This window comes from Malus domestica, chromosome 03 (assembly GCF_042453785.1).
Source record: "Malus domestica chromosome 03, GDT2T_hap1".
Taxonomy (NCBI): Eukaryota; Viridiplantae; Streptophyta; class Magnoliopsida; order Rosales; family Rosaceae; genus Malus; species Malus domestica.
The window spans coordinates 7,838,147-7,981,617 of record NC_091663.1 but is presented as its reverse complement, the minus strand read 5'-3'; the positions used below and the strand labels follow the sequence as shown (position 1 = coordinate 7,981,617).

Below are 143,471 nucleotides of genomic sequence, written 5' to 3'. Positions count from 1 at the left end.
TTCAATGTTGTTTTTGTGTATAAATTTTTTGACCTTTATTATTGGGATCTCCCGAATTTAAAATCCTGGATCCGCCACTAGACTCGAGCATCGAGGCATTTCCCTATCAGTGATTTCTTGTCATTCTACTTGCGTATGGCTTCCTTCTGATTGACTGTAACTCATTGTCTTTCATTTCGTTAGCCGTTCATTTTGTAATATGCTCTGGACATACTTGTGCATCTTTTATTTTGGATATTGAAACCATCAGACATTGCTTTCATTCATGTTTATTTTGAAATGTTATTATTGCCTTTCTTGCGTTGCCGTTCGTTTTGTAATATGCTCTGAACATTGGACATACTCGTGCATCTTTTATTTTGGATATTGAAACCATCGGACATCGCTTTCATTCATGTTTATTTTGGAATGTTATGATTGCCTTTCTTGCGTTGGTATTTTTCCCTATGATTGTTGTTTGTTATATGATTCTCGAATTTCATGTTCCCTTTTTTATACTTGCATTTTCACATATTTATAGCTTCGTCACTTCGAGTGTTGGCCAACACGTGCCATCCAGGTGTCATTTGGATATCTGGATTGGGGCGTGTCATGTTTCTCATTGTTAATGTCTTTTTTTTGGGTTTTTCTCTTTTCATTTGTTTTAATTTAATCACAAAATTTGATTGAGATGAACAAACGTTTTGTATTCTCATTTGGTGATACATATCATTGTATTGTGCATTAAGCTTATAACCAACTTCATATTTTGTTTTCTTCATACAGAAAGCACCCTTCTCAACAACAAAAGTCAAATTGGTTTAACAACTATGAAAGCTCTCAAAAGAATCTTATCAATGGGTGTCACAACATTGATAACCAACAATTTCTTTTCTTCATAATGATTATCACCATAAACCATTGGTCTACTATCTTTCTTTTCTTTTGCAATTACTGCTTTCTTTGTTTGAATGAATTTGTACTTTTTTCCTTGGGGTGTGATATCCACACACCCCTTTTTACTTGTCTCACATCTTTTTGATTTTCGGCCGTCGGATCGGATGAATTGAAGAAGATCTATGGATAAAAATTAACAAGGAGTGTGTGAGAAGTAAAAAGGGATGTGTGGATAGCACACCCCTTTTCCTTTCCAAATCTGAATTGCTTGCCATTTGTGGATCTTTTTTAGCATAATGGTAATCTGGTCTTCCATGTATGATAAAAATGATTTCAGCATGTGTTACAAAGTTGAAATGTCATTATCTTTTAGTGTATGAATTTGTTTTTGAAAACCTAATCTAATCATTTAAAAATAAATAAAAAGATTATTTGGTATATCGTAATATCGCAGTCCTCAAACATTGGACCCCACTTCTCTTCCTCTCCATCGCTATCTGTGTTCACACCCTCAAACAATCTGCTTGCCGTTTGAAACTACTGGAGCATCTGCGATCTCAGGTCATTTACTTCTGCTTGCCGTTTGAAACTATCAGTTATATATTTAAAAAATCCATTAGATTTGTAATTTATCCACTGATTCTCACTCCAAGTTTTTTAGTAGGCAATTATTTCTTCCTCTGCTATAAAAAAAAAAGATTTCTCTTTCAGTGTTTATGTTTGTTTCGTTTGTAATATAGTTGTGTACAAATTGTATTGTACGCATAATAAATTAAACAAGATTATCAGCTATAATATTGTGACAAAATGAAATTTAAATTTGAAATTACAATACCATTTTAACCTTGAAAAATCTAGGGGAAAATGTGTGCCCGCTTACTTTAGAAACTGTCTGGTCACATTCCTAATAAGAAATAGGAGGCTAGCGTTGTTTGCATGATAAAACTTGGTGTTCTCATGCCAGAGACTATTACAGGTTGGAAGAATACGCTGTACGCCAATAGAACTATTTAAAAGCTTGATTTGAAAAGTTTTGAGCAGAAACGCCTTCTATTCCATCTGGACTCGCAATATTCAAGCGATCTTACCTAGAAAGTTTGTTATTCTATCATCTCATATATATATATATATATTTTTTAAGTACCTTATCAGTGAATTTATTTGAATTTTTCAAATGTTGGTCCTCAGGATTGTAATGACTACGGGCTGATTTGGTATTGCTCTGCTTTGAAAAAAAGCTGCTGTGAGAATAAGCGGCTGTGCTGTGAGAATAAGCGGTTGTGAAATAAATTAGCAGAGTGTTTGGTAAACTTTTTTGTAAAAGTGCTTTTGGAAAAAAAAGCAGTCTGATAGTGGGTATTTTCATTAAAGGAGCACTGTAGCTCTGTGTGCTTTGAAAAAAAGCCAATTTTCCAAAGCTGCAAATAGCAGCTTCAGTTTTTTCCTTTGATTTCAGCTTATTCTCACAGCAGCTTCCAAAATAAGCTTTTTTTTTTTAGTTTACCAAACACCTAAAACCCTCACAGTTTTTTTTCATGGGTTTTTTTTTTTAAGCACCTCACTCCCAAACCATTCTCTACATTGTGTGGATTTTGTTTGAATTGCCCAATTTTGTCCGAGATTTGACCAGAGCTTCTTAAATAAATTTGGAATAAAAGAAAACCTAGATATGGCAATTTCTAGGTTTAAAATTCTTTGAAAAATAAGAAATAATATTGTATCGTTTTTCATTAATGCGAAAAATAGGTACTTTTGTAGTAATATATGCTTTTTAGCGAAGTTGTAAAGTTTGATACTTTCTAGCTTTGATCTACTTTTTTTTTTCGTTGTCTTAACATGTAGATCCCTTCATTTAATTGGGTTTTTTATGTTTTCAGTTGACACTTTGAAGGATCAAAATGTTGTCATTTGGTGTAGCTGATCATTTTTCCTTTGCTTGGTATTTGTGGTTTCCAGTCAATGTAATCCCTCATCTCAGTTTCCTTTCGAGATATTTTTTTTTAATTTTTTTTATATATTTTTTTACCTTTTCTCAATGTTAACATTTTTCTCTATGATGGAGCCATGGGTTTCCTAATTTGAGAAATGATTTTACCAACTCCTTTTCCTCATAGGTAATACATCATCTATTATTATTATTAAATTTGATTTGATTCCACTGAAATGCACATGTATAATTTCGATTGGATTCCTTTGCTTCATAATAGACAATTTCAAAATTTTTTTTTATATTTCTCCTAATTTCAGCCAATGACACTAAGAGAAATAAAAACAGACCCATTACATTAATGAAGTTTAACACTACTCATTGTTTCTTATTGTAAATTGTACAGCAGCAAGACACAACACCGTAGCACCGCACGGGCACTCTAGCTAGTAAAAACTAAATGTAAAAGAACAAATTGTCCTACGCATTAGCATGTGGTAAGAGGTTTAGTATTAATATAATATGAGAAAAAAAAATTATTTAAGGAAAAGCAAAGTTTGTACAATAGTATTAAAAAATGCCCATCCTTACATCCATCACTGAAATAAGACAACTCAATGAAGAAGGGGCAAAATAGTAAAATAATTTGAAATGAAAAAAATTCAAAAATCACCACCCCACGTAAACTAATTTTTCAAAAAAATTATTTTAAATCATTAATTATAAGGGAGCTTCATATATAGAGATAAAAAATTTCACTATATTTCAAGGAACTCCACTAGTTTTATAACATATCAATGAGAGACAAAAATATAAAAACAACTAAAGTCTTGCCTAAAAAACATGAAAACAATGTTTTAAAATATCAGCCATACTTCTAAGGCTTTATGATTGTTAATAGAATCTAACATTCACAACTCCAACAAAATTAATGTGTCATTAGCTCAACTCATCATTAACTATTTATGCAGAATCAGTTTTGAAATTATATGTAGAATTTGTTTCTATCCTTTATTACTAGAATCATTTTAACTTATCATCGACCACTTTTGTAGAATCAGTTCAATGATTAGTCTTCGACCATTTTTGTAGAATCAGTTCAACCCATCATCAACTATTTTTGCAAAATCAGTTCAACCCGTCTTCAACCATTTTTCAAAATTAGTTCAATCAGTCCTCAACCATTTCTGCATAATCAGTTCAACTCGTCTTCGACCATTTTTGCAAAATCAGTTCAACCTGCCTTCAACTATTTTTGCAGAATCAGTTCAATCAGTCCTCAATCATTTATGCAGAATCAGTTTAATCAGTTCTCAACCATTTCTGCAGAATCAGTTTAACTTATCTTCGATCATTTTTGCAGAATCAGTTAAACCCGTATTCGACTATTTTTGGAGAATAAGTTAAATCATTCGACAATAATTTTTGCAGAATCAGTTCAACCCGTCTTCGACCATTTTCTCAGAGTCAGTTCAACCTGTCTTCAACCATTTTTGTATAATCAGTTCAATCACTCTTCAATCATTTTTGCAGAATCAGTTCAATCCGTCCTCAATCATTTTTGTAGAATCAGTACAACTCGGCTTCGACCATTTTGCAGAATCAGTACAACTCTTTGGTAGCAGACGATATTCTCATCAATTTCCAAAAGGTTTGTGACCATTGGCAATTGAAAATCTTTACAAGGTGTCATGAAATTACGAAACATCCTTGGACTTGTTTTGACCCTCAAATTCTTGAGTGTTCTTTTAGCCTTCTCGACATGGTTTCTCGCTCAATTCGTAAGGAATTCACGAGGGATCAACTCGGCTGAAGTGTGCGCCCAGTTCATATCATTTCGGACAGGAATGTTAAAAGCATAATATTTTCACAAGCTTACCAGACTTATCAAGAAGAGTTTCTTATGGCCATGAGGTTTGAGTCGTCTTTTAGTAAGAGATTGATGAAGATTGTAGTGCGGATGGTCAGCGGATTGCATCACCTATCACTATCTTCATGCAGAAATGAATAGCCACCTCATATTATCTTGCTACAATTCATAGACATCATATCGTAATCTAGTAGTTCCTTCCCAACGATATATATATAAGTTCATTGCCTCAATATTTTTTAGGGTATCATCCACGAACTATCTAGACCTGGAGGGACACTTTGTGTTCACTTGTCTTGTGGTTTAAGCACATTTAAATTTACACTCTTCTCAAATGGTGTGTGTGCTCTCATGGGGATTTTAGGTTGATCATTTGCGAGTCTTTTCTTCTTTCCACCAACATTGACCTTGTTTGACTAGAAATATGCAACTAAGCAAAAATGGTGAGCTGGTTTGAGCACTATAACAGCTCCCAAGAGATACTGCTTGTTGGGGAAGGTGACTTCTCGTTTTCTACTTGCTTGGTTTGAGCTTTTGGGTCTACTATTAATATGGTAGCCACTTCTCTTGAATCCTAAGGTACATTTTTCAAATGGGTTCTTTGTTAGCAAAACACTAGAGTAGTTGGTCACTTTTGGAAGAACTGATGAGGATAGGGTGCTTGGTACTGGATGAAGTTTTTACGATGATCATTTTTGTTTTGTTCGGTTTGGGTATGGCACTTTTTGCAACATGGTACAAGAGTTTCTACAAGCAACACTGGTTGACAGAGGACTTTTGCGAACTTGTATTCGGAGGATCGAATTTACGATATGGTAAATTGTGCACCCTTGGGAAATTACTGTTTGCTTATCGAGACAACAAATGTGTGGTCGATATCGCGGGTGGCCGACTGTTGTATAGATAACTTATTTGTTGGGTTCATTAAGCAAGTAGGTAGGAAGACCCTTCTACGACAGTTGTTACGGATTTGCTATTGTTGGGGCTTGACCCAAAGACACATTTTGTCGGAGTACGTGACGTTATGTATGCGTGGGCGAGACCTACTTTCATATTCGGTTTTGGTTTTCAGTAAAAGTATTTTAAATTACCTTATTATAGTTTTAACTTATTTTCGAGGTTACAAATGTTTGGGGCAGTCTTTTCCATTTTCAGTTTTAAGTTTAGCACGAGTTTTCGACCTATATGTTAGTACATATCTATTTTGACATTATCGTATTTTACGTACATATTTTTTACCATACGTTATTATATGTTTTTGATTTTATATCTTTATAAAGTATGCTTATACTTTTACACTGATGGGGGAAAAAGGTACGAGCTTGGAGGCACGAAAGATGGAATCATTGCAACCCGATCGCGACGATGTGACATTTTTCCTTTTGTGCAACCACTCTGACTTGATTTCTTTGTTACGTATATATATATATATTTTTTTTTTCTCCCTATTTTTGAGTTTTTAGTGTACCAAGTTATTTTAAATTTCAAGACGAAATTTCATTTAATTGAGGTGGATTGTAACAACTTGTCCCGAAGCTTACAAAAGGAAATTGGTATTATCGTATTTTTCATTTGGGTTGTTTAAAATATTATTTTTGGTCTTAAATGGTGAGCCCAAGGGGCCCACCCCCTGATTTGTGTCCCCAGTTCCCATATTCCCCGCTTGCTAAGTGGCACCTCTCTCCTTCCCACTTTTTCTCCCTTCTCTATCCCGGTTCTCTCTTCACTCTCTCCCCCGAAACTCTCTCTGCAACTCTCTCGGCAACTCTCTCCTTTTCTGCGTTATCCCTCCCCTTTCTGAAACACACACACACACACACACACACACCCGAGGATCCTCCCAAGCAAGACCTCGAACCCAGGATAGGTCCGTAGTGCACCACAGTGGCAGAGACCATTGTTATCTTCATCTCTCATCAAACTCCGACCATAATCTTTTATCCTCAACGTAGGTAAGCCCTTTGTACCTCTTGGTTAGTGTTGTTTGTGAGTTTAGGGACGTTTTGAGTCATTTTTTATGACTGTAAGACGTAGAAACGACTAAGACATGTTTCCCATATTTCTGGTGACAAAACCAAGGCTTTTCGGCCAAACGCGGCCACGGCAGGCCACGAGATAGGTATAACTCGATTCCTTATTGTACGGGCTTTAAATTGGTATATTGATTGCATGTTTTGGTTGAGTATCAAGCTCAATTGGAGATCAAGGAATCCCCAGTTGTTTTTCGGCCTTCTTCCCTGGCGAGACACGGGCTTTCAAGCCCAAACCAATGAGACCAAGCCCTTCGGGTCATGACCAACATTTGGCCTTTGGCCCGCTAAACCCCTAAGCCCAACCGTTTTTATCTTATTTTATTTTGTAAGGGCTAGGCTTTCAAGCCCAGGCCCATGTCTGCAAACTTAAGGGAGCCAGCCCGTTTCCCTTTGATCCAAAACCCATGAACCCTTATAACCCAAGCCTTTGGGCCTAGGACCTTTCAGCCCAAACCCATCAGCCCAACTGATGGAATATTCCTTTAGGGACTATTCTTTGTGTTGACTCTTCGAAATTTACCCGAGACCCTTTTTAAGTTAATTCGACGTTCTGAATCCGTTTTTGATGTCTGTTTTCCCAAATTCAATCGTTTTAATAGAGTTTTATTAATTGGACCTTTTATGTGCTTAGGGGCATCTATTGTGGTGTTTCCGTCTTCGCTAGTTTGCGTGGCTTTCCGACGGCGAAGTATATGTGAGTGGACCCCTTCTAAAATGCATGTTTTAATATTAGAAATGCATACATGAAAAGCAAGATTTAATGATTACGTTTTATGAGATATTATGCTTACTAAAAATATTTTGAATTACCATATTTTATCGAACTCGCGTTCTTTGTAGTATAAATGATGAATGACTTTATACTATGAAGATGTTTTTGAGAGAGATATATATATATATATACACACACACACGCATATGTTGGAAAGATTATATTCAATGTTTTATGCGTATCTAGTAGTCACTGTTCTGCCTGCGAGTGATGATACTTATAATGGCTTTGGCCGGGCGTAGGTTGGTGGCTTCGGTCGGGCGTAGGTTGGTGGCTTTGGCCGTATGACACTGATATATGATACCACTATTTAGCACACGATATGATATATGTTTTATGAAGGTTTTATGGCATGCTAGGGTTTTCAGAAAACCTATTACATATTATACTATTGAATTTTCATAAACTTTAGGGGTTAGTATGTTGAATAACTGTTTTATTATTATTATATATCAACTTGGTCCATGATAAGCTCATATTTATATATACTTTACATCAAATTCACTTGTCTTTTCTTAGCTAGTTCCTTATATTTTTGAGCTATTTACTTTGTTTTTGTGTTTTCTAGGATTTGTCAAGCAAAGAAAAGAAAAATAGCACAAGTGGGATTTTAAGTAACAAATTCATCAAAACTGCCTGTGCAGGTCAGCTGACTTTGGAAGCAAGTTGTGAACAGCTCAAAATGAATTAGAGAATGAGCCTTATATGCTTAGAAAGCTACGGATGTCTATTTTCTGGAGCATTTCACGGATTGTTAATATCATTTTTTGTAGAAGAAGTTATGGTCGTTTTAACACTGAAAGGTTCACAAGAGACTGGGCAGTTTGTAACTGCAATGAAAGCAATAAAACCCAATAAAGTTAGCAGCCAAACCTGATGCAGCCAAGAACAAGCTAGTTGATACTTATTCAAATATCAGAGGAAATGAAAATAAATATGAGGATTAAGTGGGAGTAATTGGCATAAAGGCTACCTAAAGAGTTACAATTGTTTTACCATTTCATCTCACTTATTGCCATCACTAAATGGCTGTTAGTGGGTGAGTTAAGGAGAAGAAAATGGGGCAGCAAGTTAAAAAGGGGAAAGGGTGCAGGTTGCAGGGTTGGAAAAAGAAGAGAAAGGAAAAAAAAATAGAAAAGAAAGAGGACAAGGCAGCTTTGCGGAAAGGAAGGAAAGGAAGGAGGAAATCTTGGCATTCTCTTCTCTCAGTTTTATCTTCTCAAACTCATGTCTTTCTTTCGGTTTTATTTGATAATAATGTGTAACTAAATTTTTAGTAGTTAGGGGCTGTTTTGAAGCCCCGAATATGATTGCAAGTTTGTTATGACATTTTGTTTGAATTACTTTTATGAATGGATGAAAATTGATTCACTACTTGTCTCATTGATGAATTCTTTATGTGTTTTCTACGGATGCATACTTAGTAAGCATATCTAGGATTCTAACGCTATGAATATGTGTGTGCCTGCCCTTGTCGAATGAGGACCTACATATGTTCTAGAGTAGTACTTGTTAATTGCAATTAACATGTGAACCAATTTTTAGGATAAGTAAGACAACGCCAGTACTTACGATGTCTTGTGATGACTCAAACTCTTTTCATTCTTAATGATTTCTACTTGTTAAATCTATGAACACGCCATTCTAGATTGCATGCTAGGGACTAAGTTAAGTTGAAAGCGTCATTCTTTTAACATACTACATAAGAAAGAGTAATAGGTTGAGTTCTAACATTGAGCCAACTTGAGCATCTTCATCCGGATTGAATGAAACATAACATGTTTGCATGATTATTTGGTGGTGGATAGCAATTCCCCTAACTCGTTTTTCTTAATTTGTGAACTACTTAAAATTTGTTTTTGTCCTGTTTTTGTTCAATTTAATTAGCAAATCAACTCCAAAAATCCCAAAAAATTGTAGAAGTGTAGCTTTGTGTGTCTAGTGTCTTTATATAAAATTTTGTAGAATTTAGATAATTGTAAGTCGGTCTAATAATTATTTTTTGGTGGCTGGTCAGTAGGGACAGCAACCAGTTTTTGTGACATTTTAAGTAGTTAGATAAAACAATCTTCTGCGGGAAAGACCCTTATTTTCATATGCTACAATTGACAAATCTTAGTGTTAATAAGGAAAATCAATAGGACATTTGTGTGCTACTTTGTAGTGTGCTTTTAATCCTATCAAATTTTTGGCGTTGTGTCCCCGGGGATTGTTATTTCTAATTACTAATTTTCTATTGTTTTCTTTTCTTGCCTAATTAGTGTTTTTGTTTTTGTTTTTATTTCAGGTACTATTCGTAGTATTTGCATACTCGAAGGTCCAAGAGCATTGATCTTGCTTCCTACGATTCTGAGCTTGAACGAACTTTGAGGGAATTGCTTCCTACGATCCTGAGCATGCATCGGTGTCTTTACCACCATCTTCTGCACCACATTTGAGTTCGGAAGAGGAGGAAGAACCACAAGAAGGCATGGCTGATAACCGTACTTTGAGGGAATTGGCAACGCCAAATACAGATGAACAACCATTGTGCATCACATATCCAAATGTAGAAGGAGGATTTGAGCTCAAGTCCGGCATGATTCACTACTTGCCTAAGTTCCGTGGCTTCTCAACAGAGGATGCCAACAAGTATCTCATGGAGTTTCAAGTGGTATACTCGGGAATGAGACCACAAATGTTGATGAGGAGCAAGTCAAGTTGAGGGCATTCCCATTTACATTAGAAGCTAAGGCAAAAGAGTGGCTTTACAATTTACCTCCGGGATCAATGAACACATGGAACCAGGTGAAGTAATCATTCTTGGAGCAATATTTTCAAACCACAAAAGCTGCAAGCATAAGGAAGGACATATGTGCAATCCGACAACAACATGGAGAACCCTTTGGAGATTACTATGAGCGATTCACACATTTGGTGGCATCTTGTCCTAATCATCAAATTTCATAACATCTTTTAATACAGTATTTTTATGAAGGATTGTGTGGTACTGATTGTGTAATGCTTGATGCAGCAAGTGGAGGAGCATTCATGGACAAGACACCAACAAATGCTAAGGCATTATTAAAGAACATTGTTGGCAATACACGACAATTTGGAGGGAGAGATGAGCTACCTCTTAAGAAAGTTAATGAGGTAAGTGTTAATTCTAGTATTGAATTACAATTAGCTAACTTGACTAATCTTGTGTAACAGGTTATGGTGGCTCCAAAACAGGTGTGCGGTGTATGTTCAATGACGGGACATGCCACGAACATGTGCCCTTCATTGATGGATCAAGGTGGTCTTGAGCAAGCTAATGCGTTATAAGGGTTTCAGGGGCAACAAAGGCAAAAGTATGATCTATACTCCAACAACTATAATGCGGGGTGGCGAGATTATCCACACTTAAAGTGGAACAATCAAGACAACGAATAACAATCTGTTCCCAACAACTATAACCGTCTACCTAGCTTCTTTCAAGCAAGACCGCAGGGACCATTTCAGCCTCAACAACAACAAGCTCCAAGTAAGTCTCTTGAGGATTTAATTACTTCTTTAGCTAACTCTACTCAATCTCATCAACAGAAAACAGACAAAGCAATTGAAAACCTTGAGTGCCAAATGAGTCAGTTAGCAAGTTTGATGGGGCAACAACACCAACCAGGAAGGTTGCCTAGCCAGACCGTGGTGAATCCAAATGCAGAGCAGATGAATGTTGTGACTTTAAGGAGTGGAAAAGAAGTTTTTGAGTAGTCAAGGATGCAAAAGAGAACTAGAAAATATACAAATGAGCAAGGGGAGCTACAAACCAAGAATCTTGAGCAAGATGAGGCTTCAACAGAAACTGAAAAGTCTCATAAAGCTACAAAATTGAACACAAAAGATTCTGATAAGGTAAGTAAAGAAGTTCAAAATTCATTTAACTTATGTGTCCCTATTCCTTTTCCTCTTAGGTTTATGAAGTCTAAGAAAGAGCAAACTGATAAGGAAATCTTGGATACTTTCCGGAAAGTCCAAGTGAATTTACCTCTTTTAGATGCCATAAAACAAGTGCCCAAGTATTCAAAGTTCCTTAAAGAGCTTTGTACGAACAAGAGGAGATTCTATGATCAAGAAACTGTGGCATTAAGCGAGGAAGTATCAGCTATTTTGCAGAGGAAGCAGCCACCGAAGTTGAAAGATACTGGTAGCTTTACCATTCCATGTGTAATCGGAGGGAAAAAGTTTGGGAAAGTATCGTGTGATTTGGGTGCATCCATCAATTTGATGCCATATTCAATGTATGAATCATTGAACCTTGGAGACTTGAAGGAAACAAAGGTAGTAATCCAGTTGGCAGATCGTTCAAATAGATATCCTAAAGGCCTATTGGACGATGTACTTGTGCAGGTGAATGAGCTCATTTTTCCCGCTGACTTTTTTGTTCTTGAGATGGAACATGACCCTATGCCTACTGCACTTCCTCTTATATTGGGAAGACCATTCCTTAGAACAGCACGTACGAAGATTGATGTCTACGATGGTACCTTAACCATGGAAATTGATGGGGAATGCGTCAAGTTTAGAATCTTCAATGCTATGAGGTACCCTAGTGATTTTGAATCTTATTTGTCTATTGATGTGTTTGACTATTTTGTGTAGGATTGTTTTAATGAAGGTGTGGGACAAGATAATTTAGAGAAGACATTAGTGCATAGCATTACACATGGAAATTTTAATTATTCAGAGCACACTGAAGAAGAATTAATCCAAACAGTGGCCGTTCTTGAGTCTCTTTCACCAATTCGTGGTAAGTCTTTTTCTTATTTTATTTCTCTTCCTACTTCTAACGAAAAAACTCTTCCTTCTGGGACTCAGGCACCCAAATTGGAGCTTAAACCGATTCCTAAACATTTGAAGTATGCATTTTTAGGAGAGGATGAAACATTACCGGTCATCATATCATCACAACTCACAGCAGAAGAGAAGGAGAAACTGATTCGGGTATTGAAGGATCACAAAACTGCCATAGCTTGGAGTATTGCAGATATCAAAGGTATAAATGCAGCTACATGTATACATAGGATTCTGTTGGAGGAAGGTGCAAAACCAACAAGGGAAGCTCAACGCTGTTTGAACCCACTTATGATGGAGGTTGTCAAGAAAGAGGTTATCAAACTTCTTGATGTTGGCATCATATATCCTATCTCGGACAACAAGTGGGTGAGTCCTATTCAAGTAGTTCCGAAACGATCCGGAGTCATAATTGTTAAGAATGAAGCTAATGAGCTAGTGCCTACATGTGTGCAAAATAGTTGGAGAGTTTGTACAGACTATTGAAAGATAAACAACACCACACGCAAGGATCATTTTCCAGTCCCATTCATTGATCAAATGTTAGAAAGGTTAGCTGGTCATTCTCATTATTGTTTTCTTGATGGCTATTCTGGATATAATCAAATTGCAGTTGCTCTAGAGGATCAAGAAAAGACGACTTTCACATGTCCATTTGGCACATTTGCATACCGGAGGATGTCGTTTGGACTTTGCAACGCTCTCGCCACATTTCAAAGGTGTATGGTAAGTATCTTTTCTGATATGATTGAGAAAATAATTGAAGTGTTCATGGATGATTTTTTAGTTTATGGTGATTCTTTTGATACATGTCTACCTAATTTGTCTCTAGTTTTAAAACGTTGCCAAGAAACTAACCTAGTCTTAAATTGGGAAAAATGTCATTTCATGGTTTCACATGGATTAGTTCTAGGGCATGTCATATCTGAAAATGGAATTGAAGTTGATAAATCTAAAGTAGAACTTGTTAGTTCTTTACCCCTCCCTACTACTATCAGGGAGGTTCGTTCTTTTCTTAGACATGCAGGTTTTTACCGTAGGTTTATGAAGGACTTCTCAATGATTTCTAGACCTTTATGCCGTTTGCTTCAAAAAGATGTAACATTTGATATGAATGAAGAGTGTGTGGTAGCATTCAGCAAGCGTAAGGATTTGTTATCCACGGCTCCTGTGATCATACCATCAGATTGGAGTTTACCTTTTGAGTTGATGTGTGATGCTTCAGACTATGTCGTCGGTGCAGTTCTAGGGCAGCGTGTCAACAAAGTGCCACATGTCATCTACTATGCATCTCGAACACTCAATGATGCATAGTTGAATTATTCAACAACAGAGAAGGGGCTTTTAGCTGTGTATTTGCTTTAGAAAAATTTAGATCTTATCTGATTGGGACTAAAGTTATTGTGTTTTCTGACTATGCAGCTTTGAAGTATCTACTCATAAAAAAAGATACAAAACCGCGACTCATTCGATGGATACTTCTACTTCAAGAGTTTAACTTGGAGATCAAGGATAAGAAAGGAAGTGAGAATGTTGTAGCAGATCATCTTAGCAAACTTGTGCATTCAAACACAGAGGAAGATCTCATCCCTTTACATGAGAGTTTTCCGGATGAGCAATTGTTTTCATTAAAGGCTACTAACCCTTGGTATGCAGATATTATCAATTACAAGGTCACCACAAAGATTCCGGATGATTTTACACGTGCTCAGAAAGATAAGCTTGTCAAAATCGCCAAATATTACGAGTGGGATGATCCTTATTTGTGGAAATATTGCCCTGATCAATTGATTAGAAGGTGTGTCCCCGAATCTGAGTTTAAATCTATTCTAACTTTTTGTCATTCTTATGCATGTGGAGACCATATTGGAGCAAAGATGACAACTCTTAAGGTGTTAGAGAGTGGTTTTTATTGGCCTAGTTTGTTTAAGGATGCGTACGAGTTTTGTGAAACATGTGATCGTTGTCAACGAACAGGTAACTTGGGCCTAAGAAATCAAATGCCACAAACCCCTATTTTGATTGTTGAGATCTTTGATGTGTGGGGAATTGATTTCATGGGACCTTTTCCATCTTCTAATGGTTTTCTTTACATTTTATTGGTTGTGGATTATGTTTCTAAATGGGTGGAAGCAAAAGCCACCAAAACTAATGATTCAAAAGTTGTTTCAGATTTTATTAAGAGTAACATCTTTGCAAGATTTGGAATACCTAGAGCAATCATCAGCGATGGAGGGAGTCATTTTTGCAATAGAACATTTGAAGCGTTGCTTCGGAAGTACAATGTCACACATAAGGTGTCTACACCTTATCATCTACAAACTAGTGGTCAAGCAGATGTATCAAACCGTGAGGTGAAGCAAATTGTGGAGAAAACTGTGAGTCCTAGTAGGAAAGATTGGAGCATGCGCTTAAAAGATGCATTGTGGGCGTATATGACTGCCTATAAGACTCCTATTGGAATGTCCCCATTTCGGTTAGTTTATGGGAAATCATGTCGTCTTCCAGTAGAGTTAGAACACAAAGCTTATTGGGCGATCAAAGCCTACAACATGGACATGAGTGTTGCCGGATAGCATAGAAAGCTCCAATTGAATGAGTTAGACGAAATTCGGAATGATGCATACGAGTCTAGTCGAATATACAAGGAGAAATCAATGGCATTTCATGACAAGATGATATCAAGGAAGAGCTTTTCCATTGGACAAAAAGTTCTTCTATTTAATTCTCACCTTCGGTTATTTCCAGGTAAGCTTCGTTCTCAATAGGTTGGTCCATTTGTTGTAACTAATATTTTTCCTCATGATGCAGTGGAAATCCAAAGTGCAAAGACCGAAAATGTGTTCAAAGTGAATGGACATAGACTCAAGCCATATTACGAGTCTTTTGCGGAGCATGATGTGGAGGTTGTACCCCTCCAAGAACCATCTCCCCTTGGATGATTACTCTTGGCACCGTCTGGCTGCGGACGTAAAAGCAAGCGCTTATTGGGAGACAACCCAATATTTCTATTCATTGTCTTTTTATGTCATTTTCAATTTTCCATTTGTTTTTGTTTTCTGAATTTTCTTGCATGCTAAACTGACTTATTTCTTTTCTTTGTAGGAAAATTTGATCGTGCCTACCATTGGAGTTGATTGCAGAATTGGAATTTGGGGGTCATCGCTTGATTTTACTGCAAATTGGGGAAGTTTTTAGTCCAAATGCTTTATTTTGTTTTTTTTACTATTTTATTTTATCTTTAATTATTGTGTTTTTTTGACATTGGGGACAATGTCTAGTTTAAGTTTGGGGGTAAGGATTGAAAAAAAATGACCAAATTGAAAATTTGAACTGGTTTGATTTGTTTTCGTGTTGTTTCTTTTTGTTTTCTTAGTTAGTTTTATTTACTCTAAACAAAAACACAAAAACATTCAGAAAATTTGAAAATTAAAAAATAGTCTTATTTTCTTTATTGTTTTGAATTAGATTTTTGTTAGTTTCCTGACCCAATGATATAATTGGATTGAATTTGAACAACAGTGATCAAGAACTTAGTAAGCATGTGTTATGTTAAATTCCTTATTCTCTTGTTGGCCTTGTACATGTTTAATCATCTGTGAAAAACCAAATCCACATAGCCTTGTTGATGTGAAACTAAAGTATGACTTAAAGCTTCACATGTGAATATAGTGACCATATACAACCTATGTGAGTTTTTGAGCCTATTGAAAGTGTGCATTTTTCATACACTCATATTCTTTCATGTGTGATGAACTTATGTGACTTACATCTCTAGAACTTGCGTAACGATCTTTTGAAATGTTTGTCATTTGATTGCATGAACTTGAAAAGGTAGAGGCATTAGGTTTATCACCATGACCCAAATAAGCATGTTTCCTAAAGAGAAATGATATCATTAGATTGCCAATTTGAGCCGTATATATTGAGCCTTTTATTTCTTATCACCAGATATGTCTACCCTTATACCTTTAACATATTTCCTTACCCTTTCCAAGCTGGCTAGTGAGCAATGTGAGATTGTCTTATGAGAAATGTTTGTGAAGTACTTTGAAGGAGTTTGGAAAAAGAATAAGTGTGGGGGTATTTCATGTTTGTATTTAGTTATGTGCAAAATTGATTCAAAATTAAAAAAAATAAAAAAAAAAGAAGAAAAAGAAGAAAAAGAAGAAAAAGAAAGAAAAAAAAAGTATACAAAGTAAATAAAAAGTTTTTTTTTTAGTTTCAGTTTAGGGGTGTGGTTGGAGGTATTAGTAGAGTGGTTGGAGAGCTTGAGTTCTTGTAAATCTCAACAAGAGAATTGCTTGCAATGTAGCTTGGAACTTGTGTTTACCTATCCTTTCATTTCTATAACCCTCTTCCTAAGCCTCATTACAACCAATAAAAGTCCTCTTGATTTAAGTTTTGCAATTATGATTGTGGAGATGAGATCTTTATACAAGCTTATGGTAGATCTTTCACATTTGATTCTTTGAGCGAAACACGTTAAACTAAATATGTGTGATTGAGTGTATGTTCCGTAAGAAGGTCACTAGTTAGCATGTGGTGTTTTAAAAAAAAACTTGAAATTGCATTAGCATGACTATTACACACACTACACTTCATGGATGATTAAAAGGTTATTGCTAACATTTGAATAAGGAAGATGAGCTTGATTAGCTTGTTTGGTACTAGCTAAGGGTCTTGATGATTTGTTTTCTTGAATGAAATTCTATGAGGGTCACATAGGGGGAAGCTATTGTTTTTCATGTTGCTACTTTTTAATATTTTCTTCGTTTTGCTCGAGGACTAGCAAAAGCTAAGTGTGGGGGTATTTGATAAACTCATATTTATATATACTTTACATCAAATTCACTTGTCTTTTCTTAGTTAGTTCCTTATATTTTTGAGCTATTTACTTTGTTTTTGTGTTTTCTAGGATTTGTCAAGCAAAGAAAAGAAAAATAGCACAAGTGGGATTTTAAGTAACAAATTCGTCAAAACTGTCTGTGCAGGTCAGCTGACTTTGGAAGCTAGTTGTGAACAACTCAAAATGAATTAGAGAATGAGCCTTATATGCTTGGAAAGCTACGGATGTCTATTTGTTGGAACATTTCGCGGATTGTTAATATCATTTTTGTAGAAGAAGTTATGGCTGTTTTAACACTGAAAGGTTCACAAGAGACTGGGCAGTTTGTAACTACAATGAAAGCAATAAACCCAATAAAGCTAGCAGCCAAAACTGATGCAGCCAAGAACAAGCCAGTTGATACCTATTCAAATATCAGAGGAAATGAAAATAAAGATGAGGATTAAGTGGGAGTAATTGGCATAAACGCTACCCAAAGAGTTACAATTGTTTTACCATTTCCTCTCACTTATTGCCATCACTAAATGGCTGTTAGTGGGTGAGTTAAGGAGAAGAAAATGGGGCAGCAAGTTAAAAAGGGGAAAGGGTGCAGGTTGCAGCGTTGGAAAAAGAAGAGAAAGGAAAAAAAATAGAAAAGAAAGAGGACAAGGCAGCTTTGCGGAAAGGAAGGAAATGAAGGAGGAAATCTTGGCATTCCCTTCTCTCGGTTTTGTCTTCTCAAACTCATGTCTTTCTTTCGGTTTTATTTGATAATAATGTGTAACTAAATTTTTAGTAGTTAGGGGCTGTTTTGAAGCCCCGGATATGATTGCAAGTTTGTTAGTAGGGACAGCAGGGACAACAACCAGTTTTTGTGACATTTTAAGTAGTTAGATAAAACAATCTTCTGCAGGAAAGACCCTTATTTTCATATGCTACAATTGACAAATCTTAGTGTTAATAAGGAAAATCAATAGGACATTTGTGTGCTACTTTGTGGTGTGCTTTTAATCCTATCAGTCCACTCATGTTTGTTTTGCGCCCCCTCAGGACTTAGAATCGAGGCGTACAATCCCGGCGTCAAGGCACTTTCATATCGACATCTTCGAGTCCTCTCGATGTAGGACCCATTCATTTGTTCATTCAATTTTTATATTATTTCTTTTAGTGTTCTAGATTAGATGTGTGCTCTGAACACGTTCCTTAAATGCATATTCATTATATTTCAATTTATGAATCTTATTTCTTTCTTGTTCTCATGCTTTCTAATATGGCTTCGTCACCTTTGAGTGTCGGCTAGCACGTGCCTACTCTGGTGTTTGGGAGAATATCAGGATCGGGTGTGTCAATATCACTTTTGTATAGATCTACATGTGTTGGTGGGTGCTACTCCTATTAAAGAGATGATACAAATATTATATAAAAAAATGTATTAAGTGTATCATTAGTCTGTTTGTTTTTTAGGTCAGTCAACCACGTTGTCATATATAATAGTTCCGCAACTTGCATTGGAAGGCGACAGTGGTCTTCCATATGGAGGACCCCCTCAAAATGTGCGAGACTCAAGACTCCAAAAATCGTACAGTAAACAAGAGTCATATTTTCTCCGTGGGAAAAGCACCTATGTAGCTAATCTGCAAATTAATGGCTGCTTCAAGTTTAAGACAAGGTGAAATAGCAATGGAGGATGTTGGCTGGAGTTCAAGACCAGAAGATCAAATAACTGGCGAGGGAGGGTGCTCATGAGAACGCTGCAGGACACACCGAGGCAGGCGACACGCGCATGGATCCTATACTACACAGGTATGCAACGATGCCTAAATCAGGAGTAACTTTACAGTGTATTTGCCTCCGTCAAGAGTTTATATGGGCTATGCGCACAAAGTATTTTGCCGGAGCCACATGTGCAATACTTATATGTAATATTCCTGATCAAATAGTATCGCTGGTCCTAAGTAGTGAAAACAAAGTAAGCATCCGTGGGAACACGGTGCTTCACCTTCCTGCAAATACAGGCCACGTGAAGCTTATCCAACTAATTACCGTAAATTTTCCGGGGCTTGTCCGCAAAAAAATTGATGATGGAGAACTTCCGCTTCATGTAGCTGCATCCGCTGGCCATCTATCCGCAGTTCATTGTTTGGTAGACACGGCTCAAGGTGATACGTTTAATGAAAAGGACAGGAGAGGAAACACTGCGTTGCATGTCGCTGTGGAAAATAATCATCAAGATGTGGCTATGTTTTTGGTCGGCAAAGATGGATCCACGTCGCATTCTACAAATAACTTCAGTAAGACTCCCTTGTGCATGGCTGCTGAAACTGCCAATTTTGAACTCGTTAAAGCAATGGTAGCCAACACGCCAAATAGCACAGCAGACGTTAATTCTGGTAATTTTTGGCAAGGATCGAACGGCAATTCAATTCTTCGTAGTGCGATCATATGGAGGAAACAGGGTAAATATTAAGCATTTTGCAGTTACCTTTTTTTCTTTTTGGTGTACTCGTGAGTACTTTTTGTTTTTGGTACATATAGCTAGTAATGAGTATTCTTTTTAAATTTTGGCATGGGGTACAAATATAGCAAAAGGTGGACTAAAGGAAAGTAGTCCAGTGTTCGAGTTGGTCAAGCTCATGTTATGCTTTCTCATCAGTCCACTCTTTTTGCTGGCCGGGGTTGTATACAGGATGTATTTTAAGCGTATAGATTCTCAATGGTGGCTGCCCAGAGCCACCAGAAAGAATTATACAAGTATGGCTCTGTCTTTGCCATTTTCATGTCATCAGCATACAATATTGAAGTAGTCAATAATATTGCTTACTTTGTGGGAATGAGCAAAAATTTCCTACTCAATTGCACATACCATTGGAGCAAGAGCAACGTTTTATCCACGTGGCTCATCAAAATCATTTTCTTACGCTATTGGAGATGCTCTAACTCTTTGTAATATGGCATTATGACAATTTACCTTTCATTTATTTCTCTCGGAAAGGGATCCAGATCCCTTCCTTCTAATCCACCAAATCAGTGGATCCGTGCTACTGAAATTTGATCCAACGGCTAAAGTTATTATAATTATTAAAGTGAGCTCCTGTTTGTAGCCGTTAGATCAAATTTTTAATGGCATTGATCCACTAATTTGGTGGATTAGGAAGAAGGGATCCAGAGAGGATCCCTTTCCATTTCTCTCTTCATAAATACTTATTCTTGACAGAGTTGCTTCTAAAATGCATATGCTACGTAGATCTCCTAGAGACGATATTGAGCAAAATGGATTCAGCTGACCTAATCAATTCAACGGAACAAGAGTGGATGATTCCTCTTACACTTGCGGCTTATATAAGTAACTTCGTGGCGGTACGCGTATTGTTACACAAATTTACTGGATTGGCATACAAAGGTGACGAAAATCAGTTCCTTCCCATACATGTGGCGTCCAAAAAAGGCCATTGCAGGATTGTTGAAGAGTTTCTCAATCATTGCCCCGACTTGAGGGAGTCATGTGACGGTGAAGGCCGGAATATTCTTCATGTTGCGGCCGCGCATGGAAGAGTTAATGTTGTCCAATATATTGTTGGAAAGCGCAATCTTCAAGTGCTTAGCAAGCAAAGAGATCAAAGTGGAAATACCCCTCTACACATAGCCGTCCAAAACTGGCATCCTAAGATTGTCAAAATTCTTTCCCCCTTCCATGCGCATGAGAGAGCCAATTTAAATAGTTTGAACAATGCAGGTATGACGGCATTGGACCTTGCAGAGAAGACCGAGGTAGATAAAGAGATGTTGTTTCGGAGAGTACGTAATTTCTCAACGCATTGTTTCGATTAGTTTCCTTTACCTACACAGTGTGACACTACAACTACCAACAAGTATGTCGTACATAGGAGAGAATTCTACAACGTAATTAATTAACCAGAGGTATATGTCTCCCCTTCTTGCCCCTCTCATTGCATATGAGAGATAAAGAGGGGAGGATATCCTGATTACATACGATTTTTCCTGCAGAAGCTGACCCTTATGGCCTTTATTTTAATAATCGTTTCTCTTGTTTGTCATCCAAGATCTACATATTGATAACAACTTGGTCAAGAACTGAAACTTTCGTTTATTTCTTGCAGAAACTGACACTTATGACCTTGACCTTGGCTAATTCTCCACGATCTGAAGAGCGAACAGCCACCAAAGCAAATCTAGTGATAGAGGATTCTGTTCTGAAGTCCTTGCACAATCTGATAGCCTAATGTTTTCGAAAGAGAGTGTCAATACTCTCCTATTGGTGTCAACGCTGGTGGCTGGTATAACGTTTGTTCAAGGCTTCACAATACCATGTGGATACAGTAGCTCTGGAAATGATGTGGGCACCCCAATTTTTCTTACGCATATCCTATTCAAAATTTTCTTGATATGCAATACCGTGGCGATGTGCGGCTCCATTACTGCTTCAATTGCCCTTATGTGGGCACAAACGCATGACCCTAGTATAATCTATGCTGCCTTGAGGTTTACCTTACCGGCGCCAGGTGTAACGCTTACCATGTTGTCCTCGTCATTCCTGGCTGGTGTTGCACTGACAGTGTATCACGTTTTATGGCTTCGCATCTTTTTTTATGCCATGTGATTTTTCTTCACGGTCTTCATAGTAGTGCTCCTTGCTCCTGTCATGGATGTTAAAGGTTCCTACGTACCTGGCCCAGCACGCGCCTTCTTATTCTTGAACATTAATCTATTGATGTTTGTAAACGGATATAACTCCGACGATGATTCGTCTTATAGATGGATCAATCAAAATTTGTGGTAAGTGTTGAAGATGGCACCAGCCGTTAATCCTGTATTACCGCCAACCTTTTCTTTTCTTGTAATAACTACATTTCTCTAGATAATAGGGACCTCTACTTCCAACTTCCACTACATTTCATTAATTGCTGGGAATTTCTATCATGCAGCTCGACATTAGATTAATATTGAGCAAAGCCTCAAATTTGGATTAATGTAATATTAGGATCATGAATAGAACTTCAGTAAGTGGGCTTTTTAGCCAAAATGGTCCCTGAGATTGAAAATCAATAGAAATGGTCCATGAGATTGTCCACCATCCATTATTTTGGTACTTCCGTTAAAAACTCCGTTAAGTGTCCCGGAGCTCTTGGCCGGAAGTTTGGGCAATTTTCATAGCTTCGTAACTCAATCATTTCATACTATATCAAAATGAAGATAGGAAAGTGTAGAATAAGATTATACCAATTTGGAAGCCCAATGGTTGCCGGAGATGGCCGGAAAATAGCCTGAAAAGTGACTAGTCAGCGGGAAAACTCGCCGGAAACTGGTAAACTTTAAACGTTCATAACTTCTTTAATACTCAACAAAATCGAGTCATTCAAAAACAAAAATAATACTTCTCAACCAGGCAAAGAGAATGGTACCTTTCTTGATGGCTAATTCGACTTGGTTTGGCCGGAAAATGGCTCGAAAGTGGCTAACTCGAGACCAAGACATCCACTTTCGAGCCGTTTTCCGGCCATACCACGGCTATTTAGCCATCCAGAAAGATACCATTCTCTTCGTCTTGTCGAAAAGTATGATTTTCTTTTTTGAATCACTTGATTTCGTTGAGTATTGAAGAAGTTATGGACATTTAAAGTTTACCCAGTTTCCGGCAAGTTTTCCAGTTTTCCCATGGACCAATCACCTTTCAGGCTATTTTCTGAACATCTCTGGCAACCATTTGGCTTCCAAATAGGTATAATCTTCTTCTATACTTTCCTATCTTCATTTTGATATATTATGGGTCGAATTTGGTTAATAAACAATTGAGTTACGAAGCTTTGAATATTGCCAAAACTTTTGGCCAAGAGCTCCAAGACACTTAATGGAGTTTTTAACGGAATGACCAAAATAATGGATGGTGGACAATCTCAGGGACCATTTCTATTGATTTTCAATCTCAGGGACCAAAGTGAGGTGTTATGCAAATCTCAATGACCATTTTGGCTTAATAGCTCAATAAGTTCGCTTAGATAGTAAACTCCAAATCCTAATCAACCCTGTAACAGTTTCGAGAAAATTTATTAGGCTTATTTATTGATTGCCCCTAAAACTATTCTTTGGTCTCACCTTATCCCTTGAAACAGGATTTGTCTTACTTTAACCCTTGAAAGTGCCAAAATCGAGCCATTTCACCCATTTACTTCCACGTTGGCCGATTTGGCATTTTAGAGGTTTACGGCAGTTTGGAAATTTCATATTTCGTCAACCACAATACCTCATCGCTACTAGCATGGTATTAAATGTCCGAAATGCTCTTCCATTTTACGTCCATGAGACAGAATTGACAAAAATAGGGTGAAATAGCTCGATTTAGGCAGTTTTGGAGGTGAGACTAAAAGACGGTTGGCAAATCTATAAATAAACCTATTTCTTATGTGATCTATAAATAAACCTATTTATTATTGATCTTTGATGAACTATTAGATGAAGTTATTTATATTTAATATTGTTGAAACCAGAGATCTCAAGCTGCTTTCCTTAATAAATACGAATAGCTGACTTGACCTACCTTGATCGTAAAATAGAAATGAAATACGAAAAAAATTGGATCCATACCTGCACCAAATGATTCTCAATTCATGTCAAAACTTGGAAGACATTTTAGGGTTTTAGGGCTAACCACATTTCACACCCGTTTTGAAAATCACCTCAAACTTAAATGGTGTAAGATGTATTCTACATTAAAGAGGAACATTGTGTAAGTTTTTTTACAAAGAATAACACTATATTTCAGTGTTTTTTTGTTTTTTTTGTTTTTTTTGTTTTTGGGTACAAAGTAGAAACAAAATTATCTCATTGTTCTTGGACCAATTGGTTTCATGGCTTCATGTATTCTAGCCATGATTTATGAAGAAATAATTTAGTCGGAAACAAGCCCATCAATCATTTCCAGCCCATCGACGAAACCAGTTGCAGAGCTCTGCTCTTTGTGCTCTCTGATCTACCCCTTCCTCTCGTTGCAAGCTCTCTCAATAAGCTTTCACTCTCAGGCTAAAAAGAAATTTGGAAACATCACTTCTTGTTCAGTTTCAGTATACCAATGTATATATATTTCAGTTATGAACAGTGGATTTTTCTGTCGGTGGTCCGAGGCGTCATGTTAGGGTTTAGGGTTTACGGGTTAGTGGTGGCCTGGCTTCCTCCACACACAAAATAGCAAATAGTTCATGACACTGAAATGCAGGAGAACTTTTTTAGTGTGATGGTCACATCTCAATGTTGTTACTAATCCATGTATCATTATATAAATGAACGATGTGATTGGTAATACTATGTGACGGTGTTATAGTCACGCCAGAAAACTTTCCCAATCTAAAAAATTGTATCACACTCTCTGTGTTGGAACCCCCGGAATGAAATGAAGATGAAGCTCATTACTGTGATTTTTGAGGCTTCTATCTTCTGTTAAATCTGTCCTTGTCATTTCTGTGTATATCCTTGCAAGAAATTGGTACCCATCCATTATCCATCAGCTTTTGCTATCTGATGGACTTCTGTTTTTCTTCTTGTCTTTCACGTGTGTGTGTGTGCATGTCCCATATTCTACCACTAGCCTTCGGCTCCTTAAATCTCTCTATCTCGCTCCTTATGTAACGGTATATATATGAAAATTTATACAATAAAGTTTAATATTGGGAGATCATTTCCAAACAATCTTTTTATGCATCTGGACGCTATTCTTTATTTTATACTTGTTGATTTTTTTTTTTTTCCAATCTATTCAATCAAAAAGCTAAATATAAACACAAGTACGCAAAGAAAAGAAAAAAAAAAGATTTGCGATTTTCATTTCCCTTAATATTTGATATTCGTTACATAAGATATCAGCAAGTTAGAATAACTTTAGAGGAATTCTTTCTTTTTCTTCTTTTCAAAGGAAAGAGAAGGTAAATGGAGAACCTTTGATAACAAAAGATGGAAAAGAAAAGGACAGGTGAGGATGAGGTGAAGAGATTTGAAGAGAATATCATCCCTTCACTTTTAAGTCACAATTACAGGTGCATTTTTGCTCACCGTCTTTATTTATCACCGTTAGATGAATTTAATTTTTTTAGATTTAAGTTTATCAAATAAAAAGATCTCAAAATTTAAACTCATTCAATTGTAATACATAGGGTTCCATCACTTAAAGGTGGTGACCAAAAATATTCCGCACTGGCTGGCTCCACAATATGGGTATAGAAGCCCTTGATGCCCCACCCGATGAAAGGTGGATCAATAATTGGAGGGAGTCTCCTTGTCGCAATATCTTTTCTGTTTTACTCCACAGAACATGTGAGACGAACTAAACTAAAAGAAAGTAAATCAAACCCACAAAAAAATGGAGGAATGGTGTGTCTTTATCCCTAAAAGATGGACAAAGATTTTGCGACTTTAGTGCCTTGAGAGCAGTGTGCACTTATCTTCATATCTAAAGTCAATCTCTCACCCTCCTCTTATTTGTGGAGAGCAACACGACTGCTCAGATTCGAGACAGGAGACAACGCCAACAAGAGAAAGGGCTCACTGATTACCATTTTCTCAGAGGGTTTCAAATTGGCTCAAAACCGATCGATTCATAATTAATTGCGTTTGGTTCATGTTTGACTCGTTGAAGCTTGGCTCAAGAAGAAAACAAGCCAAAACTAATTTGGCTCGATTAAGAAACAAATCAAGCTTCAACATGAGTATATTCATCTTGAAAAACTTGTGAGCAACTCATATTTTTTACGAGATAGCTAGCTTAGGCTAGTTCTTTTTTTAATCCCTTTTTGGTAACAATAAAATAACCAAATTGCGCCAATAATTTGATGAGGTAACTTGCCCCAGAACGTTATGAACTTTAGTTTGATTGGTTGGGAATTTTTGTGACAAAATTGCATCATATAAAATGATTTGAAGTCCTTTTCCGACTGTCTTGGATAGCATCGACCATCCTAGATATTAGGGTATAAGATAACAATTGAATCCATTCCAAGGGGCCACCAAGTTTATTTGTCTGTGAAAAATATTACAGATTAATTAAGGGACCCAGAAAAGAACATTTAATATGTGTTTTCTGCTATTCTGCTAAGCAGTAGACTTCATGCCTTAAGACAACTTCGTGGCCAAAAGAAAACAATTGACATTATTTTTCTCCTACAAATTTACCTACAGAAAATGACCACTTTGTCAATTCATATACGTCTTGTGCATAAAAAGGAACCACTGATGCATGGATGGACACGGTGGTAGACCAGCTGGTCTATAACCCAAATATGTCGAACATTTTTGCTATAAGCATTAAATTAGCACATAAAAAACAAGCAAGGTCTAAAAATACAAGCCTCTTCTAGCCCTCATATAATTGTTAATAACATTACTTGACAACGTCTCGCACTAAAAAAAATTCAATTTGTATAGGAATTTGGATTGTTCGACAAAGCAAGTAATCTCTATAAACTTTATTAATTAGCATAGATATATACAATTGATCCACGTGTACGGTGGATCTCGACCACTTCAATCTTAAACTGCACTATAAATAGCAGTTAAGACCCTCACAAGAAGACTCATCCCAGCTTTGAAGTTAATTCAGTTCCCAGCACTAGAACAATTAATCTTCTCCTTGTCCTTATACCAACTTTTGGAGAAAATGTCTTCCAGTTGTAGCTGTGGTAGTGACTGCAAGTGCGGCAGTGGCTGCAAGTAATCTTCTATACCCCTAATTAACCATATATGTGATCGATCATCATTCTCTATCATTCCTAATGTTCTTAACTAGGAATTAATTATTTTGTTTATATTTTCTTAATAATATCGTTTTCTCTTTATGTATATATGTGTAGATGTGGGATGCACATTGACTTGGGTTACTCAGAGACCACTTCCATTGATACCATCATTGCTGGGGTTGCACCAGTGAAGATGTAAGATTTTTAAAAGACAAATATACCTGAATAAAATCGGTTACTAACTTTTTGTAATAAATAGAATTGGAATAACACTAAACAGACAATAATATTGTTGAATCGTGATTTATATACTTTTGTTGTTTACTTAGTGTCCCCTAGTTTCTATTTGCCCATATTGCCCTTTGATAAACTCTTTGAAACATTGTTTTAATTTCATGAATTATATAATGAAAACTAATGAAAACTAATGAACAGTACTGGAAGTTTTTCGTTAAAGTTCCCTTATATATATGCTGAAAATAGGACTATTAAAAAATGAAGTTAAATTATTATTATTGCAGGTCCTTTGAGGGGTCTGAGATGAACTATGGAGCAGAAAATGACTGCAAGTGTGGCTCAAACTGCAGCTGCAGCTCATGCGGCTGCAACAAATGATCAAAGCAAGCCTCAAGAAAAGCTGTCATGCACGAGGTCTCTATAAATAAGGACTGTAAAGGTTGAATTGTCCAATTGGGTTTTAGAACTTGCGTTGTAAAATAAGATTGCCATTTGACCTGCAAATCCATGATCTCCTACTCCAGCTAGGATTTGGGATTTGAAGGTTTGCAAATGAGAGATCAAACTGTAGTTAATACTTAATATGAACAGCTGAGAGCTCCAATATGTTGGTACTATCCATTAATTTATTAAAGCACAAAGTATTCAGTATGCATCATGAACCAAAATATCGATAATATCGATATTTCATGATTTATCTCCTTAATTATTGTTAATATACCGCGATAATATCGCGATATGCAACCCAAAAATACTTGAAAATTTTTGAAAAGTCTCAATCTTGCGCACAGATGGATTCAAACCCCTCCCATTTGACTACTTCAACGCCTTGACCACCATATCATTTATGTTTTTGTGAAAATATGCTAAAATATTTATATATATGGTTTTGTTTTGATTCTTTTTGCAAGAAACAAATTTGCACATATTCCAAATTTTTTGTGGTATTATATTTTAAATTGTGTCAATTAATTACTTAGTCAATGGCATGTGGTTTTTAATTTTTCTATTTTTTATTTGGTCACTTACATGTAGGGCTGGAAAAAATTCCCGAAAATCCCAAACCAAACCGAAAAAGTCCCAAACCCAAACCGAAAAATCCCAAACCAAAACCATCCCGAAGTTCGGGAATCCCATCCTGAAAAATACCGAAATTTTCGATATGGGATTGGCTTCCAAATCCCATTTGTTTGGTAATCCTGAAATCCCGAAAAATTACCGAAGTATTCGGTTTCCTATTGACTTTTGGGTTTTGGTTCTTGAAAGTCATTGTCATGGTTACTGACTACTCTTCACAATACACTTACTCTACACATAGAGATGATGAAGATAGTGAAAATTTTGAACCTCATAGGAACTCGATGTGGTACTAAGTCACTCATGTATCTTACCATGCAATGTATAAAGTGTAAAATATTGTACTAATTCATTATATATTAATGATTATGGTGTGTTTAAACTTCTTTCATTAATTACTACATATTTTCTACACTCACAATATTTGCCAGCTCGCTATATAATCAACTTAAATCAGTTAAATCCATCATGCAAAGTATTTCCTTCCAATTTTTTGTGATAAACTAATAGATAATTGACCAAATAAACATCCTGCAAAGTTTCAATAAAAATTTCCAAGTTTTTCTTACAATTTCCGTGATTTTTATTCAATTTTTATCAATATCGATAATATCCCGATATTTCCATCGAAATTTCCGTGTTTTTTGGATTACCGATATTTCCGATATCATCGATATTTTAGACCATGGTATGCATGCATGGCACCAGCACAAGTACTGTTCATGATCCATATATTTTTATTTATCTCTAATGTGACGGTAATTGGATCAGGTCTTCAACCAATTACAAAAGAAACAAAATTATATTTTTCATATAAATTGATTAGATAAAGGCCGGCGCCAACTTTTTGTTTACTTAACTTGCAGCTCTTAGTTTAATTTTCTAAAATCTGAATAAGCTTCATCCTCAAGAGGATAACAACTGGATCATCAGCCAGTAACACCTCTAAAATGATGACAAGAGATTCTTACACATGGCCAAGTGTATACATTCATATGTATATCTCTCTCATTATATTAGTTTGACACATTCATGTGTATATCTCTCTCATTACATTAGTTTGACGTGATAGCCTTTTTGGGAATGAAGTTGTTTGTATCATATGCACTATACCTGATGCCCTTTTTAGGCTGTAGTGTATACACTTTGTTGATGCACAAAACCGGAGGTCTTGGAACAACGTAAATCCGACCGTGAATCTGCATGAAATGTAAATGACACAAGAGTTATCGTGGTTCACCCCAAGGTTTGGGCTACGTCCACACTGATTGTATTATATTTCTCTGTTGAAGAGGGAGAGAGAGCTTAGAGCTTAGGGGATGTGAGGAGGCTTAGGGTTTGTGAGGGTGAGGATGCCCTTTTATAGAATAAGGGCTCCTCCCCTAATTACATATTTGCCCCTTCCTTTATTACATAATTACATTTAAGTCCCTCGAGTATTTATACGAGGTCTAAATACGAGGCCCTAAATATGGTATAAACAGTAGTCCCCCAAGTCTTCAGTCAAGAAAGTCTTTTGGCTGGAGACTTGAAATTCAGTCCATGTGTGGGCCGAAGTAACTAGATGCTGTCTTGAACTGATGCTCGATATGAGGCAGTGCTCAATCTGAAATGACGCTCAACTAGAAGTAGCACACGCTGTGAGGCTGCTCGACTCGTGGCTTATGTTGCCTTGGTTGGCTCGGCTTGCGGCGTTTGAAGGTGAGGGAATCCATTTTATAGAATAAGGGCTCGCTCCTTAACATAAATGATGGGTTAGGAGTGATGCTCGCGGCGCGGCGGTTGCTCAGCTGGTGGCGTTGCTCTCTAATGATGGTGAGGGAGTCCCTTTTATAAAATAAGGGCTCGCTCCTCAGTACATAAATGATGGGTTATGAGTGATGCTCGCGGCGAGACGGTTGCTCAGCTGGCGGCGTTGCTTTCTAATGATGGTGAGGGAGTCCCTTTTATAAAATAAGGGTTCACTCCTCAGTACATGAATAATGGGCGCTCTCTAATGAAAGTGAGGGAGTCCCTTTTATAGAATAAGGGCTCGCTCCTCAATACATAAGTAATGGGTTAAGTCCCCCAAGTATTTTTCATGAGGCCCAATATATGGTACATAATGTAGTCCCCCAAGTCTTCGGTCAATAGAGTCTGTTGGCTGGAGACTTCAAATTTAATCCATGTATGGGCCGAAGTGGCGGTTGTTCAGAGGCGGTATTTGTATACCCTGCACTGAAGGTTTGTAAGTGAAGCTTTGCAAGTGAAGCTTTGAAGCTAGAGCTCTGTAAATGAAGCTTTCGAAGCTGGAGCTTTTGTAAATGAAGCTTTTGAAGCTGATTGACATGAGTGATGCTCATGAATGTTTATGTTGATTGACATAAGTGATGCTCATGGATGTTGTCATGAGTGATGCTCATGAATGTTAACATGAGTGATGCTCATGAATGATGGTCATGAATGATTTATGTATGATTGTCATGAGTGATGCTCATGAATATTTATGTATGAATGACATGAGTAGTGCTCATGTATAATTTGGAGTACTAGGCATACTTTTGATCACCTGGTTGGTGGCATGAATGAGAGTATGGGTTGTACATTTCATCACCTGGTTGGTGGCATGAATGGCTAGTTGCCAATTTAGAGTACGGGTTGTACATCTCATCACCTGGTTGGTGGCATGAATGGCTAGTTGCCAAATTAGAGTACGGCGCCAAATGTTGATGCATAAAACAGGAGGTCTTGGTACAACGTAAATCCAACCGTGAATCTGCATGAAATGTAAATAACACAAGATGTATCGTGGTTCACCCCAAGGTTTGGGCTACGTCCACACTGATTATATTGTATTTCTCTGAGAAGTGAAGGAGAGAGATGGATAGAGCTTCTGAGGGTGAGAGAGCCCTTCCATGGCCTAAGAAATTGGCCTTTGAAGGTGAGAATCAGGCTCTCCCAAAGTGTGAGGGTGAATGGTCCTTTTATAGAATAAGGACTCCTCACTTATTACATATTTGCTCCTTCCTTTATCACATAATTACATTTAAGTCCTCCGAGTATTTATACGAGACCTAAATACGAGGCCCTAAATATGGTATAAACAGTAGTCCCCCAAGTCTTCAGTCAAGAGAGTCTTTTGGCTGGAGACTTGAAATTCAATCCATGTGTGGGCCAAAGTAACTAGATGTCGTCTTGAACTGGTACTTGATATGAGGTAGTGCTCAAAGTGAAATGATGCTCAACTAGAAGTAGCACATGTTGCGAGGCAGCTCTGCTTGTGGCTTATATTGCCTTGGTTGGCTCGGCTTGTGACGTTTGAAGGTGAAGGAGTCCATTTTATTAAGGGCTCGCTCTTCAGTACATAAATGATGGGCTAGAGTTGATGCTCGCGGCGAGGCAGTTGCTCAGCAGGCGGCGATGCTCTCTAATGATGGTGAGGGAGTCCCTTTTATAAACTAAGGGCTCGCTCCTCAATACATAAGTGATGGGCTAGAGTTGATGCTCGCGGCGAGGCGGTTGCTCAGCTGGCGGCGATGCTCTCTAATGATGGTGAGGGAGTCCCTTTTATAAACTAAGGGCTCGCTCCTCAATACATAAGTGATGGGCTAGAGTTGATGCTGGCGGCGAGGCGGTTGCTCAGCTGGCGGCGTTGTTCTCTAATGAAGGTGAGGGAGTCCCTTTATAAAATAAGGGCTCACTCCTCAATACATAAGTGATGGGCTAAGTCCCCCAAGTATTTTTTTCATGAGGCCTAGTTGAGGCCCAATATATGGTACATAATGTAGTCCCCTAAGTCTTCGGTCAATAGAGTCTGTTGGCTGGAGACTTCAAATTGAATCCATATATGGGCCGAAGTGGCGGTTGTTCGGAGGCGGTATTTGTATATCCTGCACTGAAGCTTTGTAGGTGAAGCTTTGCAAGTGAAGCTTTGAAGCTGAAGCTCTGTAAATGAAGCTTTTGAAGCTGATTGACATGAGTGATGCTCATGAATGTTTATGTTGATTGACATGAATGATGCTCATGGATGTTGTCACGAGTGATGCTCATGAATGTTGACATGAGTGATGGTCATGGATGTTGTCATGAGTGATGCTCATGAATGTTAACATGAGTGATGTTCATGAATGTTGACATGAATGATGGTCATGAATGTTTACGTATGATTGTCATGAGTGATGCTCATGAATGTTTATGTATGAATGACATGAGTAATGCTCATGTATAATTTGGAGTACTATGCGTACTTTTGATCACCTGGTTGGTGGCATGAAGGAGAGTACGGGTTGTACATTTCATCACCTGGTTGGTGGCATGAATGGCTAGTTGCCAAATTAGAGTACGGGTTGTACATCTCATCACCTGGTTGGTGGCATGAATGGCTAGTTGCCAAATGATATTAGAGTACGGGTTGTACATTTCATCACCTGGTTGGTGGTAATTGGTGGTAATAGCGGTCGGTTGCAGAATAATTGTGGAGTACTGGGCGTACTTTTGGTCACCTGGTTGGCGATAATAGTGGCAGGTTGCCGAATAATTGTTGAGTACTGGGCGTACTTTTGATCACTTGGTTGGAGCTATTTTGGGCTTATGGGCCTTCGCCCTCCACAACATTCCAGCCCATTTATTTTGGGTTTTGCCGTTCTTTTTTTTTTTTTTTTTTTTTTTTACCCTTTGATGGGGTTTATACAGATGTTTCCGAAAGATAAGGAAAATTACATCATTCAAAAAATAAGGAAAGTAAAACACATCATTCTGGTGGGGTGTTTATTCCTTGTTTTTGTAGTGTTTTTCTGCTGCACTCTCTGTCTCTTCATCTGACAGACATAAGAAATCATAATAATAGGAAGATTTTTTGCTTTTCTCTTTTCCTTTTCTACTTTTCCTTTTGCTTTTGTTTCTGTTTCCCACTGCTTTTCTCTTTGCCTTCTTCTTTTCTGCTTTTGATATGTCGCTTGACGACATGATTAAGGGCACAGCTATTTGGACAACCTCTTCGACCCCACCCACCTGCTTTTCTTGGTACCTCCACTGCGTATTGCAGGAAGATTGTTTCTGAAATCAGACGGAATAAGGACTTTGCCACGTTGGTCTGTCGATGATCAGGAGCCGTCTGCCACCATGACTGCTATGCTCAAAGACTGGAGTGTTGACCAGAGCTTGGACCGGCAAGTGTCTCTGCCGAGAGTGTTGACCAAAGTCGTGAATTAGAAAGCAGACGCATTGTTACCCTTGATCTTGAACCAAGCCTCAGCACACTGCTTGTGGGCAGCAGCCAAATCAGCCTTACAAGAACACCCCAGCTCAATAGGAATCCCAGATTCATGATTCGTTGCATCCAAGCTCAGGTGACAAATCCTGCAGTCCCTCCCCACTTTCGCCATTAACGACGAACTCAGAAACCTCCTTCCTAGTTCGAACCTTGTTAACAGACGCCTCTAGTTGGTGTTCAAGCTCCACCAGATCTTCAAATCAAATGCAACTTAGATCCTCGCTCGTGTAGCGTTGCAAACTTAATTCCAGATGGTGAGTTTCTCTCTTCATTTTTTCCAATTTCAAGAAGCATATTGCGCTGTTTAAATGACAAATAGAACGTAATTCGATAGACGATGGCATGTCAGGTGCAAGGTGTAAAGCAAGCTCGTACTGGGATAATCGTTTGGAGGAAAAGTATTTTAAGATCGGACAAACTCACAGCCGTGAATTTCTCCGTCCAGAAACGGTCCAGATCCTCCACCACGATCAGCGACTTCGGCGTCGTTTGGAGGAGAAGCATTTTCAGATCGGAGTCGTCGGCGACTTTGGACATGTCGACGTCGTACCCGTCGTAGCTCAGGAACCTCGCCATAGCGGCGACGAAACTGGTTTTTCCGGTGCCGGAGGGGTCGTAGAGCAAAAAGCTCCGCTTCCAAACGTGGAAATTTTCGAGATCAGACCGGATTTTATTCTTCAGCTCAGTGTTCATCACCACGGTGTCGAAGGTGGCGGGGTGCGTGAACGGAACCGATCGCCACCTTTCATTTTCGCTGGAGAGGTTTATGTAGAGCTTGATCTCTCTGTTCCGCTGCTCAATTTCGTCGGCGACGGTGAGGATGTGCTGGAAGTACTGGTGAAACACACGGCGCTTGTCGGACCGGTTGATTTTCAAGACGAATGAGCGGATTCCGTCTGACTGGGATTTCTGGAGGGAGCGAGGTCGGGATCCCGAGCTTCTCGAAGATGATTTGGGTTTTGATGCTGTTGCCTTTTCTTTTTTGGTGTGCTTTTGCTTTTGGCTTTTGGGATGGGGGTTTTCTGGAAAAGCCCAAGGAGGTTCTGGGTTTCTGCAGATTTTGCAGTATTGATTTTGTAGATTTTGCAGATTCATAGTGGTGAGATTTGATGAAAAAATGAAAGAGAACCGACATAGTTTTTTGTGTCGTTTCCCACAGACGGCGCCAAATGTTGATGCACAAAACCGGAGGTCTTGGAACAACGTAAATCCGACCGTGAATCTGCATGAAATGTAAATGACACAAGAGTTATCGTGGTTCACCCCAAGGTTTGGGCTACGTCCACACTGATTGTATTATATTTCTCTGTTGAAGAGGGAGAGAGAGCTTAGAGCTTAGGGGATGTGAGGAGGCTTAGGGTTTGTGAGGGTGAGGATGCCCTTTTATAGAATAAGGGCTCCTCCCCTAATTACATATTTGCCCCTTCCTTTATTACATAATTACATTTAAGTCCCTCGAGTATTTATACGAGGTCTAAATACGAGGCCCTAAATATGGTATAAACACACTTTACGAGACCATGGAGGGATAGATTCCAAAGGGGCCAAATTTATTTTTCTTTAAGAAACTATTTGACACTAATTAATTAGGGACCCAGACAAGAACATTTCAAATGTGTTTTTTTCTTCACTTTGATGTGTACGTTTGATTTGTCTGTTAAGCAGCAGACTTCATCCCTTCTTAATAAGATGCCATGAACCAATCTTAGGACAATTAACCAAAAGAAACGTTTGGACAATTAGCATTATTTACAACTGACAATTGTTAGTTCATCCACACACAAAAATTACATTATCTTGCTCTTAGAAATTCGCCCACAGAAAATGACCACTTTGTCAATTATTCGTGTATGTTTTGGTCGCGATCTATCCCAGGAATAAAGGACTGATATTTCTATGGATTATTTATATCACTCTTTGGCCATATCTTATCAATTATTACTTAATCACAACAACGATTAGGTTAGTTGACTTGAAGAGAGCTTCAGGATATCAAATAAGCCATGTAATCAAACAACTTAGGGTTGTTTTGATATTTACTTAGTTGTTTACTTTAGTTTTTCTTTTTTTGTTAGTGATGGAGGGGGAATGCATAGAAGAAGGGAGGGACATAGAAAAGTGGAGGAAGGAAGATAACGCTGAATAAATATATAAGAATTCAAGGAAAGAAATACAAAAATGAAAACTAAAATTGACTTTAAGTTGTTTTCACTTTCTGGATTTTGTTGCATTGATTGTTCTTCAATTTCCTATCTTCTATCACACCACTCATCTCCATTTGCCCCTTCCTACCTAAAGTTTCCTATATTTCAAGCACAAAATATAAAAACTAAAAATCAATTGGTAATTGAAACTTCATAGGGACTCTTAGCCTAACTTAATAAAGTTTTCCCAAATTAAAATCAATGCCTCTAGTTCATAACAAAAGGTTTGTACCTACACACTTTGTAGACATCGAAATTTCGTTGAAATAAATATTGACCAATGAACTAAAATTTCAATGTTCACGTATCACATAACAAAAAATGGAAAAGTCATCAAAAAGGAAACGTGTCAATATCTGGCAAAAATGATTCATTTCATCTTATTATTATATTCGAAATTAAGCCTTAAAAAATTCTATAAATAGAAGGCTAAGGCATTCATTTTGGGGGATCAATTCACATATACATTTCTCTACTCCTAAATTGGAAGAGAATTCCTCAAATCCTTGAGACTTTGAAACTCTAAAGCTTTCAAGCATCCAACCTCCCAAATTCCCAAGAATCCCGAAGGATCAAGAAAGCTCTCTTCGTTCTTCGTCAAATCCTTGAAGAAATCCACACAATTGTTCATCAAGTTCAAGCCCCAAGAGCCCTTGAAGATCCGTTCATCCTCGATCATCAAGATCAAGCTCAAATGCCCTTGAAGATCCATTCATCCTCGTTCATCAAGATTAAGCCCAATGGCCCTTGAAGAAATCCACGCAACTGTTCATCAAAATCAAGCCCTGAAGGCCCTTGAAGATCTGTTCATCCTCGTTCATCAAGATCAAGCCCAACTGCCCTTGAAGAAATCCCCGCATCGTTCATCAAGATTAAGCTCCAAAGGTCCTTGAAGATCCGTTCATCCTCGTTCATCAAGATCAAGCCCAACGGCCCTTGAAGAAATCCACATAATTGTTCATTAAGATCAAGCCCAACGGCCTTGAAAGAAATCCACACAACTGTTCATCAAGATCAAGCCCAACGGCCCTGAAAGAAATTCACACAACTGTTCGTCAAGATCAAGCCCCAAAGGCCCTTGAAGATCCATTCATACTTGTTCATCCCTAGATCAAGCCCCAACGACCCCTTTGGATCAATAGCCCACCCACAAATCTACGTCTTACAAAGATAAAAGCAAATGATCAAATTGTAAAAGAGATTGTACCCCAAAATTAATACAAAATATTACTTTGTACACGTGTTCTTGTCTCATTCATTGCAGGAATATTCGTGTTTACAAATTTAGCACGCCCGGTAGGACCATCTCTGCCTCTCATCTCTATCTTCAAATCCGTAAAAAAAACACAAATGGCATCAAGAAATGATCAAACTGTTTCTGCAACCAAAGCAAAGGACAACAAAATCCTTGCACATAAGTGGACACTGGGCATCACAACCCGAAGCAAGGCAAAAGCTCTCTCTGTCGCGGCTTCCACCCCTGCATTAACTCTACCGAATGAACAAGAGCACTCGAGGCACGAGTCCGTGATCACCCTAGCCTCGCTAAAGGCGCCAAGAGAAGAAAGCCCGATGAAGTACTCAGAGTCCTTACTTTCTGATGTCGACTCGAGCAATAGCTCAGTCATGCAAGTCATGACCACATGAACGACTTGAATCAAGGAGCAGCTGGCTCAAATGAATAAAGCGGTCATAAAACTCACACGGACTGTGGAGGCGAAAGACTTGCAAATCACCGCACTCGCCAACCAACTGGAGGTGCAGTATGACGTGAAAGTCAACTTAAAGGTTGATCCACTAAAGAAAGAAGCCGACGAAGAAGAGAAGCCTCCGGTGGAGAAAGTCAAAAATAAGCTAGAGCTAGACCAAGCAGCAGCGCTCATGGGATCTCTCTCTATCCAACAACTACAGGAGATGATCGCCAGCATCATCAAAGCGCAGTACCAAGGGAGCTTACATACCTCCATGATGTACTCAAAACCCTACTCCAAGAAGATCGATGCCCTGAAAATGCCGAGGGGTTATCAACCACCAAAGTTCATGTAGTTTGATGGAAAAGAAAACCCAAAGCAGCACGTCCCCCATTTCGTGGAAACTTGCAACAACACGAGGACGGAATGAGACTACCTCGCGAAGCAGTTTGTTCGCTCTTTGAAAGGGAATGCATTCGACTGGTACACGGACCTTGAGCTTGAATCCATCAACAGCTGGGAGCAATTGGAGCTGGAGTTCCTCAACCGTTTCTACAACACTCGCCACACTGTAAGTATGCTAGAGCTGACAAGCACGAAGCAATGGAAGGATAAGCCAGTCGTGGACTACATCAACCGATGGCGTACTCTAAGTCTCGACTGTAAAGACAGGTTCTCAGATATCTCATCGATCGAGATATGCGTCCAAGGCATATCATGGGGGTTACACTACATCCTTCAAGGCATCAAACCACGAACCTTTGAAGAGTTAGCCACCCGCGCCCACGACATGGAGTTAAGCATTGCCCATCATAGAAAGAAAAAAAAAGCCAATATCCAACTTCAAGAAAGATAAGGTATTTGCTCCGAAGGTGGACAATCATGGGAAGAAGCCCGCCAATGAAGCTTTTACTATCAACACTACCCCCATTAAAACCTCATTTGCGCCCATCAAGATCTCCTCCAAGAACAAAGCGAATGAGATAAAGAGAGATAAGCCTTCTCGCACCCAAGACAGGTGCAAAAACACCTTGAGAGAGCTGGAGTAAAAGATGTACCCTTTTCCTGACTCAAATATGGCTGCAATGTTAGACGACTTACTAAAAAAGAAGGTGATCGAGTTAACGGAATACAAGTGACCCAAAAAGATGAATCGCGTTAACGATCCCAGGTACTGCAAGTACCATCGTATCGTAAGTCATTCGTTGGCAAGTGCTTCATCCTCAAAGAGCTCATCATGAAGCTAGCACAACAAGGGCGAATTGAACTCGACCTAGAAAACACGGCTACAACGCACACTACTGTGATCGTGTTTAGATCATTTGATTTTATTCATCTCCAAATAATGCATGACCACTCACGTCAATGTTCAAGCCACACAACACCTTCTGCACAACCATCGCTGAGGGCAAGTGACCAAAATGCACTTACCAATGATGAAGAAAGATGGACATTGGTGACATATAAAAAGACAAGGAAGCCAAAACCACAAGTCACACAGCCAAAGGTGGAACAAGGAGGACATCACAGCAGCCACAACAACATGAATCCCAAAGGAAACGTAAAAGCTGCTAAGCTAACATACAATGGGGAACCTATGGAGTAAGAGCCACGCATTTCCATCTCCTTGCACAAGTATTTTCCGAAAGACTTATTCCAACAGTGCACTACCATTGCCTGTCACATGGTTGAAGTAGAGATTAAAGAGCCCTCAAAAGGCAAAGTTATCGTCAAAAGGCAAAGTTAGCATCGAGGAAGCACTACGATTGCCAAAGAAAATGCGAAGAGCACTAGCAGCGGTCTTGGCAAGTCCCGACGACCACGAAGTGCAAGAAAGCAATGACGTATGCTTGAAACTTCAGCCACATGAGTATGCCACGTGTTATGTTGCCCAGGACACAATCCACTTCACTGACGAAGACTTGCTACTAGGATCTAAGCCTCACAACCGTTCGCTCTTCATCTCTGGGTACGTAAGGGAGCACAAAGTCAATCGCAAGCTTGTGGATGGTGGATCGGCCATAAACATCATGCCAAAGTCAACAATGACCATAATCGGAATCAAGGTGGATGAACTATCCCTAAGCCATCTATTAATCCAACGTTTTAATCAAGGAAGACAAAGAGCGATGGGCATGATCCGAGTGGAGATGACCATTAGTGAACTCAAATTAAGCACAATATTCCACGTGATTAATGCAAGAACTTCCTACAGCTTGCTCTTAGGAAGGCCTTGGATCCGCGAGAATGGAGTAGTATTATCCACCCTCCACCAATGCTTAGAATTCTACCAAAGAGGAATAAAGGTGATCCAAGGCGATACCAAGCCATTCACCGAAGCCAAATCACACTTCGAAAATGCCAAGTTCCACATGGAGGAAAACATGGTGCCCAAAGCTCTTCCAAAGAGATTAAATCCACAGGCAAAGCAATACCTAAAAAGCAAGAGTGGCAAGCCATGCCCAAGAAGCAAGAAGGAAAAGTTGTGCCATCTTTAAGCAAAACCGATGATGAGCCTGCTAAACCTGCAACAACCAAAGGGAGTAGGACGCCCTCAAAAGGACCGAACACACCCGTCTTCTGATACATCCCAATGTCGAGAAGAAAGAATGGTCAATCCCTGTTCAAAACTAGAGCAAGCAAAGCCGAGACACAGCGGCACAAGAATGATGTAAAGTTGCTCAAGACGAATGTAGTTTTGCCTCTAACACAGCTAGGCAACGCTAAGGTTGTAAGACCACCATAAGGCTTCATAAAAGCTCTGCCAAAGAGGGTGGAACCAAGCTTTCTTCCGACCAAAAGGACCAAAGAAGGTTTTGATTCAAACGCCTATAAACTCATGTCGAAGGTTGGGTACGACTTCGCTTCCTCTTTAAATCCTGGAAATAAGGTTGCAAACATCGTCAACAACAAAGATCGTGACCTCACCAAGACTCAAAAGAAGTTGAAAGAGCATGGTTATGGAGTTAATAACAACAAAGCTGGACTTGGCTTCACACCAAATGCCCCCATGAAGATTTCAAGCAAAACGAAAAACGCTAGCGCTCAACACATCAACGTGACCATTGAACAAGATCAAGAGTAGCCTAAACTCGCCCCTTGAACATCAGTCTTCGATAAGATGAATCGTTTAAGACCCAGAATTTCGGCACTTAATAGCATTGGTGGTCAAGACCGAACCTCCATCTTCAAGAAGCTTAATACGCCAACATCCCAAAGCTCTGTTTTCAAAATGTTGTCAAAACCTAAGAAACAACGCAACACGACTAGCTCTCATCAGTGACGGTCAACTTTGGAAAGACTTGAAGACAATAAGAAACCTTCTAGAAAGATAGAGATAACGCCAAAGGAAGAAAAGCTCGATGTGCTAGCACAAAAATGCAATGTTCGAAGCTCAATTCCTTCAAGGATAAAGGGCCAAGCAATTTTGGAGGTTAACACAAATGGACCACTGAAAGTCAGAAGGTGCACCATCATCCACACTGGACAACTTCATGCCAACAAGCTCAAAAGGACAACATTGAAGATGAGGTCTAAGATGTTTTCCACATCATGATCCAAAAAGGTAAAGAAGATGAAATCCTCGAGGAAGATGTCACTGCTGTGCCACCACAGCTCGAAGATGGGGGGCAAGCCACGGTTGATGATCTTATGGAACTCAACTTAGGCACAAGCGAGGAACCAAAACCTATCTTTGTAAGTGCACTACTAAGTGCAGACGAGATAGAGAAGTATTACCAATTGTTATTAGAGTACAAAGATGTATTTGCTTAGACCTATAAAGAAATGCCCAGCCTTGACCATATCATCGTTGTGCATCATCTTGCAGTCAAGCTTGGAACGCAACCGATAAAGCAAACTCAAAGATGTTATCGATCCGAACTCATCCCACAAATTAAGGCCGGGATTGACAAGCTAATCGAAGTAGGCTTCATTTGATAGGTGCAATACCCCAAGTGGATCTCCAACATCGTCATTATCCTTAAGAAATCTGGATAAATACATGTTTGCGTAGACTTCCAAAACCTCAATGATGCTTGCCCGAATGACGACTTCCCCATGCCAATCATCGAAATCATGGTGGACGGAACCACTGGCCACGAAGCACTGTCATTCATGGACAGCTATTATGGATACAATCAAATTCGCATGACTCTCAAAGACGAGGAACTAACAACCTTCCGCATCCAAAATGTATCTACTACTACAAGGTGATGCCCTTTGATTACCTCTGGAAAGTTCATCGGTTTCATTGTCAAGCACCGTGGCATTGAAGTGGACAAATCAAATATCAAGGCCATTCAAAGCATGCATGAGCCAAGAAATCTACACGTGCTAAAAAGTCTACAAGGACGACTCTCTTTCATCAGACAGTTTATCTCCAACCTGGCAGAACGTTGTCAACCGTTCAGTTGACTCATTGAGAAGAATGTACAGTTCGTATGGGATGAAGCATGCCACAATGCCTTTGAAATCATAAAAAGGTATTTGTCAAGTCCACCTATCCTGGGAACATCTGTGCCCAGGAAGCCGCTCATATTGTACATCGCCGCTCAGGAAAGTTCAGTATGAGCACTCTTGGCATAAGAAAATGAATCCCAGAAAGAATGAACGTTTTACTACCTCAGTCAAACTCTCACCTGTGCTGAGTTGAACTACTTCCCGATAGAAAAGATGTGTCTTGCCGTGGTGTTTGCCATTCAGAAGCTCATACATTACATACATGCTTACACCATCCACTTGGTTGCTAAAGCTGACCCGATCAAATACGTCATGTCCAAACCAGTTTTGACAAGGCAACTAGCTAAATAGGCATTGCTTCTCCATCAATATAAGATCATCTACATCACAGCTAAAGTCGTCAAGGGATAAGCGCTAGCAGACTTCCTTACCGATCATCTAATCTCAGCCAATTGGAAAATCTCAGACGACTTACCTGACGAGGAAGTGTTCTACATCGACATCTTCCTGACATGGACGATGTTCTTTGACGGATCCGCACGAGCAGACGGAATGAGGGCAAAAGTAGTATTCATGTGGCCACAAAGGCAAATACTACCTTATTTCTTCCAACTAAGCAAACTATGCTCCAACAACATCGTTGAGTACCAAGCACTGATTATCGGGCTCCAAATGGCGATCAATATGGAAATCACAGCCCTTGAGGTATATGGTGACTCCAAGCTCATAATCAATCAACTCTTGACTGAATATGAGGTGATGAAAGATGATATTGTCCCATACTTCCGGCTGACAACTCAACTGCTACAAAAGTTCGAGGCTGTAACACTAGAACATGTGCCAAGAAAAGAAAATCAAATGGCAGACGCTCTCGCCAACCTAGCCTCAAGTATTACACTAGGATAAGACAAAGCTGCAGACGTGCCAGTTTGCCAAAGATAGGTGATCCCGCTTATCGTTGAAATGCTACTGGATGATACAAACGTCATCTCAATACTTCCGGTCGACGCTGAAGAGTGGAGACAGCCGTTGATCGACTACTTAGAGCATGGAAGGCTTTCAGATGATTCTAAACACCGCTTTGAAATACGTCGACGAGCACCTCGCTTCCTCTACTACAAAGAAACACTATACCGATGCTCTTTTGAATGAGTACTTCTGAGATGCCTAGGTGAGGAAGAATCTAATCAAGCCATGGAAGAAGCACACTCAGGTGTATGCATGGCGCACCAGTTTGGACCGAAGTTACATTTCCAGCTCAAAAGAATGGGTTGCTACTAGCCAAGCATGGTGAAGGACTACCTGGAACATGCCAAAATGTGCCAAGCCTGCCAACTTCATACATCAACCGCTTAAACCATTACACTTTACAACTGCTTCATAGTCATTCGATGCATGGGGATTGGACGTCGTATGACCAATTACGCCAAAGTCATCTGCAGGAGAAGCTGCTTACATCCTAGTTGCAACAGATTACTTCTCCAAGTGGGCTGAAGCTATACCCCCAAGGGAAGTCCAGAAGGAAATTGTCGTCTGTTTCATCAAGGAGCATATCATACACCGATGTGGTGTGCCTCGCTACATTATCACTAACAACGAAAAATAGTTCTACAACCGACTCGTGGATGAGCTCTACGAGAAATACAAGTTCAAGCAACATAAGTCTTCCATGTATCATGCTCCGGCCAACGGTCTTGCAAAAGCATTCAACAGAACATCGTGCAACCTCCTGAAGAAGGTGATCAGCCGAACAAAGAGAGACTGGCACGAAAGAATAAGAGAAACACTTTGGGCATATAGGACGACACATAGGACTCATACCCAAGCTACGCCTTTTTCTCTCGTATATGGCTCAGAAACTGTTCTACCGCTCGAAAGTCAAATCCTCTCACTAAGGATGGCTATACAAGAAGGCTTGATTAATGAAAATAATGCAAAGTTATGTCTTCAAGAGCTGGAAACGCTGGATGAGAGAAGGCTCGAAGCTCAGCAACACTTGGAGTGTTATCAAGCACGACTCTCCAAGGCTTTCAACAAGAAAGTTCACCCTCATTCTTTTCAAGTGGGAGATCTCGTCTTTGCATTACATAGGCTTATCATCTCAACTCACAAAACAAAAAGCAAGTTCACATCAAAGTGGGATGGACCTTACGTAATACAAGAAGTCTACACCAACAGCGCCTACTTAATCATGGCGGAAGACGACTTGAAGATCGGCCCCATCAATGGCAGATTCTTGGAGTGCTACTACTCCTAAAACAAACGCATCATGCTCCTGGCCCGCAACAGCATAAACTGCATACAACACAAAAACAAAACAAAAAAACAAAAACAAAATGTATCTGAACTACGTTATGACTTAATCTCTTCTTTAGAAGGGTACATAGGCAGCTCGAACATTCAACTTCGAGTTCAGTCACATCAAAATAAAAAATAAAAAATAAAGGTTTTATTAAACATTTGACTATTAAGAGTCAATTCCATTACAAATACAAACAAATTTTTTTGTAAAAAAATAATAATAATTTTTTTTTTTACAGTTTCTTCATTAAAAATAAAAAAAATATTATAATCATTAATTATGGAGTCTGCAAATCTCCATCACCAACAGCATCATCAGTTTCAAGAGAATCTTGTTGGGTTTTCACCCTTCATGCCCAGGCCCGGCTCTCAAAGCCCAATCGGTGTTTTCTCCTCCATTCGTGCCTTCGCCTTGCAGCTTACCACACATAACGGGCCGGCCCAGTGCCGTCATCAATTCCACTCCCGTAACAGCACCTCGCCAAATTCCTCACCATCATCATCACCGCCAGCCACCCAGCAGCAAGTCCGACTTGTTTCGACGTATGAGTCTTAAAATCAGTGAACATAGAAGGATACAAATCGTTGCTGGTCACGAGCCGACCACCATCTATCACTCAAGAGATCTACAATGAACCTCTCTTTTCCAAACTCAGCGACATCAGAGGCTTCCAAGCTCTCAACCTTTCTGCAACAACGACCCCGCTAATTTCAGCTTCGGCAAAACCAAGTCTAAGTGCCGGTCGTTCATTAAGCTCTCCGACTTTCCACCTTCTCCCCTATCAAGTCATCGTCCCCAGATCTGCGCCAAAGTCGTATAGCAGCGTTCCTCCGCCTATAGAAGATTTCCAACTGGACCAAGTTCCTCTTCTTTGGATTTTTTGCCATAATGGCCTTGCTTGCCACGTTGCTCGTTGACTTTGTTGGGAGACCCCTAAGCTTATGCCTCTGAGCCGTGCCCATACGACAAGGTTGTGCCACAGCAGAAAGCCGCATCGCAAGGATTGAAGAGCATGGTGCACCTGATCTGGTTCCTCTCCACCCAAACAACCAATCGCCGAGCTCCTCCTATCCCCGAACTCCGTCTTCTTCCCAGTCGTCTGCCTGGTCGTGACTTTGTTGGGCGCCAATCCTCCCAATCTCTGCAGTACCCAGATAAAGTTTTTCAGAAAATGAAGGGGTTCAAGCAAAACCTTGATGTTGATGATTTGTCGAAGCATTTGGATTTGGATGCCTGAGGGAGCCGGATAGGTAATCTGCGTCGTGTGCGCTGAAGGTGATTGGGATCTTTGAGGCTGGCTTGATTTTATTTTTGGTGTTGTTCTCAGTGAATGTGGTTCTCAGATACCCGCCTTCGGATGCTGTTTTTGAAACTTCAAAAGTTGCAGTTCTTAAAGTGGAACCCAGAAAAGGTTTAGAAGATCAGTTTTCTCAATCTGTTGAGGTGCCAGAGGATAAATTGCTCGAAGGCCTTCTTGCTGATGGATTTAATGAAGGATATTATGTCAGCAGGAGGTTCTCAAAGATATCAATGAAATCAGTCTTGGACCAAGGGCCAAGTTTCTGAGCCAGATGAGCGGTCCCGCATGCCAATTCAAATGTGGAGTTCACATTTTTCTAAAGAGGAATGATATCCTAAGCAAATTCAAGTGCCCACCGAAGAACCCAGCCGTGCCATCTTCAAGCCACTCATAATTGCATGCTACTATTGGAAAGTTAAAAAGGTTAAAAAGGGGGATGGTGTTGACAAAATAATTGAAAAGTAGAAAAAAAAAAGGAGGATGGTGCAACATAGGGGTGGGTTCGGTTTAATTCGGTTCGGTTTTTTGCCAAAACCGAAACCAAACCAAAATTTCGGTTCGGTTCGGTTCGGTTCATTTTTTTTTCGGTTTTTTTCGGTTCGGTTTTTTTTCGGTTCGGTTTTTTTCGGTTCGGTTTCGGTTTTTTGTTTTTTTTTTCTTTCAAAAAATGAAAAACATTGAAATTTTAAATTTTAACGTATCCAACACAATCATAACACAAACATTCTAACTATAATCAAAGACAGTGAAAATAAATATTTAAAGTTGAACTAAAATCATCAATCAAGTCTTCCAAAGTCCAAACTAACAACATCACAACACAAAAATCGTACAAATGACTTAGAAAAGTTAAATTGTATGATGTTGTTCAAAGATCAGGGTTGTTTGCTTGTAACTGCATGTTGACAACTTGATTAGTAAAAGAAATGCGTGGGTGGATTTATTTAGTGTGTGTTGGATTCTTTTCCATCACAAATTCCCTAAGTAATCTACCCGAAATAAATGTTTATAGATTCTGTTACATGTTATATGAGAGTAGATTTGGAAAAGAAAGCTGAGACAAAAGTAGACAGTGCTATGGAGATGGATGTAGGTACTTCAGGATGAGGTTTGGCTCCAGAACCTTATATGGGGGATAAATAATAGGTTAGGGTTTAAAGTTTTTATAGGACTTTTTTTTAATATTTTGAGCTTAAAGTTTGGCAACACATTGGGTTTAGCATATTTTAACTTACAAATTGGGTTTAGAAAATAATATCCAAAACAAATAATTAAATAAAAAAATTAATTTAATTAATTCGGTTCGGTTCGGTTTGGTTCGGTTTCTAGATCACTAAAACCGAACCGAACCAAAAGAATTCGGTTCGGTTCGGTTTTTTCAATTCGGTTCGGTTTTTTTGTTCGGTTCGGTTTTTTCAGTTTCGGTTCGGTTTGGTTTTCGGTTTTTTTCTGTTTTCGGTTTTTTGAACCCACCCCTAGTGCAACAGGCACCATCTAAAAATAATAATTATAATTAAATAAAAAACAAAAAAAAAAGAGAAAGGTTATGGGATGGTGCACAACACCATTTTGAAAATATAATCAGAAAAGGAAAAGAAGTATCACATCTTAATGAAATATATGCTCTATGGTATTTGGCACAATACATTGAACGAAATAAAGCCTATCTATTGATATCTCTGAGAAATTACAAATATGTACAAAAAAAAAAAAGGGAGCCTGCACAAAGGTTGCTCACGTGAAGCCTCAGCACCCGGCAAAACCCCAGAAAAATGAGGCATTGGAGATTGATCATGTGGCGCCTTAATACTTGGTCAAACTCCAAATGGTGAAGGCAAAAAGTGCCTTTAGAATATGGCCACAAACCTCTGATGGTCACTTTGAATCCGACCTTCAGATTCCAGCAGGTGATCAAGCTTTCTCATTATGTTCATTGAATAATTATTTGCAAGCATGTGCAACTCTATATTCTCGCGCTTGAGCTGCCTGATCTCTTGTCTAAGATTTGCCACATCGGCCGTCAATGATTCAACTTGGCAAGTTCGAGCAAGTAGGTGTTGGCCCATATTGGACACAAAGCCCGCACACTGAACACTGAAAGCCAGGGAGTCTTGAACGGCCAACATATTAGACCGTCTTGAAAAAAGCATATTATCTCTAGGAGTGAGGAGGTTCCTAGCTACTATAACACGACGTCTTTCCATGTAGAACCGCATAATCCAGACGGAAAAGTCTAAGTCAAATCCAAGCTCGACATCGTTGCTCTGATCGAAGAGCTCGAGAAGCCTCAACAACCTTTCACTGGCACCATCGCCGAAGAGCAAAGCCTCACCGTGCAAAGCCATCAAATCACCATTACTTCTTCAAGAGTAAAAGTATCTCATATCATCAGGTCTAAAGCGAAAGTATCTCATATCATGATTTCTCTCTGTCTTTTTCTTTGTCCTTGTTCTTACCTGTAAAACAATGAGAATGAGAGCAATCAGTCGGCACTTGGAATCAAGCTTCCAGTCAGGAACTGATTGCTTGGAACCCCTTCCCTGATTACTTACCTCGCATCGCTTTCGAGTACTCATCTTCAACTACTGATGCACTTCCAAAGAAGATACCATATTTGCTTGGAGAACAGATAAGACGAGTGACAATGAAACATCAAGCTTGTGGATAATCAACAAACTCAACAACTGTACATGCTTATTCATCCCCAACAAAGCTGAATCTCACTTGCCAGATGAACCGCTCGTGGTCCTATTTAAATTCAAGATCAAACCTCGAAGACCCTTGAAAAAATCACAAGTCCGATTCAAAATCCAGTGTCGGTCCCTTGAATCAAATTCAACTTTAGAAAAAAGGAGTAAGTTCAGACCTTATGAGGAAACCAGAAAACCTTCCAGCCCATAGCACGATTAAGCTTGTGGAAAATCAACAATTTGAGGAAACCAAAAAATCTTCCAGCCGAATTCAAGATCAAGCCCCGACGGCCCTTGAAGAAACTTTCAGCCTAATTCAAGATCAAGCCTCTACGGCTCTTGGATCGGCGTCTACATTAAGGGACTTCAAAACACATCTTCTACATGTGACAAACACGTGTACGACGTGCCTTAAAGTGGGGGCATTTGTAGACATCGAAATTTCGGTGAAATAAATGTTGACCGATGAGTTAAAATTTCAACGTTCACGTATCATTTAAATTGTACACGTAGCGTGTGACTTAACAAAAATCAAAAAATTCATCAAAAAAAACACGTGTCAATATCTGGCAGAAATGATTTATTTCATTTGATTATTATATTCAAAATTAAGCCTTGAAAATTTCTATAAATAGAATGCTAAAGCATTCATTTTGGGGGACCAATTCACATATACATATTTCTACTCCCATATTGGAAGAGAATACCCCAAATCCTTGAGGCTTTGAAACTCTAAAGCTTTCAAGCATCCAACCTCCCAAATTCCCAAGAATCCCCAAGGATCAAGAAAGCTCTCTTAGTTCTTCATCAAATCCTTGAAGAAATCCACATAACTGTTCATCAAGATCAAGCCCAGAAGGCCTTTGAAAATCCGTTCATCCTCGTTTATCAAGATCAAACCCAACGGCCCTTGAAGAAATTCATGCAACTGTTCATCAAGATCAAGCCCCAAAGGCCCTTGAAGATCCGTTCATCCTCATTCATCAAAATCAAGCCCAACGGCCATTGAAGAAATCCACGCATCGTTCATCAAGATAAAGCCCCGAAGACCCTTGAATATCTGTTCATCCTCGTTCACCAAGATCAAGCCTAACGGCCCTTGAAGAAATCCACACAACTATTCATCAAGATCAAGCCCCAAAGGCCCTTGAAGATTCGTTCATCCCTAGATCAAGCCCCGACGACCCCTTTGGATCAATAGCCCACCCACAAATCTACGCCTTACGAAGATAGAATCAGAGGATCAAATTGTAAAAGAGATTATACCCCAAAATTAATACAAAATATTATCTTGTACACATGTTTACACACTTTTATAAGGAAACAACTTGGTGGATGCCCATTGCCTTTTTCTGCAAAGAAACTTTTTGATTGAACGACCGAACTATACACAATCAATAAAATGAAAGAATTCCTCCCAAAAAAATAAGTTGATGGAATTGAATTTGAGTGGTGCACATGAATGATAAGAAATAAGATCCTTAACTTTCTATTTTAAACATTAATACTGTACTTTTGTTTTGAACATCAACTTTTAGGCTTTGCTTGTTTGATTCAACAATTATTATCTATCAGATTTGAATTCAATTCCATCTTTAAATATAATATAGAAATCGAGTGTCACTAAAACAAAGGGAGCATTTTTGCTCACCACCATAAACTATGTTGTATGCTCACCATACACCTAATCAATTGACACGTGTCATTTCACTTAATCTTGGTTAATTTTTTTCAAAATTGAAAAACTAACATTTAATGTGAAAGTTAACTAGAGTTAAATGAAATAACACGTGTCAATTGATTAGGTGTATGGTGAGCATACACCATAGTTTATGGTGGTGAGCAAAAATGCTAAACATGTTACCAAAAATTTAAGTTTAGATAAGGTTTGATAATTAATTAAATTGTAACTTTTATACACATGAAAGAAATCTCTAAATTATAAACATGTTACCATTTAAATATGGGAATTGTTTTTGGCACTCTAAAATTCTCATTTTACACTCCAAACTTTCTATATTTAGAAAGAAAAATACATTTGTGAGAAATGTAGAATGAGACTTTTGAAGTGCCAATAACACTTCCCTTACATATTAGTAACATCAAATCTCAGTGTTTAAGAAAAGTTTAAAGTATTGTGGACTGTTTGTGAGGGCAAGTAATCTCTATAAACTTTAATGATTTCGCATAGATATCCAGGATTGATCCACGTGTACGGTGGATTTCAGCCGCTTCAGCCTTCACTTGCACTATAAATAGCAGTTGAGACCCTCACAAGAAAACTCATCCCTGGCTTTGGTGAATTCAATTCCCAGCACTACAACAATCTTCTCCTTATCCTTATACCAACTTTTAAAGAAAATGTCTTGCAATTGTAGCTGTGGCAGTGACTGCAAGTGCGGCAGTGGCTGCAAGTAATTCTTCTATTCCCCTAACCAATATATATATATATATGACCATCATTCTTTATAATTCCTAATTATATTCTTAACTATGAACTGATTACTTTGCTTAGTTATTTTTCCTAATAATAATGTTCTCTTTATATATGTATATACGTGTAGGTGTGGCATGTACCCTGACTTGAGCTACTCAGAGACCACTTCCACTGAAACTATCATTGCCGGAGTTGCACCTGTGAAGATGTAAGTTTTTATAAGGCAACTGTTGTTTTAACCTCGGTTAATTAAATATAAAAATATAAGGTAAAAATACTCTTTGAAGATTGCATAATGACTTTTCAGGAGTGCTAATAATCTCTCTCTAATTAAGAAACAAAATTGACCATATTATTATTATTACCATTATGATTGCAGGTTCTCTGAGGGGTCTGAGATGAGCTATGGAGCAGAGAATGACTGCAAGTGTGGCTCAAGCTGCAGCTGCAGCTCATGTGGCTGCCACAAATGATCGAAGCAAGCCAAGATCCAGACTCAAAGAAGAAAGCTGCGGTGGTCTCTATAAATAAGAAGAAGACAGTAAAAGCTTGGTTTTAGAACTTACTGTAAAATAAGATTAGCCATGGGATATGCAAATCCATGAATCTCCTAGCTTGCTAGCTAGCTAGGGTTTTGGGATTTGCTTTGTGTCTTGTGGCAACCTTAATTATTTTTATGTTACATCTTTCTTAATTTATGTGTTTGTTTAGCTCAATTTCTGTGGGTTTTACTTTGATGTGTGTTTGGGTTTGGAAATGAAAATTGTAGTGGACATGAACGATTGAGAGCTCCTTTGAGTTGACTTATTTTTTTTTAAAAAAAATAAATAAACGATATTATTTACACTAAGGTGAAGGGGTGGGCTTAACCTTATAATGGGCTGTCAATAATGTGATTCAAATTTGGCTGTGACGAGAATCAAACATAAAACTTCTTACTTACAAATGAAAAAGAACGACATTAGACTGTAATATTAAGTGGTCCTTTGAATTAGACCTTTGCTCCATTATTTTACAAGTAACAAGCCACTGACTATTTGGGCAGTACTAAATTAGTAATGGTCTTGTTCATATCTTCTGACTTTTTCTGAGGTAACCAGAATTGGAATAATAGGACTGCCATTTGATCTGCAAAACTGTAAGAGCAACTCCACCCATGTGGGTTGCTCGGGGGACAGTGGAGAAGAAGGGGCCGGAGGCCCCGTGGAGAGAGGTCCAGCCGTGTGGAGGCCGAGCGACGGTGGGAGCCCGAGCGAAGGGGGGTGGGGAGTCGACGGGCCTGTGGCCCGAGGGCTTTGCAATTTTTTATTTTTTTTGTGTCAGAGAGAGAGAGAGAGAGGGGGGGTTTTTTATTATTTAAACAAACAAAAAAAAACTATTATTTTAATTGCTTATTGCCAGGGGGAGGGTTCCAAGGGTGGAGATGTAAATGACAATTACTGTTCATTAATGGTAGTTACTATTCATTTAAGGCAGTTACTGTTCAATAGGGTGGATTGAATAGTGGATTGTCAGAGAGGAGGGCTCCATGGGTGGAATTGCTCTAAAAGTTGAAGTGTCCAGTTTGGGGTTTAGAGTTTATTGTAAAATAATAGGACTGCCATTGGATCTGCAAATCCATGATCTTCTCGCTAGAGAGAGAGAGCTAGCTAGGGTTTTCTGATTTGCTTTGTGGCTGCCTTTGTATGTTACAAGTTTTCTTAAATATATGCGTTTGTTGTTCTGCTTAATTTGATGCATTTTTGGGTTGCCATCCGTTCAAAATGCGTTTCTCCTAAGTGGCATAGCAAATCAATGGTGCGACTCAATTGCTACCTTTCTTGGAGATGCTTTAACAAAGTTGCAAACGAACAAAGACTATGGAATTACTTGTGTAGGCCAGCCTAGAGGTAGTCGGAGTAGACGGGCTGCTTAAGGCCTCCCACTCCGGAGGGGCCCTTAATTTATGATGATTATTATTATTATTATTACAAACTGTGTGCGTGTCTAAATAGAAAGTTTAAATACAATAGCCCATTAAAGTTAACGACTGAAGCCAATATTTGTAAGATTTAATTGTTTAATATAATTAATTGAATAAAAAATAAAAACCTATTTTGTACGTAAAAGGTGAATCGCCAAGTCACTCAAACAAGCAACTCAAACGTTTTCTCATTGACCTGAAAAACAAACCTATTTATTTCTTTTGGGCTTCTCATTGGAGGCCAGGCCGCGCTTAAGTAAATGAGCTGGAAATTTTAGCATTTCCAGGCACCTGATGCATTTACTTTCTCAATGAAAGTATGCAAACTCTGTACCTTGTGTGATAATTTCATCGAAAGTATGCACTCTCGTTCAGGCAAATCGTCGAACAGTTTATGTCCCACATTTTTCTGCCCATAATTTCATCTGACTTCAATTATTTTCTCTGCACCCAAACAGAAAATGATTTTCCCGAGACAATCATCGAGTCCAAACAAGCAGAACCCAGTTCGTGCTTATCTTACATGATTGAGAAGCTGCCGATTAAAGAGCCAGTTGGGTCTGCTTTCCAGAGCTGGATGGGTGATGGCTTTCCTATTCACAGAGGTGACGTCTTTCACGCCATCAACCGCCTCAGGAAGCTCGAGCTCAATAAACGCGCTCTTGATCTCTCTCTCTCTCATTCACTTTTCTAAAGAAAAACTAATGAAAAAAATTTGAAAATTTTGAATTTTAACGATAAGAACAAAATAAAAAATAAAGTGAATAGTAACAGATTTAACTTTTTAATGTAAAAATGTGGTTTTTCGTTAAAGTGAATAATACCGTGGGTTTTTCGTTAAAACTCTACTTTTCTAATGGGTAGATTTATTTGGTTGCATATTGTATAAAATGAAACTAATGAAAATGGTTTAAAAACTTTGAATTTTAACGATAATGACAAAATAAAAGGTAAAATGAATAGTATTATGATTAACTTTTTAGTGTAAAAACATGATTTTTCGTTAAAGTGAATAATACCGGAAGCTTTTCGTTAAAGTTCCCTTGTAAATTAGTAGTCTTTTAGTTGTTGAGAAAATGAGTAAATTGTAGTAATTGTCTCTTAATTTTAATTAAATTGGAGTAATGGTCTCTCAACTAAAAAGATATTATCATTGATCTTTCAACTCATCAAAATGTGTAGCTATGATCTTTTTTGTCAACTTCGTTAGAATTTTGTCAAAATGAGTAATGTTAGAATAATCATTGTTAAAATTAGGGTCCATCAACTCATCCAAACGTGTAGTTATGGTTTTTTTCGTTAACTTCGCCATGATTTTGTCAAAATGAGTTATGTTAGAATGATCATTGCTAAAATTGAGGTCCATCAACTCATCCAAACGTGTAGCTATGGTTTTTTTTTTGTCAACTTTGTCAGAATTTTGTCAAAATGAGTTATGTTGGAATGAGTATTGCTACAATTGGGTTAAAATCAAGTAACCATTTCTCCAATTGTGTTAAAGTTGAGGGACCATTTCTCCAGTTGGATTAGAGTTGAGAGACCAACGGTAATGGACTTTTAGTTGAGGGATCATAGTTGCACATTTTGATAAGTTGATGAACCAACAGTAATAGATTTTTAATTGAGGGATCATTGCTCGAATTGAATTAAAGTTAAAAGATCATTGCTATAATTTACTACTAAGAAAATTGATAAAAAGAAGAAAGTGAAATTTTTTGACTAAATTTTGAGCATTGTGTATGTTTAACTAGAAAATGTGCTCGCACTTCGCTACGGGGGTTGAAAGCATCTGTTGTGAGAATGAATAATTCCCACAGAAAATGGGCAAAATGGTGGTAGGAACATAATCACATTCTCAAATGTAGCAATTCAGATAACATATATTTGAGCTGAGTGAATCCAACAAAGTCACCAATCAACATATGCATCGTATCAGTAATTGAAAATTGAAAATTTATCTATTTTTTCAAATATTCAATAAATTAAACCACACAAAATTTAAAAATATATGACGCAACCCTACCCCGACAACAATTGATTTCTTCACTGTAGAGAGGTTGATTGTCACATCCCAGCCCGGGAGGGACCAATTCCCAGGCTCGACTCCGCCGTAGCACGATATTGTCCGCTTTGGGCCCCGACCACGCCCTCATGGTTTTGTTTCTGGGAACTCACATAAGAACTTCCCAGTGTGTCACCCATCCTGTGAATGCTCTAGCCCATTTCTCGCTTAACTTCAGAGTTCCTACGGAATCTGAAGCCAATGAACTCCCAAAAAGCCTTGTGCAAGGTAGAGATGGGAATATATATATAAGGCTTACAGGATCCACTCCCCTAGGCGATGTGGGATGTTATAATCCACCCCCTTAGGGGCCCGACGTCCTCGTCGGCACACATCCCGCCAGGGTTGGCTCTGATATCAAATTGTCACATCCCAGACTGGGCGGGACCACTTCCCAGGCTTGACTCCGCCGTAGCACGATATTGTCTGTTTTGGGCCCTGACCACGCCATCACGGTTTTGTTTCTGGGAACTCACACGAGAACTTCCCAGTGGGTCACCCATCCTGGGAATGCTCTAGCACATTTCTCGCTTAACTTCGGAGTTCCTACGGAATCCGAACATATAAGGCTTACAGGATCCACTCCCCTGAACAATGTGAGATGTTACATTGATCACCAGAAGCAGGGTCAATAATGGCCAGCCTCTAATGAGCAAAGAAACAATCTCCATGCTGGCATAGGCCACTCCAATCCGGTCCGCAGGGCTTCAATCTATGAAATCCATGCATGCAGATTGATTACCTGATTGGCATTGAAAATGAAACAAAAATACACCCCCCCCCCCCAAAAAAAACAGAAATTTAGAGTAGGATGGATCGCCTACCTTTAGTAAAGCGGAGGAACGTTGGTGGTGCGGATGGACTGGTGGTCCAGCACGATTCGTTGGATTTGAGAGCGAGAAAAGGCTCTCCACTGCATTTTCCCTGCATTCAATCATCAAATTGTAGTTCATTTCAATTGATTTATGCTGAAATTTTAAAAAATTAATACAGACAGTTTGACTTGAATGGCTTCAGCTGGTGGGTGAATCAAGGGGATAAAGACACGGCAATTTTCAGCTTCATACCAGAGGATAGACAAAGCACGACAGCATGTTGCGAACTAATTGTTCAATCGAACTGAAAGGAAAGGAAAGGGTGCCCGTGCTCCACTGCGGGTTTTCAAACCATAAGCATGATGAGCTATAAATCATTTCCACAAAAAAAGATACAATCTGGATAACAGTACCTGACAATGAATTGATTCTCAAAAAATCCCACAAAACCACATTCACAAATACATATTTCACTGCAAGAAAAAGACCGCACTACTCTGCAAGTGGTTGATTGGCCCGGTGGGGAGGGTATTTCTCTTAAGCCCCACTGCATCTGAGTTCAAAGTTCTAACCATCCCCCGTCTCCTTGGTGTAGTTTACAGTATAAATAACACGTTTTAATGACTAAAAACATCAATTCTGATCATCCCTGCCAGTTTAAGCACACTAAAGGCCAAATTTAACATGTTCTGCCTTCGGCCACCCAACCCAGCAGATTCTTATACAAAATCCGAGATTAAGTTCCAAACGGAAACGTTACCTGTGTTAGCTTTTTCCATAGCTGGATGTCCAACGACACGCATCATGATAATTCCCCCACCAATATCAACCAAAGGTAATTTACACTGACCCACTGTCTTCTTGTTATCCAAAATCTTGCCAAAACTCATCAGTTTCATTTCATTCGCCGTCTTCGGCATCATAGTCTTGCCTACCAAACAATCAAAAGGGCAATCCAAGAAAGTCAAAACAAAGCTGCAAACACAGTGAAAATCATATGAAAAAAGAGCCAAATTCCAAATTTGTGACTGAATCCACAACTTCTAGCAAAATTCTGATTTCCCAAATCAAAATTATGTTGGGATTTCATCTAATTATTAATAAATCTAGCTCAAGATTCAATTTAACAGATTCTACAAAATTTGCTAAAATTCCGATTGCCAAGAACTCAAATGACATAAACACCAAAATCAACACAACAACAACAACAACAAAGCCTTTTCCCACTAAGTGGGGTCGGCTATATGAATCCTAGAACGCCATTGCGCTCGGTTTTGTGTCATGTCCTCTGTTAGATCCAAGTACTCTAAGTCTTTTCTTAGAGTCTCTTCCAAAGTTGTCCTAGGTCTTCCTCTACCCCTTCGGCCCTGAACCTCTGTCCCGTAGTCACATCTTCGAACCGGAGCGTCAGTCGGCCTTCTTTGCACATGTTCAAAATCACCGGAGCCGATTTTCTCTCATATTTCCTACAATTTCGGCTACTCCTACTTTACCTCGGATATCCTCATTCCCAATCTTATCCTTTCTCGTGTGCCCACACATCCCACGAAGCATCCTCATCTCCGCTACACCCATTTTGTGTACGTGTTGATGCTTCACCACCCAACATTTTGTGCCATACAACATCGCTAGCCTTATTGCCGTCCTATAAAATTTTCCCTTGAGCTTCAGTGGCCTACGACGGTCACACAACACGCCGGATGCACTCTTTCCATCCAGCTCGTATTCTATGGTTGAGATCTCCATCTAATTCTCCGTTCTCTTGCAAGATAGATCCTAGGTAGCGAAAACGATCGCTTTTTGTGATCTTCGCTAGATTGCTCCGGTCATTAGTGTGGATAAGTATATAAATGGATAGAGATAGGAAAGCAAACACAAGATGTACGTGGTTCACCCAGATTGGCTACGTCCACGGAATAGAAGAGTTCTCATTAATTGTGAAGGGTTTACACAAGTACATAGGTTCAAGCTCTCATTTAGTGAGTACAAGTGAATGATTTAGTACATGGAAATTAAGATGTAAGAACGGGACTTGCCAATGGAATGTACATCCCTTGTAGACCGAAAGAAGATAAACTCTTTCACCAATTAAAGAGGACAAACTTTTTCTAACTTTGAATGTTTAGGCTACTCCTGCATCCCTTTAGTGTAAATAATATCGTTTGTTTAAAAAAAAAATAAATAAAATAAAAAAACAATCCCAACTTTGTTGTTGACAATATACCTCCATCGTGTACTGAAAGATTCTATCACCAAGGAGAACAAGCTTTTCCTAATGCTTAGGCTTGGGTATGTCTGAGCATCTGTGCAACCCATATATGCATACATACATATATATATACAGGAACACATGTTAACATATATATATATATATATATATATATATATTATCAGTAATTTTGGCTCTTTTGTCCAATTATTTACATTAACCATATCTAAATGAAGAAGGAAAACACCATGATCTTTGTTGCTCCCTTCTTGTGATCCAAATTTGAAGAAGGCTGATGGGGAGGGCAGTTATAAGTGTCATCCTCTTTGTTTCTTCTATACCTACATTGTCGGCCAAAACAACATCAAACCAAATGCAATACAATCCAATGTAATGCTCACAAAATTTGAGCTCCAAACAAAGTCACAGGTCAACAATCACCTAATCGCTCATAACACTATCATACAAACACAGATTGCAATTCAAATATGCCATATTATTTACAAACAATTACAAATCGAGAAATAATTAAATCATCATCATGAATCGCAGTGGAACATGAACACCATCAATTCGAAAAAACAGAGCTACATGGCAATAAACATATAGAGAGTAAACATACAAAGAGGAACTGCTTCAGATCCTTCACAAAAGCAATCTTCCGCATGATAAAAAAAGAGCGGTTGGTCTATGGTCTAATTGCAGACACAATCTGCAGAACCGACTTTTATGGAATTTGAACTTGTGAAATGTGGGGTGGAGACCTGAATGTAACAAATTGGTGTTTTAAGTGAATAATTCCAAACATATAAAATTTAGATCATCACACCCGAACACAAACAAAACAATTAAATAATGAATCGAAGGCATACCCAATCTAATTAGACAAATAAGTGAACTTGCCCATGCCGAAATCCAAAAGGCCAACGGAAATCTCTCATTACATCACAGAAGACAAAACTAAAAACTAATCAAAATTAGGTGAACCAATTATAGAGAAAATAACCCTTGTAACCAATCGGGAAAAGATGCTTTTAAATCCCAGAAAAAAAAATTAAGAGGAGTTTAAAAAAAAAACATCATTTCAATTATTTTCCAGTCTTACATTTGGGATTAAACAGAGAATATAACTAAAAATGCCAACTTTCTCAATAAAAAACTACGACTATTTTTACAAATTTCCATTACCCAACACTGAAAAATGAGAATCACGAAGCAACGAATAACGGAACAAGCGAGAACCAAAACGTTAAAAATAGCACGTACCATTTCAAAGACCAAAAATTCTGCAAGGACAAAAAAATCCCAGAAAATCAGTACATCAGCACTCCCTGCAAAACCCCAAAATCAGAAAATTATAAAAAGAACCCAAAATCAGTGGCATGGTCCTCGTTTCTTCATCATTCAGTAGCTAATAACCTAATGAAAAAGAACCCAAAACAGACAGCTTAAATTATGGAAAGTGTTTATAAAGCTCATGAATAACTTTCAGAGCCTAAATCTGATATGTTGCATTCCACACACACACAGATATGTCTACATATATATATAGATGACCCACAGAGATTAACATCTTGCGGAGATGTGCACGCGCACTCACACAAAATATACATGCATACTTAATTTTTCAGACAATAATACCTCACAACATAAGTTGCAAGCTGGGACTATTTGGTTGACTCAAAAGAAATTGATGGGTTAGAAAAAGCCCAAAAAAATACAAAGACCATCAATGCACAAGGACTTGAGTGCATAAAGGAGCACATCCGATAACAAGCGCAGGTCCCCACAACTGACCTTCTTGTGCACATTGTAAAGCCTCTTTCTTTCTACCAGAAACCAGAAGATTTTGTACCTCAGAAGCAGTTGCCTAGGACACAACCACACCTATTAAAAATGAAAAATTTGATAATGTAGAGAGAAGGGGAGAGAGTTATCAGAGTAACTTATTCCATACTCGCAACTGTCCTTCTGAAGGCGTTTTCTGCACACAGTAGCTAACAGAGCCATAATCACTGAATTGCACATTATTGCTTGCAAGCTGGGATTTCCTACTTTAGACTAAAGTAATGGTTTCTCAACTGCGGGGAGAAGATTCGAACTTGAGTGCATAAAGGAGCACATCCGCTCTCGCCAATGCACAAGGACCATCAATCGTACTACCCTTAAAATTTTGAGCCGATCTGATGTGGGGGGATGGATTTTAAAGCTAAAGCTTTTGCTTTTGACAGGTAATGGAATGGGTGATCAGAGAATGGCCCTACAGGCCAAAGGAACTAGACTACTCTTATCTGCTGGAATTCACAACCAAGTTTCATGGGATATCTCAAGGTAAGGAACTCTTCACCCGCGTTCCTTCGGAGCTTCAAAACGAGCTCCTTTACAACAATCTCGTTTTGCCTGCCTGGACAAGGGTGCAATAAGGCTTCCGCTCGAGTACATGAAGAAAATGAGGGAGTTGGGTCGTCCCATCTCGCACTTGGTAGAATGCCTATGCATCAATGGCTACTGCCTATGCAGTGGCAAGGTTGTATGCTGCCGCTGAAGCATATGTTGAAGCCTTGGAGAAGTCAGTTAGGGGTAATAACTGGTCAACATTAGATGTTTTGATTATGTTGTATGGGTTTTTTGGGAAGGAGAAGCAGTTAGAGAAAACTTGGGGCTTAGTGAAAGAACTCCCCCTGTTAGGTCTAAAAGTAGCGTGCTGGCAGTTGAAGCGTTTGGTAGAATCGGACAACTCAACCGAGCTGAAGAACTTTGGTTAGAGATGAAGTCAGTAAAGGGGCTGAAAACCACTGAGCAGTTCAATTCTATGATATCTGTCTATTCCAAGCATTGCCTTATTGATAAAGCATCCAAGGTTTTCCGGGAGATAAAGACGGTTGGCTGCCAACCAAATGCCATAACTTTCCGGCATCTTGCTTTGGGTTGCTTAAAAGCAGGACTGGTAGAGGAAGCCATTAAGACTCTAGAGTTGGGGATGAGTTCGATGATGAGCAACGTGGTGAGGAATTCTACCCCATGGTTGGAGACCACTCCTTCGATAATCTCGGGTTTTGCCGAGAAGGGTGATGTAGGGAATGCTGAGAAGTTGTTTGATGAACTTGCAATAGCCAAGTATTCAAGACATACTTTCGTATACAACACTTTGATTAAGGCTTATGTGAAAGCCAAAGTTTATGATTCAAACCCTTTGAAGAGGATGATTCTCGGAGGAGCCAGGCCGGACGCAGAAACCTGTAGTCTGATGAAACTTGCCGAGCAGTTTCAAGCCTGATTCCGATTTGTAACATAGTTGTAACTTGTAAGGTGTTCTGATGCATTTATATTCATTCTTACAACAAATGTTTATCAATTTTGTAAATGGAAAATAATAAGATGAACATGGCATCGGTTACTCGTTGAATTTGATGATCTTGAAGTTTGAATGCTTTTCTGGTCGTTATGCACAGATAATTTCAACTTTTTCTTCGGCGAGTACAACATATTGATCAAGAATGATAAAACTAGAAGATTCATAATCCATTGTATCAAAACCTTCAGTAGTTTACACGAAGAACCCTTGAACATTCTTTATACAATGCTTACTTATTCATGAGGAAGATGACACAAGAACCCTTGAACGTTCTTCGGGATCTACAGAGAGATCGGGTAGAATATGACGTCCATGTTCAGGTGAGATAGTTAATGAATTCTGCAGCAGTTGCAATGGCACCTCCTGTAATTGCATCCACCAGAACTTTATCCGTGTTCTTGTGGCTGGCTGCAGATACTAGAGCCCCTGTCAATGCACCCCCGAGCATGGCATTCTTCTGCAGGATATCAAAAGAAAAAGAGTGAGCAGATGCAGAAGTTCCAGTTGAAGTCCGAAATTAAATATAAAAAAATACTTGGAATGGCATGCTTGAAGCTTTGTGACAAACTGACAATTAACAGAGTCGAGTAGGAAACAAGAACTCTTTTATAGTTCCAATGTCATGTCTCAAAGTCTCAACGATTCGAACTTAGTCCTGGGATAAATAAGTCGTTGAATACCTAAATTGGAATGCATTTGGTTCGGCCTGAGCTCCTTTCACAAGAAAAATACTAAGCACAATATCCTAAAGGTAACTTTAGAAGCTACCTGCGCATACTGAAAACGAACAATTACCCAAATTATGGAAACAGGAGGGTCTAGGGAACATAGAGGTTAAGAGTTTTTAGTTGGCAAGTAGAAAATCTCTAACAATTTCCCAAATCTAGGAGCCACATGTTCAAACTAAGATGAATGAGCATGAAAACTTATGCCCAACAGGTACCGGGAACATAGATGTTCGAATTTTTCAACCGAAAACCACATTACTTAGCCCTTTCCTAAACAGCTCATAGGGTACAACTACCTTCTAGAGACAAGAATTAGAACAAACATACCCAGTCTCTATGTCCACGGACCCTCTCAATACCATACTCTGCTCCCACGTACACACCAGCTATGGTTCCTGTCAGTGTAACAGAAGAAATTGTTACTGCAGGCCTCCATTTTCAAAAGTAGGGAAGCCAAAGCAATTTTCCCGGAAGATGAGCATAATTCATCCATACATACATCTAACTCACAATGAAATACGACTGAACTTACCCCAATATGCACCTTCTTTACACATCTTCTTCAACTGCAAAAACCGTACTCTCAATTAGCAGGATTAGGACATTGTGTTATATCCTAGCTTTCTTCTATGAATATACAACTGATCGCCTCTTAAACAAATCGATAGATCCCACTAAACAAAATCAATTGAGCAACAACTGAAGATGCTGAACTAACTGAAAGTAGCTACTAATATTTTTTCCGGTTACAAGGGGCCCAAAGTCCGAGCACAACCATACAAAACAAAGTTAACTAGACCTCAGCGCTTATATAAACAGCGCTCATCCTATCGAAACCAGCAAGATCATCAAGCACAACACTTACAATCGAAGGGGGATGAGTTTCAAAACAGGAAATTTTCAAGCTCAACGTCGATTAAGAGTAGCTACTAATCCTAGATCATACAAGGAACCAACAAAATCGAAAACGGGACTTAATTAAACAAGGGATTGGTCTGGTTACTCACAGTGTGCTCAAAATCGTGACTTGAAATTCTCCCTGCAAAAATCACCAAGAACCAAAATTCTCATTCAACAACCGCAATAAATACAATCATCACCATCAGAGTAGAGAGTACAGCACAATATGATGAGCATATGAAAGTTAAAACTTTCCCACTCGCATTTTCTCAGCGTTTCTCGGGAACCAAACAGTCGGACTGCAATAATGATCGATAGCGGTACCTTTCTTGGCCGCCGAGAAAGCATCCTCTGCAACAACTCTGGTAGCAGCGACCTGAAACCAAACCAACCAAAACGACCACGTTGGATTCCAAAGCTTCCATCCCAAAGATCAAACAAAACCCAGAACTAAAAATAAAAAATAAACAAAAAATGTTGAAGATAAAAAAATAAAAATAAAAAAAGATCGAAAAAAAAAAAGGAGTGTACGGTTCCGATCTTCAAGAAGCCATCGACAGTGTGGTTGAAGAAGGGGTTGCCCAAGTCGATCATGACGTCGACCTTCGGCCCTGTTAGCGACCCTGCGAAACTGGTTCTCGGCATTTTCTTCTCCTCTCTAATCTCTGCTCTGTGTTGGTTGTGTGACGAACAAAATGGTGTCAAATCACAAATTGGTGGGGTTTTGTATGATATTGTAATATTTTACTTTACAGAGATGGGGTGGATTTACGAAAAGGCCATGGCAGGATGTAACGCAACATCAATTGCATCAGGCGGTGCCCGTGGATCAGGTGCAATGGTGTGCATGTGAACGTGCCAACGCTAAAAATGGTATTTGCTTTTATTGCAAGTGAGATTTTTCATTTTTTTCAACGATTTTTGCTTCGATTTTTCATGCAAAATGTAGGTTTTGGTGAATTGTAGAGATGCTCTAAATAACGAACCATGTATTGAAGAAATTTTTCATTCTGATGGGAACACAAGTGGTAGGTACACCACGTGTTTTAATAGGAGTGATGAAAATTTTTATTTTTGAAGTCATTAACTTTTTAGCATACATATCTCATTATTTGTATATTAACACGTGGTGTATCACCTTGTGTACCAGTCACACTGAAAAATCTCTCTAATTTGTATTTGCCAAGACAAATGAATCAAAACATGTATTGGGTCCCGTTAGTCTGACACTGTATTAAATGGTTTACTAAATCAGTCCAGTTTGGTCTATTTTAAGTTAGTGTAATTTAGTTATTGAAGCTAGTCTAATCCGAGATAGTCAGGTGCAACCTACACACCATTAAGGACATGTTAGAATATTATGGATCCCTAGTTTAAATTAGACAAAACTTAACAAGATGTTTACTTACAAAGAAATAGAAGGAATATGAGTATCATTCATAATCACGTGTTATCTAACAACCAAAGAATAGGCGGGTCTTGTGTATTTTGGTATCGTTTGGTATGCAGACGGGACGGGACGGAACGGAACAGGACGGGACAGGATGGGACAGGACGGGACGGAACAGAGAGGGAGCAAAGATGTCATCGGATGGAAACAAGGAGGAAGAAGAAGGAGACGGAGAGGTTATAATTTTGTGTTCCACAGATGTGGAACGAGGAGTTCCTGGGGGTGAGGTGGAACAAAAATTCATCCAAATTTTAGGCGCACCAAACGTGGGACGGAACGCCTAGTCCCACTCCGTTCCGTCCCGTCCTACGTACCAAACGGTACCTTTGGGTACGACATATACCAGGAAAATTAAGGTATCTCATTAATATAGCGAGGTTGTTTATCTCATACTCATTCTTTCTAATCACTCATTTCCTTTCATACCTATGTTTTTAAGCGGTGAAGAGAGAGAGAATGATTGAGCTTACGTGCAACCGGTTCTACAATTTGTGTAGGCTATATAGTGACAAAAGAATGATTTATATTGAACGAGTTCATTGTCATTAAGGTGTCTCATTTCAATAAAACAAATAACATATGTAAAGTTTTCAACACTTATTGTATTATTGGATTGGGACACTACAAGGCAATAAACCGATTTTATGTAAGTTTTCAACAATAACATATGTAAATTAAGGTATCTCATTAACGTAACGTTTAAAAAAATGTGACTATATGTATAATCGGTCCCACTATATTTTAAAGTAAAAACCAAGAATCCAACGGGTCTCACCAAAAGACGATTTTTTGCTTTATTAAAGTTGTTTTCCAAGCCGGACCGGCCCCATTTTCCGGTTCAATGCCCCCATTTTTTCTTTTCACAAATAGATAAATACATAGGATATACAAAATATCCACATTAATCACTGATCAGGATCCTCTCCTAAGCAAATGGAGAGGATCCTCCTGACTAAATTCATCGGGCCGTTTAAATTTTATCAAACGGCTACAAATAAGATGTCTTTTTAAAAATTATAATAATTGTAATCGTTGGATAAAATTTGAATAGCTCGATGAGCCTGGTCAGGAGGACCCTCTCTATTTGCTCGGGATAGGATCCTGATCCATTAATCACAACAAAAATTGTAAGGCACCCAATTTAGCGTCCTCAAAATCCAACGGCTAAGAAGACAAAGTAGCTAAACGGTGCCGTTACACGATTCTGGTATTCTTCTTGACGGAGTCTAGGGTTTTACCTCACTATAAAGACAGAGATCTGTTGCCCTGTTCCATAAACCCTAACCTCACTTCGTCATTTTTCCAGAGTGAGTGAGGCAGTTAAGCTGAAATCGGAGAAATTCGATACAATCCGGGATGGATAAGAGCATGATAGGAGATCTGGATTCGCTTCCAGAGGAAGATAAGATGAGAATGGCCACCATGATCGACCAGCTCCAGATCCGCGACAGGTCATCTCTCTCTATAATTCATTGCCTTAATTTCCACTTCAATCGTAAAATTTCTCATCTGATTGTTAAATTCTGTGAATTTCAGCTTAAGAATATGATGAAAAATTCGAAATTTGGTTCATAGTAGTAAAAAAATAGTCATCGAAGTCTGCAAATTTTTCCAATTTATGAGGTGAGAGTTTGTGGGTTTGCGATAGAATTATTGGTAGTGCATGTTTGATGTCTTGGATTTGGTTGGCTTTTGTTTTTGCATTTCTAATATATTGGCTGGTGGGTCAGTTGGTAATTCTTTGGCATGCTTCAATCTGTGCTCTGTAACGCAATGCCTTGTATTTTCGGTTGCGATTGGATTCCTACCGAAATGTTTGTTTTCTAGGCCACGTTTAGTGTCCGTAATTGGGATTGCTTGGATAATTTACTAGATTCAATATATGTTGAAGTAAGATATGAAATGGCAACATCCACATTTTGTTGAAGTTAATAGTGTGTTTCGATGAGGAACTTTTAAGGTTCCATGGAACTTAGGCTAAATTTGCTAAGAATGCACTACAAAAGTTAGATAGAGGGACTCGAAAACGACTAGATGCAATACATTTAAAGGAACTTTGAAATGAGAGGTGTCGTTTGAGATTCCTTTGTTAGTCCCTTTGTAGTGCTTGTGTAGTTTATTGGTAGTGTTCTTGTAATGCATTTTTAACAATTGAATCTACACATATCATCAAGGAATTAACTTACAGTCCTACCATTTCGTGGGGATTGGAAGGGAAAATTTTCCTTCCTGACTCATCCATCTTCTACATCCACTTAGTGGGAAAAGGCTTTGTTGTTGTTGTTGTTGTACTCATCCATCTTCTACATCAACCTGAATAAAATTTTGAAGTCAGTCCCCATTTACTCAAATTACCGTGAATAAATCTTGTGAGTTGTCCAATCCATTCGATTCCTAGGCACTAAACAAGGCCTTAGTATCTTTGTTAAGAGCATGAAATATCAAGGCATTGGATAGACTCAGATTTGTTGCTTCACAATTCCTTTTTGTACGATGTGGGTCACTTGGTTTAATTTTGTGACAACTGTTTTTGTGAAGCCATATAGAAGTTCTCCTTAAAACCAGTGCAACGTATGCGTGTTGCTTCTGGACGTTTTGGGAACTACATTAGTTACGTGTTATGAATCTTGTCAGTTGAATGAATCTTGTGAGTTGTCCAATCTGTTCAAGTCCTGGGCACCAAATGTGGCCTTAGTATCTTTGTGAAGAGCATGGAATATCAAGGCATTTGATTGACTCAAATTTGTTGCTTCACAGTTCCTTTTTGTACGACTTGGATCACTTGGTTTAATTTTGTGATCACTCTTTTTGTGAAGCCATATAGAAGTTCTCCTTAAAACCAGTGCAGCGTATATGTGTTGCTTCTGGACGTTTTGGGAACTACATTAGATACGTGTTATGCAAATGTTGATTATTTCTGAGTGTGAGTTTTACCCAATTAACAAAAAGAAAATTAATGAATTACTGTTTGATCACCTGATGAATCTTGTGAGTTGTCCAATCTATTCAAGTCCAAGGTACCAAATGTGGTCTTAGTATCTTTGTGAAGTGCATGGAATATCAAAGCATTTGACTGACTGGATTTGTTGCTTCACAATTCCTTTTCGTATGATGTGGGTCACTTGGTTTAATTTTGTGAAAACTCTGTTTGTGAAGCCATACGAAAGTTCTCCTTAAAACCAGTGCAACATCTGTGTTGCTTCTGGACGTTTTGGGAACTACATTAGTTGTGTTGATGCAAATGGTGTTAATCCCCGAGTGCATGTGTTTTACCCAATTAACAAAAAGAAAATTAGTTGATATACTGGTTAATCACCTGAACCTTGTGGCTTTTAGCCGTAAGCAATTATCTGGTACCTTCTGTCATAAGCTTGTACAGCTTGTACTTCCTCCGCTTTTTCATCTAGGCATTTGTACTTCAAGTTGTGACTTGGTATTAAAGGAACATCATAATTAACGTAGTTGGATGCTTATTTGTATGAAAAGGAACTGTTACTGTCGTCTAGAGATAGTATTTTGCCGAGTTTCTGTATAGGATGTGTTTGTGGGGTATTTGAATGAGCTTTTCTGATGCCGTTATCATTGTAAAGGACGGAACCAACCTGCTAACAATATGGGTTTGCTTGCAGTTTGAGAATGTATAACTCACTTGTTGAGAGATGCTTCAATGATTGTGTCGACACCTTTAAGCACAAATCACTGCAGAAGCAAGAGGAAACCTGTGTCAGGCGATGTGCCGAGAAGTTCCTAAAGCATTCCATGCGTGTTGGCATGAGGTTTGCAGAGCTCAACCAGGGCGCTGCGACACAAGATTAGTCATCAAATCAGCAAAGGAGTAGAAAGCGCGCCTTCATTCCCGTCTTAGCCTGTTGTTGCCTTGTTTTTTCCTGGAGAATCTCCCCCCCTTTCTTTACATATAAAAACTGACTAGTGGTCATATGAAGTATGAACTGCCAACACGCACAAGGTGATGAATGTCGACAATAAAGATAACAATTCTACATAAGATGATGCAAAGTATCTTCACAAATGTATAATTTTGGAGTGCTAAAAACAACGTTCTATGCTTGCATTCGAACTAGAAGATTGTCGGAAACAATCTAGGGCGACATAGAACCCTAATTCGACAAAGATTAAAATAGAGAACCTTCTAAACTAAATACATAATCATAGAAAAAAAAAACATCGAAACAATCACAACTGATAAACGATTGGTAATGAGAAAAGGATGCATACATGATCACACGGTATGAAGTGTAGACACTTTTAACAGAAAACGCACAAGATTAAATACACATTACCAGAGAAATTCCAACTTCTGAATCAGCAAAGTGACAGTTTCATCCCACAAAGCAGAAGATCGAAACGCAAAAGAAGCTTGTCCAAGCAAATTAACAGAAGCAATACAAAGGTTGCAAAAGCATATACTACATAGAATTCAATGACAGTGCTGGTGTACATGGTTCGAATCCATTCCTAGATAGATTTACTCATCATCCTTGTGATGGCGTTTGCTGCTCTTCTTCTCAGACCGCTTCCTGCCCCTACCTACGCGTGAATCATCTTCAGAATCAGATGGTGTTGCTGCCTTCCTGCTCCTCCGACTGCAGTGTCTACGAGAATCATCAGACGAATCAGATTCAGAATCATCTGAATGCCGATGACTTCTCCTCCTCCTCTTCTCCTTCCTACTTTTCCTGTGCCGCCGCCGACGCTCACCGTCCTCATCCGAGGACTCATCCCTCTTCCTACGCTTCTCCTTCCTTTTTCTTTTCCTACCTTCATCTGAATCATCTGAATCATCAGCATGTTTCCTCTTGCTCCTCCTCTTCTTCGACCTTCCTCTCTTCTTCCTCTTCCCAGAATCCGAATCTGACCCATCATCATCTGAGTCATCATTCTTCTTTTTTGACTTCTCCTTTTTACCAACCTTTAACCCATTTTTTTGAGCAATGATCTTCTCAATCTCTGAATCATAATCCGAATCCTCGCTCTCACTGTCTTCATCCTCATCCTCACTCTCCTCACTCTCTTCCACATTTTTACCACTGGTCCTACCAATCTTCCTCTTCAACCTAGCCAATTCTGATGCAACATCACCCTGAATCCCTTCGGGCTCTCTCTCCTTATCTTCCTTAACACTCAGAAAGTTCCTGCACTGAAACTTGAGGTGCCCAACACGGCCGCACCTGCTGCAAGACCCACGAGTCTCGTCAGCGCTGGACCCAGTTATACGGGCAAGCGCAAGGAGGCCCTGGAAGCTAGCATATGCATTCTCACCATCCGGTTCATCGTTCGACACATTGGGTTGCGCAGTGCTCTTGGTGTCATCTTTGTTGGGTGCATAGGGGTCATACCCAATTGCACTCTGCCATATACCGTGGGTCTGAAGGGCGGCACTACTGTGTACCCGATTGTTTGCGGGCATGCGAACCCTTCCCGCTGTGGCAGGCATCTTGAAATTCGAAGATCAAACCCTAAAGAGACACAAACTAAATCAAAACTCTCAAAAACTACAACACCCACAAAACAAAAACACACAAAATTACTTGAAATAAATCGAATTTCGATCAATACGAAACCCTAGTGTTATTAAACTTAAAAGAGGCTCGATAACTCAACAATTTGAAATTCAAATTTTAGGGTTTTTAGAACTCCTAATAAGATGTCTAATTACAATTAGCGAGCAGAAATTAATGCAATAGAATCGAGCTGCGGTTACAACAAATTACATAACAATTTCGAGCTATTTTGAAACAGAGAATCGAAAATTGTCCGTGCGATGGGATTTAAATTATAGGGTTTGTTCTTCGTTGCAATTGACAAAGGAGAATCATGGAGAGAGAAAATTGAGATGGAAAGATTAAAGCTTTACCTTTGAATCCGAGCGGCAAGGCTAAACGAGGCTAAACGAGGCGAAACGAAACGAAGCTTGTCGAAGAACGAAAGGATTTTGTGAAGCCGATTGAATATATCAAACATATCCGTTTTTATTTCAATGTTTTTTGGCCGACATTGAACACCAATTGCCAACCGTCTTTTGTATGCTAAGAAACGTTGCCGTTTGGTAGCAAGGTATAGTATGATGCATAATTGGGCCTATTGTTTTGATTGGATTTGGACCTACCGAGTTGTTGAGTTTGATTTTTAGCAGTGCTATCACCAAGTTCTTATAACCCAGATGATTTCGGGCTAGTTTGGTATTGCTATACTTTGAAGGAAAAAAAACTTCTACTGTGCTGTGAGAATAAGTTCATTTTGCTGCTACACGTTTTCAACTTTTTTTTCACCCAAAACTGTGAAAATAAGCTGTTTTTAAGTGTTTACCAAATACTTTTTTTAGCTCAGCTTTTTTTTATACCCACTTTTTATAAAAGTACATCAGTACCAAACCAGTACTTAGAGAATTAAACTTCGGACTCGAGGTCATGCATATTCTTTTGCGCTTAAAAGTTTTAGATTCAATTCGCGCTAAAAATAAATTTAACTAAACATAAGAATAAATTTCCATCAGACGATTGTTCCCAGCTAATATACTATTCCATTTCATTATACGTTTAATTTCCATTTCATGTAATTTAATTTTTTATTTTTGTCAAACATTTCATGTAATTTGTCTTTTATACAAATTCCAATTAATGATCGAAATATAGAAGAATTTAAACCTCCCTAAACAAAATAGAAATAGTCAAACTCTGCTTTGGATCTTTGTTCAATTCAGGAAATGTACACATTTTGGTGCAGATTAAACCTTTACTTAATTATTTATAATCATCAATTTATAATCACGCAATGTTTGACAAGATAAAACGTGGTATAATGTGTTCTAGACTTCTATGGCGCGTTTACTAATCCGTAATCAAATTGAGAGAAATTGAATTGAGGAGGAATTGGATTGAAGAGGAATTGAAATTAGGTGGAATCAGAATCAGATTCCTGTTAAAATTATTTACTAAAACTGTCTGGAATCGGAGTATGAATGATGTTGAATCCATATAAGTTGTTTACTAATTCACTTCAATCGGAATGAAAACTAGGTTGATTACTAAATTGCCCTTACATAAATAAATTATTTTCATACTAATTAATTAAATTAAATTCTTAATTAAATTTATATAATAAAATTCATCTATATAAAAATATATAAATAGGTTTTATTTATTTATTAAAAGATGGTAGAAATGATGTTGAGTCCATATAAATTGTTTACTAATTCACTTTAATCGAAATGAAAACTAGGTTGATTACTAAATTGCCCTTACATAAATAAATTATTTTCATACTAATAAATTAAATTAAATTCATCTATATAAAAATATATAAATAGGCTTTATTTATTTATTAAAAGATGGCATAATGAGTGTCAAATGAAGGGCAATGTTGGGATAATAAGAAACAAGTAAGGGCATAATTGGTAGAAGAAATCCATTCCGGATTCCTCAAGTGTCAAGGAATTGAAATACCTCCCTCATGTAGGGAGTCCAATTCCTCCAAAATTAAGAGTTGGATTCCTTAATTCATGTGGACCCCACATGTATTTTGATTCCCCAAGATTACATAAACAAAGGTGTTTCCCGTAATCCAAATCCAATTCCAAAAGTTGATTCCGATTACGGGTACATAAACGTGCCACTAGTAGTTGATGTTGCATTCTGGGGTTGGACTGCTGGTCTTCGTGCAGTAGTCATATGTTAAGTACTTCCTTCTAACATGCTCATATGCCTTTTGCTGATGCTGGTTTAATGCCCATAACTCTTTTCTGTTCCACTCATAGTTGAGACCATAGCATTCTTGAGGATTATTCAACTTGGTTAAACACCCATCAACGCCAAATCCTTGATAGTAGGCATGGAAAGGTCCTTCACCCCGGTTAACTGCTTTTCCTTGGGATCCCCATGTTGCATTCCATATGGTGCCTTGTATTTCCATGGGTTTTGTTGGAAAAATCCCTTCAATACTTGGGCCATTCTTCAACACTCTTATAGGGGTGCCATCCACAAATAACCTGAAAAATAAAATTTAGAAAACATAAATTAATGAGAATCTTTCACGTACTTAATTGAAAAAATTGTTGGATAATGGCCAAAATTAGTGGTCAACTTGCAAATACCTTTTGATTAAATAAAAGAAAAGAAAAGGTGGACAACATCATTGTGTCCCTTCCTTGTTTTGGGGAAAAGAAAAAGGCAACTTGTCTAAAGTCTTTTTTATTTGGCCCTTTATGAAAGCCACAGGATAGTGGCTAAGTTTTAATTAGGGCAGCAGCTGCCATTTGGGAAGAGTAGCAGAAAAATAAAGGCAGCAGCAGAGAAGAGAAAGAAGAGGTAGTGTCGAAGCCCCTCTTTGAAGAGAAGAAGAAAGTGTTATTCTCTTTGGTTAGTAATCACTCACCAAGATAGTTGTTGTTGTAATAGTTTTGAGCTTTGTATAGAGAGGAAATTATTCATTATATTTCTCTCTATTTGTTTCTTTGGTGTGTGAGAGCTATTGGTTGTATTGGGGTTTGGGTTGTGAGCTTGCCAACACTTTGTAAACTTCCATTTGGTTGATAGTGGATTATTGGGTGAGCTCCTACTACTCCGAAGACGTACTCCAGTTACACTGACTGTTGAGGAATCTCGTTAAAATATTGGTGTCTTTTATATTTTGTTCTTGCATTCCATTTGATATATTTCCTGTGGGTTAACTTGAGTTTGTTCCAACGGGTTTGATGCTATCCTAGCACAACAAAAATATCACAAACTTAACCCAAATATGATATTGAAAGAAAATAATAAAAAGAAAGCTTACACTAATTGGTGTCGATTCCACAGAATTTGGTAAAAATGCAAATCTGCAGCAGGATCAAACCATAAAGCAAACTGCTGCTCTCTATGTAGGTTGCCATGGGAAATCACATTTGTGCTTAGCAGATAATGTTGTGTATTAGAACCTAAGAACTCAAAATCCACCTCATGTCGTTGCTCATCATCATTCGGTTGCGAAATTAACTGCCATAAAAACAAGTCAAAACCTGAAATCACACACACACACATGTATTCTAAGACAGTTAGGAAGATGAACCTGAATGTTCGTCTATCGAAAGCACAATTTCATCGTTTCGGTTAAGAAGCTGTGTATGATCCGGGCTATATGAAACTTTGTAGTTCAGTTGAAAGGGCACATCTCTAATACCAAGCGCATGCCTACTACCATGAGACTAAAGGTGAAAGCAAAAACTGCAGCAAAGAAATTCACGTAAAACATTCTGAAGCTTGTGATCGATCGAAGACAAAAGAAAAATGAAGTTGGGTTTGTTGTATGATTCACTTTGTCTTTGGTGTACTCATATAGGAAAAACCCGATTTTGCTATCTTTCTATTCAAGTTTTTTTTTTTTTTTTTTTTTTTTTTTTTGAGAAACAGTACGATATTCATTAAGCAACGAAGAATACATACAATCTGAGGATAGCCCAACAGTACAATATTAGTACACATAATATTGCGAGTAGCCTTGCCCTTAACCATCATCTATGTCTTTCTACTGTACTGTAAAAGGCAAAATAGCCCAACTGATGAACAAACCCAAGATCAGCACAAACACCAGAACAAGCCTCGACGGTTTTCACATATACAAGGAATAGTTGCCGAAGAAGTGAAAGCTGTACTTGTAGTGATCAAGATCAGGAGTATTGTTCAATTTGCTTCAAGGAGTTTAAGGATGGGGACGTATGCCGGCTGACCACGTGTAACCACATGTATCACCAGAAATGCATCGACGAGGCTGCCAAGGAATAGGCACTGTCTCCTTTGTCGTGCTTCTGTTCGCGGTGCGTGTACTCGGAATTGTGGCTAGTCAATATCCAAAGAATCAAAGACGCACACAACCAAGTATGGTATTAGTTTTGTAGTTTCTTAAAGGGTTTTGCGCAATATAATTAGTCTTAATTGAGCTTCTATATTGTGGTAATTACATTAATATTATATTTTAAGTCCAATTATGATTGAGATAAATTTGTGTTACTGTTGATGAGGTTGTTTGGTAACTTTGGTTTGATGCAAATCAATTTTTTTTACAAGCGATAATATTAGTAGATTAAATTGTTAGTTGTTAAATCAAGAGGATCGTAGGAATCAAACCCGTATTAGGATGCATACTCATAATTGTTTCCACTAATACAGTAAAGGGTCATTGCACGGTTCAATACAAGTCATGGACGTGGACATGTCGGTAAGCATAATATATCTCACATAAAGAAGTACCACAATAATTTGCAAGTTGTGGAGGGTTCATTGAGGCTTTTGAAATAAAAATGCAAAATTGGTGCATCTTGTAATGATTTTTAAGGATTTTTCGGCATTTTTTAAAGAGCTAAAAACTATAGAATTATGACTCCTTATATTAACCTCATATAATGTTTACGTTATAATTACAATATGAAATTACATTCTTATAGTTAAAGAAAAGATTCTGAATTAATTAAATTTATGGGATACTTTGGATGCAATCCCTAATCATTAACATTCTTTGACTAAAACCTTAATGATATTCAAAGTTTGATCAAATTCCCTTGACTTTGTACACCTCATTATATTACAATTAATATTTTTATTTTTATAGTTTTGAAATTAATTGTTTGATATTTTATGAGATTTATAATCCTATAAATTTAAAATCCCTCATTATAATACTATTAGAAATGGTTACAATAAAAAAATTCAAATATTTTGATTGAATAAATGGATAAAAACTATGTAAAAATAAGAAATAATAAACAGCAAAAAAAAGTATCCATAGTGTTAAAAAAATTGGTACATTTCACATATAACAAAGTGGTACATTAATAAAGAAGAATGGGTACATTATAAATAAATTAGGGTACAGATAAAAGATTAAAAAATTATGAGTACAAATGAATTTTTAAAAAATATAGGCGCTAAAAGAAATTAATACATGGGTACAAAATAAAACTAAAAAGAAAATACTACAAATTAAAAACAATATTGCAAATTAAAAGTGGGTACAAACTAAAAATATAAATATATGATACAAAGTTTAGGCATAAAACATAAATATACCATATGTAATTTTTTTATCATTGATTAAATATACAATATCACGTGACGGTATACATATGGGTGGGTACAAACACAAATAAAACTTTAAAAATATTGGCACAAAAAGAAACTAATATATTTGTACAAATTAAAAATGAAAAAAAAATTGGTACAAATTAAAAATAGGTACAAACTAAAAATAAAAATATATGATAAAAAATTTGGCCATAAATATAAATATACTAAAAGGAATATATTTAAAAATAAATTTATTTTATTATTCAAATAATTAATGATGCTATTAATATCCAAGGACCTTGATCAAAAATTGAAAATGAATAGGATTTTAATCAATGGAGTAGCAAAAAGAAGGATGTAAACCTAATTTCTCCTTAATTTATTTTCACACACTCCCTACCGCAAACCGAACGAGCGTGATTGGACGAGTTTGGAGCATAGAACACCATGACAAGGCTGATGAAGAGCTTTAGTAAGCAGATCAGAAGGTTGATCAACACAAGGTCTGATGTTGCTGTTGAGAGATCTGAGGCAAGAAGGAGGGCCATGGATCCTGCTGTTGGTGTTGGTTCTGCACTGCAGGCAAGACTTACAAAAATTATTGTAATTGTCTAGAACCCTCTCATCCCCTCAATAACAATAATAATTTGTTTTTTTAGAATTTTTTTAGAAAAAAAAAGATTGTCTAGTTTGCGTGGTATACAACTATACATGTCATGCAAAGGGGAACTAGGAGAGCATGGTGCAGTTTGGTCCCAAACTACACACTGAACCAACAATGATACAACATCTAAGCCTCAAACTAATAGCATAAGTGACCAAAACCTGTTAGTTGGTGATCAGTTTAGTTATCGTTGGCTTTATCTTCATAAACAATTTGTTAAAGAGTGCTGATAATCTCACCCCATTGTCCTATTTTCCTACCCATATTTTAATAAAAATCTCAAAAGTATTAATAACATGTTTATAATTTTAGAAAAAAAAACTTTTAAACCCCTACTCCATTTCTCCCCCATCGTCTCTCTTCGTCCCTGTTTCTCTGTTTTGTTTCATCTCTCTCTTCTCAGCTTTTGCACCGACCACCACGACCGGTAGCACAAAGCTTCAGTAGGAGCACGGCAAAGTTGTGTTGGTGGAGCAAGAGGAGTGCTCCTCTCCTCTGGGGCAAGTCACTTCTCGTTTGGGGCTTAAATTTCAATTTCCATTGAATTTGAATGGTTGTGGAGATTGAGAGCGTCATCACAATTGTAATTAACTTTTTTTTTAAATTTTTTTATTACCCCGAACTTCATTGCTTGATAGTTGCTACAAGTGCAAGTGACTTGTAGCAGTAGTACAAAATCTAGAGATACATAGCTTATGGACGAGATTGAGAAAATGGTATTGGATTCTGGGATTTTGGGTTGCCTAATTGACGCGTTTTGCTACTAGAGGAAATTACAGGGGAGACTGGAGATGGAAACAAGATAACGATGGTGTGGTGCTGGTGATGTGATAATGGTTTTGCAAAAATGCTGGAACTTTGAAACTGATATTGAATCAATGATGAAAATTTTGAAACTAATCTTTGAGAAGTGCTTAGATTTTGAAATTGATATTGTAGAAATGCTGGAATTCTGGTCTTGTAAAATGTTGGAATTTTAAAGTTGATCTTGCAGAAGTGTTGAAAATTTTGAAACTGATCTTGCAGTTTGAAATTACTCTTGCAGACGTGTGAGATTTTTGAAATTGATTTTGCACACATGGTGGGATTTCAAAATTGATATGCATGAGTGCTGAAAATTTTCAAACATATCTTACGAAAGTGTTTGAATTTTGAAACAAATCTTGCAGAACTGCTAGAATTTTGAAACCGATCTTGCAAAAATGTTAGAATTTTAAAACTAATTTTGTAGAGGTGCTCAAATTTTGAAACTGATTTTGCATAATTGGCTGGAATTTTGAATATGATCTTGCAGGATTGTTGGAATTTTGAAACTAATTTTGCGAAAGCGCATAGATTGTGAAATTGATCATGTAAAAGTGCATAGAGTGTGAAATTGATCACATAAAAGTGCATAAAATTTTGTAACTTATCTAGCAGAGAAGTGCCTAAATTGTGAAACTGATTTTGCAAAAGCACTAAAATTAATTTTTACGGATCTAAAATTAGTTTGAAGTTTTATCGATGCTGTCAGTTTATAGTTTTGGCTTAGTTAACAAGCCTATTGTGGGCACGGCTCAAATTCTAAAATTTTAGTTTGATTGCTTTTGGGCTAAGTTTGTTTGGTTATGTATTTTTGTCTCTCCTCGAAATAATTAAAAAATAATGGAGTTTATGAAATGTACATTGTGTTTTTATTTCTATCCGTAAAGCTCTCTTATTTATTTATTTTTTTTATTTATTTATTTAATTTTTTTTTTTTTTTGGAGAACCTCGGCGGTACGAGGGAATTTTATTGATAGGAAAAAAGAAGTTACACCTAGACAGGGGGACATAAACCTAACCCCTCATAGAACAAGAGAAAAGAAATACAAAAGAAAAAGGGGGGGACATGCACCTTACCCCTTTTAAGAAAGGAAATGCCGGAAAAAGAGGGGGGGACATAGACCGTACCCCTCTTGGAAAAGAAAATACAAGGAAAAGACTAGGCGGACATAAGCCCAAACCCCTCTATAAACCTTAAAAGGTAATAACCTGCAAGACAAACTGCAAAACAAAAGGGAATCCAAAAAGGTTAGGAAAAGAAAAGAGAAGACACATCAAGAAGAGGAGACAAACCTGTAGGTTGGCATGCCCAAGAAATCTGAGTGCAGAGGAGGGAGGATCTCAATCGGAGGAGAGGAATGCCAGACAAGTGAAGATGATAGAAGCCATAAATTGGCTAATTTGTCAGCAACAGCATTCCCTTCTCGAAAAATATGAGAGCAACGAAAAACCATGTTCTGCAAATGGAGAGTACAATTGTTCCAGCGTGTCTGGAGCGACCAAGGGGGAGAGAAAGATCCAGAAGCAAAACATGATATTACACTCGAAGAGTCGCTTTCAAGCCATAAATTTTGCCAGCCCCGCGCGTGGGCCAATTCGACAGCAAGGATGACAGCATGGAGCTCCGCATAGAAAGAAGTATGATGGCCCAAGCTTAGGAAGAAAAGCTCTCTTATTTAATTTGCCTTTTAAATTGAATTAAAAAAGGGAGTTTTAACGAAAAGCCCACGGTACTGTTCACTTTAACGAAAAACCACATTTTTACACTAAAAAGTCAAACTTGATACTATTCACTTTACCCTTTATTTTGTCCTTATCATTAAAACTCAAAGTTTTCAAGCACTTTTCATTAGTTTTCCTATTAAAAAATGGAAGGATATAAAGGGTTGCAGAAGAGGCATGAGTATATACATAAATCACATCCCATCACATATAGGTATTTATCCTTATGTAATTCGGATTGTTAATATGTTGACTTACCCACACACGCACCCCTCCGACGGTGTACCCTGTAGCTTCAAAACCCTAGATTAGAAACTTTCCCTTTCTTCTTTTCTTTTCCTTATTCCTTAAGGACTTACAATACAATTTCCTAAAGTACTATATAATTTGTAGCAATCCTTGATCCTTGTACGCAAAACAGCAACGACTCCTAACTTGAAAGGTATACAGATCAACTACAGTGGCATACGTTTTCACTCACATAACCTCGCCATGGTGTCGGCTGCTCCGACGCTTCCTCCTTCTCCACCACCTTTACTGCCACCAGCAGCAGAAGTTCAGCCACTGCTCCTACTCGCCATACTCATTCCATTAGTCGCCATACTTATATTTTTGATCGTCAAGACCAATGTCGACCAACGAGCTAATCAAACGCACGACATCGAATCCGGAACATTAACCCAAGCACTAAACCCAGGAGGAAGAAGACGAGTCCGAATTAAGCCGTTGCGGCGAATGTGTTTCGGTATACCTTTCTTTTACCGACTGGACAAAAAAATAGGAATTTGCGGCGATGAATGTGTAATTTGCATGGAGGAGTTCGACGAAGGAGACAAGTGCCGGGTTCTTAAGTGTAAGCATACTTTTCACCAAGAATGCATCGAGAAGTGGCTTGCTACGGCCAGCAAATGTCCGATTTGTTGTAATTCTGTTCTTTGTTGATATTTCGTAGTTTCAAAATTAATTGCTTGAGAATTTTGTTTAATTGTGTTAGTTCTTCGTCCACAACCTTCTTTATTATTGAGGAGAAAGTACATCTTATTTTGTTACCAAAAAAGTAGAATTTATACGTGAAAAATAAAATTATATGTGGTTAGTATATATTTATACTAGATATATATAAAACATATTAGCTTGATTTGCATTGTTTAAGTCAGAATTTCATTCATTTGATCACGAAGAACAAGGAAGACAATGTATACATATACATACGGTTTGTCCCTATAACAACTTAAAATTTTAAACTAAATATTGTTGTTTAATATGCTGTATTGAAATAACATGAGAGACTTTCCAGTACGACTGTTAAATGATGACATGAAAAAAAATATGTGGCCCATGTTTCTGCTAAAGGTCGAAAAGCCGCTAGGGCTAATCGGGCAGCGGGCTAGGACTTAACACAAAGACAGTGGGCCTAGGAGGATTAGGCGGATTTACTAAATTTATCATATATCATATAAATAAGTGTCTATTTACATTTTAAAAGAACAATACTTGTATTGGAAATTTGAGAAAATTAAAATAAAAAATAGAAGAATACATATATTGTAAAGTACTACAATTTATTGAAAGCAAAACATGGCAAAAACTTTAGCATATAATAGTTATAATAAGTATTTATTATAAAACATGGGCGAATTTTTTTATTTTAATAAAAAAATACATGAATGATTACAAATAAATATTTATCATAAAATATGAGTATTATGTTAAAATATAAGATTTTTTATGCATAGTGTAACGTTAATTTTCTTAACAATATTATAAAAACACTATATCAAAATTAAAAGGTGTCAAAAAACTCACTGAGACTCCCACTTTCAAAATATTCCCCAGAGCATTTCTCTTTACCCGAATCGTTGGGCTATTGTCACCATAAGCCGTTTTGTAAAGTTATAAGCGGGTTTGAGCCTGCAAATTTCTACCCGGCTCACTTTTCGATGGCCATGCAATGACTACCAAATCCAAGTTCCTGATCGGAGGAAGGCAGATCAAATAACGACGTTGCCGGAAAATGTCGCTAACGAGGGAAGCTCAGCTTCTGATTCAAAAAATGGTTAAAAGCCCGCCACTAAAAGCCTTCTCAATCTTCAACTCCTCCACCCTCCGCGGCTTCCATCACTCCCATCAATCCATTTCCTTCATTCTCCACCACCTCCTCGCCTCCAACTTGATCTCCCACGCCCAGTCCCTCATCCTCCAAGTCCTCTCCGGCCGCCTTTCCTCACCGTTCTTCACTCCTTCCTCCCTCCTCGGCCACTTAACTCAGCCCAATCTGAATCCAACCTCCGTCTGCGGCAATCTATACGAAGCAATAGTCAATGCCCATGCTCAATCTCAGTCTCCGGAGCAAGCCCTTTACTTTTTGAAGCAGATGGTTGAGCAGGGCCTCGTTCCCAGATCGAACACTTTCAATAATCTGTTGGGGTCTCTCGTGAAGGCGAAAGATCACGGAAAAGCGTGGCGGGTTTTCGATGAGTTTAAGGGCAAAGTTGAATTGGATGTGTATAGTTTTGGGATAGTGATGAAAAGTTGCTGCGAGGCCGGCAATTTGGATCGGGGATTTGAGCTTTTGATTGAATTAGAGGAATTAGGTTGGGTGCCGAATGTTGTTTTGTACACTACATTGATCGATGGATGCTGCAAAAATGGCGATTTGGAGCGTGCCAAGAAGATGTTTTCAAAAATAGAGGAGGTTGGTTTGGTTGCCAACCAGTATACTTACACTGTTTTGATTCATGGGTTTTTCAAGAAAGGGTATAAAAAAGATGGGTTCGAGCTCTACGAGAAGATGAAAAGTAATGGGGTTGTTCCGAATGTGTGTACTTATACTTGTTTGATCAATGAGTGTTGCAGTAATGGGGAAGTGAAGAGAGCCCTGAAACTGTTCGACGAAATGCGTGAAAGAGGGGTGGCTCGCAATGTGGTAGCGTACAACACCGTGATCGGTGGGTTGTGCAAGGAAACAAGGATTTGGGAAGCTGATAACTTTGTGAATCGGATGAAGAGGGAGGGTATTAGTCCGAATGTAGTTACGTACAATGCGCTGATTGAGGGGTTTTGCAACGTCGGAGAGTTGGACAGGGCTTCGAGTTTATTTAATCAGTTGAAGTCAAGTGGTCTGTCTCCAACTTTGGTGACTTACAATGTTTTGATTCAAGGCTTTGCTAGAGCACAAAATTCTGCAAGAGCTTCTGATTTGGTGAGAGAGATGAGCGACAGAGGCGTTTCTCCTTCGAAAGTGACATACACAATCTTGATCGATGACTTGGTTCGATCTGGTTACACGGAAAGAGCATTTCAGATATTCTCCTCCATGGAGAAGGCCGGAGTAGTGCCTGATGTTTACACCTACGGTGTCTTGATTCATGGGTTATGCACGAAAGGTGATATGAAGGAAGCATCGAAGCTGTTCAAATCAATGGGTGACAAGCATTTGAACCCAAATGATGTCGTATTCAATATGATGATTCATGGTTACTGCAGAGAGGGTAGCTCTTACAGGGCACTGAGGCTGCTCAAAGAGATGAGAAGGAACGGAATGATTCCAAATGTGGCCAGCTACAGTTCGACCATTGGAGTTCTCTGTAATGATGGGAAGTGGGAGGATGCCGAAATGCTGCTCAAGGACATGACAGAGTCAGGTTTAAAACCACCAGTTTCTTTGTATAATGTAATATCTCGAGTGAAATTTAATAAGACACTGGTGAAGTTATGAACGTTTGAATGCAATCCCAATTTCCAGAACTGTCCATAAGAATAAGAAAGGTTGATATGTCTCGTTCAAAAGACACGGTACTCTTGTTGGTTTTTTTTTTTTTTTTTTTTTTTTTTTTTGACAAAGAGATTATTTCCATGACTCGACCACATGACCCATCAGCCACAAAAAGCAACCTTCCTTTTGCACCAAGACTTGCCTTCCAACATCAAAATTAGCTACAAATTAATGGGACAGAACTAAATTACAGAAAACCATTTAATTAAGAAACTTAGCTAGAACATAAAAGTAGGAAAATAACTAAACTACAGAACCAATTAAGTAAGATATAGTACTAAGTTTAATAGGAGCACGACCAACGGGACAGTAGGGTTTCCCGGTGGCTAGCCATTGATCGATGCATAGCTTGTGAAACGAATGCTGACAGTTACTAATCAACCGGCACACTTGTCCGTCCACAAAACCATCTAAGCAAATTACACACTCATCAGTAGCAGCGTTAGTACTAGTCCCAGTAGTACTATGCGTGAAGACAATCGAGGCCTGCTGTGGTGGTGTACGGTTTGCAGCCGGTCGTGGAGGAAGATCAATAAGACCATGCAAATTGGGAGAAGGAGGCTGGTTAAGATGAAGAACATTGTTATTTCTTGCAGGGTTACTGGAATTAGCAGGAGGTTGATGATCGATATGTGGCTGTGGTGAAGTTAGTTGTGAGTCGGGATAAAGGCGCAGGCGCCTAAATCTATTACACTTACATCGACATGAAATAGATAAGACACATGAGAAGAATAATACGAATATAACCCATCCAACTACACGGCAAGCTGTTTCGTCGTCATAATTAGCAGGTGATGGTGGTGAAGGACTAGTTGGCATGGAAGGAGGACGTGAAGAAGAAGAAGAAAACAGAAGCAAATAAAGCTGAAAAGTGACGAAGGATTAGGGCATCGTACCTAGAAATAAGGATCACGAATTCAAAGTATTTGACTAGATAGTATTTTCTTCGGAGTAGATTCTCTAATCTCCAAATTCATATTGGAAATTATATGTTTATAATATTAATTTATAATGTTATAATATTTAATTTACGTGTGAAGGAAAAATAATAGTAGTGTTTTAATTCAAATTCAATTGCATGAGTTGCATATATTTGTTGGAACTTTAGGCAACAATAAAGTGTTTCAAAAGAGGTGGCTTGAGTTTTATATAAACTCAAGTATCCCACCCGTATAAAGGGATTAATAGAAGAGTTTTTTCATTATTTTTTATTATTTGTTAGTCAAATTTCGAGTCGTGTCTTGAAAGTACGAAATTAATCTATGATATTAGGAGTAGCTCACGTGTAACAATTTTCAAGTCCCTTTATCCTAGCCAAATACATGGGCGGCACCACGAATGGGTGACATAGAGGCGTGTGGCCGTTTAGCTTCACATGTGGAATAACTTGCTCTAATAACACAACTCACTTCAAATCAAGTTACGGTGCATAGACAACGCTCATACTCAACCACCTTTGTCAAGATATCTGCCCACTAATCTAATTTCACAAATGAAAACTTGACAATCTGATCTTCCAACTTCTCCTTGATGATGTGTCTATCCATCTCAACATGTATGTTGAATTGGATTATAATCAATGTCAATCACAACCTTATTTTCACAATATAGATTCATCACAAACTCAATATAAAACCTAGGTTCTCTAAGCAACCTCCTTATCCAGAAAAGTTCACAATGTCCCTTAGCCATATCTCTATACTCAGCTTATGCAACAACCGCTTTTGCTTCTTACTTCACTATGTACCCAAATTTCCTCCAAAAAAAGGAAAATTAATCAGAGGTGGATCATCTGTTAGTGATATTGCTTGACCAATATGCATCAAGTGTATCCATCTATCTTCAAATTGTCATTCTTTGAATACTTAGTTCCCTTTCGTGGAGCTGACTTGAAGTATTGAAGAATTCTGACTGTGTTCATATGATCCTCACTGGAATACTGCATAAACTAACTCACTACAGTTACATCATATATATGTACATTTGTATTTACGTACTTGAAAACTTGACACAGTTAGAAACCATGGCTAGGGAAATGTATTTAGACAATTCAGAATACATAAAGTAATTTTTCACATTCAAATAGCTAGTATATTTACATAAATGAACATAAATTAAATCATCAGAAACATACTTCCCAGAGCTAAAAGCCAATATTTTCCTAAGAAATTGCCACATTTAGTGTATCAACCAAAAAATCATACAGCAGAAACCCACTTAATCAAGAAACTTAGCGAAGATATATCGAAACTAGGAGAAAGTTGACTAAGATATACTAAAGTTAAACAGGAACACGACAAACGGGACAATAGGTTTCCCCAGTGGCTAGCCATTGATCAATGCATAGCTTGTGAAACGAATGTTGACAGTTACCAAGCAACCGGCACACTTGCCTCACCACCAAATCATCGAAGCAAATTGCGCACTCATCAGCAGCGCCGCTAGCACTAGTAGTAGTACACGTAAAAACGGTTGAAGACTGCGGTGGTGGCAACCTTTTTGCAGCCGGTAGTGCAGGAAGACCAAGACGAAGAACATTATCATTTCTTCCATGGTGATTGGAATTTTCATTATTATTTCTTGCAGGATGATTGAAACTATTAGCAGGAGGTCGACGATCAATACGTGACCGCTGTTGATTTCTTTGTGCTTCGAGATCAAGGGGCTTGGTCGTCGGGTGTCCAAATATTTTGCAAATTATATGGTACAAGACTACTGTGACGGGGAATATTAGAAATAAGTATGGAGATAGATCAAAGAAAAGATTGTTTTGATAGACGTAACTAGGAGGTGATGGTGGTGGTGGTGATGAAGGATGAATAGTTATCATTGAAGGAGGACTTGCAGAAGAAAAAATCATGATTTTCTGAAGAGAGAGAGAGAGAGAGAGAGAGAGGAGAGAATTGAATAGAAAAGAGTAGCATTTGTAATCGTTCCTACCATTGGATACACACTCTTTCAGTCTTCGAGAGTTGATCGAGAACGAAAATATCTCCGGCCAAATACCCTACATACTCGTTCATTTTATTTATAGATGGATAATCAGGGTTAGTAATTTAGTATATTACGGAAGAATAAATACAAATAGAGGATAGGGTTCCTTCACGTATGGGTCTCAGTAACAACTTTGTCATAAAGATTCAGCCGGACAAAAAGAAAAGGAGTGTCTCGCACAAAATGACTATCCTTTACAAGGAGATCAACAATCAAGTCGGAAGGTTCATCCAACCAATTCTTGTGACACAGTGTCCTGTGCGTCAAGCCATAACCAGCAAGCCTATACGCCACTACACCTTTGCCTCTCTTTTGAATACTGGAGCATTCATCCTCCACCACTGTTGCGTAGAGAAAAATTCTTTTAATAATTTATCCATATAAAATTGCTTTTTTATTTGATATCAATAATTTCCTTATACCGTCGGGATATACACACACGGTTAGTCTTCGAGGGTTTATCCTGACGAAAATGTCTCCTACCTAATAGCTTAAGGAAAATTTTATTTGAACTCATCTAACCTCTTTTCACGTCCAGCTTACGCTCTTTATCCATACTGTTTTTTTTATTAAAGAATTAATCTTTCTTTAAATCCAAATTTATTACCTAAACTACCCTCTCAAACCCAATTCAAAATTTAAGTTATCTTTACACCTGTTTTCTTTATAAAATAACATCTGTAATTGAATTTTTTTTTAAAAAAAAAAGAGGTGTCCTTGCCCCATCCCCTCCTCCCACTAGCATTTCCATGGCGACTTTTTTTTGTTTTTTTCTTTCTACTACCAAACCCAGACATTTGCCTTTTTTCTTTCTACTGTGCATAAGCAATAAATCAAACAATTCATCCCCTTATATTTATCAACAAGCAAGGAAGTTTATAATCTAAGAACATTTGTAAGAAGTTTTTCCTTAGAATTTTCCAATTGCAGAAAGTTTGACAAACCATTCGGGATTGATGAAAAAACTTGAAACCCAAATACTCATCTTCTAAACTTTTTAAAAAATGGAAATCAAACGAACAAAATATTCATAAATTGAGTCATACCTTAGTTGGAGGATTCAAAACTTCAAAATCACCATCCATCAATAAAAAAAACTTGTTTTTCTCTACAAGACCTATTAGGGCTTTAGCAAGGATGAACGTATGATAAACAAGAAGTGATGGTAGGGTTTAATGAGTTTATTGATAAATTTGAGTTTTATTATTAACTTCATCTTGTACTTAATAATAATTATGTAATAAGATAAAATAGACAATTAACAATTTAAATTTAAATTGGGCGTAGAAAGATGTTACATGGGTTCAAATAAAATTTATCTGGCTTAATCCTACCAAATAACAAACATAATTGTGAACACAAGTAACTGTATTTGTTGGTTAAATAAATTACTTTTAACATTGATATAGCTTTATAGTGTTGTATTCAAATGGGCATTGGAGAGATTTTAATGGATTTATAAATTCATGGATTTTTATAGAGTTTAATTGATTTGTAGAGATTTCATGTAAAATTTTGATTTAATTCTCTCAAAATCTCATGGGGAGAGGTGAGATTTGTGGATGCTTAAAATACACTACAAAATCTCTCAAATTCCCTCAAATTCCTTGAAATTCTTTAAAATCAAATTTTAATTTAATACACCTGAAATATTATAAACTTCTTTAAAGTAATGTACAAGTATGCAGCTGAGAATTCGAACTTGGGTACCGAAGATACACTGCTCAAGCTAACTAGCTAAATTGCTAACACACGTGAAGACAGTTGAGAATGCAGCGGCGGCCCCAATTTTTCTAGAGCATGTTGTGCCAAAATTCTGCAGGACGCGGTCTAGGAACTTCAGGAAGCGGAGCAAATAGTAATCAACTTAAGGGAGGGACATTTGAACTTTGTCGATTTCTCTGTGCTTTGAGATCAAACCTCAGCCACCGCCGCCACATTCTTCTTTTTATGTGCTCAATTACGAATGATGTTTGAGAATTTTTCAAGGGTATCCAGTAAAAAATGGGTAAATTACATAATACCCCCTCAGGTTTGAGGTCTATTACAAACTCATACAACATCTTTAAAACATTTCACTTTCATACCTCACGTATTATTTTATTTCAAAATAATACATCCGTTAGATTTTTCATCCATTAGTCTGTTAAATGCTGACGTGGCTACCACGTTTGTGCTAATGTGGCTGCTACGTGGCAAAAAAATAATTTTGTATACATTAAAAATATTATAATATTAACCCTATTTAAAAAAAATTTTAAAAAAAACACTAGAAAAACCCGAACCTAGATCCCCTTCCTTCCCCCTTACCTCTTTGCAACTCCCATTTACAAAATCCACCGCTCATCTCGCGGTTCATCCCTATTAAGGCACTTCCATATCTAATTCTACCCACCAACCAACCCATTTACAAATTAGGAGATGAACAGCTATGGGGATTGGATTTTAGTCATTATTTTACAATTAAATTGCTTAAACATCACAATAACAACTATAAAAAGTTTCAATCTTTACAAGAAATATTACAAAAAAAAAAATATCACATAAATCTGGAAAGATTACTGTAAAAATAGAACCTTTATACGTTCATATGAAATTTAAGCAAAACCAGAAAAAAAAAAAAAGTAATGAGATTTAAGAAAATACCTATGAAGGTAGGCCTTATGTGAGGCGACGCTGAGAGACGCACACGAGAGAGCGAGTTCCCAATCATCGGCCAACTTCTTCAACTCCTGAGTGACCGCAAGATGGAACAGTTGCGGATGATTCTGCAAGATGGTGCATAGGTCCTTTCCGAGTCGGGTCCGCTGGTCGAGCGGCGAGTTGAGGTTGCTGAACTCGTAGTGGCTCGCCCCGGCTCTAGCTACGATGGTTAACAGCCTGAAGAACCGATTGGCGGTCTGCGATTAGACGGCGGGGTGGGAATGAGCGAAGCTAGTGGTTATGCGAAGCTTGAGGGTTGAGAAGGCGAGAGACAATGGTCCATCAACAATGGCTAGAATTTGGATTTTAAGAGTGGGAGTGAAAGTTGAGAGTTTGTTTTTTTTTTTTTTGGGGAAGGGAGAAGAATATATGGAGAAATTTGGATAGGGTTGTTGCAGTGGTTGAGTTAGGACAGTGTAGGCGAGGCACTAGACCTCAAAAACCACACCCGCATCTCAAATTCCACAGTTTACAGAGGAAAGAGAGAGAGAGGTGGGACCCGCGCTGAGAGGTGCACAGGTGGAGGGGATGGATGGACTGGAAGGAAGAGATTGGTAAGGGGTGGGGATGGGATGTGGGGTTGTGGGGAATGATTTCTGGGTTTGGGTTTTTTTTAAAAAAAAAAATTAAATAGGGTTAATATTATAATATTTTTAATGTATAAAAAAAATTTCCACGTGGCAGTCAAAAATGTGGCAGCCACGTCAGCATTTAACAAACCAATTGATGGAAAATCTAACAGATGTATTATTTTGAAATAAAATAGTACGTGAGATATGAAAGTGAAATGTTTTAAAAATGTTGTATGGGGTTGTAATAGACCTCAAACCTGAGGGGGTATTATGTAATTTAACCGTAAAAAATTTAAAGGAGTTTATGAGATAAAAAAAAATTCGAATGTATTCAATCAAGATTGTAAAGGAGTCTATAAAACTTAAAACTCGAAGTGCATTTAATCAAGAGTTAATTTTAAATGATCTCAACAAACAAACAAAAAAAATAGGCTTTAGCAAACTATGTCTATCTCCCTAGAATTTTGAATGAATTCGCCTAAAATTCACTTGGATGAGGAAGAGAAAGGGAGAGAAAGAGTTGAAGAGCTTGTCAGCTAGTTAAAAGTTTTAATTTGGAGAGGCTATAGTACTACTGTGCAACCTATTTATAAAAAATTTTAACTTTTTTTTTTTTGTCAAGGGGAAGATTTTATTCCAACCAAAATACAAACTTACAAACAAATAAAGGCCCAACAGCACCAAAAATGGCCTAAACAGAAAGAAAAAACAACATAAACAAAGCCCAAAAGCCCAAAACCAAAGAACATCTGAGAAGCACCCACTACCTTCTCCAACAACGGTCCAAGTAACTGCCAGCTAGCCGATCATCTCCTTCACTGACGTCTCCTTTGCACAGCCATAAGTTAGGGGTAATCGGCATCCAAGCGAAAGAGGCCAATCACCAGGTGGAAGCTCAGAACAAGTCCTGGGCAATACTGTTGCAAGCGGCAGACACAAAGGAGAACATGGTGCTGTGGAAAACACCCGAGCCGATGCAAGCGCCAAAACTCTACACATAAACTCGATAAAGGACATGGTTGAAAAACAAAGCATGGAAGAACCAGAAAGAAGCAAACCCACGGAGTTGGAGGAATTGGATAGACCGAATTGAAAATTGGGGAGAACCAACAGTAGATGCAGGGAGAAAAGACGGAGAAAAGGGAGAAGAGGATGCAGCACCAGACCCCAGTCGAAGCTAGGGCCAGTGCCACCGAAGAGTCTGGAAGAAGGTCTCACAGAAGCACTCTCACAGCGGAGAGAAAGAAATCTCACAGAGGAGAGGAAGAAGCTAGGTCCGGTCCAACTATTTCTTTGATTTCCTTTTTTGATTTGATTGATTTTTAGCTGCTTTCAATTTGAAAGCGGCTTGGAAACAAATTAATAAAGGGAAGGAAAGTTCTTAGAATGTCATATGAACTTATGCATATTTTTAAGTAATATTTCATATAATATTAATATGAAATCATTAATTTGTTATTTCACTTTAACTCCGTAAAACTTATCTTTCAAAAGAAGTTATTTTAACTTTTAACCTCATTTTTCATAAGTTTATTCATTTATTTACTTATTATTTTATTACAAAAATATATGTACACCAGTGTGGCTGATAAATTGGTTTTCAACTTCATTTTTTTATAAGTTCTTTGCTTATTTTTTGGTATGAGAAAAACGGTCGCGTTCATTTTATAAACTTATAGTGAACTACTAAAAGAAGTATATTAAGCTCACTAAAATAGAGTTTAAGCAAATTACAAGTTTAGTGAATTCAACGTGGTCAATCATGTTGATTAAGAAAAAGAGTTAAAATATCTTACATAACCTTGCAAATAAGTCATGTGTCTTGCACATGGCTTGTTTTGAATAGAAAACCCAACAGATAGGATGAGATCACAAACAATATGTGAAAGATATTACAAAACGCTTAAAATTTTCACTCGCCGTAAATAACTTCAAATGTTTTGTGGAGACAAATATTCATGAATAAATCAATAAATCAATTGCTTTATGAACAATAAACAATAACCGTCGGATTATATCAACAGTTATCGTTAATCAGATTGTTTGGAAATCTTTCTTTTTTTTTTCTTCAAAACAAAAAATTCACATATCCAATAGCAGCAACTGCTGAACCCCAATCACATACAGACACATCCATCTGTGATTTAGGGTTCAGCAGTGAAGTAGTGTTCCTAAATAAACCGTCCTGACACAAACTCCAGAAGGAAACAGATAAAACCAGACATGACTTACATGTATATTTAAGAGACAACTGTATATGGTATCCAACATACGCTTACAACTCCATAAACCCGAAAACGAGCAACAACATTACAGTTAGTCTAACATCACTTGGAGAGAAACAAAAAACTACAACGGTAAATATAAGAGTTTTTGAATATACCTATACCCAAAATAGGCCAAACAATGTCGATGAGCTTCGCTGTCCAAGATATGAATTCTTTGGATCCAAAAGATACCAAAAAATATCAGTAGGGATGGAATATGGAGAAACAGGATCTAGTATTGGTCAGTGTACGTCTGTTGGCAAAAAGAATGACTGTTTTCTGCAGCGCAACCTTTGTGATACAGCAGGAGGGTTCAAAATGTTTCCAATGAGGGTGGACACTATTTTTTGGATGGGACTAATGCAAATGCAGCAGCCCATTCTTTTGATGTAGATTCAGGTACCTTTTTGTTATCAATAAAGGGTGTCCAGGACTGTCCGGAAGAGTCTGTAAGAGCCCATTCCACCTTCTCGGGCACATCAGTATAATCAAAGTTCAACGCAGAATTCTTTGGCTTTGTGCTAGACTTCTTTTGTTTTTGGCTTCCAGAACCCTCGACAGACTGCCAGAAATAAGGTAGCCGGAAGATGGAAATTAGGATTAAGAAGAATAAAATGGAAAAGTTACCACCTTCAGCAAAAATTAGTTCTGACTCACTGTTTTGTCAGCGCTAGCATTCTCTGTCTTTGCCTTTTTAGTTGTTCCTGTTTCAAGAAAGCGAAGAACTTCTATCTTTGACCGAAACCGGCGACCTGAGACTGGATCAAAGTAATACTGCAACAGATGATTTAAATCTTGCTCAGACTTGATTTCCGGAAAGCAATCTTTGATATTTTTATATTTATGTAGCATTTAATTTATCTATATGGAACCGTCAAAGGAATTAAAGAACACAAGCAACAACAAAGACAATCCACTTATGTCATCTGCAAGTAAACAATTTCTTCCCATTTAGGCCTTGGAATAAACTTTACTAAAAAATGTCGTACCCAGTGCAAAAGGCTCCCGCTTTACGCAGGGTCTGGGAGAGGTGAATGTCGGCTAGCCTTACCCCCATTTATGAAGAGGCTGCTCCCAAGTCTCGAACCCGAGACCTACCGCTCATGGGCGAAGGCACTTGCCATCGCACCAAGTGCGACCTCTTGGAATAAACTTTACTATGAGGTATTAATCTACGGGCCACAAGTCCTCTTCCTTTTTGGTTTCCTTCTGTTTTGTGTTTCCTGGTAAATCTAACATGTAGCTCACTTAGATATTGATGCTTTTCTTGGGAAAAAAAAATTGTACAAGCGACAGTTAGATGCTCGTTTATGTTCATGAGCCGACTTATTTGAACTACAGGGACAAAAACTTAGGAGCAGGACCGGCCAGTTACACTTTTTTAAAACTAGTTAGTTCCCCGCCAAGTAACAAATTTTGTTGGACTATAGTTTCCTGATCGGTAGGTCTCGGGTGCGATGGCAAGTGCCTTCGCCCATGAGCGGTAGGTCTCGGGTTCGAGACTTGAGAGCAGCCTCTCCATAAACGGGGGTAAGGCTAGCCGACATTCACCTCTCCCAGACCCTGCGTAAAGCGGGAGCCTTGTGCACTGGGTACGACCTTTATAGTTTCCTGATCCAACCGTTGAGTGGCCACCATGTAGTCAAATTTCAAGTAAACTCTCCCATGTATCCAAAAAGTGATTTCCAGTGAATGGAATATCTTCAACTTTTACATCTACACTGTATTGTATTATGCATTTTTCTTATACATATTTATATCTTCTTAATGGGACAGTTCCCTAACTTGAACCGACAAGAAATTAAGTAAACATTTTGTGCATGATAAGAACATTAAAAATCTAGTGGTTGGATCGGGAAACAAAATCCTAAAACAGTTAATAAGTGGTGTTCTCTTTCTGTAACACTAGCGTCAAATGATCTTCCCTCCTTTTACTAATATATATTTGTTTCTGGGTAGTGGTTAATGGATATACCTATCAGTGACTCAAAGGGCAACAGAACACATTGGGGAAAAACCACTAATCAATTGATAATGTCCGCTAATTAATGACTAAGACCTGATCCTAATGATACACAAAAAAGATTCAAACCAAATTCCATAGAAAGAGTAATTAACTAGTAGAATAATGTGTTAAATAGAATGTATGCACCCTTCTATACATCATTGTATCAATTTTTCTTTTCTTTTATTACGTTACCATACAAAGCCACGGGGACTGATTACAAAAGACCACGTGAATATCCCGGAAATCATGTTTTGAAAGCTCTGATTGTGCTACAAATGGTAAACAATAGCTTGAACCAATAAGTTCTAGCTACTCTACCTCTAATCAACTTAATAACAGACATCTAAGCCATAACGGCAATTATACAACCTGGTTGAATTTCAAAGAAAAGAATCTATCCAATACAGTTACATTTCTGGAAAGCAAACCACCAAACAATCGGAAACGTGTAAGAAACATTCTTGGAAGTGCAAAGTGCAAACATCACATAACAACTTCGAATATGGGATAATACAACCTCGACTTAGAGAATGACAGCGAAGAAAACCGCTACAAATAATTTCCTTCCCAACGCCAATTAAAAATTCGAAATACACGTGTGTACACTGAAGCGGATTCGACAAACAGACGTTTTTTTTTTTTTGAGAAGACAAACAGACGCTTTTAAGAATAACTTTATAACATCTGGGGTAGCAAGACAGCATGAACTCAAAACTAATTAATTATCTAATACAAACCTTAAATACCAACTCCTATGAACACAATATCTCAACCATAATTACCAATCTTACACCGAAACCGAAGCCCTTTTACTAGTTTAAATTCTTTGCCCAACACCAAGTATTAAATTCTTGATGTTTTTTTTTTAATGGGTTTAAAACACAGAATCCAATTTCCATTCGAAATAATATACAGAGAATCTAATCGAATCTAAACGTTCCTTCTCTTTCTCCATTTTCTTTCATAGAATCATTTCCAACCAGAATTAATCTCCAACCAGCATTAATCAACAACAAACCAACACATAATTGAGTTCAAATAAAATGTTAAAATTAAAAGTTTCCATTGCTTGAGCTCATTGAATAAAGAACAAGAATTTTTGAAACAAAGAAACTTACCCTATCTGTAGATCCGGCGGTTAAACCAGAGCTCCGAACTTTCTCCTGCACGGACCAACCCGGTGGCAACCAGTTCTCCAGCGGCTCCGAAACCCCTTTTCGCTTGGCACGCCCCGCCCCTCCCTCCGTGCTCTCCGCGCCGGCTCCGGGCTCCGAACGGTTCGATTGCTGCGGCGCTTTGTGGGGATTTTTGGTTTGGATTGGGGTTCGGCCATTGGAGGTTGTTGCGGTGGTGGTGGCGTCGATGAAGGAGCCCGGTCGGAGGAGAGGATCATGGGGTGAATCGGAGTGTAGGGTTCCAGCGCGGTGGTCGGAAAAGCTTGGGCGTCGATCCGCGTTCATATTTCGACACGACGCTTCGGGGACTGACATCGGGCGGTCTGTGTCTGTGTGCTGGGCTGAGAAATGAATAGAACCGGTTTGACTGTTTGTACATGTTTTATGAGACAGGGTTAGGTAGTGTTGGGCTGGGCCGGGTCAGGTGCTGTTATGTAAGGTGAAATCAAACCTATTGATTAATAGATATTCGTTAAGAACCATTTGATTTGATATCACCATAATATATAGAGATGACCAATCAACCTATTGAACTGTTAATAGATATTCGTTAAGATCCGTTTAATTTGATATCACCATAATATATATATATATACACGGTTGGTAGTAGTGATAGCATGTAAGGTGAAATCAAATCAAATGGATCTTAATGGCTTGATTTCCATCGAAAATGATCGATATTTTTACAAATTTACATATCGATATTTTTACCAACACCAATATTTTAAACATTAGATCTAGCAAAAACAAATAGATAAATCTTGCATAAAGACATGAAAATACAAATCTGGCATTGCTGCATAAGAAAGACTAGCCAAATTTGGGTTTTAATGTCACTATCTTACTCAGATGTTGTTTCCCGTCGCAAATCTTCAATCATTAACCACTGCTACTCAATTGATCGGGTGCCTCTTCTCGGCAACGCATTTTTGTGTTCAGTGATTGTTAAAAATGAAAATTAATAAAAAAATATTTGAAAATTTTGAGTTTTAACGATAAGGACAAAATAAAGGATAAAGTAAATAGTATCAGGATTGATTTTTCAGTGTAAAAATATAATTTTTCGTTAAAATGAACAGTAACAGATGTTTTTCGTTAAAGTTTATTGGTTAAAATGCTATTAACACTATATGGTAGGATCTTTTACACAGATGACTCGCTCAGCCTACCATTTTTCGTTCATCCAATCAGTTTCTCAATTCTTCTTGGAAATGGTGGCGGCTTTTGATGGCGGCACAACTGATTGGTGGAGGCAACAGTCTTCCAGATTGAGGTTTTTTGTTGTTGTGGGCTGACTCTTTTTGGATATTTCTATTGTTTTTTCTTTAGTTATGCTTATGCCTGGTTGCTTTGGACTGTTTTTGAGCTTTCAATATATTTTGCTAGCTTTTTTTTTTTATAATGAAGTTATCTAGTTAAGCCCTAATTCCTCTGTGATTTTTGGTTGGCGGAGCTTCCCTTAAAGTGATAATTTATTGATTTATTTTTCTCGGTTACATCTTTGCTTTCTTCAACTTCGGTTTTTGATGCTTTCATGATCATTTTCTTTGATTAGCCGGAATTCATTTATATTATCAATTCAACTACAGTGAAGAAGAAGGTTTATTTTTAGCTACGTCTCTCTAAAACTCAATTTTAATCTACTTTACTTTGTGTAATTCAAAAGTCATCATTTTACTCATTAAAACTCAAAGTTCGCTTCACTTTTGTTCCTTGGAACTCGATTTTGATCTTATTTTGCCTCCTGAAACTTTGAAAGTCGTCTCTATAAAGCTTAAAATTCGCTTCACATTGCCTTAGATCTATTACTTTCTTACGTGGGTGCTCCAGGCTAATCAATTTTTCTTTACATTTTTCATCTCTTCAATTCTTTTAACTTAATATTCTATAATTGTTTATTAACGCATAATGGAGCTTTATAATCAAATTTATTGCACACGTGATATAGTCTTATTGGGTGCTAGGTCTCATATATGTTTCAAGATGCGACCTATAAGTTTCAAGGAAGAGAAAGTCTATAAGTCAAAGTAGAACAAATTTTGAGTTTCAGAGAATAAAGTGAGAACTTTAAGTTACAAAAATAAAGTGAAATCAAAATAGAGTTACAAGATGACTGTAGTTTAAAATAAGCCTTTTATTTTAATTTTTTCCTGAACTGATATGCGATTGGTTCTTGCTTTGAAGTCTAATTAAAGAGATTTATATCTGATATAAAATTTAATCCAATTTCTTTCTTGTTTCTCCTTTTTCCTCTCCTTTCTCTTCAAATCTTCAACCCCTTTCATCTTTCTTATTTTCTATAAATATTTGTTTATTAAATTGTAAGCTCAATATCCTAGTAAATAGGGTGTTGAGTTTACATTCATGTAGTCTCTAAATTATTATAAAGTTTTGAACACCTCCTCCACTTAATAATAACAAAATATATATAAATATACATATAAATCGCTCAATGAGTGTGTTCTGAAAGAATGTAGAAGGCATTGTTTTCAAACCTCATCAGCATGTGGTTGGCCACCACATGGAGCATGGGCTACTACAGCTGAGGTATGGCAACATATTACACAACACAATCCATGCCAGAGACGAGAAATACTACCCACCATTGGTTACATACAATTATATGTGTTTCTCTCATCATGTGCTTAAAAAGAATGGAACTTTAACGAAAAGCTCTCGGTACTGTTCATTTTAACGAAAAATTATATTTTTACACTAAAAGGTCAATCCTAGTACTATTCATTTTACCATTTATTTTGTCCTTATCGTTAAAACTCAAAATTTTCAAGCATTTTTCATTAGTTTTCCTTTAAAAGAAAGAGATCCATCAAAAATTTTCTCCATCTAATTCCTTTTTTCTCTCTCTTTTTACATATATATATGATGCATTGAGATTCTTGGCCGTTGAATTTTTGTTTATTGGATCATCAATTATCAAGAGTACATGCGACCATCCATCATTTTGGTACATGTGATCATATATTTGATCGCTGTATGCTATAAAGTGGCGTCAATAATTCATGTAGTTATTATATAGGTTGACTTATATAGGTTGACTTGTAGTCATTCCAATCATTCTTGCGTAAATAAGAGCGACCTATGGCGCACCGTTTGGTGCGGTCCTAAAATATTTGTTTCCACCATGACTATCGCAGGCCTTGTGCGTCTGGGGTCCTATTAGCAGTATTGACTTTTTCTGAGTTGCTAAATAACATAGAGTGAACTCATCCCCCCTCCACTCATAATACTCTCACGCTATCGTGTGATTACTAGGTGGAAACAATCCAACTCTTGTGTAAGTACTACGAGTTGTGCTAGAATCAATTGCATGCTGACGAGGATGATTAACAGTTCGAACTGCATCACGCACTCAAACACGGCTGGTGCTAGCAATCTCCTAATATTGTTTGTACTCTTCAATTCAAGAAAGTGCCAATGACTAAACTCCCATGCAGTTTAAAGTGTTTGCTCCACTTGTAGCTATAGTTTAGTAGATCCGTAACCTTTTTCTTATGTTGGCTAATCACTAACCTATTTTCTAGATGTAAGCAAAAGAAGGCAATCACTAAAGCTAAGATTAATCTCTTTTGCTTGTTTTTCTACTTGTTTTCTAATTTCTTGTCCCACTATATGATACCACTTGTTTTCTAATTTCTTGTCCCACTATATGATACCTCAATATAGGAAAAGAACTTGGTGGCATGAGTACCCCAATATAGGAAAAGAACTGGTATGGGTTAGACCTGTAAACAGGTCGGGTTTATTGGATTTGGGTCGGGTTGAACCCGACCCGTTAAGTTAACGGGTCATCCGAACCCGACCCGTTAAGCTAACGGGTCATTCGTTTCACCCGTTAACAATTATTATTATTATTTTTTGCATAAAGTTTATTTTTTGTTATTAAGACTTTACTAAAATTACTAAAATATCATCAACTAATGGGTGCTAATGGGTGTTAACGGGTCTAACGGGTTGACCCAAAGTGACTCGTTATTTAACGGGTTGTTAACGGGTTCACCCGTTAGCGATCCGACCCGTTAAGCATCCACCAAAATACAAATATTAACGGGTTGGGTCGGATCGGGTTAACGGGTTGGGTCTAAAATGCCAGGTACATGATAGGAGCATATTTATGCAACTTAGTTAGCTTGTTCTTGTGCATTTATGTTGTTATTTCTTAGTCAATTATGTATTTTAAGCTATTTTCGTGTGTTTGTAGGTTCAAATAACAAAGTTAGCAACAAAGTGCTATTTGGAGCATTTTGGAGCATTTTTGGGCCAAGATTGGATAGTGCAAGCATGGAGACATAAGGATGGATGTTTTTGAAGATTTGAAGGCTAGAAAGCAGCATGTGTGTGTGTAAATGTGTTGACCTACAACTCCAAACATTCATCCACTACACCCATTACATCCACTCAATACCAAATATCCACCCACTACACCCATTACATCCACTCATCACCAAACATCCATCTACTACACCTATTACATCCACTCATTACCAAACATCCACCCATTACACCTATTACATCCACTCATTACCAAACACTCATCCACTACACCCATTACATCCACTCATTACCAAACATTCATCCACTACACCTATTACATCCACTCATTACCAAACACTCACCCACTACACTCATTACATCCACTCATTACCACAACATACACCACTACCACCTTAATTAGATGGTGGTCCTCTCCCTAGCCTATAAATACATCCACCCTTCACCATAACAAGGGGGAGGAGAAAAGATCCATCAAAAGACACTACATTCACATCTCACAACTCCATACACTTACACTTTCATTCCTTGGCCAGGAGAACACAATCCACCCATCCACCCTTCACCATAACTCACCTATATCCATCCACCACCATAATTTTCCACTCATCCATCAAACCACACCTTGTGCCGCAACAAAGAGAAGAAGGAGGACCCTTGGACGTGCTTGCCATTCAAGTTGGATTGTTGGAGCGTTTTTAGGTGTTTTCATTCTTTTGTTTTCAATGTCTAAATTTGTTTATCTTTGCTTTGTGAGTATGAGGAACTAAACCCCCTTAGCTAGGGGGGAATTCGAAACCATGTTCATGCTTGCAATATGATTTGATTACCTTCAGTTGTGATTTCATAAGTTGTGAATTCAATTTGTTTAACTGTTTGATTGATCACTTATTCGTGTATGTTTATTAAGAGTGCACACTTAGTTTGCATGCATGAATATGATGCTAGAATATAAGGGAGTTTCACCTAATAGTTACAAACTTATATTCACAAGTAGTGGAGGTCGCTTATAAACGATCGCGTTAAATAAATTCTTGGCATGAGTTTCATGCTCATCATAGTAACGAATGCCTCGTCAATACTTATAGTTTTCATAATGATTAATGATCTTTGATTGTATCTTTATTGTGTTGTTTACGTAAAGAACTTTTGAAGAATGCTTGAATTGTTATATGCGCTTTCCCATCCAATTCAATAACTTAAGGAGAACTTAAAGGTTAATTTAAGCGGACTTAATTAACCTGGAGTGTTGAGTTTCATGATTGATCGAAAGAACAACTGAAAATTGGTTTATGTGCAAGTATGTCATGTGTGGAGAAGAACCTCATAGCTAGCCTTCCATCCATTCAATTTACTCAAATTCGTGCAGATTTCATTAGTTCTTTAATTTACTTGTTTTGTTTTCAAATTCGTCAAAACCAAAACCCCCTTTACTTTAAAGTGTTTTATTAGTCAAATTCTGTTTTGATTTGTGTTTTTAGGTGTCCCAAAAGTGTGTTAGAGTCCAAATCTGCCCAGTTTGTGTTTTTAGGCAGATTTGAGCGTTTTTAGCTTGTTTTGAGTCCTTTGAGTTTGTTTTAAGTTCTTTGAGTCTAGTTTTTTAACTTTGTTTATATATTTTTAAGTCAGTTTAGAGGTTTTAGTGAGCCCTCCTAATCCCCGGTTTAGAACAATCTCTACTTGCATTTATATTACAATTTGATAACAAAAGAGTTTAATTTGTGTGTTAGGTTAATTTTCGCATCAGTACACCACCACCGGTAGCATCTCGTGCTAAGAAACAATATGTGAGAGTTATATCTACATCCACGTTCCACATCAACTACGAATTCTTCGGCTTACTAATTTGGGAAATGAAAACAATAAACATAAATAACAAATTTGAAGAGGAATAAAAAACGAAACCAACCAACCAAACATATCTTATTTGGTTGTTATTGTTTGAGAAAACCATTACCGGCATAGTCGGTTTTTGGTTAACAGTGCATGCTTGTACCAAATCAAATCGGACTCCAGTTGTACATTTTTCGGTTAATTTACATAGTGGTGGTTTTCTCCACCAAGATTCAATTTGGTCGTTACTTACCACTTTAGCTCCCATCCTTATCAACATGTAATTATAATAGTAGTCAAAACACTCCAGTTTAGAAGAGATTTTTCAATGTAAGGTAGAACATTATGTGTCTCTATATAAATGGTGGGTCATGTGTGTTAATAGGTTAATAACTTAAAAATTAAAAAATTTTACCAATTGCATAAAAACATGTGATGTACCATTGATATTCCCGTCACAATTAAAAATTTCTCTCACTTTAGATCAGCTTAAGCACGAGCAATCAAATTGGATCGTGTTTATCGCTATCATAACTACATGTTGATAAGGACGGTGCTAAAGTGGTAAGTAACGTCTAGATTGGATCTTAGTGGTGAAAACCACCGTTAAATTTAATTTGCCAAAAAACCTACAATTGGATATAAAGTGGAGCCCCCTATCATTTCAAAACCGGCTTTCTAGATTATCTACTTCATCTATAAATTTATAAAAGGAAGTGCTATTAGCATTTTAAAAATTTTATTTTATATTCCTTACAAGTGTATTTTTTCTTTTAACTATAAAAAATTTGAAATGTAAAATAACATTTTTAAAATACTAATAATAATTCCCTTTATAAATCATAAAAACTTTGTTGCATTGTGCATGCAAACTATCATTGGTGAAGAAAACCACCAAACATATATACGGCGGCGGATCTTTGAACATTGTGCATGCAAACATAATCACTGTGCATGTATTGACTGCCATGGATCGGGGGAGAATGATGGAAAATTTGCATACCCTTGATGTGTACCTTTTTAGTCCTTATCTTTCTCCTCATAAGAAAAAGGGTAACATCAAAGGGCATGTAAACTTTAGCATTATCAGAAGGCCAAGAAATGAAAGTATATACCGTAGGTATAGTTATCATAACCCTAGATTTTATTTGTTGTAACCTTTTTTTTGCCTTCAATTTTTGCAAAAAGAAAAAGAAAAAGATTAAGTTTTCCTTGAATTTTGATTGAGTTGGGTCTTGTTAATTAGTTTTTTTCGGTTGATAATGCGATTTTATTAATTTAAATTCTACGGTATCTATAATTATCTTGAGGTTTGAATTTTTTTTTTTTAACAAATGATATATATCTACACTAAGGGAGAATGAGTGGGTTTAGCCTTACAATAGACTAGCAATGTAACATCTCACATCGTCCAGGGAAGTTCTTGTGTGAGTTTCCAGAAACAAAACCGTGAGGGCGTGGTCGGAGTCCAAAGTGGACAATATCGTGCTACGGTAGAGTCGAGCCCGGGCCAAGATGTGACAATTTGGTATCAGAGTCAATCCCTGGCCGGAAGTGTGCCGACGAGGACGTTAGGCCCCTAAGGGGGTGGATTGTAACATCTCACATCACCCAGGGGAGTGAATCATGTAAGTATTATATGTATATTCTCATTTCTACCTAGTACGAGGCATTTTGGGAACTCACTGGCTTCGGGTTCCATCGGAACTCCGAAATTAAGCGATTTCGCGCGAAAGCAATCCCATGATGGGTGACTCACTGAGAATTTCTCGTGTGAGTTTCTAGAAACAAAACCGTGAGGACGTGGTCGGGGCTCAAAGCGAACAATATCGTGCTACAGCAGAGTCAAGCTCGGGATGTGATGGGGGCCCGGGCCGGGATATGACAAGCAATAATGTGATTTAGATTTTCAACCTCTCAATTATTTTCATTTAATACATGAAATGCCACAATATTATTGTCATCATTTTGTAACTCTGAGTGGTGTTTTTAATGGATCTAATTTATATGTTTGTGTGCATATATTACATTATATGTCTATGAATGTCGTTATACTTTGCACATTGTATGTAGCCTTGTAATTAATATCATACACATAACGGTCCATAATATTATGTCTAATTCTAATTCCTTCAATACCAGATTTTATTCTTAAATTTATATTTATTTCATATATACTTTTACCAAAACTACAAAAAGTTTATATGTTTATCAAATGTTTTAAACAATGGAGTTTTAACAAAAAGTCCGCGGTATTGTTCACTTTAACGAAAAACCACATTTTTACACTAAAAAGTCAAATATGGTACTATTCACTTTATTCTTTATTTTATCCTTATCGTTAAAACTCAAAGTTTTCAAGTCTTTTTCGTTAGTTTTCCTTTTAAAGAATGAAAAAATCCATGACATAAATAAACATGGAACTTTTTATTAATTTGGTAAAGTATATGGCATAAATACAAATTTAAGAAAAAAAGTATCTGGTATAGAAGGAATTTTATTTGCATAGTTATGGAAGAAAGTTGAAGCACATATAATAAATTATATGAGATTTTGCTTACCATATTTGAAATTTTTATTACTTTGATAAACACAAAACGATAACTAAATCCGATATACACGGTATGACATTAAAAAAAAGGGCAAATATGGAATAATATAGGGGATTTTTGTAACATTCCACATCGTCTAGGGGAGTGGATCCTGTAAGCTTTATATGTATATTCCTATCTCTACCTAGCACGAGGTCTTTTGAGAACTCACTGGCTTCGGGTTCCATCAAAACTCCGAAGTTAAGCGAGTTTGCGCGAAAGCAATCCCATGATGGGTGACCCACTGGGAAGGTCTCGTGTGAGTTCCCAGAAACAAAACCATGAGGGCGTGGTCGAAGCTCAAAGCGGACAATATCGTGCTACGGTGGAGTCGAGCCCAGGATGTGGTGGGGTCCCGGGCCGGGATGTGACAATTTGGTATCAGAGCCAATCCCTGGTCGGATGTGTGCAGACGAGGACGTCGGGCCCCTAAGGGGGTGGATTGGGGGTGGATTGTAACATCCCACATCGCCCAGGGGAGTGGATCATGTAAGCCTTATATATATATTCCTATCTCTATTTAGCACGAGGCTTTTTGGGAACTCACTGACTTCAGGTTCCATCCATGATGGGTGATCCACTGGGAAGTTCTCGTGTGAGTTCTTAGAAACAAAACCATGAGGGCGTAGTCGGGGCCTAAAGCGGACAATATCGTGCTATTGTCCTACGGTGGAGTCGAGGGCAGGATGTAGTGGGAGCCTGGGTTGGGATGTGACAATTTTGATATGGTATGCTTAGCATATATATTTATGGTACGTTTTTAATGGCCTTCCAAACCAACCCTATATATAGAGAACCCTCGACTTCGTTACAAAAACCACACAAATACTCAAGAGTTGGTATGCACACAAACGTGCCATCATCTTTCTAATTACTGGTTAGGCCTTGGATTCGATAAAGAAAGAGTATGGTGAATTTACCAAAGGCTTCTGAATACCAAGATGAAGGAGAAGATGATTCTACTACTGGAGCGCCTAACTTATCGTTGAAGTTAATTATCGAATCGTTGATTTACCAGAGGTATATAACTATTGGCAACTGTAAGTATTGCAATATTTTGCAATCATTTAGAGTCAAGCCATAACTAATAAAATTATTATCAAACCACAGGAGTAAGGCCCCTTGTTTTTTCAAATCGTGCGTACTATAGTGTATCATAAATTACCGATTAGGTCTTAGATGTTGTAGATGAAGAGAATGGTGACAACATCAAACACATCTGAATAACAAGATATGCAAAGATCTACAATCTAAAAACGTTGTCATTTGAACTATACAGGGTTTTCGTCGATTATAAATCTTGTAGATTCTTGCATATCTTGTCATTCAGATGTGTTTGATGTTGTCACCATTCTCTCCATCTACAAAATGAAGACCTAATCGGTAATTTATGATACCCTATAGTCCGATCTGGCTCAAATTGGAGCAAGTAGTAGGTAGTGTAGAAGATGTTCAGAAACAGTGATTTGTAAGCAAATGGTGTTAATTAAGTTTCAAAATTTAATCATATTTGTTAGCGTAACCACGGTGTGTTTTGTAATTTAATCAAATGCAAGCCTACAGTATATCTCATTTGGTAAAAATGCTATCCATGTGGTGGTACAATCTATTTTATTTATTTTTATACTACCTAATATTATAAAATGTTAATCTCATTCCTACACATGTGAAGAGACATTTTATTCTTTTAAAATATAACATTAGTTATGTAGCAACGATTTCTTAATTAAAATTTATTTTAAACCAAAGAAAATGAAGTATTTGAGCCGTAGGGAGGAAGAAAACGTCGCAACGGAGTCTTCCGTTTTCTGAATATTTTTCTTATGTTTAATGAATGTGTTAAAAAAAAACAAAGCTAAATGGAATTTTAGAGGAACGTGTTAAAAAACAAATTAAAATCACCAAGAGTGTTTACCGACTTTTTTCTAATTTTTTTTTAGTGTAGCGATATCTTACACTAAATAGAATGAGAGTTCAAATAAGTCATATAACATAATGATCAAGCTAATTTAATATCGAATTCGTCATCTACGAAATTCAAACCTCAATCATTTACAAAGAAGAATATTCCTATACCGTATTTTTAAAACGAAAAAACTAATCTACCCTACTAACTCAATCAAGTAATTATTGCCTGATAATTTATTTCATTAATCAACAAATGGATACATAAATTAATAACTCATGGCCAAAATACTTTTCTAAGCTTAAAATGCTTTTTCACTACTAATTTGCAACGCAAGTTCTCGAAGTCGTCTTGACGGCAACTGTCTCAGCTCGCAGGGCTTATTCTCGGGTCGCCTCCCTCCAGCCATTCTGGCCAAGTTCTACAGTTGCGGTGTACTCCTCTTGGCAGACACGCCCCTGCGTGGGACCCTGGTCAAGTGGGTCCCAACGCGATGACTTATTCTGAGAAATCCCAAAAAGATGTGGTGGGAGACGATCACGGACTTGGATTGTCTGCCCTCCCATCTATGTGCCCTCCTCGTGCTCTCCTATTTTGTGTGGTCACGGTTAAGTCACGTCAATATTTTATATTATTTTTTTATAAAAATAATAAAACAAAAAGAAATAGTAATATAAAATGTTGACGTGGCTTAACCGTGACCACAAAAACAGGAGGGCACGAGAAGGGCACAGAAATTGGAGGGCAGACAATCCAAGTCCGACGATCACAGCTAAAGATTTGCTGCGCACGTAGCATGTGAATGTGATAAAGGATCATGATGATCACAAGTGTGAAAAGTTGGCATATCGGACGGCTGTGATTTTATGAGGAGAAGTGTGACGTCATGTGTGAAGGAGCAACACGTAAGGCATACAAATGAAAAAAGGTCATTTGTTGAGATTGAAAAAGTAAATATTTGGGGTATACCTAAAGAGAATTGTTATTAGTACTCTAAAAAATTTATTTTACACTCCTCACAAGTATTTTTTTTTCTAATTATATAAAGTTTGGAGTGCCAAGTGAGATTTTTGGAAGGCTAATAACAATTCCCTACCTAATTATCAATGTATTTATTTGGTTTTGGTGCCACAGTCTCATGAGAATTTTTTTTTCGGTGTTAAAAGCACAATTCAATAAATCAAGTATCATGATATAAGTAAATGATTTTTTTTTTAAAATATTCAACTACTTTTATCATAATATTAAATGTAGAGTGGTTTTTCTGACATATTGAAACATCACCCTTGCCTCACGGGATTTAGGGTTTCCAAAAGTCGGGGAGAGAGAAAGCATGGCTAGGTTTTTCTCACCTCAACTTTTGTAGGCCTTTTGGCCACCAACTAGGAATATCTCGCTTCACAAAGATAGCAACGTGAGCCACAAGTCATCCATGGTGACTGTTCGTGTATTTGGATATAAGAGCAGAAATAGAAATTTCGACTGAGGTCTGGTCAACTATAACTTTTCTTTTCCATGTATGGTGTGCGGTGGTTGACGGTGTCCTGAATAATTGTGCTGAAATGTGCATTACGCTAGTTGTTAGACGATCAATATGAATTATAAGTTAATTAGTGAACTTCTGTTGAAGTCGAGTCTTATAGCGTGGGTTTGTAAGGCAAAACACTAAAATGATTGGTTGCATGATGAGGTCATATTAAACACGTCTTAAGTGTTTGGATGTGAAGCAAAACCACAATTGTTATCTCAAATTAAGAATTCTCTTTAAAATATAGGGTTTAACTTCATCGTAACTTATATATGCAAGAATTAGTTACACAAGCTATTACATACAATTCAATGATCACGAACGACCATTTATTGATACATGTAGATCTCATATATGATATCCATCAATCAACGTTTTCTAATAGCAAACACGTACACGAACGACTGTATTCACTAGTACGACACTTCCAAAAGTTATTTGATGAGTATATGAATAGTATAATTGGTTAGGAGATATGGGTCAATGATGTTGGAAATTTTTGGACAGACTGGGGTAAAAGAAAGGGAAAAGCAGATGGACTCACGTAGCTATACGTGATGGTTTCAGCACTTTACAGCTAAATGATATTTTCTACATTTGCTTGGGTCGTGACTCACATGAGAACATTATAAAGCAATGTTGTGTGCTGTTTTTTTTGTCTTGGATGGTTTTTGAACCTTTGATGGACACTCATGGTGTCTCACAACTCACAAGAATTGCATGGGAGGTGAGGCAACGTTCACGTGGGAACTTTCGTCAATTTGCAAATAATATTCACTTTGCTTGGGTTAGATTTGGTGAAACCAAAAAAAGCCAGTTAAATTCAGAAATCTAATAATTAGAAAAAATATAATGTTAGGAAAATTATTTATTTGAATTATAATGTAAATCATGTGATGTAATGTGATGGTTGAATTTTTTAATTGATATTTTTTTTTTAACAAATGATAGTATTTACACTAAGGACAATGTTAGAGAGATCAAATTTTATAAACCAAATGATGTAATTGTTGATGATTGAATTATTAATTACTTAAGTGTTGATTAACATCTTTATTTCTTATTGATGACACATAATTTGGTTTGCATATTTGATTTTAAAATTTGATCTTCCTAGCATTATGCCTACACTAAAGAGGTGGTGGAGGGGGCTAAACCTTACAATGAGTTTGCCATAATAATGTAGTTCAACTTCACCTTTAGCGAGAATCAAATCTAAGATATCTCTTTTACAAGTGAAGAATAATATCACTAGACCGTATTATTAAATGACTTATTTAAATCATTAAAGAAATAAATTAACTATCAATCTACATCAAATAACGGACCTGGATTGTCTGCCCTCCCCATCTCATACCCTTCCCATCTCCTCCTATTTTTGTAATCACGGTTAAGCCACGTCAATATTTTATATTGATTTTTTTTATAGAAATAATAAGACAAAAAGTATTGGGAATATAAAATGTTGACGTGGCTTAACCGTGATCACATAAATAAGAGGGGATGGAGAGGATATGGAACATAGGAAGGCAGACAATCCAGGTCCTCTAAAAACATGCTCCTCCAGTCATTTTTCATTTGAAAAAGATGTAGGATGGAGAGAGAGAAAGAGTGAGAAGATTGAGAAGTTATGGTCCCAAGAACAAACAATTCTGTTGCAAAAACGTATGGTATGGGCTCACACCTAATAAATAAAGAACTCTTTGTATGGCAAACAAGGCCGCAAGACTATACATGTTTCTTTTGGGTCAATTACAAATTTGCGTTCACGTAGTTTAGGGCGTGTAATTACAATGTCCTTAATTTAAACATTGGCAAAAAAAAAAAAAAAAAAATCCTTAATATTATAAGTCGTTATATTATTGGTTCCCGTCTATGAATGTCACATCCCGATCCGGGCACCCATCACATTTCGGGTTCGACTCCGTCGTAGCACGATATTGTTCACTTTGGGCCCCGACCACGCCCTCATGGTTTTTTTTTTGGGAACTCACACGAGAACTTCTCAATGGGTCACCCATCCTGGAAATGCTCTCGTGCGAACTCGCTTAATTTCAGAGTTTTGATGGAACCCAAAGCCAGTGAGCTCCCAAAAGGCATCGTGCTAGGTAGAAATGAGAATATACATATAAGACTTACATGATCGATTCCCCTAGGCGATATGGGATGTTACAATCCACCCCCCTAAGGGCCCGACGTCCTCATCGGCATACTTCCGGCCAGAGATTGGCTCTGATACCAAATTGTCACATTCCGGTCCGGACCCCACCACATCCCGAGCTCGACTCCGCGGTAGCACGATATTGTCCGCTTTGGACCCCGACCATGCCCTCACGGTTTTGTTTCTAGAACTCACACAAGAACTTCTCAATGGGTCACTCATCATGGGAATGCTCTCGTGCAAATTTGCTTTACTTTAGAGTTCCGACGGAACCCTAAGCCAGTGAGCTTCCAAAAGGTTTCGTGCTAGGTAAAGATGAGAATATATATATAAGGCTTACATAATCAATTCCCCTGGACGATGTGGGATGTTACAATGAAACTAGCACCTGATAGGTATTTCAATATGATTGTTACATTGACATGTAATATTACTAATTTGGTCATATTGTAACATGTATATATACTTTATTAGGGAAAATTAGATTCTACCACTTCGTTTTCACATTTTTTTTAAACTAAACATTTGTAGTGTTTTAAGTTTTGATTAAACTTTTAAAATTTTAATAGGGTGCTTTAATGCATGTCCACATCAGCATTTTATTATTTAATTCATTATCTTTTATTAATGTAAAAGCATATATGCTCATTTCCAGTTTATCCTTTAATATCTATTACTAATTTTTAATTATCTCCCTAAAAATCAGAGAACAGTTTTCTGCCTTTTCGTTTCTCTCACCCTGTTCATCAAAAGACAGATACAGTTGTGAGAAATTTTGCAGGGGAGAGAGAAAGAGAAAGAATGAGAGATAAAATAGCTATTGAAAATAAGCTGAAATATGTTAAGGGAGATAGAGAAATAAGGCGTTCATAAACAATGATCTATTTTATTGGCTTACGAATGTTCCGCGATCTTTATATCCACCATTATTGAGTATACACACATTGTATCTTATATCTCTTGACATGGATCATTACAATTTATTTTTCAAATAGAAACGTACCAATGTCAAATAGAAACGTACCAGTATCGAATTAAAATGTACCAATGTCGAATTAAAACGTACCAAGCAAGTTGAAACGTACCCCATGTTAAAGTATCCAAAAGAGCGTAGTGATCGAAATAAGTCATTTAAAGCTCTGTTCGCAGCCTCGAAGGTACAATGTGTCATGCTAAGGTCTGCACCGGCCTCTAGAAGCACAGAAATAACTATAGGATGGGTTGGGCCGCTACTTGAGGGCTTCCCTAAAGAGGTAGTTTAGGGTTTAGGGTTTAATATCTAGAAGGTAATGTGCCAACCGAAGTTAACTTTCCAAACGTACCATGCAACTTGAAACGTACCTCATGTTAAAGTGACACGTACCCACTATAATATCTAGAAGGTATTGCGCCAATCGAAGTAACTTTCCAAATGTACCATGGTACGTGAAAAATTATGAAAACATGGATACAAAGTGCGGTAAAACAAAAGGCTCACCCTATGGTATCAATATTTAGATTTGAAGGTGTGATATATCATACCACCATCGAAGTTGGTGGAGAACAGTCATTAAATTTACTTAAACGGTGGTACGATATACACATCGATTGGAAGAGTTGGTGTATAAGATCCCACATCGTCCGGGAGTGAAGATCATGTAAGTCTTATATGTACATGCCCACCTCCAATTAGTACGAGGCCTTTCGGAAGCTCGTTGGCTTCGGGTTCCATCGGAACTCCGAAGTTAAGTGAGTTCGCGTGAGAGTATACCCAGGATGGGTGACCTACTGGGAAGTTATCGTGTGAGTTCCCAGAAACAAAACAGTGAGGGTATGGTCGAGGTCCAAAGCGGACAATATCGTGCTACAATAGAGTCGAGCCCATGATGTGGTGGGGGCCCGAGCCGGGATGTGACATGGTGTGTACTCCAATATGGTGTGGAGTTGGAAGAAAAAGGTACGGAAGAAATAGAAGCAAATATCAAGTTGTTTTTAAAAATTGTAAAAGAATTTATGTTGAAATTGAATACTGAATCATAACCACTAGAGATTTTATAGTTAATTTGGTGCACTACATATAATGACAAATCATATAATTTTGTATTATGTTGTGCCTAAATTGTAGGACGATGTTTAATCAAAATTCTAAAAAACATGGTTATTTAAGCTTAAAATTTCAAGAGCTAGGCATTTGTATCAAAACGCCCATATTTATTAATACTCTATCATATTATAAAGCATAAATAAGTATCATTACGTAACAGTGTGATAATAACACTTGGTAATTAAACTAATAGATGGGGACAATGATTAGGATTTCATTTTCGCCAACTTTTAAAAGACAGTAAGCAAATTATCACTAGCACCAACCGAAAGGGTTCAAGGATAATTGGCCTATAATCTAATGCTACTAACAAGTGTAAGAATATTTCTTAAAATATTGTCCTATGATAAAAAAGGTTCAACTCAAATCGAAAACGAGCGCAATACCTAATTAATTCTTATACGCAACACCATTTTTTTGATTTTCTCCCCAAGAAATGATATCTACATGTATGAAGATGGACACTTAACCCACTTTGAAAAAGACGAAGTAAACAAAATTTCAGTGGCTAAATTAAATTAAGTTGCAGAGTCCCAAAGCTGCTGAAGCCAAGCCATCTCACTCATCTTATATTATGCATCGAAGATTGGAACACGAAACGTTATATTACAAGTTCATAATATATAATAAGATTCTTCTTCATATAATTTTTTTTATGTGTTCAAAACACGAGTTTGTATACCGCATTTATTGTAATACAAATAAATTTTTTATTTATTGTGAGTGTTTATCAACTTACACTATAATAAGCGATGTACTTTGAAAAGCTTCTCGAAGATTGGGGTCTTTGAAACCAAATCAAACGGCTAAGGTTGGTTTAGCAGATGTGAGTAGGCTTATCTGCGGTGACTCGTCTGCATGATATAGAGCGAGGGAGAGATAGGAAAGCCAAAAAACAGAGCGGTAGGAAACGTTGAGCTGAAGAGCGGGACCAGCCCGCCATTAATGCAGTACTCTGCACCGTCCTTCACAGCCCAACCCTCTCTCCATCACACCAAAAGCTTTCAGTCAACTTGCTCCTGATCAGAAAAAGTTTTATTTTCTGCGTATCTGCCCATTAGAAAGCAGAAAACCATCTCACTCGAAACCATAAACAACCCACCTCCCTCTCTGTTATCTCTCTCTCTCTCTCTCTGAATACATTCCAGTTTTCGAAAAAAAAGAGGTAGGTTTTTGGATTCTTGGTGTTTTAGTTCATGGGTTTTTGTTAATTCTGTATCTAGATTAAGAAAGTTTCTTTCTTTCTTGTTTTGGAGAAAAAAACAAATTGAATCTCAGTTAAAAACCAATCAACTTTGGAAGCTTTGATGCCAACTTTTTCTGTTCTTTTTCTCTTTTGGGTTGAAAAGTTACTGCTTTTACTCTAGATCTGTCGGTTCTGAAGTTCATTTGAAGTGCTTTCAGCTGAAACAAAGTCTGTGTGATCTGCAGGTGGAGGGTTTGAGGAAAGCTGGTTGTTTTTTCTAGGGCTAGAATTCATGGGGGTCTGCCTGAGCGCCCGAATCAAAGCTGAGAGCCCTGCAAATACAGGTACTTATAGATTTCATGGATTCTAATTGCCACAAGCGTGGTTGTAAAGGAAATGTTTGAACCCGGGAAGCAATCCATCACTTGCGTACTTGCTTGATTTTGCTTCAGCTGTGTGTTCGGAATTTTGGGTTTTATCTAGTTATAGTGTTGTTTCAGTAGAAATTATAATTGTGGATTTGTATAATATTGGTCCTGGGTGGGTGGTTTGTTGAAAAACAGATTATCTGGAAACTTAAATATTTTCTCATGTTTATTTTCCCCTGTTTAGTTGCTGATAGATTCTCCGAAAGAGTTTCTTCGGTTTCCTTCACAATACGAAAAATGGGAATGTCACTGAGCAGTTATCGCTTTGCCATTCTCTGATGAATTTGTTCTTCTTTCAAAATACAGCCGAAAACGAGAGGAGAAGTTTCACTTCTCAATAATTGTCTTTAGATAATATGGTGTAAGGTATTGAGTAGTACGAAGCTTATCGATGCCTCAGTTGTGACTTTAAATTGATTTCCACTTCACATTTACTTGTGCAGGTTCAAACTTCAAAAGCAATGACGGGAACCTCAGCGCAAGCAGTAAGGTCTCATCATATACGGCACCTCCAACTCCTCGGAGTGAGGGCGAGATCTTGCAGTCTTCCAATCTAAAGAGCTTTAGTTTTAACAACCTCAAAATGGCCACAAGGAATTTCCGTCCTGATAGTGTGTTGGGAGAAGGTGGATTTGGTTCTGTTTTTAAGGGGTGGATTGATGAAAATTCGTTTACTGCTGCAAAGCCTGGGACTGGCATAGTTTTGGCTGTGAAACGGCTTAACCAAGAAAGTTATCAGGGTCACCGAGAGTGGTTGGTGAGTTATTTTATCCCCTGATTATATACTTCACACAAATTGAAAGCTTGCGTATTATCATACTCGGTTCTTTGATCCTATATATATACGGAGAACCTCTTAATCGTCTGGGGAAGGCAGAGTTAAGCTACGCGTTGGTGCTTTTAAGTTTCAGCAAATAATCGTTTGAGCCTTCCTGCTCTTGAGTGCCTAGTACTAGCAAATCCTGAGTTTCGCAATTTTAAATGAATTTTACTCCTTTTCTCCTCAAAATTGACTTATCGTGTGCTTTCATTTGGGTTTTTATAGGCAGAAGTGAATTATCTAGGACAGCTCTACCACCCGAATCTCGTGAAACTAATTGGCTTTTGCTTGGAGGATGAACACCGACTTCTGGTGTATGAATTCATGCCTCGAGGCAGCTTGGAAAATCATTTGTTCAGGAGTAAGTTCTTTCAGCTACGTCTCCGGATACATTTGAAACAAGATGGTTTTAGCAATTAATGTATTGATGATTTTAAACTGACTTTGTACCAGGAGGCTCTTATTTCCAACCTCTTTCTTGGAACCTCCGCATCAAGGTTGCCCTTGGTGCTGCAAAGGGTCTTGCTTTTCTTCACAGTGCTGAAACAAAAGTGATATACCGAGACTTCAAGACGTCAAACATCCTGCTTGATTCGGTATGTGACTACTCAATGTGTTAACTACAATATTATGATTATATTAGGAGATCTTTTGACTTCATTGTGTGCTATTCTGATAGTTTCTTTGGTTTCTGATATAATTCCAGAACTACAACGCAAAACTTTCCGACTTTGGTTTGGCCAAAGATGGGCCAACGGGTGATAAAAGCCATGTCTCTACGAGGGTCATGGGTACCTATGGATATGCAGCACCAGAATATCTAGCCACAGGTATTAAAAGTCGGGTTTTTATCACAAATGGTCCTTTATGCATTATAAATGCATAATTTACTTCCGTTATGTCTTGAACCAATCAATAACATCCTTCATGTTGTACAAAACACATCAATATGGTCCTTCCGCAAACTCCATTACAAATTCCATTGGTGTGCTGATGTGGTATACATTTGGGACTCGTTCTCTTTCCACATTCAACTTGGAATATTTCCAAGTGCTTTGGTTTTATATTCCTGATTACCATATATCAAAATTGATGCCTGTATAACGGCTCCAATTTTCACTAATTCCAGGTCATCTAACTGCCAAGAGCGACATCTATAGTTTCGGAGTCGTTTTGTTGGAGATGTTATCTGGCCGGAGAGCAGTTGACAAGAACCGGCCATCCGGAGAACACAATCTGGTGGAGTGGGCTAAACCCTTCCTGATAAACAAGCGTAAGGTCTTTCGCATCATAGACAACCGTCTAGAAGGTCAGTATTCAATGGATGGAGCTCACAAGGCAGCTACCCTTGCAGCAAGATGCTTGTCCACAGAATCCAAGCTCAGGCCAAACATGGATGAGGTTGTAAAAACACTTGAACAACTGCCAGATTATAATCCCAATGGAGGCACTCAGAGTAATGGTCAAAGGATGCGCAGACGAAGTGCAGACGATGCTAGCAAAGCCAAGCGTGCAGCAGCGGCAGCAGCAGCGGCAGCTGATGCGATAAAGGCAGCTAACAAGGCAAGGAATACTGTCGCCTATCCTCGGCCCTCTGCTTCCCCGCTTTACGCTTGAAAATGGCGTCAAACTAAATGGCAAAAGCTGCAATATACGAATGTTCGTCCTGTGGATGTACAGTTTATTATGGCTAAATGTTATTCAAATTTCAACCCTTTCTTGACAAATTAGGCGAGCCTGTAAAATGAGCATTGCCATGATGTATCTTGTTAATCACCAAATTGTTATTTTAGCTTGGAATGGTAGGGATGCAAGCGCTAGCTGCGTGTGAGAAGTTTTTTTTATTTTTTTATCACGGACGTCACGCGCCTCTAAAACATACTCGGTACTCGTTACAGGGGAGAGAAAATTAACTTGTGACTCAAATTATGTGCATGAATCAAACGGACGCATGCCTCAAAAGTACAGCGTCCTTTTACAAATTATATATACAACCATCTACCGAAAAAAAAATGGATAGGAACCCTATACCTCCGTAAGATTTGAAGAACAAGTATCTGTTGTCTTTCGTTCCAGGAGCGAGGAAAGCTCGTGGATGAGGGTTTTTTCCTGACACAATCTGGCTGATAGCTTAATCACCAAGTCTAATCAACCACGGGCTCCAGTTTCTCCAATCCAACTTCCGACTAGACTTGGTTCTAAAGTTTATCATGTCTCTTATATCGAAAACCCTCTTTTTGTTCCCTTGTTTAGTAGACTTGATCGCAGTCTCCTCCACGGTTTCTTCCTTCGCTTCTTCGGTTTGAATCACAGGTTCAGGGACAACTTTGTCTTGAGATGACAGCTCTTCTATGATGCATCGCAAAACCCCAACCACCTCACTCATTTTTGGGCGAGACTTTGGTTGTTTTGATAGACACCTGTTAGCTAATGATGCAAGATTTTGAGCTGATTTGACGCAATACTGTCCTTCAAGCCGAGGGTCAACAATAACGTGGAATTTCTTTGAGTCTGGAACATAGGGCTTGACCCATTCCAAAAGATTTTGCTCATTCCGGGGCAAATTTCTGTCCACCGCCCTTCTTCCTGTGATGAGCTCATACAGAACCACTCCGAAGCTCCATACGTCACTTTTAGCAGTCAGCTTCCCTGTATGTACATATTCTGGAGCCGCATAACCTATTGTCCCCACAATCTATAAAAACCGAATATTCATTGTAAGTAATGCATTTCCCAGAACACAGGACTTACAATTCACCAGAAACAAGCAAAGAAGTTGGTTGCCATTGCTAATAGGTCCCATTTCAGAATTCATAAGAGATTGGCCATCAGTTTAGTCTTACCAGAAATTTTCAAAGTGCCAAAGAAGGCCTAGAATTTTCAACAACCATTTACTTTTATCGCTAATATCACCTAGGTGAAATCAGCGACTTTGCATCCCAAACTCCCAATACCTTAAGAGGACGATATGCCCAAATTCATTCTAGAAAGACAAACTTCTCTACCCGAAGGATAATGCAACTTACTGTTGTTGAAACATGACTTGTTCCCTCTGGAGGTCCCTGCCTTGCAAGTCCAAAGTCGGAAAGCTTTGCATTGAAGTCCTCGTCTAGCAGAATGTTTGATGGTTTAAAGTCACGGAAAATTAGCTGCACCGATTATAAGGAAGATCCAGATCATATTGACTAGAGAATAGTTGAGAAAGTAACTTAAACAAAATGTCGGACACCAGATATATGAAAAGTGACGGGAGGCATGTATTTGCAGATATCATCTGTTATAAAAAATATGGGAATATTTAGGCACAAAAAACTGTTTGGACGAGGGAATTGCAAGTACCAAGGGATTTAGGTTAAGTTAGTTAGAAATGCACTACAAAAGATCAGATGGAGGCTTTTGAACATAGATACTCAATACAATTCAATAACAGGGATTTACAAATGACTACTTCGAAGGAGTCATTTGTGAATCTTTTGTTTGTCTTTCTAATTATCATGCAATGCATTTCAACTCCCTCAATCTAATGTTTTGTAGTTCATTTCCTACTAACTTAGCCTAAATCCCTTGGTACTTGCAAATCCCTCCTGCAAACGACCTAAGGGAACAAGGGAAAAGGCTACAGACAATGGATCTGTATGTGTATTTTAGATAAGGGCAACATGAGAACAGTGTCTTCATGCAGGGTGGTTTTGATATAAAAATAAACAACAGAGCGTACCTGAAAATCCATCTCCTCATGTAGATATGCCAATCCGCGGGCTGCATCTTGGGCAATTCTTAGTCTTGTCATCCATGGGAGATGTGGTGAAAACCGAACCAATAGATGGTCCTCCAAGCTTTTATTTCGCATAAGTTCATAAACCAATAGCCGTTGAATCCCCCTTTCATCGTCTTCTGCACAGTATCCTACTAGCTTAACAAGATTTGGGTGCCTGACAACGCCCAATAAGTTTACTTCGTTAATCCACTCCTTATGCCCCTGAATACTAGAATGTAAAATACAGCAACCCCATTAGACAACCTCAAAAAACTTGAAAACTTGAATCCCAAATAGAGCACGTAAAGTAAAATACATTCAGACCGTTCAAAGAAATTCTTAATCAAAACCAATCACTAATCAAATTGCCCTCCGAGCAAAACACAAATTCAGTCTAAATCTACACAACGACGGTTAGTAAACCGGATACGTTAACAAGCTTTTTACTCAAGAATCATCGACTCCTTTCCAAATATATGGTTTCTCAAGTATGCCGTGCCTACAAACCGAATTCGACTAGCCGAAATGGCACAAATCCCACCTCTAAATTCAAGCAAACTTTCACCCCAACGCCACAAACTTACTAGAAAATAAGAACAAGACGGAACCCACAAAGCAGCAGTCCCAGAGAAAAGCTTGATAAATTAAAGTGAAAGGCTTGATAAATTCAAATTTAAAATATACAATAATTGCCGCATAAAATTTGCAAAACTGCAACCCAATCCAACAATTTTAGTGATTGAGGGATGTATTCAATTGGGATTTTGAGTGATTTTATTTCTTTTAATGAACCTAGGGTATTCAGTTAGAATTTTAAGTGATTCTCTGAAATTGAAGGTGTATTCAATTAGAATTTTAAGATAGTTTATTAAAATTCTTAGAAAGAAATTCAGGTGTATTCAATTATGATTTTAAAGAAGTTTATAACATTTCAGGTGTATTCAATTAGAAATTAATTTTAAAGAATATGAGAAAGTTGAGGAATTAGAGGAAATTGGAGAAATTTCGTAGTATATTTTAAGCATTCACAAATCTTACCTTCCCTCTTCCCATAACATTTCGAAGAATTGAATCAAAATTTTATATGAAATCTTTTCAAATCAATTAAACTCTAAAAAATTCATGGATTTGTAAACCCTCCTGCCTTCTCAATTGAATACACCCCTAAAACACTAAAAATCCAAAGCTTTTCAGATACAGTAACTATCTTACAATAAAAAGGCGACAAATTTTGAAAAAGAGATTGAAAGGGGATCAAAGAGCATGCCTGGAAGCCATTGCGACTCAACTGTTTGATAGCAACGTCCAATTTCCCGTCGCCGACGTCGCAGCCACTGACGATTCCTCTGTAAACGCACCCAAACCCTCCTTCCCCAATCAGCAATGCCCTGCTGAATCCCCTGGTCGCCGCCTTCAGCTCCGAGAACGTGAACACCCTCAGATCATTGGCCCGCCGCATACTCAGCAGCTCCTGGAATGCCAACGAGTCGGACAGGTCCCTCGAGTCCGAGTCGAACTCGGACCGCCTAGTGTCGTAGCTGCTGGAGGCCACGCTGAGAGACCGCACCCACGACACCTTCGACGTCGTCCGGGGAACGACGCCGGGTTCATCGTCGTCCCGCCGCTCCCCGTTAGTGAAATGGAAGCACTTCATCGGTTCAGAAGAAAGTCCGGCAAAGTTCAGAAGTTGCAGACAGACAGAGTCAAGAGAGAGAGAGTCAAGAGAGAAAGAGAGAGAGAGGAGCTTGGAATTGGATCGCAACTCAGAACGACGAAGTTGACAAAATGTTTTTTGTTTTTATATTTTAAACCGTTGAATTTTGAGAAATTGGGCGGCGATTTTGTCGAGAAAAAAAAACATATGCCAATAAAATTGTGGGTTGTTTAAAACGAAGGCAATATTGGAGTAAAATAATCGAAACAAGCTACTCTTTGGTAGGGATGTTTATCGGTTTGTTTTTTGCTTGTTCAGGTTCGATTTTGTAAAATATTAAGCTCGCTTAAAAAATGAGTCAAATTGTAATTTTGTATGTATAGCTTGTAAAACTTGTAACTCGCGACAGCTCATATATTTTTATGTACAACACTGTTTTAAAAAATTAATCACTAAGTAGTTGTCAACTGCTGGTCACGATTAATTTTTAAACGTTTGAAAATTACGAAAAAATGTGTAAACTTACTTAAGCACCTGTCTAAACGATCGCCTATCTCCTCTAGACCTGTCTAAGTCGCGAAAAAGTGAGTTTACCAAACACAAACACTCAAGGTCCAAAGTAAAACTAAAAACCATCCAATTAAATTTTTGTTTATAGAATGAGTCCCAATGTACAAACACTGTTTCAAAGGGGGAGTTCTGAGTTGATATATTTATTTTCTCTTTTGTTTTGATCTTGTTTTTTGTATGCCGTTTTTACATGAGGAGTCGGAGTGGATCACGAGCGACTGCGGAAGATCCCCCATTACTTCGTTGAAGGGTATAATAGGAAATTTAGGTGTCTGCACTTTTCGTCGTTTGATTAGGTCAAGTTGTTTGGTCACCTTCAACTTCAAGTAGCATTATCCTCAAACTTGTCCTGCTGCCCCAGCCATGCCTTCTAGAAAAGCATACGCGGACCTGTACAAAAATATGCAAAGTCTTCTGGTAATCACTGTTATACTTTATATATTTCATAAATATCTAAAAACACTAACCTGAAATCGTGCGGAATATGCTCAGCCATGGACTTCTCTTTCAGTGAAAATTGTATTGGAATCCTACGGAATAATATGTTAGTTGACCAAAGTCTTATGCACACTCAACACTCCTCTATGCTCGAACTAATGGAGCGTTCGTATGAGTTTCTGTGTATTGTGAGCAGGGACTTTGGCCTTGTATTTATATGGACTTAACCCTAATGAATATTCCGATAATAATGTCATTAGGAATCCTTGCAGTCCAAGGATAATTAATACACCAAATCTCATTCCCAATAGGATAGAATTAGGAGCCTTTATTTTCCAAGGAGATCAGGAATATATTAACTTTACTTGGGGCTATTAACTAAGTCCTAATCTTATTTATATTCCAAGCAATCCTTAAATTAACTGTGTAGACCTATTAACTGTTGGATTATGGTCCAACGTCCAACAATCACAACACAATGATGCTACGTACCTACATTCTCTTTTCTGCAGTCTCTTTTGAAACGCTAGCAAAATGATCAATAGTACTGTTGTCTAATTCATACAAGTCAAGTCGGTAAGCAACAATACTAAGTCGTCTAATTGAAACCAACGAAAAAGACTGCAGGAAAAGAAAAAAAACATCATATAAGATGTACAGTACATGAATGATATTGTACTGTATATCTTGATCTTCTTCGTGGGTCTTCCCAGCATTACAAGCAACTTCCCAGATCGATCAACCAGAAAAATGGGATGCAATATCATAATCATGTTAATGTACTAACTGTACTAACTGTACATGAAATTAAATCTTTGCTGGTTTAAGAAAAAAAAAACCAAACACATTCAAAACCATTATGTTTGGGCCATAAATAAAATAAGGTCCAATATGGGGTCAAACTATTTCTATTTACGCAACGAGGTCTAATTTGGGATTCTATCTCATGGCTCGGACGACCACTTTATTCCACCTCAACCCGTCTGACGGCTCGAATAGGATACTCACCGAGGCTAGTCTGTCACGTAGACGATCAGACTCGAGAATATCTTTCCATCTTAGATGTCAACGTATGCGCCATCCACCACGCCGATGTCACCACGTGAACTACCATAAGACACATATGAAGGCCACTTCAATATTTTCCTATATATTTTACCCTAATTTTAGTAATAATTTATTGATTATTTTAGTAAGATTTTGATGTTTTGAATTATATTTCCAATGTAGGACATTCGACTTTCTTTTGAGCGAAAAGTAATCAAATAGACGAATTTTGGAGTGATTCCAATAGGAGAATGTTCGTGAGTTTTTCATGATGATTTTATCAAAGTTTCAAATTTTTCTACTGAGTTGTTTGACCATGGCAAAGAAATAAAGGCCCAACGCGTAGCTTTTCCAGATTGACGTTTTTGGACGTTTTGGGTATTTTGGAGGTCAAGATAGCATATTTTGAGGAATATTCCTTCTAAATATTTGTAGGGGACGTCTTCAGCTTTCAAAAGAGACCTTTTGGACTCTGATTTGGTCGGCCAAAAGTTTAATTTTCTAAGAAGTTTGAATTTTAGTTCAAATAGGAAACGTTTTATTTTCTATTTTATTATTTTATTATGTTTCCTAGTTTTATTCTAAGACATTTTAGGGTTTTATTTTGTAGTAGTATAAATAAAGATATTTAGCCATTAGGAAAAAGAGGTAGAAGGAGAGGAGGAGGACGCACACCTTACTTAGCTTTTGGCGATTCAAGTTTATTTTCAAGGTGTTTTCTATCCATGTTCTTAATAATATTATATTTTATGATTGTTCATAACTAATTTCTTTTGCTAGGGCGAGGCCACAAGCTTTAACAAGAATATGTAGTTTCTTTTCAATTTACTTATGATATTATGCATGCATGTTTTGAATTATTAATCACCGTTTTAAACTATTTAATTGTCTTAGTGATTCGCGACCATTAGGATATTTAGAAAAGTAATTTGATGCAACTTTGGTCGAAAAGTTCACTAAAATTGGCGCTGGCTTCTTGTGACTAATAATTGTAATTTCACTTAGGATGAACACTAAGTCTTAAGGGTTGCATGATTTTTAAAAGGGTTTTCATAAAACTTAATGAGTATTTCGTATTCATATTTGATTCGGACGTCTGAACGGGTTGCATGTTAGATATACGTTCTATGTTGGAGGTTTCAAGTATGACATATATTAGGAAAACCTAACCTTCGAAATATGCATGGGTAATTTATAAGTAATTGGAAGAACTACGTATGATTGTAAAGGTGACAGCGGAACCCTAATGCTTTTACAAATAGTCTATTTTCTTTAAATTGATTTTTTTTTATTAAATTAGTTTTTATTATTTTAAATTCTAAAATCAACATTTTCCAAACTTTGTTTTTAATAATTAATTAAGAGTTGGTTTTAAATACAAAGTATTCATTCAATCCCTGTGGAAAACGACCTTGCTTGAACCATTTATATTACAACTACCTTGTACTCTTGCAAGTATTTTTAAGTGTTTTTATCCCTACTTTTGCAGGTGATAAAAATCCCTATCAAGAAATTAGCGCCGTTACCCATCAGGAATTATAGTCATTGGTAGCACCAAATGACCATTTACCCCTGCACCAGCTCTTTGATATGATTGAGGTTACTCATTTTCCAATGCCTATAAATAGAGGTCTTCATGCTCAGGACCTTCGTCAAATCCAGTCTTTACGATTATACAAAACCTTAAGCGATTCTTCAATCAACCAAACTATTTTTCACCAGAAACCTAATTGCTCTTCAACAAAACCCTTTTGCTCTTCAACTCCAATGTCAAAACCTTCCTTCGAAGCAAACACAACCTACAATCCTTGAGGTCTAAAACTTTTACAGCTTTGCCACCCCTGGTATGATTCATGTTATGTGCCATTCCAACCACCCTGATTCTCTTTCGGAGGCATATATTTTGTAATAAGTCCAATCCAATATCAGTGATCTAGGTGGACTCCTCTAGCATTATCTTGTTCTTCATGCCAAAATTTTACTAGAGTTTTACTACTTTCTTTACATTTTAGGTTATGTAGTTCGGCTCAACAGTCTAGATTTTTCTTTTGTAAACATTTGTAATCTTGACTTCAACATGAAATGATTACTGTTTGTATCATACTTAACCAATCCCGAAACTATTGAGCACTAGTCAACGTTATACTGTTAAGGACCCATAAGAGTTTCCCTCCAACCAGGAGGCCAATCACAGTGCAACATGTGTCGAAATCAGAAGCCAATCATAGCGCGACACATGTCAACATCAGAAGTCAATCACAACACGATACATGTCAATGTCAAAATGAAACTAGAAACTCTCTTCTATAAATAGAGATCATTCTCTCACAATATTTCCTAATGTCATTTGTACTAAATCATTCACTAGTACTCACTAAAGGAGAGCTTGAACTTATGTACATGTGTAAACCCCTCACAATTAATGAGAACTCATCTACTCCTTGGACGTAGCCAATCTGGGTGAACCACGTACATCTTGTGTTTGCTTCCCTATCCCTATCCATTTACTTACTTATCCACACTAGTGACCGGAGCAATCTAGCGAAGGTCACAAACTTAACACTTTCTGTTGTACCAAAGTCCTCGCTGACTTTGTGCATCAACATTTGACGCCGTCTGTGGGAACGACACTTATTCCCACTCTCTTCAGCTTTGTCAAGATGGTTTCCACCATTCGTACACTCTCTTTTGACCAGGCATCCCTCTCCAACATGGGGAGCGAAGGAAGCCACAACACACAGAATGACACCCCTCTTGCACCTAGTGCGAAGCAATAAAAGAAGGAAGGAAATAGGGTTGCTTTTCAAGCTAAAGTCGATGAGCTAGAAGCTCAGAACAATAAGATAGCAATGAAGAATGAGGTCCTCCAAGAGCAGTATGAGAAGCTCTTTGAGACGCTCAACGAAACTAGGCATACTCAAACACGCGAGCTCATTGCCCCTGTGGACATCAACCATCATCTGGGTGCCCCCCAACATTGAGGGTCACCTCCCTTTGACATGGGTATCCCTGATGAGGAGCGAGCTAATCATTAAAACATTGATCAACATGAGACTTCTATCAACCCAGATGCTTCGACCCGAAGTAGAAGAAGTGGATGAAGGCACCTTATTGCAGAAGGGTTGGAAAGATCGAAAGCCGTTTATCGTGACTGCCGAGACTTCTTAAAGCAACGTCGAGAGAATCCCTTCCACATATGCTTGAAGATCAATAACCTAAGGGTTTTGGAAAGACTCGGTTTCCTCCCACGACCCAGGCCAGTTACCAATCTAAAGAAGGAACGACAGGTCCCAGATGAACATGAAGGTACGGGGGACTTTGAGGTATTCCGACAAACTCGCCCTAGAAGTCAGTACGGTGAGTCCAAGAAAAAACCACCCGCCCTTGCTCAAACTTTCCTACTTCCAAGAGGCGATGGAGACTTACGAAAGAAAATTCCAGTGGTACATGACTCCACTCAGGCCCCCTTGTCCTACAACTCATTGAGGAAGTAAACAAGTTGAAGGTAGAACGTCAGACTGAGATACCTGACTGGAACCAACCCAGCCCTGGCCCTCTCACAAGAAGGATCCTCGACACCCCCTTCAAGCGAAGACAAAACAAAAGCTTGGTTTACAACTCTATACTAGAAGGGATGACCCAATTGAGCACCTTAACCTCTTTGAGTCCACCATGGCATATCAGATGCACACCAACGAAGAGCGATGTCTTCTCTTCCTTTCCACCCTCTTTGGCGGAGCTCTAAACTGGTATTGCCGTCTTCCACCTGAGACAGTAGACTCATTTGAGGAATTGAGGAAACTGTTTGTCTCTCAACACATCTTCCAGACCGATCACTTGTATTGTGCAGATGACTTGTACACTATTCGCCAGAAGCCAGACGAGTCACTACGAGAGTATGCCGGTCGCTTCAGCCATGAGTATTCTCGCTGCGCTGAGGAAAATGACAAGACCGCCCTCAAGGCCTTCATGGCAGGCCTACGTGATTGTTTCTTCAAGTACATGATCAATGCCAACACTTGGAAGACTTACTCTAAGGTGATGGCACAGGCTTACAACCACGCCTCCGCTGAAGCAAGGACATACCAAGGGAACCCCCATATGGTTAACCCCTATCAACAAATGGGAAGTGGAAGTCAAGTTCTACCAAGTGAGAAGATATTGACCATTAAGTCACCCATTGCATCATCTCCTGCCTTATTTAGCTACTCGCTAAGTCACCAAACATATCTGTCTCTTGGTAAGAAGAAGGGTAAAAGTTCATATCAAGACAACCATGGGTGAACGTACCGTCGACTATTATGACTATAGGGCCAAGCCTCACTTTTTCAAAGTGGAGGACTAGGTACTAAAGGAAATGCTATTATAAGAAGGCATACACATTACAAATGTTTTAACTCTCAACCGCTTGAGATCTTTTGTCACACAAGCCATTCGGCAAATATTTAAAGAAGAGGGAATTCAGACAACTTCTTCTGAGTCTTTTGCGTTCCTAGCACTGGAACACTTAGTCTACGCCGACGTACCCTTATACTCCAACTCAGAGCTTCAACATGCGTACTTTGACACAAAGTATGTGATACTAAGTGTTACAACCAACATGGTTCACATATCAAAAATATAGATCCCTTCATGCATAGTGATAGGAGCATATTTATGCGACTGAGTTAGCTTGTTCTCATGCATTTATGTTGTTATTTCTTAGTTAATTATGTATTTTAAGCTATTTTCGTGTGTTTGTAGGTCCATAGGCCTTATGAAGCAATAAGATGCATTTTGGTGCATTTTGGAGCAATTTTTGGCTTGGAATGAATAGCACATGCATGGAGCAAGGTGGATGGACGAAATTGAAGACTAAAGAGGCTAGGAATGTGTTAAAGAGAAAGAAGAATTAATGTAAAAAGGACAAAGAGCTCAGCCACAAAGGGGTGTCACTCCACCATTCACTTTTCCATCATTGCCGTGCACCACCATTGCACTCCCTTTGGATTCCTATGCCGTGCATCATCATCCATGTTCCCTCCATTGACTCATTTGTTGCATCATTCCACCTCCCTTTCCTTTCTCTACCATGTGCACAATCATTCATGTTCCCTAGCTGCAACACCACTCCATTTTACCCCCATGCTTTGCATCATCACTTCACCTTCACCTTTGAATCATTTCAAACACCACTCATTGCACTCAATTGCTACACCATTCCTTGTTCCCTCCATCATTTCAGATTTCATGCATCATTACATTGAATCATTGCACTCAATTGCTACACCACTCCATGTTCCCATCAATTGTCATGCACTTCCTCTATAAAAGGAATAGTGTAACATAAATTTAGTTCATACTTGGTTAGATCATTCACTCCCATTTCAACACAACCTTCATCCATACACATCCATTCATCTTCACATCCATTCCTCCATACACATAAACCTTCAAACACTCACTAACACCTTGTGTTGTAGCAAAGGAAGGGAAGGAAAATGCTTGGACATGCTTGCTGTCTAACTTGGATCGTTGGAGCGTTTAGGTGTTTTCTTTCTTTTGTTTCTAATGTTTAAATTCATTTCCTTTCGTTTTGTTGTAAATATGAGTGGCTAAACCCCTCTTGGCTAGGGGTGATTTCAAAGCCATGATTATGTGTGCAATATAATTTGATAAATTCCAGTTATGAACTCTTGAATCATGAATGCAATTGGCTTAACTACCTGATTGATAACTTATTTGTATTTGTTAATTAAGGGTCGACACTTAATTGGCATGCATAAATCCGTTGCTAGAATATAAGGAAGTTTCACATAATCGTTACAAACTTATATTCACATGTAGTGAAGGTCGCTTATAAACGATCTCGTTAAGTTCAATTCCTAGCATGAGTGACATGATGTCATAGTTGCAAGTGCTTTGTCAATGCTTATGATTTTCATTAAACGTAATGATCTTTGATTGTATCTCTATTATGATGTCATGTAGGTAACTTTAGAAGAATGTTTTAGGTTGTCGAATGATGTCATCCAATCCAATAAAACAAGGAAAATTTGAGAGTTAACTAGTGATGTCACGGTTAATTTGGAGCATTGTCGTTCATAATTCAATGAAGTAGTAACTGGAAATCAAGTTATTTGCATACATGTCATGTGTGGAGAAAAAGCCTCTAGCTATCCCATCCATCATCTTATTTCTCAAATTTGTTTTACAATCTGTCTAGTTTTTCATACTTGTTTGTTTGTTTCAACTTCATCCAAATCAATACCCCCATTTTAGTTTCTTGTTTCAAAGTGTTTCAAATCTGTTATAGTCACCAACAAAGTCTTATTGCAAGCCAACAACAACTTCAATGCATGGCATACGAAGATCAAGCTATTCAGCCCTCTTGCATCTGCTTCAGACATTTCCCTTCTGTAACAATGCAAACACTACAACTCGTAGAAAGCTTCACACTCTTGATCAAGACAGTGTGAAGCAAAACCAATTTATGGTGCCAACAAGAGCTTCATCAATGGAGGGCAACCACAATTCTCAAAAGCTTCACACACTCTTGATCAAGACAGTGTGAAGCAAAACCAATTTATAGTGCCAACAAAGCTTTATCAAATAAGTTCAACCACAATTCTCAAAAGCTTCACACACTCTTGATCAAGACAGTGTAAAGCAAAACCAATTTATGGTGCCAACAAGAGCTTCATCAATGGAGGGCAACACAATTCTCAAAAGCATCACACATTCTTGATCAAGACAGTGTGAAGCAAAACCAATTTATGGTGCCAACAAAAGCTTCATCAATGGAGGGCAACTACAATTCTCAAACCTTCGAGCAAATTCAAGACTGTTTGAAGCAAATTCAATTTATATGATTCATCCAAACCTTCAACTACTACAAGGTATGGCTTGCATCACAATCTCTTGCTCAACAGTGTGGAAGCAAAATTTGTATATGTTGTCTCTCCCACATTTTCAAATTTCTAGTTTCCCAAAAAAAAAAATGGAAATTGAACAAAGCTTCATCAATGGAAGACAACTACAAATTCTCAAAAGCTTCACACTATCTTGATCAAGATAGTGTGAAGCAAAATCAATTCGTGGGACCCAACAAAGCTTCACCAACAAAAGCTTCATCAATGGAGGACAACTACAAATTCTCAAAAGCTTCACACTATCTTGATCAAGATAGTGTGAAGCAAAATCAATTCATGGTACCCAACAAAAGCTTAAACTCCAAAGCTTCACCTACAAAGCTTCAACTCCAAAGCTTCACCTACAAAAGATTCACCCACAATAGCTTCACCTACAAAAGCTTCACTCACCACAAAAGCTTCACCTACAAAAACTTTACCCACAATAGCTTCACCTACAAAAGTTTCACCCATAAAAGCTTCACCAACCACAAAAGCTTCACCCACAAAAGATTCCCCCACCACAAAAGCTTCACCTACAAAAGCTTCCCTCACCATAAAAACTTCACCAACAAAAGCTTCACCCACAAAAGCTTCACTCACAAAGCCTCAACCTACATGCTTCACTCACAAAGTTTCAACATACAAGCTTCAACAAAAGGAAAAATTCAAAGAACTTAGTGAAGAAGGCCTTGGTGTATTTAACACAATACGTTGAAATGAAGCAAAGCTTGTTTATTGATATCTCCGATAAGTTACAAATATGTACATATACATGAATCAAAATAAACAAACAAGATGGAGCCTTCACAAAGGTTGCTAAGGAGAAGTCTCAGCAGTCAGCAGAGCCCCAGAAAGAGAAGGCATCAGAGGGTGATTATTCGGAGCCTCAGTACTAGGCAGAACCCCAGAAGGAGGAGGCACCGAAGGTTGATCATTTGGAGCTTCATTACGCGGTACAGCTCCAGAAGACGAAGGTAATAAATGCTTTTGGAACAAACCCACAAACCTCTGATGATCAAGTAAAATCTGACCATCAGATTCCTACAGCTGGTCGAGCTTCCTCTTCATATTTGTAGCATAGTCATGTGCGAGCTTGTGCAACTGTTTATTCTCATGCTTGAGCCATTTGATCTCATGTTTGAGACTTATCACTTCAGCCGCCAATGATTCAACTTGTCGGGTTCGAGCAAATAGGCGTTGGGCCATATTAAACACAGAACCTGCACACTGAACACTGAGAGCCAGATAATCCATAACAGCTAACTCATCAGACCGTTTGGAAAGTAGTCTGTTATATTTGGGAGTGAGAATGTTCCTGGCCACCAACACAGCGGTCATATCATTCTTCATCATAGAGTCCCCAACGATAAGAGGACCAGTAGGGGATAAGAAGGATGAGTGCCATATGTTGTCTTGAGAAGGTATGGCTTCCTCTTCACCAAAGTTCAAGTCAAAACGACGGTCGGATGGGCCATACATTCTCAGAAATGATGAAGGAGAAATGAGGTGTAATAAATCTCTGAAGTAAGGGGAAAATTCCTACAAGCAATAATTCTCTGAATATACATCTTGCACATAATTGGTGCCCTTATAAAAGAAAGTGCAACAGGGCCGTTGGTTCAAAAATCGAAGAGGCACCACTTTCCACATGCAACATCAGCTCCTCGGGTACCACAGATAACTGTGCCAAAGATCTCTGACAAAGTTTAAACACATAAATTTTGAAGGTCTAGCTACCCTACTATTACCCACAAGGGTAAATGAACAGCACCACTGCTTGATAACTAGAAATTCCCAATGTGTGTCAACCTCCATGCTTCGTGGCAAGGCAGACTGGCAAAATTGCCCAACCTTTACTCACATTCGAGAAAACACTCCCAACAAGATTGCTTGCTCAAAAATCGACGAGGCATCGCCTTCTGAATCTCGAGAGCCAGACTTCCAACATGATTACTTTCTCAAAAATCGAAGAGATACTGCTCTCCGAATCTCAAGAGTCAGACTCCCAACATGATTGCTTTCTAAAAAATCGAAGAGGCATCGCTCTCTGAGTCTCGAGAGCCAGACTCCCAACAGGATTACGTGCTCAAAAATCGAAGATGCATCACCCTCCGAATCTCGAGAGCCAGACTCCCAACATGATTACTTTCTCAAAAATCGAAAAGGCACTGCTCTTCGAATCTCAAGAGTCAAACTCCCAACAGGATTGTTTTCTCAAAAATCGAAGAGGCACCGTTATCTGAATCTCGAGAGCCAGATCTTCGACAAGATTGCTTGTTTGAAAACCGAAGAGGCATCGCTCTCCGAACTTCGAGAGCCAGATTTCCTTGGATAAAGCTTGTCTGCAATCTTCATACGCAACATCAGCTTTCCAGATACCACAGACCACTTTTTCAAAGTGCTCTGACAAAGTTAAAACACGTGAAGCTTGCAGCTCCCACTACATCGCTATGACCAAGAAGGGTAAATGAATAGCACTACTACTTGTTGTTAGGGAGACTCCAGATAATACCTCTACAAACAAGCCACACCAAAGCAAGAGTATCTCATATCATCGGGGGTTAAAAGCAAGAATATCCCATATCATGTTTTTTCCCTGTCTTTTCCTTTGGCCTTGTTCTTACATGCAAGACAAGGAGAAAGAGAGCAATCAGTCAGCACTTGGAATTAAGCTTCCAATTAGGAATTGACTGCTTGGAACCCCTTGCCTAATTACTTACCTAGCATTGCTCTCGAGTACTCATCTTCAACATCTTATGCTTCCAGAGAAGATACCACATCTGCCTGAGGAATAGATAGGGCAAGTGAGAAGGATACAAGGAAGCATGTGGAGACAAGCGTAACAGAACACGTGCCGATACATCCACTACTTTATCAACAGCAAAAGTATCCCATATCATCAGGGTCGAACGTACTCTAGATTTGATGGACTTGTTTTGACCCTCAAATTCTGGAGTTGGCCTTATACTCTGGAGGAAACCAGAAAACCCTCCAGCCCAGTTCAAGAATAAGCCTGTGGAAAATTACTTCTTCAAAAGCAAAAGTATCTCATATCATCTCTTCTCCATTTGCTTCTCCTTATCCTTGTTGCTGTTTACGGCACAAGGAGAAGGAGAATAATCAACCGGAAGCCGAAGCCGAAGTCGAACCTTCGATCCATGTCGCTTGCTTGGAAGTCTGATTGCTTACCTTGTCTGTTACCTCATTTGGCAAATCTCCTAGCTCGGCGACTTGGGGGACTCTTACTATTCGGTTTGTATCGCACTTGACCAAGCCCGAAACTACAAGTAAGCTTCAAGTGAAATTGATACATTACCTTGTGCATCTTCATCGGTTAAAGATACCACCCCTGGATGAAGGAAAAGTACTTCCAGAGAAGATGCCACATCTACATATGAGACAGATAAGGCAAATGAAAATGATACCACACTTCGATACTTATCAATACTAGTGACTGGAGTAATCTAGCGAAGGTTACAAACTTAACACTTTCTGTTGTACCAAAGTCCTCACTGATTTTGTGCATCAACAATTACAATATGTTTTTCGCTTTAGTTTCTATTTCTCTTGCATCTTCTTTTTAGGCAAGCATACATGAAGCTAAATTGAGTTTTAAGTCCTCATTCACTCAAGGCACAAAAAAGAGCTTAACCAAACCAACGTTCCACTCGGTACACAATCATTTGGTTAAGAAGTCAGATTTACGCCCAACTTTCACACATTTGAGCACAAACATTGTCTGTCAGCATCCTCCAATAGTGACACATCTATTCTCTCTTCTCTTGAGCCATCCCGTGGCACTGAAACAAAAAACTACACTTCGGACAAATACGTGGTACCCAGTCCAGATTTTGTTCGAGTTTTGACACCAAGACATTAGTCATTAATTCCATCTACATATTCAATTGATATGGGAAGAAATCTTAACTTTCAACATGATTTCAATTCCACTGACCTACAAAAATACTTGGATAGGGGGACTGACATGTGTATAACTTGCGCTTCCGATAGGGTATTTTTCCAAGTCATATATTTTAACAAATATTAAAGCGACTTTTAGCACCAGTTTAGTAAACCAAATGTTGTTTGGGAATTATGCAGATTCCAAAACGTTCATACAAACTGATGTGCATGGTGTTAACTGTCATCAATTAATTATATATTTGCAGAGAGGTTAAACTCCAGCTGATTTCAAAAGTCAGAGACAATTTCTAGTGATGACTACGGTCAAGAATTTCTTCTTTAATTTATTCAATTTTTTATTTATGTCAATGAATCATAAAATTTTAATACACAATAGAAGAATAACTCGGGTACCAGATGTTGGAATTTAGGGTTATTTTATTGTTTTGAATTTGGGTTTAGCCCGTTAGTATTAGGGTTTCGTTTTCTTGCTTATTAGGGTTATGTTAGTTCTCTATATATATGATGCTTTGTAGCTCGAAGAATAACAATTCATTCACAATGTAGTCTCTTAGAGTTTTGTAGCCGTTTCGGCATTCTCAGTTTATTTAATAAAATTCTTATTATTTTGTTAGTCTTGTTCGTTGCGCACTCTGATATTCAACTTGGTATTAGAGCAGGTTTGATCCTTAGGGATTTAATCTGCTCTTGATTCATATCAGTTTGTTTTGTAATCTTGTTTGTTGCTCACTCTGATATTCAACTTGGTATCTTGATATCAGAGCGGGTTCAATCCATTCTCGTTGGTATCAATTTGTTTGCCTTTTTCGTCGTTCGTTTTAGATTTGTTAGTTGGTATTGCTTGTTTGTAGACCTGACAGTTTCTAACACGACACAATGACACGACACGAAAATAACGGGTTTCGGGTCAACACGATAACTTATCGGATCATTATCGGGTGACCCGTTAATAACGGGTTCTTAACGGGTATACACGCGGGTAACACGTGGGTAACCCGTTTTGACCCGTTAAGAAATTTTTTTTTTGATAATTTTAAAGTTTAATTACTAAAAGATTTATTATAAAATACAATAGCCATATTAATATATACAATATATTCTATGTTAAATATATAGTTTTGTATTATTATTCTATATAAGTTTAAAAAAAAATTTAGTCATTATTTATTTTTATTATGAGAGTTCCTTATTATCATTACTAGGATAAATTTTACTTAACATGTTGTTGTCCAAAATTAAAATAAACTAATATAGTATTTGTATAGGCAAGAACTAAAAAGATATACATATAAGTATGAAAAATGTGAAAGAATATAGAAACACTCGTGATTCATCATTATTCCTCCACGAGTAGATAATGGTTACACTTACATTATCGTTTAGATTTTTAAAATCCTCCAAACCTTCATGAATAATGTTTTTTATTTGAGGGAAAAATTAATAAAATTAATAATAATTATTGTAGAAGTGTAAAAAATGTAAAAAAAAAAAAATACAATCACTCATAGTGACAAACTTTACAACTTTCATGAATGGGTCAGCTTCGAAATCCAACACTATAATTCATAAACCTTAAATTTATATTTAACCGTCGATTGCCATTTATGTTTTATTCTTCTTATTGAATTTCATTTTTTAAATTTTCTTTTTTTGAAAACATGATCATATGGCGGATGTAAGAAGATGAACGGTTCAGATCTTTGATAACACGTTTCGATATTTAAGGTTAACTGAAATATAAGTCGATGTCATATAGTTTGTAAAAACTTTATAAACATCAAGCAATATTTTCACTAACCGTAAAACTCTGAATATAATATCAATGATCCAAACCGTTCATCTTCCTACATCCTCTAATAGATCAAGTTTTCAAAATACAAAATTTGAAAAAACAAAATTTGATGAGAACAATGAAGCGTAAATGTAAACAACAATCAACAGTTAAATTTTGATCTATGATTTATATGATTATAGTGGCGAATTTCGAAGTTAAGCTCTTCATCAAAGTTATAAAGCTTGTCATTATGAGCGTTTATATATTTTTTCTATATTTTTTTACACTTCTACATTAATTAAAAAACTATTAAAGACTTTAAGTAAGTGAAAATATACTTAAAAGAAAATTGTGTTTTATGTCTTGGATGTGACAATATGGTATGTAATACTTATTTAGTATTATGTTTTTCATTTGATTATTTATTGGTTTAAAATATATTTTCCTTAACGGGTAACGGGTCGGGTCATATTAATTGTTAATATTATCGGGTCGATTTCGGGTAGGGTCATTTTACTCGTTTATTTTAACAGGTGTTATACGACACGACCCGTTAAGATATCGGGTATGACACAAAAACGACACGAGCACGAAAAACACGACACGAATGCCAGGTCTAATTGTTTGCAAGGAAAAGAAAGATGAAAAAAAAAATATCGAATTAGATGATCGTGAGGAAAGCCTGAAGTTCGTATACTGCAGTGCACTGAATCAAGAACCTCGGTCAAACCCGCCTTCAACCTGTTGCCCGTCTGCTAACGAGGCCCTGATCCGAGAACCACAACTTGGATCGAGTTCATCTCCGCTGCACCTACCCCATCTGAATCTGCCGTGAACCTGCATCACAACGTCTCGAAGCCGTCCTGCTGTGAACTGCAGCCCAGATCCATCCCACTATCGAAATCCCATTGCCACTGCACTCGCATCAACCCCATCTGCACACTGCCGCTGCAACCAGAAACCTAGCACATCTGCTGTCCAAATGGATTGTTCGTTTGTTCGCTTGAATCACTTGCCTTGTTGTGTCCGCCTAACGGAGCTTGCCTTGTCGTGTCCGCCTAAAAGAGCTTGTTTTGTCGTGTCCGCCTAACGGAGCTTGTTTTGTTGTGTTCGTCTAACGGAGTTTGCATCCGCATCTGCTTATTGGCAAACTCTTGCCATGTACCGCCATGAGTTTGACGGGGGGTGTTGGAATTTAGGATTATTTTATTGTTTTGAATTTGGGCTTAGCCCGTTAGTATTAGAGTTTCGTTTTCTTGCTTATTAGGGTTATGTTAGTTCTCTATATATATGATGTTTTGTAGCTCGTAGAATAACAATTCATTCACAATGTAGTCTCTTAGGGTTTTGTAGCCGTTTCGGCATTCTTAGTTTGTTTAATAAAATTCTTATTATTTTGTTAGTCTTGTTCGTTGCGCACTATGATTTCTTCTTTAATTTTTTCAATTTTTTATTTTTGTCAATGGATTATAAAATTTTAATACACAACAGAAGAATAACTCGGGTACCAGAAACCAGTATCATGAGAGAAGCAGTCAAATTGAAACCTACAAGAGGCCGGGTCACTAGACTCACACTCCCAGGATATAACTTATATTGTTTTTTTTTTTTTTTTTTTTAACAATTGAAAAACGTAAATTTACAACGAGGATCCGCGAGAGATTCTATAACCATACATGTTAAAGATTAGTTTGGGAATAATACAGAATGGAACATGTTAAAGCGATTGTTTGCTCTCATCTATTTCTCGAAGAAGACTCGTATCCAAATTCATAGTTTGATAGTATCGTCAAGTTTGTAAATAGATAAACAAGTTTATTTCAATATTTATAATATGGAAAATTAATTAAGATTCGCCTCTTATTTTATTATGCACATAGTAGTGGCAATGTTATTTAGAGACACAAAATTTGTCACACTGCACAAAACCGATCACATTGCAGAAATATATTGTTAATCAGATCATAAGTCCTACTATTATATGTGATACCCACCTGTATACTAAGGGCGCGTCAAAAGTGTGATTAGCTTTAAAGAGTCATAATAACATTACTTTGAAGGTAGCACTATTTTTTACAGCACACAAACCACTACTCTCGTTTTTTCACCTATCAATACTTTTTTTAACAAACGATATTATTTACACTAAAATTAAGGAGGTGTGAGAGTAAGTTAAGTCTCACAATGAGTTAGCAATAAAGTGGTTTAAATTCGCATTTGGCGATAATCAAACCTAAAAGTCTCACAATGAGTTAGCAATAAAGTGGTTTAAATTCGCATTTGGCGATAATCAAACCTAAGACATCTCACTTATCAGTGAAGAAGAATACTACTAGATCGTAGTACTAAGTGGTTTTATCTATCAATACTTAAGTTAATGCCTTAATCTTTGTTTCTTTTCTTTGAACGGCTGATCGAGTACTATATGAATAGTTGAGGCCGGGGTCACTTGACAAGAAGCCTTCAGATACATCGAAACCATAACCCTTAATTGTCTATGCGCATAAGTAACAAACTAGGGCTACAAAACTAACGTAAAACTAAGTTAATTTGTCGCATCTCGCTGATGGCAAACCTTGCAAACTACTTCACATGCATCAGCGAGAAAAACTGCAGTATTACAAATTAACTTGCTGGATGAGAACATTTTTGGAAAGCCAAGTTTGATAATCTATTCTCCACAGTATCTAGTTTAATGGTAGTACAAGTAGATTAATGTCAAAAAAAACATAACCTGGAAATGTGCACGCGTAGCGCACGCATAATATAATGTGTGACCCTCTCTCGCTTTGCCAAGGAGACCTTCGTGGTTGCGATTATTGTCTCATTCTGTAGAGTACAACTTTTTGTTACAGTAATAGCTAACTATTCCACCTTGGATCTTAGAGCCTGGAGTGGTTTTGTGGTTTGTGCGTTTGGAAATGACTATGAGTAGGATGCTCAAGGTTAGTGCAGGTAACTCCTAGGGCGGTATTTTCCTCGTGGTGCCTTTATGTTAGTTCTTCGGCTTGGAAGGTTTAGTCTTTCATGTTGATTGGATTTTGGTCTTCCATGACTAGGAAGGAATTACATTGTATTAATGATAAATTTGTAATTGTGAAGTTGTTTTGTTTCTTTTAGCATATGTGACCTCTTGGTTTGCTGCGATGACAACTTTTGATTTACCTATCCTATGTAAGTTTTTGATCTTTTTTAATAGAGTTTCTTTTAATCTAAACAAAAAGAAGAAGATCAATGTCAAATTATACAAAATTACAAAAATTGTTAACGAGTTAAAACAAGGATAAAAATTGGTAAAATTCAAAACACAGGACCAAAACAAAAGACCAGTGTGCCATTGTTCTATTTGTCTTTGGCAAACTTCCACTAATCTGTCATGTTTAATAGCACACATAGAAGTAATTGACCGATTAAAATAAGATGAACATTAGGGCTTGCGATGGTATCATAGTAGCTATACTGTAGCGTATAGGATCATCAAGCTATACTGAAGCCTAATGAGTATTCATTACCATCTGTACGTTATGCAGATGGCTATGAGACCTTCCTGAATCAGCAGCTCGATGTGTCTTGTCACGACCTAGCTGTGATCTGTTTTTCATCTTACTTCCTCTCTCTTGGAGAAGGATTGTCTGCCCTCCACTTCTGATGCTTTTTCTGTGCTCTTCTGTTTATGTGGTCACGGTTAAACCACGTCAATATTTTATATTATTATTTATTTTTATCTTATTATATCTATAAAAAAATATATAAAATGTTAACGTGACTTAACCGTAACCACATAAAACAGGAGGGCATCGGAAGTGAAGGGCAGACAATCCTTGTCCTCCTTCCTTTCGTGCTCTCTTGCTCTATTGTTTTTCAAGAGAGGATCTTCTCCCGATCATCTTTGTGAGGATATAAAGAATCCTTTAATTACATTTGTTTATCGTACATCGTGTGATCAATTTTTATCAAATACTGTTTATATTTAATTTTAAATAAAAAAAATTTACAATAATTTTTGATCGTATTATTTACGATAAATAAATGTAATTAAAAGATATGTAGAATCCTCGTAAAAAGGATTCTACGAGGATTCTCTAGTTCTTTTTTCTATCTCATATTCCGAAGTTTTGAATCATTAGATTTTATTTAGTTTATTTTAGCTAGGGATCCTATGATTAAAAATTCTGAAATATAAAATACATTGAAGTATGCTAGAAAATCCCCATATTTCCAGCTTTGCCAGGTCGATATCCAATGGGGCCACCCCAAGATTCGAATCAGGTCACCACACACATTATGCAAAGAGACTTTCTTGGATGCTCCAGAGTATTGGAAAAAGATCATCTCCTAATCCTTTTTAGCTAATTATACTCATTAAACAATTTGAGCTTTTGAGTTTTGATTTAACGACTAAAGTTATTATTATTTTTAGAATAAGCTCATATTATTAGCCGTTTGATCAAATTTCAAAGATCCAGATTATTTGATGAGGAAGATTAGATATAAAGAATCCGGAGAGAATCCATTTCCCAGATTATCAGGTACTCTAAATATTTAATTTGTTAATTTTTTATTTAAAAATACTATAATCAAGATTTAACGATTAAAACATCTGAAATACCAAATACCTCAGAGCATCTAAAAATTTGTGCCTCGCAAAAAAACAGATTTCCTTTGACCACAGCGAGATAAGCAGTCTTAGAAAATTGAAATGAGATGCAGATAGATATAACCCAATGGGGCTGGAACAAAAGGATATCATACGGAATAGGATCCTCTTCGGATCTTCTTTGTAAGAATCCAGATCAATCAAATATATCTGTTCATTATATATTATGCAGTCAATTTTTATTAAATACTATTTATATTCAATTTAAAATTTAAAGTTTAAAATAATTACTAACCGTACGATGTATGATAAATAGACATAATTAATTGATTCCCGAATTTTCACAAAAACATCTGAAGAGGATCCTTGTCCGATATCATACCATCATATGATCTGCATTTATGAAGCTGTAGCTAGCTTTTCTGCTACTTCTCAGAGCTTTGCAATAATAATGGGAATAGAATTCTCTTCGTATCCCTTCCATCAAGTCTTCTTCATATACTACAGATTCTTAAAATTTGATCACACAGCTACCATAAAGGTTCATTTTAAAAGTTATAATAACTTTAATTGTTGGATCAAATTTCAAAGCCACAAATTATTTGATGGAGATGATTTGATAGAAGGAATTCGGAGATAATCATTTTTCCATAATAATGGCATGGACACTGGTTTATAGGTAGTACATAATACGTGGTACAAGTAACGGGTTCTTTTCAATATTTTCAACACACAGCAACTACCGAGTCCACAATATATATATAGGAAAGGTTCGTCTTTGGATCCCTTCCATTAAGGCCACAAATTCGAACCTTTAAAATTTGATACAACGATTAAAGTTATTATAACTTTTAAAATGAATTATTGTTTGTAACCGTTGAATCAAATTTCAAAAACTCGAATTTGTGATCTTAGTGGACTTGATGAAAGTTATCCGGAGAGGATTCCTTTATATATATATATATATTTTTTTTTCCTTTTATTTTAAGTATTCAATATAGGAACCGGATCCCCTCCTGAGCATAGGATGAAGATTCTCCTGATCGAACCATCTAGACCATTGAAATTTAATTAAACGGTTACAAACAGAAGCTCTCTAAAAATTATAATTATTATAACCGTTTAATTAAATTTTAATGATCTAGATGATCAGCTCAGGAGGATCCCCACCCTATGCGGGGATCCGGTTCCTTCAATATAACCTTTTGCATTAAATCTCTACAGCTCTCTGTGGTACTTCTGCCTTCTGAAACTAACAATCAAAAGGACACGGTATAGCTAGCTAGCTACATGTTCTTGATGACTCTAATATTCATTACAAACTGCAAATTCCAGTTGGATTTTGTCTTGGTTTTGATTGACAATCATTAATGCATGTGGGGGCTCACTGGTTACTCTCTCAGTCTCACCGGTGCTATATGCTTCTGATCAACATACATGCAAGCAGTTCAAACAAACCATCATAAGGATTAACCCACAACCCTATCTTTGGGGAAGACTGGGAAGGCTTACCTACACCCCGTGTATGTGCCTACCAAGGATGAAGGTGAGTTTCTATTATCTTAGAGAGAGAGAGAGAGAGAGAGAGAGAGAGACTATCATAGAACATACATAATTTCGTGTTTACAGCACTCATTACAAAATATTATTGTTCACTTAGTGACAAAATGATTTCCTCTTATCCTAATTGCTACAAGATGTTAAAAAAAAATAATTAAAAGTGGTTGTTTGATATCCATTTCCATTTCATTTATTTTCAGTTATTAAAAACTTATATAGTAACTATTTTCAGCATAAAACTGAAAGTCAAATTTTGAAAACTCAATTTTTTTTTTTTATACTTTTTTTCTCAATTGGTTTTTTATGTTTTACAAAATAGTGAAAATAAAAACTGAAGAACTAAAACCAAAATTGTTATTAAAATGCCTCCAAAGAAATAAAAACACATGCACCAATTGATAAAACATGAAAAAGGAAGACTGCTAAAAACTTGAATATTATAATTAAGATTCGATAATTTAGAACACGATCACATTATGATACAAGTGATGTGTTTATTAAAGAATAAGCCAATGTAAATTTCTCTAATCGTTTTATCAACCACATAAATGTAGGATTTTAATTATCCTCCGAGGCCATTTAGTGGTACAGTCCAGTAGTATATCCTTTTATTGGTACAGATCTTCGGTTTGATTCTCATCACATACGAATTTAAATCATAGATAATATCATTTATTCAAAAAAAAAAAAAAAAGAGATGAAACAATTATATTTCACTGTTAATTGGCTGACGCAAACCTGGTGTTTACATGATGACCAAAATGCATATTGAGGATGAATAAAGCACCATAAACCCTAGTTCTGCAATGCAGCAGGGTCACGAACTTCGAAGAAGGAGCGATTCTTGACGACGATGTCGTACATATGGAAGGACTTCAAGTTGGCAAAATTATTTGGGAGCGAGATGAGGTGGACTGAGTTCTCGGAGCGGTGGAACTGGAGGAGGTCGGGCCGATTGGAGTTGGGGTAGCGAGTCCAGCCGAGTTCAGTGAGTCGCTGCTCGAGTTCGGAGTAGGATTGAATGACCTGGTTGGCTGGGAGGTAGACCAAGACTCGGGGCCGAGCACCGGGTGAGGTGGCTGTACCCGGATGCGGCGGCTCTTTTTGCTCGAACGACTCCCTGGTTGGGTTGGTGACCAGCCGAACGACGCCGTTTCTGTCAAATATCCACACTCCGGACATTGTTGGTTGTAGCGGGGCTGGTGAAGATATTGAAGGTAATGTAAGTTAGTCAGAGTGCAAGAGAAAGTACGGTTGTCTTGTGCAGGGAAAGTATGCAAAACCCTATTCTACTTATAGCAGCCGAAGGACAACCAATAGTAAATGATATCAAAATTGTTAATCTTTGATTCGAGTTGTGGGGTCGATATTGGTTTAGCTTCTAACATACTGTTAAGAAGTTATTGAGCTTTCATAATTTAGAATAATGTTAGGAATATTAAAATTTTAAATTAATTTTATAAATTAAATGATGTATCATTAATAGAAAATAAGTACGTTAATCGATATTTAATTAATAATCCAAACACATCAATCACATCATTTGGTTTATACAATTTGATTTAAAATTTTAATATCTCTAGCATTACCCTATATTTATACATGGAAGATACCGTCTGGATGTGAAAACTCATACACCTGTTTATTAAGTCTTGTACTGTCCTATTATAAATTGGATTTTAATAATAACCTAAACTTTCTTTGTAGTATTAAAACAAGTTAGTCTAGCCATATTTAAAGTTCAACAGTCACATGTTTTTTACGCTACATTTAAATTGTCCACGTGGTAAGCCACTCCACATTGCTAATTGGAGGGGTTTTCTTTTTATTAATATATGTCATTGGATTAATGTTTGAAATCTTCTCTTTTTATGGTCGAAGTAAGCAAGAATCCGGTATAATTAATGTTATGGTGTTTTAGTACGAAATTTGAAAAAATAACCAAATTTTAGATCTCATAAAGAATTATAGCCACCACTTTAAATTTATGATAATTATAACCAAAATTTGATGTAAAAGTACTAATCTACTCTTAATATCAGGATGTCTCACAACAAGCAAAACACAACCTATAATATTGCAGATCTGAATATAGATGGACAGAGTTTATCGAAAATAAAAAACAAAATAAAAACAAAGAATAAAGCATGAATTAAAAACAAAAAAACAAAATAAAAAAACAAAGCCTAGGTTAAATTGTTAGGCTTCTTGGTTGTGACAGCCCGTCCCGAAATATATTTTTCGATGGTGCGAATTGACTAGAATACCCTTGGATGTTGAGTATATGGTGTAGTGTTGTGGTTTGAGTTTGGGTGTTAGACTAATCTAATTAGTTCCTAAGTTTTTAGAACTTAAAAATTATGGTTTTGTGGTTGTTAGTAGCCCAAAACTGGACCACACACTCACACTCACACACACCACTCCCGTTGACTTCTCTCTCTCCTCCCTCCCTCGGATTTCTTGCCATTACCGTACAACCTGTACGGACAACCCTCAAAACCCTTTCAAACTTCACAGATCGAGGTTGTGATCGATGTTTTTGGACTCCTTGCAAGCTTAGGAGTCGAATGGTAGTGATGGTTGGACATGAAAATCCCAAAAAACCCGAGAAAACATAATCTCCGATTGGAGCACTGTTCATGCACTCATGATTTCGAAGTTTTTAGAAGATTTTAAGCTGCTAGTGAGCTATAGGACATCTTCACGAAGCTCGGAGAAGAAAAACGAAGTGAATTGGACGTCGGGAAGTCGAGTTTGGCGAGTTTCAAGTTTGGCCAGATTATCGAGGTTCCATTGGAGAAATCCCGTGGATTTCAAGGCTTGAAAGTGGTAAGGTTTTGTTCCTCTTGTCTGAAGCTTCATTTTGGTACAAATTTCATGAAATTTGGTTGAGAAATGAGCGGGAAATGATGATTTGAAGTTTTCCAGTTTTCCGGCGACGTCGTCGGTCACCGGAGTTCGAAGGTTGAAGACGACGAAATATTCCATCAAGTTTGACGGAATATTCTGACGGCGTCAGGTTAGTTTTAACGAAATATGCTGCTTTTTGACGGAATATTCCCTAACGCCGTTAAAGATTTTGTTAGGCGTGCCAGGCACATGGCCGCGCGTGGGGGCGTGTCTGGCCGTGCCTTGGCTGGTGCATGGCAGCGCGTGGGAGGTCGGAAAATTTTCTAAAAAATATGGTGATGTTCCTGAGGTTGAGTAAATCATGGTGGTATATTCAAATACCCCATTTGAGCTTTTTATGAGAAGTTATTTCCTAGCTTTGTGTATGTTCTTTAAATAACATTTATTCAGTTATTTCGCATATAGGTGAGACCTATCCTGAAGACGAGCACCATCAATCGAGGCTCGGCGGCTACAACCCTTCGACATATCAGTGAGTGGGCTTTTGGTTTTCCGTATATACCTATATACTTGAGTTTTCCCAGAAAATGAATTTGAATGATTAAACTTTTTGAAATGCCATGCAAAGTATCTATCTATTTTATTATGCATTAGTAGTTGCATATATTTATGATTGGTGCTGCGGACGCACAAGTAAGTTCATAAATTAAAGATATGAGGTTACTTCAGTTATGTAAGATATGATGTGATGTATTGAGAGCTCATAAACCTGCACTCGGTGTTAGTGCTCCCGCCCAGAGTTAGGGCACAATCCTTCACGTGATGTTCACATCCCGCACCTTATGCTCACCTTGGATCCAAGTTAGGTGCACAGGCTTGTTGTACATACCACTTTAGGTGGTTTCGACTTGTAGGTGACCTGCAATTATTCGCACAGCCTTCTCGTGATCGTAGCACTAGAGCATATTTACTTTACACCTAGTCTTGTCGTACAGACCACTCTAGGTGGTTCTGACTCGTGTGCATGATTTGATTTGATTTGATATGATTGAGATTGGTTATGAGCTATATACTCAGCAGTGCAGTTTGAGTTAGAGAGATTTGGCTGATGCGATATTTGACATTGATATATTTTGCTTGGTTTACCTATAGCATTGCATTGAGATACTTTGGCATGGTATGCTTCTATGGATTTTCATCTTCAGTATGATTTCTGATTCAAATTATTATTATTATTTTCCGGGAAATTATACAGGTTTTACGGCGATGGGTTAGAACTTTTGAGAAATGAAATTATTTTGAAAAGCTTTGTTTTTGCCCACTCACACTTTCTGTTTTGCGCCGCTCTAGGTTTTAGGTAGAAGTGCTCTGGTGGATCATGAGGATTTTGACGGTGGTTCTGACAGAACATCATAAATGTATGATCACCTTTGGGTGTTGAATAATTAGTACTTATCCTGCTTGACTGCACTTAGGATATTTATGCTCTGGTTGTGTATTTCACTTAATATCTCTCTAGCACTCTATCTTAGCTAGTTCTCTAGTTAACTTGGTTTTTATTATTCGTAATTCCTTATATCTCTATTGCTTTTGCACTGTGCACATGGTTATATCACTCTCACGTGACGGCCAGCACGCCTTGATTTAGGTCGGGGTGTGTCATTGGTACTTCCAATAAGATTCTAAAATTGATAGGTGATTGAACAATGAAAGTGCAGCCAAAGGTAAAATATGGTTGTTGTATCCTTTTACAAAGGGGGTGTGCTATCCACACATTCCATTTTACTTCTTACACACCCCTTGTTAATTTCTACCCGATGATTTTTTTCAATTCATCTTATCCGACGGCCGAA

At 37.7% G+C, this 143,471-nt stretch overlaps 12 protein-coding genes, 1 long non-coding RNA gene and 1 pseudogene across 17 annotated transcripts; 7 read left to right on the top strand and 7 right to left on the bottom strand.

Annotated features, from left to right (window-relative positions):
• The first annotated feature begins 9,948 nt into the window (after positions 1–9,948).
• On the top strand, positions 9,949–15,235 carry LOC139194632 (uncharacterized; annotated as a pseudogene).
• Positions 15,236–18,669: 3,434 nt separating this feature from the next.
• Positions 18,670–21,716, top strand: LOC108172200 (protein ACCELERATED CELL DEATH 6-like). Its single transcript, XM_017329479.3, has 4 exons — positions 18,670–19,577; positions 19,705–19,872; positions 20,366–20,916; positions 21,240–21,716. Exons 1-4 carry the CDS (start codon positions 18,905–18,907, stop codon positions 21,360–21,362), a joined length of 1,515 nt encoding a protein of 504 aa, XP_017184968.2. The 5' UTR covers positions 18,670–18,904; the 3' UTR covers positions 21,363–21,716.
• A 4,985-nt stretch (positions 21,717–26,701) lies between these two features.
• Positions 26,702–51,287, top strand: LOC114823918 (metallothionein-like protein type 2). 3 transcript variants are annotated; one of them, XM_070818894.1, is made up of 3 exons: positions 26,702–26,832; positions 26,973–27,053; positions 50,888–51,287. In XM_070818894.1, the coding sequence occupies exons 1-3, from the start codon at positions 26,780–26,782 to the stop codon at positions 50,979–50,981; spliced, it is 228 nt and encodes a 75-aa protein (XP_070674995.1). In that variant the 5' UTR covers positions 26,702–26,779; the 3' UTR covers positions 50,982–51,287. The 3 variants fall into 3 exon arrangements, with proteins under 3 accessions (XP_070674995.1, XP_070674996.1, XP_028955556.1); XM_070818895.1 differs by lacking the exon at positions 50,888–51,287 and adding an exon at positions 27,380–27,746; XM_029099723.2 differs by lacking the exons at positions 26,702–26,832; positions 26,973–27,053 and adding exons at positions 50,337–50,485; positions 50,636–50,716 and having other exon boundaries at positions 50,888–51,224.
• Positions 51,288–54,331: 3,044 nt separating this feature from the next.
• LOC108172956 (uncharacterized) lies at positions 54,332–57,696 on the bottom strand. Of its 3 annotated transcripts, XR_011579220.1 has the most exons (4): positions 57,573–57,696; positions 56,074–56,279; positions 55,358–55,457; positions 54,332–55,245 (listed from the first exon to the last, which is right to left on the bottom strand). It is a non-coding gene; the product is annotated as an uncharacterized lncRNA (long non-coding RNA). The 3 variants fall into 3 exon arrangements; XR_011579219.1 differs by lacking the exon at positions 57,573–57,696 and having other exon boundaries at positions 56,074–56,574; XR_011579221.1 differs by lacking the exon at positions 57,573–57,696 and having other exon boundaries at positions 56,109–56,239.
• Positions 57,697–60,058: 2,362 nt separating this feature from the next.
• LOC103422306 (pentatricopeptide repeat-containing protein At1g07590, mitochondrial-like) lies at positions 60,059–60,834 on the top strand. The gene is made up of 2 exons (XM_029100553.1): positions 60,059–60,137; positions 60,194–60,834. The coding sequence occupies exons 1-2, from the start codon at positions 60,059–60,061 to the stop codon at positions 60,832–60,834; spliced, it is 720 nt and encodes a 239-aa protein (XP_028956386.1).
• A 210-nt stretch (positions 60,835–61,044) lies between these two features.
• Positions 61,045–63,396, bottom strand: LOC103420940 (outer envelope pore protein 16, chloroplastic). The gene is made up of 6 exons (XM_008358978.4): positions 63,072–63,396; positions 62,865–62,916; positions 62,648–62,679; positions 62,173–62,206; positions 61,968–62,035; positions 61,045–61,369 (listed from the first exon to the last, which is right to left on the bottom strand). The coding sequence occupies exons 1-6, from the start codon at positions 63,183–63,185 to the stop codon at positions 61,229–61,231; spliced, it is 441 nt and encodes a 146-aa protein (XP_008357200.1). The 5' UTR covers positions 63,186–63,396; the 3' UTR covers positions 61,045–61,228.
• Positions 63,397–65,236: 1,840 nt separating this feature from the next.
• On the top strand, positions 65,237–67,996 carry LOC114823917 (mitochondrial import inner membrane translocase subunit Tim9). The gene is made up of 2 exons (XM_029099721.2): positions 65,237–65,441; positions 67,620–67,996. Exons 1-2 carry the CDS (start codon positions 65,347–65,349, stop codon positions 67,804–67,806), a joined length of 282 nt encoding a protein of 93 aa, XP_028955554.1. The 5' UTR covers positions 65,237–65,346; the 3' UTR covers positions 67,807–67,996.
• Positions 67,997–68,254: 258 nt separating this feature from the next.
• LOC103420957 (CAX-interacting protein 4) lies at positions 68,255–70,081 on the bottom strand. The gene is made up of 2 exons (XM_008358996.4): positions 69,866–70,081; positions 68,255–69,467 (listed from the first exon to the last, which is right to left on the bottom strand). Exon 2 carries the CDS (start codon positions 69,443–69,445, stop codon positions 68,477–68,479), a length of 969 nt encoding a protein of 322 aa, XP_008357218.1. The 5' UTR covers positions 69,446–69,467; positions 69,866–70,081; the 3' UTR covers positions 68,255–68,476.
• A 1,541-nt stretch (positions 70,082–71,622) lies between these two features.
• On the bottom strand, positions 71,623–75,592 carry LOC103422313 (xyloglucan endotransglucosylase/hydrolase protein 2-like). Its single transcript, XM_029100551.2, has 4 exons — positions 75,452–75,592; positions 73,054–73,189; positions 72,781–73,003; positions 71,623–71,995 (listed from the first exon to the last, which is right to left on the bottom strand). Exons 1-4 carry the CDS (start codon positions 75,590–75,592, stop codon positions 71,623–71,625), a joined length of 873 nt encoding a protein of 290 aa, XP_028956384.2.
• A 4,444-nt stretch (positions 75,593–80,036) lies between these two features.
• Positions 80,037–81,966, top strand: LOC103420964 (pentatricopeptide repeat-containing protein At4g11690). The gene has a single exon (XM_008359004.4). It carries the CDS (start codon positions 80,249–80,251, stop codon positions 81,950–81,952), a length of 1,704 nt encoding a protein of 567 aa, XP_008357226.1. The 5' UTR covers positions 80,037–80,248; the 3' UTR covers positions 81,953–81,966.
• An 8,516-nt stretch (positions 81,967–90,482) lies between these two features.
• Positions 90,483–94,162, bottom strand: LOC103420975 (methyl-CpG-binding domain-containing protein 5). Its single transcript, XM_008359013.4, has 3 exons — positions 93,672–94,162; positions 91,203–91,319; positions 90,483–91,107 (listed from the first exon to the last, which is right to left on the bottom strand). Exons 1-3 carry the CDS (start codon positions 94,041–94,043, stop codon positions 90,886–90,888), a joined length of 711 nt encoding a protein of 236 aa, XP_008357235.1. The 5' UTR covers positions 94,044–94,162; the 3' UTR covers positions 90,483–90,885.
• A 16,460-nt stretch (positions 94,163–110,622) lies between these two features.
• On the top strand, positions 110,623–114,374 carry LOC103420922 (probable serine/threonine-protein kinase PBL9). Its single transcript, XM_008358960.4, has 7 exons — positions 110,623–111,285; positions 111,552–111,650; positions 112,178–112,491; positions 112,780–112,915; positions 113,008–113,150; positions 113,261–113,384; positions 113,684–114,374. Exons 2-7 carry the CDS (start codon positions 111,599–111,601, stop codon positions 114,169–114,171), a joined length of 1,257 nt encoding a protein of 418 aa, XP_008357182.3. The 5' UTR covers positions 110,623–111,285; positions 111,552–111,598; the 3' UTR covers positions 114,172–114,374.
• Positions 114,375–114,454: 80 nt separating this feature from the next.
• On the bottom strand, positions 114,455–118,133 carry LOC103420911 (serine/threonine-protein kinase PCRK1). Its single transcript, XM_008358948.4, has 4 exons — positions 117,579–118,133; positions 116,273–116,533; positions 115,581–115,703; positions 114,455–115,249 (listed from the first exon to the last, which is right to left on the bottom strand). Exons 1-4 carry the CDS (start codon positions 117,963–117,965, stop codon positions 114,686–114,688), a joined length of 1,335 nt encoding a protein of 444 aa, XP_008357170.1. The 5' UTR covers positions 117,966–118,133; the 3' UTR covers positions 114,455–114,685.
• Positions 118,134–139,563: 21,430 nt separating this feature from the next.
• LOC103422299 (flowering-promoting factor 1-like) lies at positions 139,564–139,950 on the bottom strand. The gene has a single exon (XM_008360352.1). The coding sequence runs from the start codon at positions 139,948–139,950 to the stop codon at positions 139,564–139,566; it is 387 nt and encodes a 128-aa protein (XP_008358574.1).
• Positions 139,951–143,471: the final 3,521 nt, after the last annotated feature.

Bases quoted from the DNA above. Each gene is read 5' to 3' on its own strand.
- LOC103420964 (XM_008359004.4), top strand. From the start codon at position 80,249: ATGTCGCTAACGAGGGAAGCTCAGCTTCTGATTCAAAAAATGGTTAAA.
- LOC103420957 (XM_008358996.4), bottom strand. From the start codon at position 69,445: ATGCCTGCCACAGCGGGAAGGGTTCGCATGCCCGCAAACAATCGGGTA.
- LOC103420922 (XM_008358960.4), top strand. From the start codon at position 111,599: ATGGGGGTCTGCCTGAGCGCCCGAATCAAAGCTGAGAGCCCTGCAAAT. The intron at 112,916-113,007 runs GTAAGTTCTTTC...ACTTTGTACCAG, and splicing joins GGAAAATCATTTGTTCAGGA to GAGGCTCTTATTTCCAACCT. The intron at 113,151-113,260 runs GTATGTGACTAC...ATATAATTCCAG, and splicing joins CAAACATCCTGCTTGATTCG to AACTACAACGCAAAACTTTC.
- LOC103420911 (XM_008358948.4), bottom strand. From the start codon at position 117,965: ATGAAGTGCTTCCATTTCACTAACGGGGAGCGGCGGGACGACGATGAA. The intron at 115,704-116,272 runs GTACGCTCTGTT...TAATCGGTGCAG, and splicing joins ATGAGGAGATGGATTTTCAG to CTAATTTTCCGTGACTTTAA. The intron at 115,250-115,580 runs GTAAGTTGCATT...CGGTTTTTATAG, and splicing joins CAAGTCATGTTTCAACAACA to ATTGTGGGGACAATAGGTTA.
- LOC114823918 (XM_070818894.1), top strand. From the start codon at position 26,780: ATGTCTTCCAGTTGTAGCTGTGGTAGTGACTGCAAGTGCGGCAGTGGC. The intron at 26,833-26,972 runs GTAATCTTCTAT...ATATATGTGTAG, and splicing joins AAGTGCGGCAGTGGCTGCAA to ATGTGGGATGCACATTGACT. The intron at 27,054-50,887 runs GTAAGATTTTTA...TTATGATTGCAG, and splicing joins GGGGTTGCACCAGTGAAGAT to GTTCTCTGAGGGGTCTGAGA.
- LOC103422313 (XM_029100551.2), bottom strand. From the start codon at position 75,592: ATGGCCCTCCTTCTTGCCTCAGATCTCTCAACAGCAACATCAGACCTT. The intron at 73,190-75,451 runs GTTTGCGGTAGG...TTTCACCTTTAG, and splicing joins CGTCCAATCACGCTCGTTCG to TCTCATGGTAGTAGGCATGC. The intron at 73,004-73,053 runs GTTCATCTTCCT...GTGTGATTTCAG, and splicing joins TTCGATAGACGAACATTCAG to GTTTTGACTTGTTTTTATGG.
- LOC114823917 (XM_029099721.2), top strand. From the start codon at position 65,347: ATGGATAAGAGCATGATAGGAGATCTGGATTCGCTTCCAGAGGAAGAT. The intron at 65,442-67,619 runs GTCATCTCTCTC...GTTTGCTTGCAG, and splicing joins CAGCTCCAGATCCGCGACAG to TTTGAGAATGTATAACTCAC.
- LOC103422306 (XM_029100553.1), top strand. From the start codon at position 60,059: ATGGCTACTGCCTATGCAGTGGCAAGGTTGTATGCTGCCGCTGAAGCA. The intron at 60,138-60,193 runs GTAATAACTGGT...TTTTTTGGGAAG, and splicing joins CTTGGAGAAGTCAGTTAGGG to GAGAAGCAGTTAGAGAAAAC.
- LOC108172200 (XM_017329479.3), top strand. From the start codon at position 18,905: ATGGATCCTATACTACACAGGTATGCAACGATGCCTAAATCAGGAGTA. The intron at 19,578-19,704 runs GTAAATATTAAG...GTACAAATATAG, and splicing joins GATCATATGGAGGAAACAGG to CAAAAGGTGGACTAAAGGAA. The intron at 19,873-20,365 runs GTATGGCTCTGT...TATGCTACGTAG, and splicing joins CACCAGAAAGAATTATACAA to ATCTCCTAGAGACGATATTG.
- LOC103420940 (XM_008358978.4), bottom strand. From the start codon at position 63,185: ATGCCGAGAACCAGTTTCGCAGGGTCGCTAACAGGGCCGAAGGTCGAC. The intron at 62,680-62,864 runs GTACCGCTATCG...TGATTTTTGCAG, and splicing joins TTTCTCGGCGGCCAAGAAAG to GGAGAATTTCAAGTCACGAT. The intron at 62,207-62,647 runs GTGAGTAACCAG...CGGTTTTTGCAG, and splicing joins GTCACGATTTTGAGCACACT to TTGAAGAAGATGTGTAAAGA.
- LOC103420975 (XM_008359013.4), bottom strand. From the start codon at position 94,043: ATGTCAGTCCCCGAAGCGTCGTGTCGAAATATGAACGCGGATCGACGC. The intron at 91,320-93,671 runs GTAAGTTTCTTT...CATCTGTTGCAG, and splicing joins CCGCCGGATCTACAGATAGG to TATTACTTTGATCCAGTCTC. The intron at 91,108-91,202 runs GTGAGTCAGAAC...TATTTCTGGCAG, and splicing joins ATGCTAGCGCTGACAAAACA to TCTGTCGAGGGTTCTGGAAG.
- LOC103422299 (XM_008360352.1), bottom strand. From the start codon at position 139,950: ATGTCCGGAGTGTGGATATTTGACAGAAACGGCGTCGTTCGGCTGGTC.